The following is a 121,896-nucleotide window of genomic DNA, read 5'->3' as shown; positions in this document are numbered from 1 at the left end:
AATGCGGGTCACTACTTTGGCAGGAGAGAAGAAGAAAAAAGCAAGGTCACCTTGCAGTAGTATGAAAAAATACTTTGGGTGCCAGAAACTTTCACCTCCCATTGAAGCTATACCTAGCAAAATGAATATGAACAAAGGCAATGGGAAAGGAGAGTGCACCACTCCTTGTAGAAAAGAGTCATCAGTGAACCGTCACATTCTTATAAGGCCACTTGTGCACTAAACAAAGGACAACTAAAAAGTTATTATGTAGACATTTATTTCAGGTATGCAGTTTACACGCATATTATTGAGCAAAACTGAATTGCAAATATACAAATACCATAACAAGCATTATCCAATAACATAACTGGCACTAGTGTTATAAGCATATTAATGAACTTGGTGGGGATAAGTCATGGAAGAGGACTGCAGCCCATGGCATTTTTCTTTTTACCATACCAAACTTTGGGTAGCACCATAATGGCAATACTTACGAGGAACACAAGACAGAACATTGTTAACTGTTATTCTGATAGCCACCTTTTTTTTCAGTTTAATGAATTATGCAGCAAAAATTGTAATAGTGCAGACGCTTTTGCCAACTTCAGCTTGTGTTTAGTTGTATATCTTCCATAAGCAAAAGAAAAAAGAAAAGCCAGTCAGATTTGAAACCCATCTTTTGTACTTGTGCAAGCTCTGCACTGTGCTTTAATTCTGTGACTGAAGATGTTCATGTGTTTTGCAGACAGATGTCATGTAAAAGTTATCCACTAAGCCTGAGTGAGTCTTTGGTAGGCTAATACTTCTTTATTATTATACACATTATCTACCACAGTCATTTTATTTTCTATAAAGTTTTCCTTTATAGTCCAAGGTGGTCAAAGAGGACATTCTGGAAAACGTTACCGTAAAATCCTCAAACGACCAGGCACTTAAAACCCAGTCTATTCCAAAGGCACCAAGAATCAAAGGGGCACTGTTCTTCCACTAATGAAAGGTGACTCTATACGCTTCTCTGCAATGTTTACAAGTCAATGGATTCTTATTTTACAGTTTTTATACAGTATATGTAGCTGTATCTGTTGCCATCTGATGCATATATAATTGAATTACCTGGACTGTTGTTCTTCAAAAGGAAATGTCACCTTTGTACCACATATTAAGTTCCAATTTTCTTTATTTCAGAATTATGCAAAATGCCATAAACTTGCTCAAGGTGTACAAGTATACAAGCACTTCTGAAACAGGCTGCATCCAGCTCTGAATATGTGATTCATTCTAAATGCAAACATTTGAAATTTGTGTCCAGTTAGGAGGCAAAATGGTCAGTACAAATATTTAGTACTGACAAAGATTTATTACTGTTAAGGTCTCTGCGACCCTCTCATTTCCCCTAACTAGTGTTCACCCTAGAACGGTTTCATTAAGTTACTACTGCTGACCTAACACCCACTTATCCTAAGCCCCACATTTTGCAAGTGAACAGTATAGTACAGATTGTTCAATTTAGCATTTAACATATTATGAATGAGCCAATTGTTTATCTGACTACACAAGTATATACTTTCAAGCAAAGTTGTGGCAACAATACAAAACATGAACATATTGTCCTGTTGTAATGCACTTGTTAAAGCCTTCATATACTTCATACAGGTCTGTAACAAGATCCACATGAAGCATTCTGCCTTCCTAGACAGGCATATATAAAATGTAATTGCATCAAAACCTTGCTTCTGCTGGCCACTTGAAACTTACAGTAGTCACATGTAGTTCAACCAGCTTTCAGACATGGTTCTTTAGTGGTAAATCTATTTTTGCAGCACTTGCAGGTCTAAATTTCAGTCTGAATTGCAGTGTTTAATTCCACAGCATGCTGTGAATGGTTGTTATTTGTTTCTTTCAGTGTTTCACCAAGACCTACACCTATGTCAGTTGAAGCTCCATGATTAACACATTCTTCAGCAATATAACTCAGCTGTGGACCTTCAGCGCTTGGGGCCGGTGGAGCAAGCACAGGAATTGCACTCTGATGTGGAGAGTTTTCCAAACGGTCATTTTCTACCTCAGGGAGAACACTAACTGCAGTAAAGCGAGAATGATAATCATTGGAACCATGGCTACATGAGGTTTTCATACTTTCCATATCAGAGCAACTAAACTCAGAAAAATGACTTGAGTGGGAATCTGCTACAGATGGGATACTGTCACTTAGAGAGGGAGAGTCAAATTCACTGGAGTTTGTGCTTTGTTGCTCCAACAACTGAGCATCCATATCCTCTCTGGTCTCATTTATCTTCATGCTACTCTTTTTTCTCAGTTTACCTTTACATTTTTTTCCTGCTGTTGTTTCTTTGGACCACTTGGTGGCACTAGATTTACTTTCTGGCAAGCAGGCCGATGAACCACCAGCATTACTGCGACCTGGAGCACTGCCATCATCAACACTACTGCTTCCACTATTGTGTCTGAATTTAGCTGGCTTCGATTCAATATCAACTTGCACCTCCATACTGTTGCCTTCCCTAGAACATGAAATAAATGGTCAAAGCATCCATCTTTAAGAGACAACTTACAAAAAGTTTCATCATCAAAGCAAAACATGCCCTTGTCTCTTTTCTATGTGCATGACATGACAAGAATGTTAAATTGCAATATTCAAGGTTTTTTCTAAACGAATCGTTTTATACATTTTAAAAGGGTTTTCTAAATCAAAATTAATTAAAAGGAAACAAAATCTGGGATCCACCTATTTACTGTGCTACCATGACAGTATTCCAATCGGGAACATATAGTCACCCAAATGTTTATCATTAGCCTGGCAGCAACTAGCACTTGGATATTGTATATCAGGGGTCGGCAACTTTCAGAAGTGGTGTGCGAAGTCTTCATTTAGTCACCCTAATTTAAGGTTTCGTGTGCGGGTAATGCATTTTAATGTTTTTAGAAGGTCTCTCTCTCTAAGTCTATATTATGTAACTAAACTATTGTTGTATGTAAAGTAAACAAGGTTTTTAAAATGTTTAAGAAGCTTCATTTAAAATTAAATTAAAATGCAGATCTTATCAGTTTAGTGTGGTGGTTCTTAACCTGGGGTGCAAGCACACCATGGGGGTGCGAGATGCCCTTTCTGGGGGTGCGAGACATGCGAGATTTTTTTAGAAGGTAAATCATCGAAAACGCAAATTAAGCACAGGCACAGAAGTACAACTACTTTGTTTCATCAAACCCATTATTTATTAACATTATACATTTTTTAACGATTACTGTAATATTTTAAGTTTTCAAGTTTTTAAGCTAATTGCACTGTAATTTTTGATAAGGGCTGCAGAGCCCTGGGCCCAGGCTAGGAGCAGAGCCCTGGGCTGGCTGCCGGTACCCCAAGCTGGCAGGAGGGCTGAGCAGGGCCGGAGGCCCAGACCCCGGCTGGTAGGGAGCCAAGCGGCTGGAACCCCAGACCAGCAGCGAGGTGAGCGGGGCCAATGGCTGGGACCCCAGCTGGCAAGGGGCCGGCGGCCGGAACCCCAGACCATCAGCAGGCTGAGCGGGGCCGGTGGCCGGGACCCTGGCTGGCAGCAGCGTGCCAGTAAAAAACAGCTTGTGTGCCGCCTTTGGCACGGGTGCTGCAGGTTGCCGACTCCTGTTGTAAATTGTGGTGTGTAAGATACATATATATGCATAATCCTGAAGGTAAATCTTGTAGATGGAATCCCTTATCAAGATAAGTCATTTGGCCTAGTACCCTGGAAATATCCTTTATCAACTAGACTCATGAGTCTTCTCTGTTTTCCTCATATTGTTCTTACCTGTCTAATGGGATGTAGGAATTCAGAATGGATCCTGCCATTGCTTTGGTACTGGCATTGTCACTAACTGTTCCCAAGCTAACTGTGCCAGATTCTCCACTCAGACTGTACCGTTCTTTCTGCACATCTGCTTGAACTTCCAGCCTTGGAGAGATTTAAACAAATAAAAGAAAATGTCAAAAAAGTTACCTTCATAATATTACCATAATTGAAATACCTGGGTTAAGAGTCAGTATCTCATCTTGTAAAGTTATCCACCATGTGATATCAGGAACAGTTGACAAGTGTCTCCCCAACACTGAAAGATACCTATTTACTGAAATGGTCACTTCTCTTTTGCTCCATCAGTCACAATGCGGTCTCTTCAATTCAGGAAAATGAGACTCATCGTAAACTAAAAATGAACCGCCTACCAAAAGAAAATGTTGCAGGTCAACCAGGAAAATTGAGCATTATGAGAGACTTCCAGATTAAGGTTTCCAGATTTTGTAGACACTTCATCTAGTAACCAAGAGATGACTACCATAATTTAAAAAGTGCAAAGACCGTTTCTGCCAGCCAAAAATCTAAGTTCAGGCCATTTAATTTCCCATGTTCCTCCTGCAATAATAGAAGACATTGCTAATCAAGGAATGCAGGACAGGGAGCTGCATTCCTTATTCTGCTTTCTGTGATAGTGATGTTACGTATGAACCATCGGAGGAGAATTATAGAAACCAGACCACCCAAATTCAGGTGTGAGCAAGTATGTAAAGAAAAAAATCAGTTTAAAATACCATTGAGATTTTACCTATTGTCTAGCCATACATTCTGACAATGAACTGGAAGCATAGATTTGTTATTTTTTCTTTTTAAAAAGTACTTCTCTTCCCGGTAAAGGAGAAGACAGTTGTACAAGGCAAAGTATCTCTGCTTGAAAAGTTTTCTCTCTAGAATGTATACAGTGTCAAAACAGAGGTTTCTATCCTGTCCTTACCCATTCAACATACCCTGGATATCTGAATTGTTTAAACCAAAAAATGGTACTAAAGAAACAAGGTGAGCTCCACCCTCACTGCTAGATTTTGACACTTCTCCCAAGAGATGTTCTGCCTTCTCTGGGGTGGAGAATGGAGCATGGCCAACAAAGCAGCTACGTGCTTCAGATTACTCAGAAGTGATTCCTCGGGAGTTAATTAGTGGCATTTTGGGTCTGCAGTGAGGTCTCCAGAGTCCTTCTTGGCAAAAGAAAGGTAACTGTGATGTGAGGCCATAATGATAGGGGCATCTGGGATCTGGTATGAAGGTGAAGCAGCCAATGATTATATAATAGCATCATGTTGTTATCAGTAAAAGAAAAGTTTTTGATTTCTTATACAGACATATAGAGATTATGTGAAGATAGTGTGGGTGCTATAATATCGTTACTGCTACATATTTGGGATGATTATATTACTTATAAATGGCAAAGTCCTGACCTTACACATTTGGAGTCTGGGAATCTTTCTATTGACTTTGGTGTGCGCAAGTATGGCCCATAATGAAAAATAATTAGATTAAAATGTTAAGAATTTGTTTTACAACCTGGGTTACAAACAACTAGATTGCCGGAAGATAATACTGAATCTTGGATTGCTTCAGCATATGGAATTTATCCTCCTCTGTGAGGCAAACGTTTCACAATCCACTTGTGATTTCAGAACCCAAGAGGATAAGCTATATAACACAGCAGTACACTGTAGTTGCTATTTCCACATTCAGGCCTGTCAGAAAAATCCTCTCAGCCTCACCCTTTTATTCACACACTAAAACTAGGCTGACTTAAAACAAGGTGTTGGTGTCATTTACTCCTTACTGAAGGCCACTTCACTTTTTCTGCCTTTTTAAAAAAAAAGAGTTTTTATTCTGAAGAGTAGCTGGCATGCACATTCAGTATCTGTGTTTATTAATGGTCTGTTAAGTGATGGCTCTGATTATAGATTGTCTGCAGCATGGATATTATGCAAATCCCTCTGATTTCAGTGTGACTTTGCATACTAACATTTAACTGATTAAGTGAACAAAGTGTTAATGCAAAATATTCTTAGTATATAAAATACTGGCAAAATAAACTGCATCACAGCACTCGTTATTTATTAGTGTATAGTACCCCATGGTGTGCTCGGTACTTCACAGGAAACAGAAGCAGTCCCTGGGCCCCAGAGCACTTACAATCTACATTTTAGGTGAGACATAATGAGGTGAGGACAAATGCAACTCTGCAGTTACTCAGTTTAGGCATGTGCACATTATTCTTATTTTTAAAATTACAATTTGAAAGCTTTGAATGGATACTTAAAATACTCATCATAAAACGAGACAGATGCTGGTAAGTTTTTCATTGGGTATTTTAAATGTGGGTTAGAGTAAACAATTATAGCTAGTGGACTCACCTGTCAAGGAACAGACATATTTAGGATATTTAAAATTGTGACATCATGGATACAGGTGAATTATGGGAAAGTACAATTAACTTTACTCCATCTTATTTTAAACATGAAATGATCTGAATATCAAGAATAGTGACACCCCCCCACACACACACACTTACACTCGCCTCACATTTAAAGCTAGATACCAGAACAGCAGAAAGTGTGTGTCTTACCTGTTAAAACAGCTGACCATTGCACTTCCTGACAGACTCCCTGTTATACTAGCTCCAGCCAGTGCCATGGTGCTAGCAGTTTCACTCAGGTTGTCCCGAATGGCTCCTATTCTATCCATGTGGCTGCCACTTGCACTCAGGCTTCCAGTTAATCCTCCAACACTTCCTTCTCCTATACTAGGGTTATGACGGGTCTCTGCTACTGAAGTGGTATCTAGATAAAAATGTAACAGGCTTGAAATACAAAAGGAAATAGAAAGTTTAACTCTGTCTTAAATGTGGATAAGAAAACTGCTTCTGGAATAACACCAGAAGGAGCCAAAGAATCTAGACAATATGTGAAAACACACTCTATTCACCATGTGAAGATTACAATACGAAGTAAAACAGGCTCTCAGTTGGGACTGCCGGAGTGGCTGTGACTGAAACCATAGATTTGTTTGATAAGTTGTTGAAAGGCTTAAAAATACCTAATGCTATATAGGAATGGTAACCTGAAGCCACCTTACATGTAGGAACTCTCCAGCAGGGAGTCTTACAGTTTGATTAAAAAACAGATTTATAAAATTCAAGAAAGCAGCAGTAGAACGATATCTGACAGGATGTTTTTCCCTATTAGGCTATGTCTACACTACAGAACTTACAGCGGCATAGCTGTACCACCACAACTGTAAGGGTATCCGTGTAGCTGCTCTTTGCTGGCATAATTAAACTACCCCCAGCGAGCAGCACTAGGTCTGTTAGCAGGAGAGCCTCTCCTGCTGACAGAGCGCTGTGCACACCAGCACTTTTGTCAGCGAAACTTATGTTGGTTGGGGTGTGTTTTTTCACACCCCCTGAACAAAAGTTTTACCAATAAAAGGGGTAGTGTAGACAAAGCCTTAGAGACGAAGAGATGAAAACCAACAGCTTCATCTTATCTCGCTCCTTTCAGCCTGGGGGAGGACATACCCAGAAGTCAACACTTGATTAGAACAAGTGAGAGGAGATGTTTGCATCACTTCTTTGAATTTGCACTATGGGAACTAACTATTCGAGAAGGGACACAAGCCTTTGTTCTCTCTCATCTGGGTCTAACACTGCGTCCAGTGATTACCAAGTGCCCCAGTGATTACCAAGAAGCTCCATTCAAGTGTCCACTCACACAGATCAATGATCAGGGCCTAAGAAATTAAAATGTGCTTGTTTTGACTAAAACGCTCATTCTTAAATTGTTATTTCTGAGGGAGAGGATGGTACAAAGGGAATGGTAATGGTAATGCAATAGAATGCTTTTCACCTCTAAGTCAGCTATTTGCATTCAGCTTAGATCAAGAGTGAGAAAGCGGTTACCCTCTGATGGCTCTTTGGTGATCTTTTTCACTTAATGCACTATTGGAAGGCACTCAGGTATTACAGTGATGAGGGTTGATTAACAACCTACACAGAACAGAACATAAGACAGAAGGGTAGTGGGCTCAGTCCACATCCCAGGCACCTGTAGTTCAAAAAACATCATGGCACAAAAACAACTACCCTTATTGCTGGAGATGGGTCCTTTAACATGCAGTTTAGGCACATAGGTAAGGCAGCATGAGGCGACTTGCACTGTTGTTACCTGCACTGTAGCTCTTCTGCAAAGAAAGATCTTCAGTGTCCTAGGCTTTCAAATGTAGCAACTATTACAAAACACTAAATTTACAGGAAAAAAAAATATTGAATTCTCTTACCTACTGCTGCATTTGTTCCACCAACATTTATATCATTTTCATCATCAAATTCTATCCTGACACCCTTTCCATTGCCTGCAGACACCCCACAGCCTCCACTGCGACAGAGGGAGATTGGAACAACTCCATACACATAAGCCAACATAATAGGAACACCAATGCCTACAAAGGAAAATATAGAGCTTTTCATTCAATATCATTATTTGCTTCAGCACCTTTTATTAAACTATCCCAGGTTTTGTAACTATATTATTTAATAATGCACAGTTAAAATAAATCTACAGAAGAAGAGAAAGGAATTAAGAAAATATATGGTTTTCAAGTGAGATTTGAGAACAGATGGCAAATCACTAAGGTGGAGTGAAACATGAAAGCTGTTCCAGATAGCAAAAGAGGAGGGAACTGGAGTGGCATTGACCCATATACCCTATTATAGCCTCGACTGAAAGCATAAGGGGGACGCATTGCATGCATGTGGATCAATGGGCACTGCTATGAAAACTTTCCGATTCCAGCACATAGCGTGCATGTGCACTGCCCTTTTGGCATCATCATGCAAAGAAGGTTCTCCTACCAACAATGGGAGACAAAGAGGAGTATAGTATAGTATAGGATGAGTAGACATGTACACTATGTCCATTACCAATATATATATTACACTTATCGGATTTAATAAGCTTTGTCAAAGGGTATTAAAAACTTTTCTGACGTGAGAGAATGGAACTATTTCAAGTATCTTTAAAACCAGAAATGCCTACTACTGCCAGTGTAATTAAGGGCTTGATCCTGCTCCTACTGAAGTCAGAGAAAGCTTTGCTACTGACTTCAACGGAGGTAAGATCGGCCCTTAAGAAAGGATCATTATGGGGTTTATGTATCTCAGTTTACAAATGAAAAAAGAGAAAACTGATGAGCAAAGCCAGTGAAACGTGTAGTAAAAAGGCAGTCTGGGCTAGGCTACACTCATACAAACAGAGCATCATTTCCCACACACTGTAGGGGCTAATCATTTGGCCCAAGATCTCTAACACTATGCACTAGACTATTCTGCTGTTTTGCTGGTGGAAGCCTGTGAACGGTGCAGTAAAATGGCAGGCTGTGCCAGGCCAAACTGACCCATATGGAGCAAAGCAGCTGCAATACAGATGAGTACAGAGGCTCTTCAGTCTGCCCTAAAAGGAAGGTCAATAGGTTCCAATTACTGAAAATCCAATTCACTGGAAACTCACACTCAGGATCTCTACTGTGGAGAGCAGTGTGCCTCAAGCTACTCTCTCGAAGGCAAAGTAAACTAGGGTAAGAGTGAGGTGGTGCAGCAGGCCCAAAGAGGCAACCGAAAGTAAAAGGAGTAAGTAAAAAAAAAGTAAAAGGAGTGGGGAAAAAAAACCCTGCTGTTACCTCTGTGAAGGAGTAATGAAGAGCTGTAACCCATGAGTGAAGTCCAGGCCAATGGATGCCTAAGTAGAAGAAAGATTTTTTTTCCCTCCCAACTGCTAGCCCTGCAAACCTGTATTGGGATCTGAGACACCAAACTGGGTTCCTTTTTCCCCTATACAGCCAAAGGTACCATTGATTGTATTATTAATTATTATTAATAATAATGTTTATTACAGTAGTGCCTAAGGGCCAATCAAGACTGGGGCCCCATTATGCTAGGCACTGCACAAACACAGAGTAGACAGTCCTTGCCCTGAAGAGTTTACAACCTAAACAAATAAGACAGGCACAGGAAGGGTGGAAGGGGTAGAACACGCAAGCAGAGTGAACAATGTGATGGCAGCAAACAGCATTCCACGATATTTGTTTTGTTTGTTGGGTGGATTTACTTGGGGGGATGGGGGGAAAGAGGAAGCTAGATGGAAAGAAAAGGGAAGGGAAGTGAGATGGACAGAGTGGGGGAGAAGACAGTAAGAGGGCAGGTATGGAGTGAGGCTGGGATGAAGAGACTGTGGCAAAGGTAGGGGGAGGGTTGGAGCAGAAAGCCAATAAGCAAAAGGCAGAGGAAGTCCATACAGAACTGTAGACAGAGACAGTTCTGTCCAGAAGTCCCTGCTTTGGCTGCTTCTGCTCCTACTGGCTGGAGTTTCCGGCTGGCTCCTCTCTGCAGTTTCCCCTCCCCTCATGGAGGAATAGCTGTTGGGTGGGAGGGCAATAAGGCTGTAGCCATGCCCAGTACCCACAGAATTAGGGGCGTCTCTCCTACACAGCTCTGGTTCAGGAATATGCTGAGGGTGACACCAGCTGCAACCCTACTTTTCTTCAATGCAAACCTCAGTGAGAGAAGGAAAGAACCCAATTTGTCTCCCGAAGACCAAACTTGAGCTTGCAGTGTCAGATATTAAAGAATTATTAAAAAATTTCAAAATTCCAAATTGAGCAAATTTGCTCTGGAATCACTGGCACACACATAAGGACCCCATGGTGCCATTTTTAGAGTACCTTTTAAAAGCAGTTTTAAATTATATTTTCTTTTTAAAGAAAAAAATGTTAGATTATGAAAATCTGAAAACAAGTTCAACATGAAAATTACAAGATTAAAGAAGTTTTTTATAATTTTTCATTTAGATGCAGCCTCTCTAACGTCTTGACACTGGTCTCTGCTCCAGTGCAATTTACAGTGTAATCTGGGGCAAACCTCAACTTTTTTATCCCTCCATTTCCATATCTATAAAATGAAGCTAATACCTCCTAATTCACTGAGGGTCATTTATTAATGAGAGTCTGTACAAGTCTTCTCAAATGCTTGGTTGCAAGGTACTACTCTCATGCAGTGGTGGTATTTGCTTACCTACAGTTACTGCAGCTACAACTGGAGAAACTATTACAGACAAGGTTACACCACCTGCAATAGCCAAGTTCCGTTTGTGTTTCGAAATGTCTTTGCCTTCATATCGATTGTGGATCTTGAGGGAAGAAGAAAGAGGAGGGTTTCAGGATACATTGCACATAACATAATGTAAATAGTTTTGGCTCTGTTCTGCTATAGAGCAGTCTGTTGTGTGCTCTCAGCTAGAGACTATATACTATTAATTTAAATCCTTATATACTCCTTAAAAGTTAGCCTCTCAAAGAAGGAGATTAAATAATACATCTTTCTTAGTGATTTTACATTAATTTATACAATTTAAAAAAAGAAAGCATAAGTATTATAAGTCCCTATAATCCCCATGCGTGACATTCCACAGGGTACTATCCAGATGGATGAACAGCTGCGTCCCCTTAATTCTCCAACCTGGGGTGCCTTTTACACTACTTCGCTATGAAAGCAACCACTCATGGTCTGCCCACACACAGCTTCTAGCCTGTAAATCACTCCCAGCTATACTGTATGAGTGCTATAGCCAGCCACCAATGAATTACACTGCAGGGCAATACCAGCAAACTCCCAGTCCCACACTTTCCCCCAAAAATGTGCGTTTTGTACTGCGCAACACCCTCCTGGACAATACAAGCTCATATAAAACCCATCATTTCATTAATCGAAAATTATATGCACAAATCTTGTCATCCAAACTGAAGTTTCCCAAAGTCTTCAGTTCAAACAAACACTGGTTTAGATAAAACAATGAAAAAAATTTATTAATTGCAGGAAGATTTTAAGTGATTACAAGTAATGAGGCATAAAAGTCAGAATCTTACTTAACAAGCTAAGTGAATTCAAAGCAAAAGGTCTCTCTCACCATGTTCTAGCAGTCTTACTGGCTGAATCTTTCAGCCAGGATTCCACACCCCCTGCCCCCAATGATGCTTCCTTTGTCCTTCAAGTGTTGTTGATGCCATGAGTAGAGATGAAGGGAGAAATGATCTGGGGCTTCTGTTCCCCATTCTTTATACTTTTCTTAGAAAATCATCTCCAGCTTAGGCTCAGGAGACGGAAAGTCTGTGGGATGGAAACTTCCAGCTGTTTGGGGTTTTTTGGTTTTTTTTTGCCAAGATGTAAATTCCTTGCCACACTCTTTTTCCTGCCAAAGAATGGCTGTTTATCCAGGTGATAGTCTATTTGATTTTGTTGATACGTGGCTGAGGCATCAGTTTGCCTTTTGTTTTTGAGGAACCGGTTTGTGCTGGCTTCTCTAAACTTAGAATATGTCTGAATAACATCATACAGTAGAATCTTCTAAGTTTACATATAATGTTGCCACACATTTTACCAGGACATTAATGATCAGCAAATTATAAGTTTTCATATGATATCTCACAAGGCGTACTTTTACAAAACTATGATAAATTTTGTACAAAGGGGTGAACACACAGACGGGTCATATCTCCCCTCTTGCAATGTCATCCACATATGCTCTTGCAAAGTTCTGTAAATCATTTAACACTTCATTCACCAGACTCCGGAACATGGCCCCAGCATTAATTAAACCAAACAGTAACATTGAGAATTCAGAGTCTGTATCAGGGATGAAAGCAAATTTTTTCTGTGCATCATCATTCAAAGGGATATTCACTATGACTCATGCCAATACTGCTGTTAAGATTTCTAAATTTCACCCTATACACTTCAGGGGTGATTTGAAATCTTTGTAAAACCGATTCTTTAAATTAAGAATACATCACAGCTTGCTGAACTGGCAGTTCATTAAATACATTCAAAAATTTACCAGACAGTTATGCAACCATTGTGGGGATTTTCTTGTCCTCAGGAATCTTATGAATTTCACATAGATTTTCAAAAGTGGTTAAGTATTCCTTAGTGCAGTCTGTCTTTCTGTATGTAGGACACAGCTGGTCCCAGCCTCAAGTGATGGGAGATGTTAGTGACTCTGGGATCTTCCCATGCTTTTCTATCAGCTCCAGATTATATTTTCTCTCCTTCTCCTCAAATTCTTGTCTCAGCTCCATAGCTCGCTTAAGGGGTTCAGCTTCCTGTTCATTAAGCTCCATCGCTCTTCTACGGGTGGCTTCTTCAGCTTCCCATGCAGCAGCTGCTTCTTTCAGTCTCATCTCTGCTTTCCACATTCGGTACGGCCGTTCTCTCTTCTTCTGCTGCCTCCACTCTAGCCAGCTTCAACTTTGTAATTGTTTCACTTTTGCTCATTTTTATACTTCACCGTTTCCATTTCCCTTACCTGAAATAAGCAAACAGAAAACAACGAACTATGCCTCCTTGGACTGTTTCTAGCCACCACACATGAGACTAACTTAAAATTGCTGTACCAGTGCTTAAAATGTAAACTTCACTCAAAACAACAAGCTGTGCAGGTACCCTGCTCCTTGCTGCGCCACTCAGGCATCCCTAGGGTACAATCTGGACTGAGACAGCTGTGTCCCCTCAATTCTCCAACCTGAGGTGCCTTTTACACTGCTTTGCTGTGAGAGCAACTACTCCTGGTTTGCCCACACATAGCCACTAGCATGTAAATCACTTCCAGCTACACAGTATGAGTGCTATAACCAGCCACTCATCAATTATACTGCAGGGCAACACCAGCAAACTCTTGTCCCAGACTTCCCCCTAGAAATGTGCGTCTTCTACAGCCCAGCACCCTTCTGGACAATACAAGCTCATATAAAGTCCATCATTTCATTAATAGAAAATTATTAAGGCTGTCAAGTGATTAAAAAAATTAATTGAGATTAACCACGCTATTAAACAATAAGAGAATACCATTTATTTAAACATTTTTGGGTGTCTTCTACATTTTCAAATATATTGATTTTAATTACAACACAGAATACAAAGTGTACAGCGCTCACTTTATATTTATTTTTTATACAAATATTTGCACTGTAAAAAACAAAAGAAATAGTGTTTTTCAATTCACCTAATACAAGTACTGTCGTGCAATCTCTTTATTGCGAAAGTTGAACTTACAAATGTAAAATTATGTACAAAAATACCCTGCATTCAAAAACAAAACAATGTAAAACTTTAGCGCCTACAAGTCCACTCAGTCCTACTTCTTATTCTGCCAGTTACTCAGACAAACAAGTCTGTTTACATTTGCAGGAGATAATGTTGCCTGCTTCTTGTTTACGTCACCTGAAAGTGAGAACAGGTGTTTGCATGGCACTGTTGTAGCTGGTATTGCAAGATATTTACATGCCAGATGCGGTAAAGATTCATATGTCCCTTCATGCTTCGACCACCATTCCAGATGACGGGTTCTGCTTGATAACGATCCAAAGCAGTGAAGACCGACAGATGTTCATTTTCATCATCTGAGTCAGATGCCATAAACAGAAGACTGATTTTCTTTTTTGGTGATTCAGGTTCTGTAGTTTCTGCATCGGAGTGTTGCTCTTTTAAGACTTCTGAAAGCATGCTCCACACCTCATCCCTTTCAGATTTTGGAAGGCACTTCAGATTTTTAAACCTTGGGTCAAGTGCTGTAGCTATCTTTAGAAATATCACATTGGTACTTTCTTTGGGTTTTGTCAAATCTGCAGTGAAAGTATTCTTAAAACAAACAACATGCACTGGGTCATCATCTGAGACTGCTAAAACATTAAGTAAATGGCAGAATGAGGGTAAAACAGAACAGAAGACAATTCTCCCCTTGAGGAGTTTAGTCACAAATTTAATTAATGCATTTTTTTTCTTAAACGAGCATCATCAGCATAGAAGCATGTCCTCTGGAATGGTGGCCGAAGCATGAAGGGGCATATGAATGTTCAGCATATCCGTTATGTAAATACTTTGCAATGCCTACTACAAAAGTGCAATGCAAACATCTGTTCTCACTGTCAGGTGACACTGTAAATAAGAAGGAGGCAGGATTACCTCCTGTAAATGTAAACAAACTCTTAGTGATTGGCTGAACAAAAAGCAGGACTGAGTGTACTTGTAGAATCTAAAGTTTTACATTGCTTTGTTTTTGAGTGCAGTTATGTAACAACAACAACAAAATCTACATTTGTAAGTTGTATTTTCATGATAGAGATTGCACTATAGTATTTGTTTGAGCTGAACTGAAAAATATTTTTTATTTATCATTTTTACATGCAAATATTTGTAACAAAAATAATATAAAGTGAGTAACATACACTTTGTATTCTCTGTTGTAATTAAAATCAATATATTTGAAAAAGTAGAAAAATATCCACAAATGTTTAATAAATTTCAACTGGTATTCTATTGTTTAACAGTGCAATTAAAACTACAATTTATTTTTTTAATCGTGATTAATTTTTTGAGTTAACCATGTGAGTTAACTGCGATTAATTAAACAGTCCTCAAATTTATGCAGACAAATCTTGTTATCCCTAATGAAGTTTCCCAAACACTTCAATCCAAACACACACTAGTTTAGATAAAACAATAAAACAAATTTAACAGAATACAGAAAGGTAGATTTTATGTGATTACAACTAGTGAGGCATAAAGTCAGAATTGGTTACAATGAAATAAAAAGTAAAAACACAACTAATACCTAACTTAACAAGCTAAGTGAATTCAAAGCAAAAGGTCTCTTCTTACTACTGGAGTCTTACTGGCTGAATCTTTCAGCCAGGATCCCTCCCCAGTCCAATGATGCTTTCTTTGTCCTTCAAGTGTTGTTGATACCATGAGTAGAGATGAAAGGAGAGACAATTTGGGGCTTCTGTTCCCCATTCTTTGTACTTTTCGTAGAAAATCATCTCCAGCTGAGGTTCATGAGACAGAAAATCCATGGGATGGAAACTTCCAGCTTTCTTTCTTTGGCCAACATGTAAAATCCTTGCTTACACCCTTTTTCCTGCCAAAGAACGGCCGCTTGATCAGGGGATATTCCATTTGATTTTGTTGATACCTGGCTGGGGCATCAGTTTGCATTTGAGGAACAAGTTACCAGAAATAGGCACAAACTGGGAATATGCCTCAGTAATGTCATACAGTAGAATCTTATAACTTTACATACAATGCTGCCACACATTTTACCAGGACAGTAGTGGTCAGCAAATTATGAGTTTTCAAATGATATCTCACGAGGAATACTTTGTATAAAATTATCATAGTCCTGTAAGAGGGGTGAACAGACTGCCACACCATGTATTCTTTGCCTTTTACATATATTATTTTTGTAGCTGCAATCAACTTAAAAAAGGAGGGATAAATCACTGTTTCTTCCTTTCAATCACCTTTATTAAATATTAAGCAATGGCAAAATCTTGTTAAGTTAATAACTTATTTTTCCATATAGTTTTAATAAAGTGGGACATGAGAAGGGGTTTCAGCAGCGTAGCCTTTACCAAGGTTCAACTGAGAAGGAGGAGGGCAGGAATTGTTCCAGTGCCCTTGTCCCCACTTGAGAAGAGTTTGAAGGCAGAGGTAGTTAAGCCCTATGGGTCTTACTGCTCTCTTACCTATGTGGGGTTTGCAGGGCCAAACCCCTTATTTATGGTCTGCTCCCCTTAGGACTTCAGAAATTTGCCAGGCCAAATTGCTTGTCTGCAGCAAATCTTACATGAATTTGCAAAGTCTTGGTGACCACTGTTGCACAAAACTTGGCTAGCAAGCCCTCTCCATAGCTCTTAGGGTCAGGAATTAGACGTGGACTCAAAGGCTACGTCTACACTACAGCACCTTGGTGCAGCTGCTCCGCTGTAGCGCTTGCGGCGGAGATGCTCTAAGACGATAGGAGAGAGCTCTCCCTTTGGCTCAGTAACTCCTGCCTCCACTAGAGACAGTAGCTGTGTCAGCGGGAGAAGCTCTTTCACCGACATAGCGCTGTCCACACCAGTGCTTAGATCGGTATAACTTCCGTTGCTCAGGAGTGTGGATTAGTCACATCCCAGAGCAACGTAAGTTATTCTGAAGTAACTTACAGTGTGGACAAGGTCATAGACTAAGGTCAGAAGGGACCAGACCATCACGATCATCCAGTCTGACCTCCTGCACGTTGCAGGCCACAGAACCCACCCACCCACTCCTGTGATAGACCCATAACCTTTGGCCAAGTTACTTAAGCCCTCAAATCATGATCTGAAGACTTCAAGTTACAGAGAATCCACTATTTACATGAGTTTAAACCTGCAAGTGACCCTACCCCCTCCCAGAGTCTGCCAATCTGAGTCAGGAGAAGATTTCTTCACAATCTCAAATAGGGTGATCAGTTAGACCCTGTACATGTGGGTAAGACCCAGCAGCCAGATACCTGGGAAAGAATTCTCTGTAGTAACTCAGAGCTTTCCCCATCTAGTGTCCCATCACTGGCTGTTGGAAATATTTGCTGCTAGAAGTCACAGATCAGCTACATGCTATTGTAGGGAGTCCCATCATACCATCCCACTCAGTAAACTTATCAAGCTCATTCTTAAAGCCAGTTAGGTATTTCGCCTCCACTGCTCCCCATAGAAGGCTGTTCCAGAACTTCACTCCTCTGATAGTTAGAAACCTTCTTCTAATTTGAAGCCTAAACGTGTTGATCACCAGTTTATAGCCATTTGTTCTTGTGCCCACACTGATGCTTAACTTAAGTAACTCCTCTTCCCTCCCCGGTATTTATCCCTCTGACATATTTTTAGAGAGCAATCATATCTCCCCAAAGCCTGCTTTTGGTTAGGCTAAACAAACCAAGCTCTTGGAGTTTCTTCTCATAAGGTAGGCTTTCTATTCCTCAGATCATCCTAGCAGCCTCTCTCTGCACCTGTTCCAATTTGAATTCATCTTTCTTAAACATGGGAGAGACAGTATTCCAGATGAGGGCTCACCAGTGCCTTGTATAATGGTACTAACACTTCCCTATTGCTCTTGGAAATAAGCCGTCCCTTTTTTGATGTTACTCTTCAGGTTAGGCTGTGATGTAAAGGGACAATACTTCTCTACCTCAAAGGGCTGTTGTAAAGGTCAATTCATTTATATATGTGTGGTGCTTAGGTGATCTGGGTGTTATAAGAACAAAGAGAGAGAGGGAGAAGCTATTAGTAATTTGTATGTAAATTCAACTATCGCTATTGTTCTTCTCTTTTGCTAGGACCCAGCAAGCGTGCTAAAACATGAGGGAATAGTGTGGATTATTTTTTAAAGCAACAGTAGCAGAAAGTGAGAAAATTTACTGGAGAGAACAGACTGAAAAAGGAGGGGCCTGGCAGAGATGAATCTCCACAACTCCAGACCAGCATCAGAACGGGGGCAGAGGCAAAGGAAAGGAATGACAATTTCTTGGAGCACCAAGAGGCAGACTGGCAGATGCAAGCGTGGACTAGTCAATGGCACCACGAGTTCAAGTTGATAAAACAACATAAAATAACCTGAGGATTTAAGAAGTTCAGGATAGCGTAACTCAAGTGAAAGATCTGGCATCTTAACACTTCAAAAAACAGCATTTCAAAGGTCTTTGGATAACTTACTTTTTGACCCTGAATTACAAAACTTGGAAAAGATAGAACAAACACACAAGAATAATTTTATCTGCTATTTGTTATTTGCTTTGCACTAGTACTCCTAGTAGTAGTCCTTATTGCTGGAGGAAAGATACCAACTACTTACTGGTTAATGTGTTAATTCCTTGTCTATTCCCACATCAACAAAAAACACTGCGTTTAGCCGTGAATAGTTGCACTTGGTGATCAGTAAATGTATATACCCTAGTAACTTAATGAATTTGGAAGCCACTAAGTACAAACACAGAAATGTGTGGGCATATGCATATGTATATAGCAGGATTTTCAACTAATATGTCAATGGATTCTTTCTTGCTCGAGATCCAAAGGGAAAAGCTAAGAATTTATTTTTTTTTTACCACCTTTTCCTCTTCTATTGTCCAGATCTGAGTAGGGTTAGGGAGGTTGGAAACTCAGGACTTTTAAAAATCAGGCCACTTATTTAGGTGCCTAAGTAAGGATTTATAGGCCAAATTATAGGAATCAATTTTTAAATATTTTGGGCTTTGTGTGTGCAAACGGAAGAGCCACATTTTGAAAAACATGGCCCCTCACAAATAAAATGAGGATGCTAACCATTTTTAAAGTTATGGCTGAACCTATTTGGGAAGGAACAGTGAACAGAGCCAACTGAAAGTACACCAGTGTACATGATCAAGAGTGTTGCATTTCAAAACAGAAGCAAGGTAAGCAGCACAGTGCACTTTACCTTACGCCCCACATACACAGGGATTCCAATAATCATAGCAGGAATAGCAATGCCAGCTATTAAAGCAATTCCTACTGGAGCTCCAACAAGTGTTCCCAGTTGCCACAGTATCTTCTTCTTACGGCTCCACGGTTTCTTTCCCCAAAATGTACAACCTGATGGGCTAATAGAAATGAATTGTAAACAAACACAAACAACTGCTTAGAAATGAGCCAATGATAAGTTACTTTAAGACATGACAATATCTAATAAAATTCATGTTACACCGATGGTGACTGAGTGTTTAAAAACTATTTCTTCAGACCTTTCAGATGCTCCAATGTCCTTTGAAATGCACTATGAATCATACCACATAATGTCTTGTGCTGCTCAGTGCTAACACAAGTTATCACTTTCACATGGAAACTATAACTTCCAGTTATATCAAGTTAACGCTCGAAATAAATAATCAGCACTAGAACTGCAGTAAAAGTAGCTATTGTGAACATCTACACCATTTCATTCATTTGGTCACACTAAGTATGTGCTGCATCCACCTTTCTGAGCTTGAAACAAAGTGAGAGAACATTTGATTTTTATTTTCTGAAATAAGATGAAGTGACTATTTTAAGGACCTAAATGAAAAAAATATATTGAATTTCTCATACATAAACACTAGAGGATAATTCTCTACTCTGCTGAGACACAAGACAGCCTTTGGTTGACTGGACAACCTGGCCCTAGATATTTTAGCACAGAACATTTATTCATCCAAGCAGAACTTTAAATCAGTCTGCACTAGTATAAACACTCCAGTCACTCCTGAAATTAAACAAGAAGTCAAAACAGGGAAAAGCAAAGTAATGAAAAATCAGGAAACAGGATGTAGGTAAAATTCTGAATGTATAAAATGAGAAAATATTTGTCTCAGATAATCTATAGCTATAAAGATTTTTCCTAAACATACCTTAAATAATGCAAATCCGAGATCTCTTTCATGCATAGCCAACAGAATTCACAACCACATACAGCACAAGTCATGTGGTTGCAGCTTCCATCATTCATTTTTATTATGTAAGCAGCACAACGCGGGCATGGCTTTATATCATCAGCTGTTTAAAATGAAACATGAAGATCATACTATTTCTAAGAAAAAGTGACATTTATCTAAATGCAGACAAGAAATACTTATGAGATTTGACTGATCACAGTAGTTCTGACACAGACATATCTAAATCTTATTTATAAACATGCTTTACTAAATCCTTAATTGCAGGTGGTTTTTAAGTCATGACCCTTTCAAACTATCAATAAACTAGAACTAATCACAACAAATTAAAATATATCACATTTAGATACATCAATAGCTTCACACACACACACAGATTTTCGAAGTCAATAAAACGTAAGTTAGATATTAAACAGACAAAATAATAAACATGAATGATGACAGGCAGTCTTTGCATATAATCCTCTCCACATTTCATACTTCTGTAATCTTCACTCCTGAGTCCTAACCCTTATTTCTTCCTCACACTTAATATGCATTTCACCTTCAATATTCCATATTTTTTGTTCTCTTTTTCACTCCTCTGCTCTTAACTCCGCTCCATGGCCTCCCCTTAATGGCTCTTTCTCCCCAAACCAGATAAATTTATATTTGTTACAGAAAACAGACAAATCAGAATCTTTCTAATACTATTAACTGAGCTTAATACTGAAAATATCACTAAGGGTTTATTTCTGTCACTGACAAGTTTAAAAATGAAAGTTTCCCAAAGAGTAACCTTAATGATAGGAAAGACAAGATATGGCATACTGACAAGACTCTTTCTGTTGCAATTTCTGGACTATTTCCCAGACTGCTACTCTGATTCTGAATTACAGGACAAGCAATTCACCATAGCAACATAAATCACCCCCTCTGTAGCAACATTAGTTATGTAAAGCACGCCCCACTGATTAGCTGGTCAGAAATAACTTGGTGGTGCAGAAGAAAGGTGCAATCCAGTAGGCTTTCGATGGAGAAAATGGGGCAGTGGAAAACTCCTGCCGATTCCCTCTGCTGGAGACCATGCCTAGCATGGGAGAGTCTGCCACAAGCGTAGAGTCAGCAGAACCAGCTCCTACACCAGAGGTGGGCAACTACGGCCCGCGGGACGGACCGTCCTGTTGGCCGGGGAGACTAGCCCCTGGCCCCTTCCCTGCTGTCCCCTCTCCCCCGCAGCCTCAGCTCACTGGGCCGCCAGCGACGGTGTGGCTGGCTCCCGCTGGGCGGTACACCTGCCAGTCCTGATGCTCTGAGCAGCATGGTAAGGGGGTGGTGAGCAGGGGAGTTGGATAAGGGGCAGGGGGTCCTGGGGGGAAGTCAGGGGACAGGGAGCAGGGGGCGGTTGGATAGGCGTGGGAGTCCTGGGGGGCCTGCGAGGAGGTGGGGAGGTGGATAGGAGTCGGGGCAGTCAGGAGACAGGGAGCGTTGTATAGGGGGTGGGGTCTCGAGGGGGCAGTTGTAGGGGCGGAGGGTCCTGGGAGGGGGCAGTCAGGGGACAAGGAGCAGGGGGAGTTGAATGGGTGGGAGGTCCTGAGGGGGGCAGTCAGGGGGCAGAGGCCAGGCTGTTTGGGGATGCACAGCCTTCCCACCTTGCCCTCCACACTGTTTCGGAACCCCAATATGGCCCTCAGGCCAAAAAGTTTGCCCACCCCTGTCCTACACCATCCTCCCCACAGACCGTGATGCACAGGAAGAGGCAGTGACAAAAGTATGGTGCATGCTATCGATTCCCAACTGGCATGTAATCTCTAGGGGACCAGATGCATACTGTACAAGTTAGAGCTGCCCCTAGGCTAGGGTTAGGTCAGAGAATCAGGGAGACATAACTGGACACAGAACGCAGGAGAGAATCTTTCCCCCCCTATGTCTAATTAGTCCAGTCAGAGAGAAGAGTCGGTTGGGGAAGAGATAAACGAGCAAGAGAGTTTAATTTGACAAAGTGTGCGTCAGACAAAACAGGCAACTCTTGGCGATACCAAATCATTGCTCCACTGATTAGTCAAACCTTCCTTTTACTCAGTAACAGTCGCAATAGACTAAATTTTCACATGTCTGAGTTATTTGATTTCTGGCTGGCCAATGCAGAAGCACTTTATTGACAAGCAGAAATTCCCTTGATATATCCCTCATGTGGAGTAACAGTTTGTGCATTCTTATACGGGGTGTGGGTATTGGGTAAATCAATCATCATTTTGCTTTTTCAGGTCTATTTACACCAGTATTCTAAACCTTGTCAAAATTCCACCCACTGGGAAAAATATTGCGTTTCAGCTGTGGAAGCTGTGCAGTTGGGAGGAGAGTGGTTCCAGCCAGCCAGCAGTGTTTCAAGAATACGTGGCTGCAAGTTCACTGAAGATTACACTTCTAAACTATAAAACAACTCAAGATTTAAAAACCCTAAAAAGGCTTGTAACAATTGAAGCCATCAGCGCTACACCCTCATGATTTTACCATTACTGAAAACCAAAAGTTTCCCATATTAGAAAAAAAAAAACCACAAAACCAAAAACCCAGCACTTTTTTTTTTAAAGTTAATCTAAAGTTGTATTAATGTTTTATGGTTCTGAAACTGGTACCAAAAAAAAAGAAAGAATGAGTGTTGGAGCTAATGAAGTCACCACATATTTCTTTCTTTGGTAATACTAATCATGTAACTGTACTAGTAAGACATTCTACAGAGACACACGATCATACATACCTGCTGCTCCGGACTCCTGGCTGTAACTAATAGATGAAGAACGAATTGTTCTCAGGCGTAGACTATGGGCTCTTTCCTGGCGAGCAGCATCACAGGTCTGGTTTGGATGCCAAATCTGTTTACAGTGGTAGCAGAACTCAGTACCACAGCCTTCACGCCCACAGGTAAGTTTGGGACAGCTGGCACAGCCAAAAGCAATCACAGCATATCTTAAATGATCAAAGGGGTAGGAGAAAGATTTTTGTTAATACAAAACCAATATCTATAGACCAGCTAGTAGGGCAACAGCACAAGCAGCTTAAGCATGTACTGTTGTACTGGGGAAGAATGGGGCCCCTAGCCACGGCCACCCCACCCACCTACTCAGATCCAAAATTGTGCAGAGCAGACACCTCCAGCGGCACTAAGACAGATGCAGAGTGACTTCTCCCCCTGCCATGTAGGTTTGGGGGAAAACTGCAGGGAGGAGCTAGCCAGAAACTAAAGCTGTCAGAACGCTCCTTCCTCTATCCTTTGTATTATCTATTGACAGTCTAAGCTCTTTGGGGCAGGGACTGCATACTACTCTATTTGTACAGTGCCTATCAGAACTGGTCCCCAATCTCAGCTGGTCCCTAAGCACTAAAATAAACAAACATGATTTATAATTCAGTGATTCAGTATGGCATAGTCCCCTGCAGCAATCACTTCTTGGGGAAAAAGTAAAGTCAATACTCCAGCATGTCTGACACACTGATGCAACACCTACAAACATGAAATGATAAATTGTCTTTTTGGATATCTATTAAGTGTGTTAAGAACACAAGCTAAACGTCTAAAAACAGGTTTTCTTTTACGGGCAAATATGTGCTGGGGTTAGGAATTAGAGGACAAAGCACAGATTTTTAAAGGTATCTAGGTATTGCTGCACTCAGCATTATAACCCCTAACTGATGTAGGAGCCAAAATGGGACTTAAGACTAAGTGCCTAAACCCCCTCTGAAAATGAGACTGGCTCCTAAATCAGTCTAAATACCTTTAAAAATCCTGAGAGCATACCCAAGTGTTACAAGAGAATTTTAAAACGGCAAATCCCATGTGACCTCATTCCCACCTCTCTGTGCACACCAAATCACATATTCAGGGCCTTTTGCATCCAGGAGACATGGGATCTGGGTTTGCCTCTAAGAATTTCCATAAGTTGCAGTTACAACACGTAAAGATTAAGTTACTGGGAAACTTTACTGATTGTCCATTTGCCTATAGTTTCTTATAGAAAACAAAACATTCACATGAGTGTAATTACCAGAAATAGTTATTTGACCATTTTAAAAACTAAAGATTAGCACAGCATTTGAGTGGATTAGTCTTTTCAGCATTCATATTATACAGCATTTGTTTACAGCAAAATTACCTTCATACTACCACAAAACCAAATAAAGAACAGCCTAGAGAGGTCTAATGGAAGCACAACATGTGCTGCCACAAAGAACATCCAAGTTCAGATGTCTTGCCCAGTCCCTTACTCCTAGGTTGATGAAGATAAAGAGTATGGGAGAAACAGCACGTTCAGAAAAAGATGCACAGCAAATTGCTGTTTTGCTAATCCACTCAAAAAAGTTTATAGTGTTGTGTTTCAGGTTTCACAGAGAGTATGTTTCCTCTGATACTACTGTGTTGCAAAGGGGATCACTGTGACACAGCATGCATAAGATTAGAAGGATGGGGGAAAGGAAAGTGAAGCCCTTGGGCTCCTCAAGTGGCTCTGAGGAAGGAAAAAGAAGTATACATTAAACCGTTAAGGGGGGAAAAAATCTTCATGCTGGCATGGAAATATTAACATTCAACATTCTCAAATGTAATTAGTGATTTTGGTTCTCTCCATTTTTAAGGGCTATCCTGAGACACCTTAAAGGAGCCTGGCTTTTCAGAGGACTGGTACCAACACCAACCTCAAATTGGGAACCCATAGTCAATAGTCTACTGAAAATCTTAGTCAATGATTTTACATTTATAGAGCACTGTCAACACTTAGACACTGTGGCAATGGGCACCACAGAAAAAACAAGGAGAGACAGATGTTTAATTCAGAAATTAGTTCACATAGTACTGAAAAAGTAACATTTGAGGCTGAATATGATGGCAGGTGATTAACATTACAAAAACAACAATAGTCTAAGACAGGAGGGGTAAAATTTTTAATAGCGCTTAAGTGACTTAGGAAGCTATGTCCCATTTTCAAAAGTGCCTGAGTCACTTAGGCACCTATATGATCAATGGGCTTTTGAAAATGTTACCCAAAGTGAATAATATTGTACCTAACTGAAATTTGTGAAGTTTACAGAGAAGATGCTATGATGAGATTGCCTACAACTGCATGTGGCCACCTGCAACTGCTTGTAGCAAATATTCCCAATGACCAGAGACAGGACAGTAGATGGGGAGGGCTCCGAAGGGATGTCTACCCAGAAAAGAAAAATCATGGTTGACCTGTGCCAGCCAAATTGGAACTGCAGGGCTCTGGCTGCAGGGCTGTTTCATGGATGTGTAGAATTCTGGAGCTCTGCGACCCTCCCACCACACAGAGTCCTAGAGCTTGGACTCTACCCCGAGCCAAGAATTCTATACGGCAATGAAACGACTCTGCAGCCCGAGCCCCGTGAGCCCAAGCCGGCTGGCACACATTAACCGTGGGTTTTAATTTGCTGTGCAGACATGCTCTGAGTTACTCAGAGCATTCCTTCCCAAGTGTCTGGGTGGTGGGTCTTGCTGACATGCTCAGGGTCTAACTGACCATGGAGGAGGAACACACGTACAGTGGCCCTGAATTGTGGCACATCTCACAGCAATAACTAATTTGAGAAAAATAAACCTTCAATTTTATCTATGTACTTTGCATGTTAATACTTTTCAGTTTGTCAAAGCACAGATCTAGAAGAGAATGCCTAGTGCTGCACCATGCAACAGTTAAAGCATATGTTTGTTCATCTGGAGATTGTGTATTTCTTTAAGAATTTATTCTTGAAATTATTTTATCCAATACCAAAATAGCTGTGGAGCACCTAGCAGTCATTCCCCTTAATTTTTAATTTACAAGCATTCAATAAAGATGTTCTTACTGTACATGAAAATGGCACACAAGTATCTGTAAAGTATTTGTATATTACACAGACACACAAAACGTATGAAATGAACATTAAGGTTGCAAAGTGTACTCAAAAGTTAGGAAGTGAAAGAATTAAGATTGCCCAGAAAACCTTAATTTGACTCCTTTGTGCATAGGCAGGTATTATGATACAGTCTTTAATTACACGATCACATACTATTTTTCCACAAGACCCATCTTACTCAGTGCACAGAATGGATGGTGCTCACTTAATGAGCAGCTATTCAATATTTTGTGTTACCCTCATATTTCAGTGTGTGGACCCTGGCCTTAATTTATTGCCCACTGTTCAAACCCTGCTATGAAAGACAGAATTAATGTCCTCATGGGCTTTTCTGTGGTGCCTATTACTATAGTATGAGTGCTTCACAAACACCAATCGATTTATCTTCACAATACACAAGAGGCAAAGGGGTGATATTATCCACATGTTACGGATGGGGAATGGAGGCAAAGAGATTAAGGTCAAGACATCCACTAAATTAGGATGCCCAATTTGAGACTCCCAGGGCCTGAATTTTCAGAGTATTTAGCATTAAATAGTATTTAATTTGCTCAAAGCACAGCTCCCACTGATTTTAGCTTTAGCTTTGAGTGGCCACCACTTCTGCAAATCAGACCCTGGGGTATCAACTTGGGCACCAAAACATGAGGAACATACCATTAGTGACCACCTATAAAAAAGGATGGTTTAAGTGATTTGCCCAGCATCTCATAGAAAGTCTAGCAGTGGCAGGGATTCAGCTAAAACCCCTCACTTCATTCACTACACATCTTCCAACTTTTTCAACAAATGAGGCAGGAGTCCAACAGACAACACACTTTATTACACAACCCTGATCCATCCCCAGAGCAGGTCGATCCTGCACTGAATGCAGCACACTGAATGTGGAAAAAAAAATAGTCTTTAATTATATGATCACTTACTATCACAACCCATTAATTCTGGCATTTCCGAACTTTTGAGTGCTTTACAATGCAACCTTAATAATGTCCTTTTAACAGTTTATTGTGCAAAATTTCCCAATTTTAAAAAAAAGCAAACTGAAAAAACAAATTCCATCATCTAGCACTATACTGCCACCCACTCGAGCCATCAGCAAGACTGCCTACATCTCGGTCACTTGAGCTGAGTAACTGATAGCAAATAGGCTGCCATTCTGCAAGTGGACCAGCACTAGAGGGCAAGGGTGCACCGTTGGCTTCGCAGGTATGTGCGGACATCAGAAAAAGGCTGAAATCTCTGGTCCCATTTCAGGCTCTGAATGGGAGTGTACTCTTCTAGTGAGCAGACCTCTTCTCTGCTTCTTCCCCACAAGCTTGAACCCTTTGCCCTGCCCCAACCCTCTCTTACAGCTCCCACCCACCACGGCTCCTTATCTCAGTCCTGTTTTCCTTCTCTAGTCAATCTCAATCTCCACTCCTCCTGCTTCTCATCCCAATCCCTTTGTCCAATCAGTCCCACTCTTCCATTCTGGATTTGCTGTATAAGTCCCAGTGTCCCCCTCACGCCCAGTTTCTCCCCTTCCCTACATCCGGCCCCAGCTTCCCCCCACCCCTTCTCAAGTCTTTGTGGATCTGTCTCTCTTGTCCTCGCTCCCCTGCAATTGGCCCCCAGGCCTAGTCTCCCTTTTAGTTCCCTCATCCAATCTCGGTCTTCTGCCCACACCCTCTCCTTGGTTCACAGATTCCAAGGACAGAAGGGACCTCTCTGGATCATCTAGTCCGACCTCCTGGATAACACAGGCCATAGGACTTTCTTGATCAGTTCCTTGTCCCAATCCCCCCACTTCCTGCCTTCTTGTCCCAGTCCCTGCTCAGACAATCCCATTCTCTCCCTGCACCCCAACTCATTGTCAGAACTGCCTTCTGTTCCCTCTCACACACTCATTCCTACTATCAGTCTCCTTCTCCAGCCAGTCCCAGTCTTGCCCTTTCTCCCAGCTCTTCATCCAATCTGTGCTGCTCCCCAAGCTCCCACCCAATTTTCCTCCCTGGTTCCCCAATCCCAGTTTTCCTGATTCCCAGTCTCCTTGCCCAATCAGTTCTCCTCTCACCTGCCGGCTCACAGTCCCAGCCTCCCCACCCAGTCAGTCCCAATTTCTCTCCCTACCTCCAGCCCCAGTCTCACCAGACTCCTTTTCCAAATCTAGTCTTTACCGCTATACTGGTCCACCTTGTTTCTCCTCTGCATTTCACTGGGGCTGCTTACTCCTCCTGCTGCCTGGGGGCCACCAAAGTGGAGGAGGTCCAGCACTGAGACAACAGGAAAGTCAGGTCCAGTGCCTGGACCTTATCCCTGCCCAGAGCAGCTGGGATCAACCATTTCAAGGAAGTCTGTTGCCCTGGGCCGTAGCATGTTCAGTTGCTGTGTGGGGATGGCACAAGTGCCATCTGGTTAGCACAAGATGAGCTATGCTGGACCATGTAAGGATGCAATCTTTGGAAATTTTAGCAGTTAAACTCTAGAACGTATCTACAGAGTATGTGTAAAATGCAATTTTTAAAAGGATGACTTGGCCAAAATTTGGGAGATTTTTACTTGGATAGCAAAAGGCACATCTCTAACACAAAAGGTCACCCTGCCTCCCTTCTGTCAAATTTCAAGTTCCTGCTCCAAAGCATGGGGGATATTAAAAGATTCTGAAAGAAAAGGTCACCAGATTTTTTTCTCAGAAATGGCTGAACTGTTTTGGCTGATATTTTCTACAAATATTCTACCAGAGGCAGACACCCAGCATGGAAAGTTCTTTCCCAAATGGTGGAAGTTTGATAAAAGTTATAAGCCACTGAAAACAGGATCTTATAATGAAAATTGTCAGGCAAACCTACCAGATAGGGCTATAGCACTACCTATAAAACACACAAACTTAGGTAGGCTCAAAAGATACTGTATTCTTATTAAAAAACTATTAGAAAAACATATGAAAACATTCAGCACTACAAAAAGTGTATGTGCCAAAGTACTGTAAATTTGTCTGACTAGTTATGTTTCATCCTAATTTTGTTTATACTGATGTGTTCCTAAGAGACAGTGTGAACACCCTTAATGTTTGTGTTTTCAAATGGCACTTCTCAGTTAAAATTTATGCTTTTTTTTTTTTTTTTAATAAAACTCACTGTTGATACAAATTTAAAGTGACAGAATTAATTAGAAACTCCAAATGGAAAATACCCCGATTAAATTTGCAAACCAAGTATGTTTTTCTAAAATATACTTAAATTCCAAAATTAGGTTGTTTATTAAAAGAGAGTTTATACAGAATGTAACAAAAGTTTTTGTAACACTAAAAAATGAAAATAGTTTGTTTGGATGTACACATTCCCCTACAACCATAACACCATGGTAGTACAGGATAACAAAAATGTGAAGCTACTCTATTCTTTCTTCATACTGAGTGAAGTACAGAATATAAAGTAATAGGTATCAGATTTAACAATTTTTTGTTTTAATTTGCTAAGTTTTTATCATGCAAGCAAATTTTAAATCAATGATTGTACTTAATTGAAAAAAATAAGACACAAGCACAGAAGAAACTCCCTAACTTGCAGTAGTGACTGAGAAACTATCACAAAACTGGACAATCAAAAGGGGAAGGAATGAAGGGGACGAAACAAAAAAGCAAGATCTTTTAAAAGAAACTTGCCTACCCTAAGAATTTTTTGTAAAACTTCCAACTACTGGGAACTCTGGTATAAATAAGGCTCCTATAGCTAGATCCATTTACCACTGTGTCTATAAAACCTACTTTTCAACAGATTTAAACCAACAATGGATTATAAGAGTTGATGAAGACCTGCCTACCCTAGGATTCTGATTTTACAAACATTTATACATGTGCTTAGCTTTAAGCACATACTGACAGGTTTCAGAGCAGCAGCCGTGTTAGTCTGTATTCGCAGAAAGAAAAGGAGTACTTGTGGCACCTTAGAGACTAACCAATTTATTTGAGCATAAGCTTTCATGAGCTACAGCTCACTTCACTTATGCTCAAATAAATTGGTTAGTCTCTAAGGTGCCACAAGTACTCCTTTTCTTTTTAAGCACATAAGAATTCCTATTCAAGTCAATGGCACTACCCACACATTTAAATTTAAGCATACACATAAATATTTGCAGGATCAGGGCCTAGAATTCCTACCAGAGGAATTTTTTGGCAACATTTTATATTCACTTATGGTATGTCCTATTTTACTTATTTTGTCATATTACTATTTGTTATCCTTATCCTTCCTTGCTCCTCCCTGCACCCTTCTTCCCCTCCTGTTTATAAGCCCAGAATGTTGTGCCATTTAGACTTTAAATTATAGCTCTTTGGGTCAATGAAAATGTCTTCGCCCTGTGAGGTACCTACAGCATTTTACAAGAAGTGCTCAATAAATAAATTTTGTGAATTAGCAAATCAATCAAGGATACATCACAAAATGAGATCATCCACCCCCCTGCTCTCTATCCCCTGACCGCCTCCAGACTCCCTGCCCCTAACTGACCCCCACCGCCCGATCCACCCCACCCTCCTTCCTGACTGCCCCCCCCGGGACCCCTGCCCCATCCATCCACCCCTTCTCCCAGACCGCCCCGGGACCCCCACCCCAACTGCCCCCCACTGCCCCATCCAACCCCCCCTTTGACTGCCCCCCCGGGACCCCTGCCCCCATTCAAACCCCCTGTTCCCTGCCCTCTGACCGCCCTGACCCCTATCCACAACCCAGCCCCTGACCGCCCCCCAAAATCCCCTGCCCTCTATCCAACCCCCCCGCTCCCTGCCCCCTTAACGCAGGGTCAGGCTACGGCTCTGCAGCTGCGCTGCCCCAGGAGCTCACCGCCCCACCACCCAGAGCATTGCACTGGTGGCGCAATGAGCTGAGGCTGTGGGGGAGGGGCTGGTGGCTAGCCTCCCGGGCCAGGAGCTCAGGGGCCAGGCAGGACGGTCCCGTGGGCCGGATGTGGCCTGTGGGCCGTAGTTCGCCCACCTCTGATTCAAAGTTTAGGCAAACTTCTTCTGGTACTAAACAGGATCAAACTGGAGGGAGTGAGGGCCCGGGCTGTGGTGCGAGCTCTGGGGTGGGGCCAGAGATGAGGGGCTTAGGGTGCAGGAAGGGGCTCAGGGCTCCAGTGGTGGTGCAAACTCTGGAGTGGGGCCAGGGATGAAGGGTTTGGCTCAGGTCTGGGGCTGGGGGTGAGGGGTCCGACTGGGGATGCCAGGGATGAGGGGTTTGGGATGCGGGGGGGGGGGGGGGGCCAGGGCTGGGGCCAAGGGCTTTGGATTGCGGGAGGGGGTGTGGGTTCTGCAAGGGAGTTCCCAGCTGGAGCAGGGGGTTGGGGCACAGGAGGGGGTGAGGGATACAGGCTCTGGGTGGTGCTTATCTAAGGCGACTCCCAGAAGCGGCTGGTATATCCCTGCAACCACTAGTCACAGGGGTGTCCAGGAGGCTCCACGCACTACCCTTGCCCACAGATTCCCAGCCATTGGGAGCTGCGGAGCTGTCGCTTGGTGTGAGGACAGTGCACAGAGCCTCCCTGGCCAGCGCTGTGCCTAGTGGCCACAGGGACATCTGAGCCGCTTCAGGGAGCCGCAGAGGCAAGGAGCTTCCCTTAGCCCTGATGAACCGCTGACCAGACTTTTAAGAGCAGTGAGGGTCCCTTTTTGAGCAGGTGTTCCGGTTGAAAACTGGATGCCTGGCAACCCGAACAACAGCAGGTATATCTCACAACCAACAGCAAGTGGACTGTTGTCTGCAGGTGAAGAGAACTAGAATTAAAAAGACTTTTCAAGCAGATTTCTCAGGGTGTTTTTCTTTTATATTAGATATCAATAATGCTTTTTAGCTTATATTTAACTCAGTAAATTAATTTGCTGGAAGTACTTACCGTAACTTGTAAAAAAAAATACTGTAACCATTTGATCTCACTACCACAACAAATGAATTATCACAGTTTTACAGTCACCCTTCACCACAATATCTGAGTGTCTTACACATAGAATCAAAAGCAATAGCAATGTCCCTAGTGTACCTGATAGAGTCTCTAGCACGTCTCCCTTTCTGGGGTCAGAACTCTGGTTGGAGTAGGGTTTTTTTGGAAGGTTTTTTTGTTTGCTTGTTTTGCTTTATTTTATTTTTTTAAAGGAATTCTGCTTCCCCCCCAGCTGCTGGCACTTGAAGTGCCAGTGCTTTAAGGCACAACATTTCATCCTTCCTTTTAAATAGCCTTACACTTAGTACTTGGGGCTCCATGCATCTATCTTACCTATTTTGTCACCTGATTTGCTTTATATACCTTATTCACAAACTAGAATAATCTGTTTCCACAATTTTCTTGGTTAGAGGATAAAACATTTTGTCAACAATAATGTGGAAATGATTACAACATTAGAATTACTCTAATTTACTTGTTACAAATTCAAACAATAATGTAGAGAGATGATAGGGGAGATTTGGTGACAGTGATTTTACTAGTTAGAGAAGTTCAATATGCCCCACTGGATCAGATGGGAAAAGAAAGGATGGGGGGGTGGGGAGGGAAGCACTCTTACCCACAGTCTGGAGCTGGGCACCATCTACAATCCGGGTCTGCAACTAGCCACCGTCTAAGCATGAATTCTTCATATTTTTCCATCAAGATGTCATCATTTAATATCAAACGAATATCATGGGGATTAAATCGTTCAGAGCATTCTGGGCAGCTGATATTAACTCTGCTCTCAGAGATTTCTATCCGGAGATACTGACGTAAGCAATCCACACAAGACCTATGGTGACAAGTCATTATTTCTGGGAATCTGTCTTTAGAGTACCGCAAAAGGCACAAGGGACACTCCATGAAGTCGCCACTTGGTTTGCTGCTAGAGGTGGCTCCACTGTCTGAAGAGGTATACGTGGAGAAAATGGAGTTCTTGTCTGTACACATTTCCGAATGTATACTTTCAATACTTGCAATTCCATCCACCCCTCCATTTAAATCCCTGGATTTGCGTTTTGTGTCCTTTTTCCTCCGAAAGATAGAGGCCAATGAAATTCTTCTTTTCTTTGGTGCCTTTTTAACTGAAGGCAAACTCACCGAGGAGGCAGAAGACTGCAGGTCCCGATCAGAACCCATTTGCCGATGCAAACTCATTTCTAGAACATTCATCAGAAGTGTATTGAAGTTAACATGTAACCCTAATCATTTTTAAGGCTCAATTCAATATGAGAGGACATATGCTAAGTCATGTTGTCGGGTAATCGCTACTGGACAGACCGTCTTCATGCAGAAACTTCTTCACGCGCATTTATTTCCTGCCAACTCTTCATAGAAATTATCTGAATGGGGGGGGGAGGGGAGAGGAGCAAGGGAAGGAGGGGGGGGAAAAAGGACAGGTTAGAATCATATTCATTCAGTCCCTTTGCTAATTCTAAAAAAAAAAAAAAAAAAAAAAAAAAGAGCGTAGTACCTGAGCACCGTATTTCTCATATTATACATATTACTGCTAACTCTTCCTCCTTCTCATCAACAGCCTTACCTATCTGTTTGATTCATTAATCTGCTGCACCTTTGTCATTTACCAACGTTGTAAGTTGTCTTTTTACTACACTGTGCTGAGAATAAAACAATAGGGCAACAGCTCCTGTAGGAACTACTGTAATACAAGTAATGATAAAACAACAATGGAAAATAAAATATAAGCAGCTCTTCCAATCAGAAGTATAGGGTAATCAGTGGATTTATAGTGTTTAACCTATTAAGGCTACAATACTTTGTAGTTGGGGCGGGGGGGAGGGGAAGAGGAGGAAGAGAAGAGACACATATAGAACCACTATAGCTAAACAAAACAAAACAAAAATTTTAAAAAAACATGCTCTATATGAATATCCTTCCACTCAGGGTCTGTACTTCTAGAAACAGGGCAAGAGGGGAAAAAAAAAACATGGGATTTCCATGCTGAAATCCAGGCAGGAGGTAATAGAGATTGGAGCTGTACTTCCTTCAGGTTTCCTTCTGTGGCTGCTACTAAGCAGCTGCCAGGAGACTCAGACAATGGCAGCATGGTTCTTTTACTGGATCTTGCTTCCAGGGAAAAGGGGAACCAGCAGAATAGTAGCTGCCCCTGCAACACAGCATGGGTCTCCCTTCTTCATGGATCCATGAGACTGGGAGGGAGCATGGCCTCCAAAATCCACAACCTCCATTTTCCACTGTCTTCTAGCAAAGGAGCCAGTTACAGAAAAATGCAGTAAGGGCACCTCCATTACCCATCCTTCCCACAGGTTTTTCCATACAGGGGGCTATCTGGCTCTCAGAAAACATGAGACCTATAATACGACTTTTGATAATAAGGGGAAAATGAGAGGTGTTTCCTGGAAGATGTCAATGTCATATAATTGGATGTACTGGCTTGCTCCGGTGTACTGTGGACTACCACATTGCTGGCCTTTATATTTTGTTTCTCAGTGTTTCAAACTTTACCTCAATATGGAAAAGGAGGACTGCAACTGGTTTTCAATGTGTCATACTGAAGTTAACTGCTAGAAACAAATAGGAAGGAGGAGGAGGGATTTATAGGGTTTACATAATGTGATATATTACAAATTCTATTTTTTTATACATGTTGGTAGATGGGAGACTTAGGAATCTGTTAAGTGTCGGCATATTGAGCAGGAGACCTTGAGCCAATGGCATATAACAAAATTTGTATCCTAGATATAGGACCAGCTACTGATTGAACAGTAACTAAGTGCATGTCTAGAGACCCTTCCCACAACAGCCAAATCAGCAACACCTAGAACACAAAGTCAAGCAGGGGAGGTTTCAAAAGAAGATTGACTAGCAGTGGAAACGTCAACCCACTGATCTCTCCAAGAGGAAGATCTGATACCATGTATGTGCAACAAGAAACAGTAAATCAAGATATAAATATGGTCATATCATGGATAGGCTAGTGCACATATTTGGGGAGGTCATTCTCATCTTTGTTTAAAACCAATACAAAACAAAAACAAAGAAAATCAAAAATCCACACCCTAAAAACAACCTCTCAAACAGCTGTAAACCTGCAGCCAAGAGGATAATTAAAACACAGCCACTAACACAGCACATAGCGATTACTGTGAGGAGAATCTAATGTCTCACTTCCCACCACATTTTACACTTTTAGTATTTATAAGCATTTTCTATTTCCATTTTATTGACATTTCAATTTTGTAAGCCAATACCTGATGACTTCATCATATGACTGCTATGCTGTGAAAATACTGAAGAGTCATGAAATGACAGCTGGTTTCACTAACACCGAGAACCATGGTTAGGCGCTTTTAAGAGTATTTCTTTCAAAGTTGGTATATTTCAAGTCCTGCATTTATGGGACTGTGAAATAAAATGTTCATATTCATCATGCATAATTCATGCAAACAAATTCTGCAGTCACAATATACATAAACAATATATACTAAATGGAACAAAGTATTTAAACTACTGTATTATGCTCTGACAAACTGATTCACCAAGAACAGATTACTGAGATCTTACAGTAACTTCATCATCCCTCTGCTGCAACAGCATTAGCATTTACATGTAGGATGCAAGTATAGAAAATCTAGGAGTCATCTCCATAGCAACTTTGCTGCCAGAATGTGTAAAGGAAGGCCTACTTTTAAAAACCTGCAGCTTCATACTATTATTTGCATTCCCAGTTAACAGTCCAGTCACACTCAAACTGATGTCCTCTCTTGCAAATTCGAAAAGGCTGCAAGGCCTTGGGAATGAGGAATTTCGCAAGCAAAATCCATTCAGTGTTGTTAAAACATGTTTTTTCTCTTTTTCACTGATGGGATGTTTGGGTTGCTAGGTGCCTGGTTTTCAACCAGAAAGTCTGGTCGAAAAGGGGACCTGGCAGTGTCCGGTCAGATGTACTGACTGGACACCAAAAGGCTGGTTACCATGGGGTGGGTGGAGGCGACGGGTCATTAACCTGTGCCAGTTCCTGTTCAGGCAGGGCACCCTCCTACCTGCTGGAAGGCTCCTTGTCAGAGAGCAGCAGCTCCCATCCCAGCCCCTAGAGGAGGGGGAGAAGAGGGAGAGTGGAGATGACCCAGTGAGCGACAAGGGAGGGGAGAGAGGAGCAAGGGACAGGGGAGGGGCCTCAGGGGTCCGGTTACCAGCAATTAGAAAGGTGGTAACCCTTGGGATGCATTATGCTGTAGACTGTATCTGAAGTAAAATATTTAAAATGCTATAATAAGTAAATTAAAAACAAGCTTCTATTTCAGAGCATCATGCACAATAGTACTAAATTTATAGCTGAATTCTAAAAAAGCTATATTGTTCCTGGTTGAATGATGACTGTTCTCTTGTATCGTGCCTCACTTCACAGTGGTTAAAATTACTATTACATCTGTAATAAGTTGTTACTTCACAAACCAAATTTCTCTAATATCCTGGGAACAACACGGCTACAACACTGCATATTACATATATTGACATGTATGATTCAACTTGACTGAGGGTAAAAAAAAAAAAAAATCTGTTAGGATCCAAAATACTGTATCTCCTGAAGCAAATGAAGGTTCATTTGTCAAAGGCACTGCTGTTAAGTAATTGTGTACTAAATCCATAAACTAAATGAAAACAAAATGCTTGTAGAATTCTCCTACTTATAAAACAAGTTTACAGAGCTTCAATAACTAATATTTTTCCACTTTATAAAGGAAAATGAGACTTCGTGTCAACATGCAGTATCATTCCATTTTTATGGTACATGGAATATAATTATTGTATTATACACCAACCAATTCTTTGCTACTCATTTTTATCAAATTCTGTATGCCAAAAAATAAACTGAAAAGTAGAGTACTAATTTCAGTTCATTGAAATTAGTACTCAGAAATGGAATTCCATCTCCAGCGCCAAAAAGTCAGTGCAAAGCAATTCGATGGAATGTCTGTAAAACTGGGGATAAATTAAAAAATGATGGTATTGCTGTTAATTTGTCAAACAGTATCAAAACTGAATGACAATAGTTCTAGGTGGAGGTCTAATCCGGACTACAAACTCACAAGTCTGTAGGAAGTAATCCAACGTTAAATAATATACGTATATTTCTAAATTGGACAAATTCTAGCAGAGCCGCATGAAATAAAATATACATTGTGTTAAAATGTAACTAGAGAGCCAAATTTTAAAAGGCAGCTCTTTGACCTAAAGAGCAAAATTCTGGGGTTACTCATCTGGATTTGGCAAATCAATAAATATGAAGCCAAAACAACACCTTCAGAAAATTATTTTATTTACTTTTACAACCATTAAAGTGAGGAAATGGATTTGCTAAAATACAAGCATGCAAGGTTGTATAATGGTTCCATACCAATGATTAATGTTGCGCTGGCAGAGCTGATGCAGGACGGTGTGCAGTTGGGAACCCGGACCGGTGGATCCAGTGAATGAGGAGCCTTCTTCTCACTCTTTGAGCCTTGGAATGCACGCCTCCTCCATGGCCAGAATTCATGGACAATGCAGCCTCTTTCTTGGATCTGGAGGAACACTTACTACCATGTTTATGCACATTCTTCTGGGTTTCATGGCTAGGCCCCAGCACGGTATCCATAGCTAAGGCAAAGTTTTTGTCATGGATATTTTTAGTAAAAGTCAAGGACAAGTCACGGACAATAATGAAAAATTAACAGAAGCCCGTGACTTGTCCTTGACTTTTACTAAAAATATCCATGACAAAATGGGTAGCCTGGGCAGCTGGAGGGGGAGAGCGGGGCTGGGAGCTCCAGGGTCACCCTCCACTGGCGGCTCCAAGCTGTGGGGGTCCCCCGGCCTCCCGCTGCAGCTGGGAGCAGCAAGGGCCCCTCTTGCCGCCTGTGGCGGCTGGGAGTGGCAGGTATTTCCCCTGCTGCCCAGGGTGGCTGGGATCCCCCCCGCCACCCCTTTCTGCCAGGAGCAGTGGGGATTCCCCCCTGCCACCTGTGGTGGCCCAGAGCGGCAGCAGGGAGCTGCAGGGCTCCCCCTGCCACCCACAGTGGCTGGGAGCTGCAGGGGTATTCCGCAGCTCCCTGCCTCCACAGGTGGCATGGGACCCCACAGCTCCCAGCCAGTGCTGGCTGAGGTCTTTGGATTCCATGATTTCCATGACCTCCGTGATTAAATTGCAGCCTTATCCATAGTGCTGGTACCGACAGATCTGGACTGGGACTCTGCGATAGGAGGCTCCTGGACCGTTCAGGTCAGCGTACATGATGTACTGCTCAGGATCGGACTACGGCCCCATATGAGGTGCGTCTTAAGCCATAGGGCCTGGCCTTCCTGGGCGCAGGCAGGGAAGGAGAGGCAGATACCGCACCTGGACGTGATGTGGGCTTCCTCCAAGCAGTACAGGATTGTCGTTGAATGAAAACAAGCAAAGGAAAGAAGTGCCGACCTTGAATCCTGGTATCTTTGGTATAATCCAGTGCCCAGACACAGGTGCGGGGGTGGGGGTGAGGGGGCAGGGTTGGTGGAGAATCACCAAAGCAGTGTCCCAAAATCCTTGATCCTAGAAAAATTACTATGAGCACTAAAACTACTACTAAAATCAGTCAAATCTGAAGTATATACACAAGAATAAAAAAGCAGTTTTTTTGGAAAGTGCGTCACGAAAGATGAGAAAAAGGAAGCAGCTCTGACGCGGATCTTGGGTGGTGTGAAGGAACTGAAGACATGGTCGATCTGTTCCACCCTCTATGGTCTCGGGTGAAACCACAAGGCAATGCCAGGGCGCATGTGCAGACACTATTACTTGGAAAAGCTCTGGCTCTGGGAACCTGGCACATGCGCACATCTCTCAGTGGAATACTATAGGGACCATCTCTCAAAGAAGCAACATTTATTCTTGTTTCTGTTACAGGAACACTGTCAACGTGACATCTGGTGAAAAAAATTTTCACATACTACACTTGCTTGAATTCCCCTGCCGATTTTTATGCTTTTACAATCATACTTTCTCTCTCTCCTGTTAACGAATTTAGTTTCCCCTGTCTTCTGTGTGGGTCTTAATGATAGTGCAACTGACCAAATACTATCGAATGCACAAAACAAACAACCTGACAAAACTGAACTCTTTTTGGCTAATGTTTCCCTTATAGTAATCTTTGGTGTTGAAAGCAACAGTAATATATACCAAAAAGTGTTATCTTCAGGCACAAGTATGAAACAAATCAGTTATAGTCAAAAAACAACATTAATTTATGGTGATAAACTTGTTGGAAATAAACTCTCTGAAAAGTATAGTAACCAAGAAGAAGAATATAAGCCTCCTTCCCTTCCTTTCTCTAGAGAGGAAAGAACGCGCATTACAAGATTTTTTTGCCAATTTCAACAGATGTGCGAATCAAGAAATAGCAGCTATGGTGATTCATCAACTGCACTTTTTATAAGCAAAGTTTTTCCCATGTTCTAATAAATGTTCTCTTTCAGTTTGGTGTTCTCTTTGCATGGGATATATCAAACATTCACTCTCCAGCAAGACCAATTCCTAAGAGACTTTGCCTCGTTTTTGGAATACAGAAGTTGCCACATATTTAAAGGCAACTTACAATTATCCTATACCAGATTCAAAATCTGAAAGACAGAGTTAGCCATTCTCTCTTTTGTAGTAGATGTGGCTTTTATTATTAGTTACAAAGTTTTAAAAAGAATAGACAACACATGAGTAGCCATTACAGAAGAGAGGGTATAAAGTCTAGCTTCACTGTGATAACTTAACTAATCATGGTCAGATCCGCACAAAATAGCACAAGGCTTAGCAGAGCAAATGTGAAATACAATGAAATACAATGAAAAACAAAAAACTAAAAGCTCAGCTCGCAGTGGCAGGTCCTGTCCCATGGGGATGGGGATTTTTTCCCACTCCTGAGCATTATAGTTATTCTGATCTAATTTCCTAGTGTGGACCGGATCTAAGTTAATAACATTCCTGCTAACATTTTCCAAGTTACTGTGAGCTTTAAACACTGTTGCCAGCCCTGCAGGCAAAGGGGGGTAAGGAGAGGGAGAAAGGAAGGAAGATCACCCCAAGGCAGATATTTCACCCTCACTGCCAGAGGTGCAAGTTGATGTTGTTGCACAGATTAACTGGCCAAGAAACTCTCCTGATTTACTGGGGGGAGGAAGAGGAATCAATATTATTAGTCCAGTGAGCTCCTTAGCCAGCTCTTTTAAAACTCTTGGATGCAAGTTACCTGGACTTGCGGATTTAAAAATGTCTAACATCAGTAGCTGTTTAACATTCTCATGAGTTTCTACTGGAATGGAAAGAGTGTTATTATCGGACTACCCCTACTGGCTTTCTCCCAGATTAATGAGAAAAATGGTACGATCTATGTAAGATACAGCAAAATGGATATATTCTTCTAGCTAGAAGAATGCCTCAAAGATTATCTAAAAAAAGATTTACTTGCCAAGACTAGAGCTTAGTCCTCAGGTTTCTACTGCAACATTTGGGATCATTATGGGGGGTGGGATAGCTCAGTGGTTTGAGCATTGGCCTGCTAAACCCAGGGTTGTGAGTTCAATCCTTGAGGGGGCCATTTAGGGATCTGGGGTAAAAACTGGGGATTGCTCCTGCTCTGAGCAGGGGGTTGGACTAGATGATCTCCTGAGGTCCTTTCCAACCTTGATATTCTATGATTGATTAAATAAATGCATAAGAAACATTCCTCATAAGTTGTGATGTTTAATTTTTTTCCTCAGGGAAACAAACTATAGAGGCAGAGCAATTTTGGTTAAATATGATTAAATCTATTTAAACCGAGGAAAAGATTGAATATAATTCTTACTTTTCCTTTTTTAAAAGGACACAATATTGTTTTATTTTAATTTTTTTCTTTGTAACGGTCTCTTCAAGCAATTTACATGCTTTTCTACCCTACTCACTTTTGACCTTTTCCACTCTACATCATTTCCAGTCTTTTGAATAGAACAGAAATTAATCTAACATTTGTTTTGTTAACACTTCAACTTACCTAACAGTATGTCATGCTGAAAAGTGTGTGCATGCACCAGTACCAATGGTATCAGCAATACCCTGGGACTAGTATGTATTTTCATTGCTGATGCTGCAGCAAAGGTGAGCAAATACATGTCTATTAAACACATATTTGAGTTTAAGGTAGTTTTTGGTTTCCATTCAAATCAGTTTTTTAAAGAAGATCTAGAATTAGGTGTAACTCATCATCAGGATGCATTTTTCCATTTAATGTTCCTAAGGTTAATACAAATGTGGTAAAAATAATTATTTGACTCCCCTAGCTTGAATTTGAAAATAGAGAATTTAGATAGCAATATTGGATTTTATTGAGACTATTAAAACTCAGATTTATTAAGATTCTTTAGCGGGAAAACAGACTTGAAATTAAAACACAAATACATTTATTAATTATAGAAAAGAGATTGAAAAATGCTTTTTTTTTAAATGTAACTAGTCCATTCACCCTGCAAATACAGGAATTTTTCATGTAATATATTAGGAGCTCTGTCCACTCTTGATTTACAATGTCCCATGTGTTGAGGTCGTTACGTTTAAAATAAGACCTCATTGTTACACAAATTTGTATCTGATATTCACCCTAAATTTTCCTTTATTTAGTTTCACAGTCTTTCTCTTAGTAATCTAAAGAATTTATGGATAAACCCTAACCAACCAGTATCACCAGCAGGACATGAAATTCTTATCGTAGTATTTGGTACCATTCTAACGTCTGCATAAGAGGGACAATATTGTTTTGGTTTAATTTTTGTCTTTATTTATAGAAGTCTCTTGGTTATTTACATACACAGGCACCAAAACTTTTACAAAGAGGAGTACAGAGTTAAGCTCTTATTTGTATTTAGGCTCCTAAATAAATGACTCAGTTTTCAGAAGTGGCTCCTGTTAAAGGTACTATGTATAACATGTTAGAATACCATCAAGGAATTTAAAGTTTATTTTGTCACTGACAGTCTCCATTTCTCCTCCGAATCCTCCCATCATCTCAGTTACTATCCTTACTGTGTAGGAGGACTGGAAAAGCCTTGTAGAATCTGCCATTTTAAAAGATTAAAAACAAAAAACAAACCAAAAACAAAAAACCCCACCCAAAACCAAAAACTGAAATCTTCTGTATGGAAATAAGAATAATATAATTAAGACAGACCACTTTTAATAAGTTCATACACACTAAGCCTTTTTTTATTTTTTAACTACTAACTTATTTGAAGTTTGAAGAAAGTAATTTTCTTAGCCTTGCACACATACCTATCTATAACAGTTAAGCACCTAACTCCCACTAACCTAACCCCACCAAATATTACTAGGAGTCATGAAGAGGATTTATTGTTATGCAAAGGGTTAACTTTACTTAAACAAAAACCTCTAAGATTTGCGGCTATCTTAAAGCTTTTTAAATAGTGACCTGCTAAAATTAAACAAATATTAACCAAAACACAAAACAAAAACATACATCACAAATCAACAGAAACATAAGACCTTATAACGCTGTAATACTCTCTTGACCTGTCCATCAACATTTATCACTCATAAACTATGTTGTTCTGAATTTAAATTATAAGTTCTTTGGAGCAGGAGCCATGTTTTATATCGGTCTGTAAAGAACCTCTTAACATACAAACGTTATGTTTTCTAACCAAACTTTATTCCTTGCTTAGCTCTCTATTTTCTGTACTATGCCAAGAAAATGTATTTAGATTTAGCCTGACTGCTGTTGGATACCAAGATTTAGCTAGGGATAATTGCTGATGGACACTTTACAGATAAAGGACTTAGTCTGACTTCACATGAGGGCAGACCAGAAGTTGGGGAAGTGTCCAGTGTGGGTAAAGGCAGCTGCAATTTTCCTTCTCTTGACCCACATACACAGGCCATATACAAATCCTACCACTGTTTCTTCCATAACATTTATAAGATTCAGCCTTAGGAATGGACAGAAAAGGGTGTAACTCTTTTTCAGGCCTTCATCTCTTGTTTATTTACCGTCATCTCCTCCTCTATGAGCTTCCTAACTCCCACATTGCTCACTCCCATCCACACAAAATGTGCTGCCAAGATCACCTTCATAGCCAGTTGATAACCATACCCTGGCACTGCTCCCTTTTTCTAAGGCACCAAATTCAAGCTTCTTGCCCTTGTCTTCAAGTTTTCTACATAAATGTGCCCTTCATATATAGCCATCCTTATCACTTTGTATCACCTCCTGTCCTCCCATCACCGTCATTAACCCATTCTTCAAGACCTTTCTCAGCCATCTTTGCAACTTCTTCTATCCTACCCCCTATTCGCAGAATGCCTGCACACAGATGATCTGTGAAGGGACTATGCGCTCTCCTTTCAAATCCCCCATGAAGAGCCACGTATGACATGACGACTTAAAAAAAAATCTAGATAATTACAGATAGGCTAGAGAGACTTGCAGATTCACACATTTTACCAAAAAAGGCATGCTGTACTCCCTTTCTCTGTGAGTCTGCTTTTCTGTTGGATTCAACCAGTAAGGGCTTCAGGTCAGAGATTATATATTCTCTGGTCACAAATGTCAGATGCACCAAACTCACCTTCAATGCAGCTGAGGGAGGCAAAGGTTAGCTACATTATGCCTCTCGCAGGGTGACTGGTGCAACAAACTAATAAGGAGCTCTCCACCAAATGGGAATTGGCAAAGGGAACTACATATGAGCTCTTACACCTTCCACTTCCCCCATCCAGCTTCAACTCATTCCTTGTGACAGAGGAGCTGGCATAAAGCAAGGATCCCTCCTGTTGAAGGAATCCTCAGATGCCCCCTCAGGGTAGCTCTAAGGTCACTTTGCATCAGTCCCACTGAATAAAGTGATCTTAACAAGACCAGGGATCTGGACCACTGTTTAGAAAGTGCATGTAGCCAATTTTGAGCACTACTGTAAACAGGTAAACACCATCACATAGCAAGGTCAAAAAGTGATCAGCCAGATATCATTTAGTGTAGGCACATGGAAACCCAAACAACCCAAAATGTATAGATCTGTGCAGTACTGCACAGCTACAAATTAAGCTTTTATGCACAATTTGAATTTTTCCTCCATTAAACTCCAAAACATCACAAGCATAGACTACATAAATATATTTAATCCTTCTGTGACTATGGACAAGTGTTCTCACCTCTGGCTTCTGTGGAGGTATACTACTTATGGAGTGTCCTAACTCATTTAATTTGTTGGCTGTCTGTCTGGAAAATGCTATCAACCTAAGGGTTTAAGAGTGATAAAAGAGAACTATTCCATGAAACTGCACAACTAGAATACAAATCCAACTGTAGCAATACTTTCATTAAAATGAAACACAAACTGTTCCTTCCCCTCATTTGAAAAGGGAGCCAGCTTGCATCAAAGAATCACTCCAATGAAGAATCTCTTTCTTGTTTGACCTGCTTGTAGGCCAAGTTAGAACACCAAAGCAGGATTTATAGAAAATTCAGCATTTAAAACCCTAATTAACTCTAAGTGCAGACCACATTAGGATGATCCAAGGAATGGAAAACTTGTCTTATGAAAGGAGACTCAAGGAGCTTGGATTGTTTAGCCTAACTAAAAGAAGGTTGAGGGGAGATATGATTGCTCTCTATAAATATATCAGAGGGATAAATACCGGAGAGGGAGAGGAATTATTTAAGCTCAGTACCAATGTGGACACAAGAACAAATGGATGTAAACTGGTCATCGGGAAGCTTAGACTTGAAATTAGATGAAGGTTTCTAACCATCATAGGAGTGAAGTTTTGGAATAGCCTTCCAAGGGAAGCAGTGGGGGCAAAAGATCTATCTGGCTTTAAGATTAAACTCGATAAGTTTATGGAGGAGATGGTATGATGGGATAACATGATTTTGGTAATTAATTGATCTTTAACTATTCATGGTAAATAGGCCTAATGGCCTGTGATGGGATGTTAGATGGGGTGGGATCTGAGTTACCCAGGAAAGGATTTTCTGTAGTATCTGGCTGGTGAATCTTGGCCATATGCTCATGGTTTAGCTGATCGCCATATTTGGGGTCGGGAAGGAATTTTCCTCCAGGGCAGATTGGAACAGGCCCTGGAGGTTTTTTGCCTTCCTCTGTAGCATGGGGCCCGGGTCACTTGCTGGAGGATTCTCTGCTCCTTGAAGTCTTTAAACCATGATTTGACGACTTCAATAGCTCAGACATAGGTGAGGTTTTTCGCAGGAGTGGGTGAGTGAGATTCTGTGGCCTGCGTTGTATAGGAGGTCAGACTAGATGATGATCATAATGGTCCCTTCTGACCTTAGTATCTATGAATCTATGGTGCTAAGGAATTTAAATATAACCTGTCTTTTCTGAGAAGGTTCTTAGGGCATTAGGAAATCCTGAATATAAGGAATTAGAGTTACCTACAAAAAGGACCAAAAATTTAACTACTTCATTAATCCAGTCTTGACAAAGACCCAAATAAGCAGAACAAAATGATAGATCTGGCAGAGGTTTTCAGTCAGTATGAAGCTTATTTTTCATTTTAGTCAAATTAAAGCTGACACTCCATTCTTTTTGCTTTTTAAACTGCTTTTGAGTTAAAGATTCTGCCTCTGAACTTTGTTCATCTGCATTTTATTCTTAACAGTAAAAAAATACCATGAAGTACTATGTTTATACATAGGTTGGCTGCAATTTAGCAAATAAATCAGAGTTTAGTCCCCCACAACTTCATTCACCTAACATGGAAAACAAAAACCACCTGGGAAGCCACCTGATGTGCTGAGATACCACTGAGTCTACCTTGTTCTGCCAGCATGGGCCCCTTTAACCTGTCTTGCTGAGCCAGGCACGTAAAACCTCCTCTAACACACACACACAGGCAGGGCCGCAACCAGGCAACAGTAAGAGTTCCCAGGCAGGTCCCTTCTTCATGGAAGGGGGAGAGGAGAAATGCACTTAACTCTGATCCTTTGATATCACACAATGACTCATCTGAGTTTAATGAGCAGGATTTAACATCTTGTTAGAGACCATCATTACACAAAGCTTTTTTCCTGTTTGATGAGTTACATGTCACAGAGATTTACAACGCAAATGCTATCACTTTATAATATGAGGTTTAGTCGAGTGAGAACAATGTAGGTAGTATCCTACAAGCCTTTTACAAAACACTAAAAGCATTATCAATTTAACATATAATACTTATTTTGATAATGCTAACATAAAAGGTAAGCAAGACTGGTTTCCAGCTATGCATTTGTAAGGGTATGTCTTCACTACCAACGTGAAAGCACTGCTGCGGCAGCACTTTGACATGGCTGTGTCGTCGTGGCACCAGAGCTCTCCCAGCAGTGTAAAAAAAAAAAAAAAAAACAAAACCCCACGCCCATGACGGGACTAGCTCCCAGCACTGGTGCACTGTCTACACTTCTACTTTACAGTGCTGAAACTTGCATTGCTCAGGGGTGTGAAAAAAAGTTTCAGCGCTGTAAAGTGGCAGCGTAGACAAGGCCTAAGTCTTTGGCATGAGTGGTACCTGGTCTGCCAGCATCAGAGGGCTAGGTTTGTATAAGACGTCTCACTTTGCAAACTGTCCTGATGCAAAGTGTGTGAGGGTGGGGGTGGGGGGGACGGGACATTCATCCCAGGGTACTTAAGGAACTAGCTAAAGCACTCATCTTTGAAAGCTCCTGGAAATCAGGTGAAGTCCCAGAGGACTGTAGAAGCGCAAGCACAGTATCCATCTTTGTTCCCATTTAAAGAGAAACTGTGGAATTACAGACCAATTATCCTAAACGTATGAAGGGGCATATGAATGCTTAGCACAGGGGTTCTCAAACTGGGGGTCCGGACCCCTCAGGGAGTCATGAGGTTATTATGTGGGGGGTCGCGAGCTGTCAGCCTCCACCCAAAGCCCCGCTTTGCCTCCAGCATTTATAATGGTGTTAAATGGGGTGGGGTGGGGGTGGGGAGTAGTCGCACTCAGAGGCTTGCTATGTGAAAGGGGTCACCAGTACAATAGTTCGAGAACCACTGGTTTAGCATATCTGGCAGATAAATACCTTGCAATGCTGGCTACAAAACTGCCATGCAAACGCCTGTTCTCACTTTCAAGTCAGACTGTAAATAAGATGTGGACAACATTATCTCCCGTAAATGTCAACAAAACTTGTTTGTCTGAGCGACTGGCTGAACAAGAAGTAGGACTGAGTGGACTTGTAGGCTCTACAATTTTACATTGTTTTATTTTTGAGTGCAGTTATGTAACAAACAAAAAAAAATCTACATTTGTAAGTTGCTCTTTCATGAGAGAAATTTCACTACAGTACTTGTATGAGGTGAACTGAAAAATACTATTTCTTTTATCATTTTTGCAATGCAAATATTTGTAACCAAAAATATAAAGTGAACACTGTACATTTTGCATTCTGTGCTGTAATTTAAATCAATACATTTGAAAAGTTAGAAAAACATCCAAAATATTTAATAAATTTCAATTGGTATTTTATTAACAGCACAATTAAAACTGCAATTAATTTTTTTAATTGCAATTAATTTTTTTTTTAGTTAATCAAGAGTTAACTGTGATTAATTGACAGCCCTACAAACCAACCTGATTTTCTTTTCTCACAGGGTTATTGGCTTAGTGGAGGGGGGGAAGCAATAGCTGTGAAGTACTTTGATTATAGAAAGGCTTTTGACAGTCCCACATAACATTCTCATAAGTAAACAAGGGATATATGGTAATGAAATTACTATAAGGTAGGTGCAAAACTGCTTGAAAGACCATACTCAAAGAGTAGTTATCAATGGTTTGCTTCAAATTGGAGGGCTAATCTACCGGGGCCCCATAGATAGTTCCAATACTAGATAATATTTTCATTAATGACTTGAATAATAGGAGTGGAGAGTATGCTTGTAAAATCTGCAGATGACACCAAATTAGGAGGTAAGCACTTTGGAGGTCAGAATTAGAATTCAAAACAGGCTTGACAAATGAGAGAATTGGTCTGAAATCAACAAGATGAAATTCAATAAAGCGAAAAGTACTTCACTTAGAAAGGAAAAAATGCACAACTACAAAAGGGGAAATAACTGGCTAGGTAGTAGTACTGCTGAAAAGGATCTGGGGGTTACAGTGGATCACAAATTTAATACGAGTACATGATGTGATGCAGTTGCAAAAAAAGCTAATATTATGGGGTGTTTTAATTGGAGTGTCATATGTAAAGACATGGGAGGTAATTGTCCCACTGTGCTCGGCACTCAAAAGGCCTCAACTCGTGTACTGTATCCAATTCTGGGCGCCACACTTTAGGAAACATGCAACAGATTGGGAGTCTAGAGGAGAGCAACAACAACAACAACAAAAGGTAAAAGTTAAAACAACTGGCATGTTCAGCCTTGAAAAAAGACAACTGAGGGGAGACCTGCTAACAGTCTTCAAATACATTAAGAACTATTATAAAAAAGGACAGTGATCGGTTGTTCTTCATGAAGATGAGAAGTAGTAGCCTTAATCTGCAGCAAAGGAGATTTAGGTTAGATATTAGGAAAAACTTTGTACCTATAATAATAGTTAAGCACCAGAATAGGCCTCCAAAGGAGACTGTGGAATCCCCATCATTGGAGGTTTTTAACAACATGTTGGACAAACACCTATCAGAGATGGTGTAGGTTTACTTGATCCTGAACCTCTGTGCACTTGATGACTTCCAGGTGCCTCCCAGCCCTACATTTCTTTTATTCTGATTCTCCACCTCAGCAAACTTAGACAGCAATTTATTTCCCCACCACCACATCCTAGTATCTTTCATGACATTCAATGATAGATTAATATTAATATAATAGCTTGGTGTTTGTTTCAATGATTAGCACAGAATTAGCTCATGTTTCAAGTATTATCATGAGGCTTTAGAGTTAACAGCCCAGAGACATGAATGGAAATCATTCACACATCTCAGAGCTATTCGTTCATACTGACCACACACTGAGGAACACAATAGTGTGTCAGCTTTCACTTTGTATTTTGCACATTTTCTTTGCAACCATGAAAGCTAGATACTTTTTTGAAAAAATTGAAAGCTTGGATACTGGACCAGAACTGGACAGTAACTGCAAAAAAAAGTTGTGCAATTATTTACATAGTTACATAGTCATATTACCCAGTAGGGAGTTGTGTACTGTTCAGTGCTTGATTTGAGCCAGTGTGACCAACTAGCACTTTCTTTCCTTTTGTCATGCTCTCAGATAAGTCAGAGGCACTGCTCTCCAACATCTTCACTATGCAAGCAAGCACCAAGCCTTATATGGAGCACACCTTTATGTTGCTTCATATCTTCTATTGCCACAGAACATCAGGTTCAGCAGCCAGTAAAGAAAGCAAGGGCAAGGAGGTTTAATGATCCCACTCTTCAGCAGGCAGGGTGAGTAAGGAGAAGGGAGAAAGACAGCAAAATAAAACAATGTACTATTATCAAAAATAATTACATTTATATAGTCTATCACCCTAACGGGTAGTAAAGTGCCTCATGAAATATATATTTACAGTAATACTGCAATACAGCCACTTCTGGGGGGAAAACAGCAGCCTATACACAGCATATGGCACAATAGCAGGGAGAAAGGAAAATGTGAGGCGAGATCTACAGGACAGAAAAATGTTTAAGTATATTGAGCTCTACATAAGGTGGCCCACATTACTATAGCATTTGAGGGCCTCAATCTTTTAGTTGGTCAAGCCTGCACAGCCTTACATGCAACACAATGGCACTTCTGTAACACAATAACTTTTGAACAATACATCTGATCATTTTCAAAATTTCAGGGAATGTTCTAAGGCATTAAGAGACAGAATCCTCTTGATCTTTGGGGGAAACTGGAAAACCAAAATGGGGAGCACAGGGGACACATGGAGCCCCTGCCATCTGTTCAGAACAAATTTAACACAATCATAGCTCCAAGCATCTCTGCAGTTTTCTTTATGCCAAACGAAAGACTAATGGCACATATTATGTCTTCTAGGATACAAATGCCCACATTTATCTTCATCCTCCCATAGAGTTTAATCATGCTGACACCCTGAATGACTTATCTTCCAGATAGACAACAAATAATGGTGGATGGATGAAGGAGGAAAACAGGGCAAGCACACAGAGGCCCTGGCTTGGGGCACCCTCGTATGGAGGAGGAAGAAACAGGGCACACATAGAACCCCTAGAAGGGGGAAATTAGGAGGAGTTGCAGTGAGTCCCTGAAATAGAGGAGGATGACACTTAGGGAGCTTGTGGGTGGGAATGGAGAGATGCAAGGAGCCCCTGGTGTGTGCAATAAGCTCAGACTAAAGATGCTACAAAATGTGTAACTCCCTAATGTATTTATCCTCATAACCAGGGATCCTAGAAATCTGTTTACCATGGAATAATGCAGAATTTGCATTTTTACATAGAATCTTTAGTTTTTACATTTTGTGAAAAAATAAAAACCATGTATAGTAGAACCCCATTTATCCTAGCCTCCATTATCCGGATTATCCAAATTTTTAATCAAATTTATCTGATCTGGCCCTGGTCCCAGTTAGATCAGATAATGGGATTCTATTGTATATCAGTAAAACACTGTGTTCAACTGATATTTATGTATATTGTGGCTAGGGAAACTAAAGCTCAGTGTTTTATTTTAATCATAGAAAAATGTGGATTTTTATGGTTTATTGTCATCGAGAATTTGGGGGGTTTTAATCATGGAAACTAGGATATGGCTCATAACACCCCTTTAAGGTAGGGAAGTGTTATTACTCCCATTTTACAGATGGGGAATGGAGGCACAAAGACTAAGGGTAAGTTTCAGAAATGGCTAATAAGTGACTTACGTGTTTAAGACATCTTTGAAAATGTGACTTACAGACTTAAGAAATTTTTATCCTAAATGACTGATGCCAGGTCATATAGCAAGCCTATGCTGGAGCAAGGAACTGAACCTGAGTCTCCCAAGTACCAGGCTAGTATCCTCATCACAGGAACAGCCTTCCTTTTATATGGTCTATGTTCAAAATTGTACCAGTTTAACTAAAGATGCAGCTGTAAACCCAAGTAGTTAAACCAGTTCAAAACCCTGTATGGACACACTTAATTCAATTGCATTTGGCTAATCTCAATTTATCTTAACTCCATTCCTTATCAAGTTAACCTAAAAACAATTTAAGACATGCTGAATTAAATTTTTTAAAAAAGTGTAGATTTTGTACTAGTTTAATATATCAGCCTAACAAAACAAAATCACACCTTTATTTAAACCGGTGCAACTTTCTTTCAAGATAAACCTAAGAGAAGATGGCACAAAAGAAAAGGGCCAAACAACAGGAGGAATAGAGATTGAAAAACTAAACGAAGTCAAAAGCTAGAGAGACAGAGAGAAGTCCAGAGAAATAAAAATAATCCATCCGAGAGACGTTCTGAGTAGCAGTCCCAGATAGGAAACATTGCCTACAGCAAAGCCATTGCAAAAATGGCAAAAGTACAAAGGAGGCAGACACATCACCTAACAATGTAGAAAAACTGGAAAAAGACGTCCTGATTCACTGTGATAGCCCAGAATGCGGCATCATACACCATAAATTTCAGTGGATTCCAATACAGTAGCCTATTATGGATTGCGTGGTTTCTAATGAAACTTCTGAGATATTGTCAGTGAGCTAGGAAGTACCACGAGGATTGCCCAGATGGGAAAAACACAATATTTTTAAAAAGCAGTCAAAATTTCTGTGTTTAATACCCTTAGGAAGCTAATTAGTGGGGGCATGCTACCCAGAAATCTCAGACAACTAATTTTTTGTTTTAGCTCTGCATTGCACCTTAAAAAATGAAATGAAGTTATTAATGGGACGGAATGACTGATGCACAGGACATTTAGGGAACCATCCTTTGAACAACAGGAAGCAGGTATTTCATATTTTTAGTGGCTCAACAGTTTCTGATATTGGAAAAAAGATTTATAAACTATAACCTAGTTTTGATGCTTTCAAAAATTCTTGTTTTGTAAAGGAGACATGCATCATTTTCTTTCTAAGAGTCATTATTCCAAACTCCTTTAAAGGAAAAAAGCTACAGAACCAGTCTTTTGAGATGGCTAGCTTTAAAAACTAAAATAAAAAATTGTTATTCAAGTTAAAGAGGTGGGCAAATGGAAAAAATGTAAGTATTCTATGAAAAGTTAGCCTACTCTGTATACATTACAACTCAAAAATTTGTTATTTCAGATATATTTCCTATCACATACACAACAGTTGCCACTGACATGCATTGCCAAACTCCTTTTTCAATTCCAACATACAACCACACAATTCCGGGGGGGGGGGGGGGGGGGGGGAGGGGAAGAGGAGAGAAGAGGGGTCGGACACAAATCACACTCAAAGGCAAACTCAACTGTGACCTCAACAAGATACTTTAAATTTTGTCAGCAGACACTTTTGAAGCCTAGGATGTGCTATTACCCCCTAAGAAAATCTGAGGTTGGCATCCTTAACAATAAGTGCCATTTAAAGAGTAGAGAGTGGGGGAAAGTACAGATAAAGATGCCTGACAGCTGAAGACTGCTGCTGTGGTATAGGGAGAGCTTCTCCATGTGGCAAACCTCCAATGGTCTGACTTCTGCTGCAGAAAACTGGTATGTCGACGGGAGGCAAGGCATAAAGAGAAGACAATTAAATGAAGAGGCTAGCAAGGGGGTAGCTGAGGAGCTACGGAGACATTCAGGGCAGCAAGGAGAGGGAGGAAAGGTATACAGGGATGATGGAGCCAGGCTAGAAAGGAGTAATAGGGAGGCAGAATTCTATTCTATTCAAGTCCTTATTGCCTCTGATACAGCCTGCATCACAAACACCTTCCTGGAAAACTGCTCAAGCCTTATGGCTGGCACACCATGTTCCTCCAAGCCGCTAAGCCTGATGTAGACAGGATAAGGCAGGGAGGCAGCATTGCATTCATCTTTTCTTCAAACTTCAAATCCAAAAGAGATGAGACAAATAAAACAAGGCCATTTGAATTACACACCAGAGTCAGAGCTAACAAAGCATGGGCACAATATGGACATCGAAGACTAAAGGGTTTATAAGGGAACTCATTGATACCTTGTCAATGATGGTGGTGAAATGTTCCAGACAGGTGATCCTGGGAAAACTTCAGTGTTGTTAGTAACAAGGCCTCAGATGTTAAAGTTCAAAAAAACTCATCTTCTCACTTGCTTCTTTAAGACTTTCACAGGTCACCTCTTGTCCAACCCACATAACTGGTCATACTTTGGACCTGATCCTCACATTAAATATCAATAGTGAGGACATCACAACCCAGGCATTATCTTGAACAGACCATCACCTCATACAAGTAATAGAGCATTTATAGCTCCCAGGCATAAAGAAAGACACACAATCCTGATTCAAGCAGGAAGTGTCATGGGCCCCCATCAAATTCCAAAATATACTAAAGGATAATAGCATACTACCCACAGAATGAGTTGAAGATCTTGTGAATCATTATCTTCATATTCTAGTTTCAACCATCCCAGAGGGCCTCTTCATCTACATATACTAGATTGAGAGGGAAAGAAACTTGAGCGTGATGGTAGAAAACAAGGGCTGAAACAGGTTTAAAATGAAGATTTTTTTCAAAGCCTACACCAAGACAAGCTTCCTCAGCCTCCACAGAAGTGCCACATCTCACCTTAAGGAGCTATCCAGAGTGGTAAATCAATTCATAATCCTGATTACCACACTCCACAGCAGAACCCAGCAGTGAGAACTATCATCTTACTTTGCTGAAAAGATCAGGAGCATTTGTAAACACTTCTCAAACTGCATGGATCCATTCCCCCTATACTGGCCAATAGACTCAACACCTGCGACTCTGAAACCTTGCCTTTCCTGGTTGGTGAAAGAGTCATGAGCCACTCATGGCTGAAGTTCGCCAATGCTGCCTTTAGGGAGGGAATCTTCCCTTCCTCATTCAAAAACTTACAATAGTGACCAACACTGAAGAAAACTACCTTGGATAAATAGGAGCTAGCCAATTACTGTGCAGTATCAAACCCTCCACTTCTGAGCTATTTCATAGATAAGCTTGTAGTTAGGGTCTCTAAGTGAAGCCAATGTCCTAGAGTTGGCAGAATCTGGTTTCAAGTCAACACAGGATGAAAACAGCTTTAATGGCACGGATGGATAACTTCCTGGTATTGATGGATAGACGGCAGACATCCACCCTCACTCAACTACACCTCTCTCCAGCATTTGACACTGGCAGCCAAGAGATACTACTTTCCCCACTTGAGAGGTGGCAGAGGTCCATGGAAACAAGTTAAAATGGTTTAAGTCCTTCCTGGAGGAATGCACCCAAAGGACAAAATAAAGAGAAAATACATCTCTACCACCAGACCCCCTCACTTGTGGCATCCCCATATGGCTCAATTCTCTCTGGGCCTATTCATCACTGACATGCAGCCATTAGAAAAACTGCTAAGATGACATGGACTCAAAGTGCCAGCAATATGCAGATGAGACAGCTCTATTTGACCTTTACCACATGCCACTAAACACCAAGCTGGCCCACTGTTTGGACATGTTCAGCTTATGAATAACGAACAGGTTTTTGATACTCAATACAAGCACCAGAGATGTGATACTGGTGAGCAGAGGAAAGCTTTGAAGAGTTGGAAGCCATGGTGCAGTCTTCTTTGGTTGAAGGTATACATCAGCAATGAGTCAAATCTGTCTTTAGGTTAGGTATGCTCCTTGCTGACACTAAACTCTGACACGAAGTCTTCAAGTAATGCTTTCTATTGGACTAGGAGACTCTATCCCATCCTGGTGGGTGATGATCTGCCCTTAGTTATATGGTAAATCACATCCCAGCTGGACTATAGCAATGAAATATAGTTGGGCACAAAGCATCAGCCCTTAGGTAATTCCACCCAATTCAGAATGCAGCAGTATATCTCCTCAGCAACATGGGCTATTGAAAGTACATCAAAATTATCCTCTGCTCTCTACCCCTGGCTTCCCAAAGAACAGGGAGTCAAGTTCAAGGTCTCAGTCCCTATCTTCCAGGCTCTCAATGGCCTGCTCCAAGGATGTCTACAAGATTTTTTTAAAGCTGCAAGAGAAAGACTGTGGACAACAACTCTGCTCTTCAGGCACTACAGAACTTTCTACTGCAAAGGTAACGATAATCTACACAGGAGACAGATTTCTCAGTGGCTGGTCCCAGACTGAAGAAGAAACATCCATGGGAACCAAGAACAACGCCAAACCTCACATTCTGCTCCTAAATTCAAGACATACTTATTTAACCTTGTCTTCCGCAATATAAACACAAAACAGTATGTGCTTATTTGGTTTATTTTTTAAATTACCCAAACTTAGACTGTATACAATTTCCTTGCTGAGGAGGGGATCAGAGAAAAACTGAACCACATGTGACAGATGTTAGTAACTTTGCTTAATGCGCTACTAGATGGCACTCAAATATTACAGTGATTAGGGTTATATAAGAACCTACCTGCAACAGAATAGAATTAAACCAGGCCTATAACTCCAACACTGGCAGAAGGAAACTTTCTGCTAAAATTCAGTGGTCCATCTGCACCCAGAGGGAAAACATGGTGAACACGGTAATTAAATTTATTTTATTAATTTCAATTATTTTAAAATTAACTAATATTTCATGTGAAATTAAGTGTGTAAGATAATGACATAGAAAAGTTACAGAATTTAAAAAACAAAAGATTCTCAAAATTGTCAGTTGTAATGTGGCTTTCCTGTAATGTGGCTTGTTGAAATTCTAAGTTTTTAGAATTTGACAATAATCTGCAAAAATCAAGTTTGTTCTTATTAAAACAGTACTTTGCATAATGGTCACTGGAAATTTTATTTAGCTTTAAGTTCTAAAATTCTTTACCCAGCTCTATAAACCCGTGAATGTGAAAAAACTGTCATATGATTTATTTAAAAATATTCTAAAAATGCACCAAATTGTAATTATTCAACCAGCCACACTATAAATTTTTTTTTTGCTTCCACGTGTTCTCATTGAGTACTGTGCATGTGATACCATCAGAACTGCTTAATGTTTATATAACCTTGTCAATTACCAGTGCATTATATCATATCTAGTAGCCTATCCCAAGATGGGCTTGATCAGTGCTGCTCTGCCTCTCTATTTTCTCAAGTCTTCTCTCTGCCCTTTGTTCTACTATGCCTATGAAATGTTCATTGCTGGGTGGTGATACAGAGACAGAAAAATTCTCTTACCTCCCCTTCCCCCCGCCACCTTGTTAATTCATAATTTGCAGCTGAATTGCCTAAAATGTTTTTTACCCCAGAACTGTTCTACTGATCAAAGAGCATTCGATTGCTGCACATTACATAAAATGTCATTTACAGAATAATTCTTTCAAATTGGATCAAAATGTAACAGTAGTTTGTTACAAACATACAGACATTACAAAAGATACTTCATAGAAAGAGCAGCAATACCACTATTGCTCAGCCAGAGCAATGAAGAGATTCACCTCATGGCCATCAGGGAGCTTTGTTCCATGACTGTGACATTAAACTTAAATCCCATTTCGTGACTAAGAAAAAAGGTATAACTAGAGTATTTTAGTCAGTACAAGTGCAGTATGTGTATTAAATACAAATAACGATCTGCCAAGTTAACTCTGCCATGATAATGATCTGCCAAGTTAACTCTGATGTCACAATTCTACTACCCAATAATGAACTGTTCTATCTTGGATCCTAAAACCTTCTTTGTCTGCGAATACTAACAACTTCAGCCCAAGCTATAATGTATGCTGAGCGAAGCTTTTTAAATAACCATGGGTCAGGCGGACATTATATCCTAGTAGACAAATGAGCAGTTAAATTTAACAAACAAAAAATATCACTGTTCTACTCATAACTTAGTTTAGATTTAAATGAATACAAGCAGAATATTTTAAATCAGCCCACTTCCCCACTAAAGTTAAGAGCAGCTTCAGCTAGATTTGTGGCTATTCCTCAAGTAAATGCAGCAGAAAATAAGGCAGAGGCTAAATCAGAATTAGCCAGTGAGATTGCTCCTAAAATGTAAAAGCTTTGACTGTGTGGATACAATCCCCACATGCTCTATATATTACATCTGCCTACCACCAGCTGCACATCCACTTACCTCTGATGTCACAGTGCTGCATAACAACTAGGACAGGTGGAGGAGAAAAGGAGAAGGAACAAGGGGAAGAGAGATGAAGTGGGGGTAGGGGCTGCAGGTAAAAAGGGGGCTGCAGGTAAAAGGGAAAGCTACCTCCAAAGTCACAAATCTACCAGTATCAACCAGTCTATATATAAATGGTATTGTTGGCATGTGAGCCCTTGATGCAACCTCATTTGTTCACTCATTTCACCCCACCAATGATATCATAGCATGCAAATGATCTGAACAGGCAGAGGAAAAAACGGGGGTGGGAGGGTCTGATGCAGTGAGAGGATAGAGGAGCACCTCTTCCAACACCAGTTCCAAAACCCATTAATTTCATTGTGTAAGTAGCTACCTCAGCCTACTCTAAAAATATACAACATCAGACCCTCATTTCCCTTTCTCAGGTTTGGCTTTAACAAATAAATTAATAATATAACAAAGTTCAACTCAAGCCTTCTCTGCAGCCATGTCCACTGCGAGGGTTCCTACCTCAGGATTTCTCACCCTAGACCCTTTCTCCCAAGAAAGCAATTTCCATCCCCCTTACATATGGGGGAGGTAATGAGCCTTACTGGGTCTTTTCCCTGAAAAAACACCAGCTGCTAAATGGGTACGGTGCTGCAGAGACACACTCCCTAGGTGTTCATGCACAGGGACTATTTTATTTAATTTAAAGGCATTTTTAATGTTGGGAGCAGATACTTTCCACAATACGTTCAATTATAACACATCTCATTGTTTTGGCATATATAAGCTATTGAATGTCTCTCCAATAAATACTCTATTGCATCTCAGATTTGCACACATTTTATATGTACAGTAGATATATTCAAATACAGAAAAAAACTGCTAAAGGAATGTTAAGGTTGCACAGTGAAGCAGTGTAAACTTAGCAAATACCACAATTAAAGTTCCTTGTGAAACCTTAATGCAAGCGCACAAGGGAGCTGAATTACGATGATGTTTAATTACACGATCACAAACTATTTTTCAAAAGACCCTGGCCTCATTAAGTCCACAGGATGGAGCTCACTGAATAGGTAACTTTTTCCCTCATCATTTAGTGTGTGCTTTTATGCCTTTACCACACACCATCCAAACCCAACAGTGAAAAGAGAATTATTACTTCTCTCATGATATTTGTTTTCTATAGTATTCATCACAACAGTATCTAAGTGCTTCACAAACATTAATGAATTAATCTCCACAGTACTCCTGTAAAGGAAGTATATTATCCCCATTTTGCAGATAGGGAACAGAAGTACTGTGATCTTAAGGCCAAAATTGTTAAGCGACCACCAGTGTTGCATGCCCAACTAGAGATACCTTGAGCCTGATTTTTCAGAGTACTTAGCATTTTTATATTACCCTATAGATTCAAAGCAGCTCCCACTGACTTCAGCTGCATCTGAGAGTGCTCAGCACTTGTGCAATTAGGCCCTAGTTATCTTAAATTGGGCAGCCAATAAATGAGTAACATGCAGTCAGTGGCCACCTGGATGAAGCTTGTTTTAAGTGACTTGCCCTGCATTACATATGAACTCTATAAAGAAAGCTGGCATAGCATTTAATTCTATAGTGTGGCACCGCACTGCCATAAACACAAAACCCTCCTTTCTCATCCTATAATCCCGTCTCAATCACTACACACCCTCTCTAACTTTTACACTAAATGAGGCACAGGTCCTTCAGACAACAGCCTCATTCCCTACACAAAAAGAAAAGGAGTCCTTGTGGCACCTTAGAGACTAACCAATTTATTTGAGCATGAGCTTTAGCTCACGAAAGCTCATGCTCAAATAAATTGGTTAGTCTCTAAGGTGCCACAAGGACTCCTTTTCTTTTTGCGAATACAGACTAACACGGCTGTTACTCTGAAACCATTCCCTACACAACCATCCTGAGCACTGAATGTGGCAGGTATCCTATGGGAACAATCGTATGGGATCATCTAGTTAAAGATGTAGCATAATGCAAATGGCACAAGGAGGCCAGAACAATGGTTTCATAGACCCTTAATTGAGTGCTTGACTTTATCACCTTAACATTTGTTTAACATAGAATCATAGAATATCAGGGTTGGAAGGGACCCCTGAAGGTCATCCAGTCCAACCCCCTGCTCGAAGCAGGACCAATTCCCAGTTAAATCATCCCAGCCAGGGCTTTGTCAAGCCTGACCTTAAAAACCTCTAAGGAAAGAGATTCTACCACCTTCCTAGGTAACGCATTCCAGTGTTTCACCACCCTCTTAGTGAAAAAGTTTTTCCTAATATCCAATCTAAACCTCCCCCACTGCAACTTGAGACCATTACTCCTCGTTCTGTCATCTGCTACCATTGAGAACAGTCTAGAGCCATCCTCTTTGGAACCCCTTTCAGGTAGTTGAAAGCAGCTATCAAATCCCCCCTCCTTCTTCTCTTCTGCAGGCTAAACAATCCCAGCTCCCTCAGCCTCTCCTCATAAGTCATGTGTTCTAGACCCCTAATCATTTTTGTTGCCCTTCGCTGGACTCTCTCCAATTTATCCACATCCTTCTTGTAGTGTGGGGCCCAAAACTGGACACAGTACTCCAGATGAGGCCTCACCAATGTCGAATAGAGGGGAACGATCACGTCCCTCGATCTGCTCGCTATGCCCCTACTTATACATCCCAAAATGCCATTGGCCTTCTTGGCAACAAGGGCACACTGCTGACTCATATCCAGCTTCTCGTCCACTGTCACCCCTAGGTCCTTTTCCGCAGAACTGCTGCCTAGCCATTCGGTCCCTAGTCTGCAGCGGTGCATTGGATTCTTCCATCCTAAGTGCAGGACCCTGCACTTATCCTTATTGAACCTCATCAGATTTCTTTTGGCCCAATCCTCCAATTTGTCTAGGTCCTTCTGTATCCTATCCCTCCCCTCCAGCGTATCTACCACTCCTCCCAGTTTAGTATCATCCGCAAATTTGCTGAGAGTGCAATCCACACCATCCTCCAGATCATTTATGAAGATATTGAACAAAACCGGCCCCAGGACCGACCCTTGGGGCACTCCACTTGATACCGGCTGCCAACTAGACATGGAGCCATTGATCACTACCTGTTGAGCCCGACAATCTAGCCAGCTTTCTACCCACCTTATAGTACATGGGGGGGGGGGGAAGATTAATGTAATTTTTCAAGCTTAAACATCCCCCTGACCAAACACACATTCCATCATGTGGAACCATCCTTACTCCACATGGGTTATTAGCAGGATTGGGAACTCAAGGACTTTAACACAGACCTCTGCAATTTAACTAATGGAGTAACTGTTGGTAGTAGTAAGCCATTATCCTCTATGTGCACCAACCACTAGAAGATGATGAGACACATCTTATCATTGGGTTTCACAGCTATTTGCTAGACAGATGAATGTTGGAACTCAGGAATTCCAGGTTCTGGAGGGGGTGCGTTCTATGGATTACAGACCCTTCTGTTGTTGTCCTGTCCCCCAGCATGCCCTCTTCTGGGGCTGTCCATTGGCATGTCCCCAGTCCCCATCACCTTCTCTTCTTTATCAATCTCACAACCCTTCCATGTCCTCCCTCTGAATCAGACTACTTCCTCTTCCTCCTCAGACACCAGCAAGAGGAACAGAGAGCTTGTGAGAGTCTTCTAGTACTCAATTCTGTGCCCAGAATCACAGCAGCCCTCTGGCATGTGGAAGGAGCAACTGTAGGGAAAGATCTGCTCAGCTTCAACAGCCCTGGCAGGAGCATGCTTAAAACAGGTAGAATCTTTGGAGAATTTGGCTGCCCAACTAACAAGCCTCTGAGCAGGTGTCAAGAATGATTTTTCAAAGGTTTAATCATCTGCTAAATGTGTGGCTCTTCACAGTGATGACAAAAGGCTGCTTTCTGGCCCTAGGGCAACACCTCTGTCCAATTTCAAGTCCCTGCGCCAAAGCATGGAGGCACTAGAGCAGGGGTTCCCAAACTTGGTTTGCGGCTTGTTCAGGGTAAACCCCTGGTGGGCCTCGAGATGCTTTGCTTACCTGATCGTTCGCAGGTACGGTCACTTGCAGCTCCCATTGGCTGCAGTTTGCCGTTCCCGGCCAATGGGAGCTGCGGGAGGAGCTGCGAACAAGCCGCAAACCAAGTCTGGGAACCCCTGCACTAGAGCTTCTCAATGAAACAACTAAGTTTTTTGGTTGTTTCCCCTCTTCTCCCCCCACCAAATACTGGCAATAAAACTTTCTTTTGATATTCTCAAACAGTTGAACCATTTGTTCTAAAACATTAAAAAAAATTCAGCCTGAGGCAGACACCCACCTTGGCAAACTTCAGCCCAGTTAAAGTTTTGAGCAACTAAAAACAAGGTTTTGTAATAGGAAAAAGGTGTAGGCAACTTTATTTACAGAAGTCACTGGCAGTTCCCATCTACTTCACATATATATGTATATATATGAAATAGATGAGAACTGCCAGTGACTCCTGTAAGTAAGTAAGTAAATAAATAAATGTGGGAGGAGGGTTCTATATATATTATATATAAAAAAAACACATACACACACTCTTACGCATACTAATTTAGAACACCTAGAGGCCCCAGCCAAGATCAGGACCCACTATATTAGGCACTGTAGATACACAGATAAGACATTCCCTGCCTCAAACAGTCTAAATAGAGAAGACACTAAAAACAGGGGAAAGGAAGTATCATTCCCATTTTAGAGATGGTGACCTGAGTCAGAGACTGTGTGACTTGCCTGAAGTCACACTGGAAGTCTGTAGCAGAGTCCGATATTAAACCTAGATCTCCCAAGTCCTAGAGTCCAATATTTTAACAAGGCTATTTCTAAAAGACAAAAGCACCCTTTTAAACACATGAATTATATGTTTAGAATATGAAACTTAACCCTTTCTCTCTCTCTCTCTCACTCACTGACACACCAGTATATTTTCCTCTTAAAACCCTCCAGGATTTGTAAGTACAAAAATACCACAGGTTTCAGAGTAACAGCCGTGTTAGTCTGTATTTGCAAAAAGAAAAGGAGTACTTGTGGCACCTTAGAGACTAACCAATTTATTTGAGCATGAGCTTTCGTGAGCTACAGCTCACTTCATCGGATGCATATGAAGTGAGCTGTAGCTCACGAAAGCTCATGCTCAAATAAATTGGTTAGTCTCTAAGGTGCCACAAGTACTCCTTTTCTTTTTTTAAAAATACCACACAGTCTTCCTTTTCATAAATCACTAATCTTTTGAATGTCGCCCCTATTACTGAAGAAAGAACCCTGCTGGATTACTATCTGAGCAAGGAATTTGGGCTGCAATGATAGCTTAGATGTCCTTCTACATAAGATCTCTTTCCCCACCCTCAAAAGGGGATGCATATTTAGGAAGAAAGAAAATCTCAATATACGAAAAAAAAAATGCAATCCTTTAGGATTTGTGAAGTACCTATTATTTTTTCATTAGCCTACAGTAATTTTTATGGAACATTTTTTAGTACTTCTTGGAAGAAAAAATGAACTATCTATATGTAAGTACTTGTCACAAGAAACATTCTTTAAATGCAGCTGCACTTTCTCCACACAAATAATCAGAAATTTAAAATGGATTTGCAGCTTTATTCTGCTGTTTTCACTTTAGAGAAGTTTTTCAAGTAAAAAAAACTTCTAGGAAGACTAACAAGTCAGCTGCACTGTCACCACACCTAAATTTGAATTTCTGAAGTCTACAAACATTAACATTCTAAATAATATAATTAAATATTAAATAAAAAATTATACTTCTAACCTACCTCTACCTGATTATGTTCTGTAAATGTGATTTTCTGTTATTTCTTCCTACTCCACAATATTATGCACTAAAGGAGAAGCTGTGACATCATTAGAAGTTCCTGACACACATGCTCTTCCCCTTCCCCTCCTCCCCCACACACACCTGCTTGAAAGGAGTGGGATTTGGGTTTCTTGAAAGGAGTAATCGGTCTTCTCACCTTTTGAGAAATGTAGAGTTGTAACTGTTGTTTATTATATTGTATTCTGGCATCTTGAGCCTAAAGGCCACATTTTATAAATATTTTTTAAAATGATAAAAGTTGTGATAATTCACCTAAAGACGGGGTGGCCAAGGAGACTGGGAGTGAGAAATAAGGGGTGGGGGAAAAGGTGAGGGATCAGAGGAAGTGTGCGGTGGGGGTGACGGAGAGAAGAAGAGACCTGTTTATTTGTGAGAGAGAGAGAACTAAGACTGGGACAGGAAACCAGGGAGGGAGGAGCACAGATTGGACAAGGAGAGAAAAAAATCGGAACCCAGTGGGGACAGAGAATAGGAGGGCGGAGGAAGATTGGAGGCCAGATGGGGGAGTGAGAGAGATTGAGACGGGAACCTGGATTGGCTGGGCAAAGAGACTGTATTTGGGGGAGAGAGGGTCGGGGAGAGAGGGTGTTTTTTCCTTCATTAAAAGTCCTAAACAACTCCTTGTAAATTAATAAGTTACGAATTTGCTAGATTTAATTCAAAAACAAACATTTGAAAGATAACATATTTCTACTTTTGGCATCACATTAGCAGAAAAACAGGAAATTAATCAGCCTGCAATAATAAACCTTGAAAAGTTGAAACACACCATGAAAGTGTTCGGTCCTACCATGAAAGTGGTGGGGTGGCAGGGAGGGGTGTTTATGCTTTTATGATAGCAGCTTCTATAGCTAAACTGCCATCTCAGACAGCATACATTTTGATGGGCATCAAAATGATCTTTGGGAGTGGCCAAGAATAGTACTGGCTGATATAGTAAAATCCCTAGCTGGGAATAGCCAAAAGGTTGGAAGGACAGAAAATTGCTACTGCTAACAAATTAACATAAGAAAGCTGATGAGCCCAATACCAGACTAAACAGTAGCTTTTTCAGAGAAAAGAAAAGACAAGTTATGTCTCCTTACAGCAAGATGCTAACCGGTCCTCTTCATCTGGTCTCTGAAGTTTCAAGTTGTTCAAATGGATTTCGTTTGTTTTGTAATTGAGAATTACACACGACCTGCACGCAACTGGGCTGACTTGCAAAACAATAGCAAAGGTGAGAAAAGACTTCCATCTAAAATGTCACTACCAGGTTAAAAATCTGTAAATATTCACAGAAGCTGAAGAGATGTGTTGCTTCTCAAAGAGCAAAGTGATCTGTTTCCTATTTCTTTCCCCCACTATAAAATAAAACAAAAAACAAAAAAAGCAAATGCACCCTCTAATTTTAATGTTGCAACTTAAATTTTTACTGATAGTACATAGCTTTCACTCCTAAGAAAATTACTATGTACTGTGCAAACTTGTAAGACTGATATTTTCCCTGTTGAAATTCTGTTTAGTCTTTATCTTCTATCCACTCTGATTGGATACAAAGTATGTAGTGACCTCTATAAACTGACAAAAGCTATTAAAATTTAAAAAAGTATTATCAATGGCAACTCTGGAGCTACTGCTCAGAGGAATTATTTTTAAGACGCCATTTTAGGGCATTTAAAACTTTGAGGGGAAAAAAAATCATTAAAATGTCTTGTGTTCGTATACTGTACTATAAGAAACAAGAAGTTTGGTAAAAGCCTGTTCAGCCTTTTGAGTTATCAGGAGTGTGAAAAGGAAGACTATTTTATACTTTAAGAAGCATTAGATCTCTTTATATGCTCAGATTAATTCTAATTCCTGCATTTGAAGTTAAAGTGTGCGTATAAAAAGAGTCTGCAATGAGGAATGTGTGCTCTGAGATTTAAAAAGTCTGGTTGAGAAAGTTAAACAACCAAATATGTAACTGTATAGTTCATATTTTGTGTGCTCAAAAAGTCAAAAAAACTGATGGTTTCTGGGGGAACCATAGCTATCACTTGGCCTTCTTAGAAAATACTGTATTTGTGAATCATCCTAAATCCATGAAATATTGCATATGTACAAGAGAGTTAAATTCCAACTGTAGTGGGAATCCTATTTTAATCTGATGACTTTTGTACATGTAAAATCAACTGTAATGTCACATTAAAGTACTTGCTTTTTACTTTTGGCATAAGATTCCATTTTACATCTGCTTTTTGTCTCATTTAATGCCTACACAATACTTTGAAGATATAATACACTATACAAGTGCTAGGTATTTAACATTTAAGTTAATTCTCATGCTTGTAAGAGGTGCCGGACTGATTGAACAGGTACACCACAAGTAGTACAAATATGCTCACACTATTCTAAGCATATTTCTACCTTGAATGTATTTTAAAAGGGTTGCTTGCTTTCCAAGAGGGCATACACCCAATTAAGGCTATGCTTTGGCCTCTCCCACTAAACTCCACTCCTCCCCTCCCAGCAGAAACAAAGATTCTTTCTAGGTAGAGAGAAACAGAGGGATAGAGTTGCTCTACTACTCCCACACAACTGCTTGGATCAGCATTAGCATTCTATCAGAAATGTAGCTCTATCCTTCATCCCAACTACCAGGGTAAAAAGTAGCATGTAGAGAGAAATGAAGACATGATAAAGCACAGGTAAGCTTACAGGGATGTCTCTAGACTGCTAAAAGCGGAAAAACAACATAGCTGCTTTGTGCCTACAGGTGGCACAGGCATACAGTAGAACATTTTTAATTTGCCCTAATGAGTGGGAGCCCCATTGACAATCTCAATTTGGTGAATTAGTAAGAGAACAAACAAACATCTCTTATGATACTTGTAAAAAATCAGCCAATTAAAAACTGACAAGTAAAGGACAGATGGGGATAGTCAACTATTCTACCTATAAATTTACTTTTTTTATTCTATATATTTGTCTTCCCTGTCCTGTCCCCTTCCCTTCCCTCACCCCACCCCAGCATTCATTTTATGTTCTTTTCTTAAACTGTAGGTTCTCTGACTTCAGGCATTGTCTTTTCATACAAATCAATATACTACCTAGCACAACAGAGCCCAAGACCTGACTTGGATCCCGAATGCTACCACAATTTTTTAATAATGGTAGCTGGATGCCTGACTAATCTAATGGCTTTCTATGACGAGATAACTGGCTCTGTGGATGAGGGGAAAGCAGTCGATGTGTTATTCCTTGACTTTAGCAAAGCTTTTGACACAGTCTCCCACAGTATTCTTGCCAGCAAGTTAAAGAATTATGGGCTGGATGAATGGACTATAAGGTAGATAGAAAGCTGGCTAGATCGTCAGGCTCAACGAGTAGTGATCAATGGCTCCATGTCTAGTTGGCAGCCGGTATCAAGCGGAGTGCCCCAAGGGTTAGTCCTCGGGCCAGTTTTGTTCAATATCTTCATTAATGATCTGGAGGATGGTGTGGACTGCACCCTCAGCAAGTTTGCAGATGACACTAAACTGGGAGGCGTGGTAGATACGCTGGAGGGTAGGGATAGGATACAGAGGGACCTAGACAAATTAGAGGATTGGGCCAAAAGAAATCTGATGAGGTTCAACAAAGACAAGTGCAGAGTCCTGCACTTAGGACAGAAGAAGCCCATGCACCGCTACAAACTAGGGACCAAATGGCTTGGCAGCAGTTCTGCAGATAAAGACCAAGGGGTTACAGTGGATGAGAAGCTGGATATGAGTCAACAGTGTGCCCTTGTTGCCAAAAAGGTTAACAGCATTTTGGGCTGTATAAGTAGGGACATTACCAGCAGATTGAGGGAGATGATCATTCCCCTCTATTTGACATGGATGAGGCTGCATATGGAGTACTGTGTCCAGTTTTGGGCCCCACACTACAGGAAGGATGTGGAAAAACTGGAAAGCGTCTAGCGGAGGGCAACAAAAACGATTAGGGGACTGGAACACATGACTTATGAGGAGAGGCTGAGGGAACTGGGATTGTTTAGCCTGCAGAAGAGAAAAATGAGGGGGGATTTGATAGCTGCTTTCAACTACCTGAAAGGGGGTTCCAAAGAGGATGGATCTAGACTGTTCTCAGTGGTAGCAGATGACAGAACAAGGAATGATGGTCTCAAGTTGCAATGGGGGAGGTTTAGGTTGGATATTAGGAAAAAAAATTTCACTAGGAGGGTGGTGAAGCACTGGAATGCTTTACTTAGGGAGGTGGTGGAATCTCCTTCCTTTGAGGTTTTTAAGGTCAGGCTTGACAAAGCCCTGGCTGGGATGATTTAGATGGGGATTGGTCCTGCTTTGAGCAGGGAGTTAGATTAGATGACCCCCTGAGGTCCCTTCCAACCCTGATATTCTATGATTCTATGAACATCACTACAGAAAAACTTTAGTGAATGCCTCTTTCTTGCATGGGAACTCATCTCCAACGGCAAGTTTGGCCTTTTAAACCTCATAATGCAATAGATGGGAATAAATCCAGTGGGGCTCTTCCTGTAGTAACTCCTTCCCTAAAGGACCTAGAAGGAAAGTGTCTCAGTTTACAATCTAAGTCTTAGACACCTCGTAGCAAGATTTAAAAAAAAGTTCAGATTTACTTGTCAAAAAACCAAAATAGTTACTTTACTTTTGAAGGAAGTTCTCCTGGACGCCAGAAACCTCACTGTTTACCTGAAATCATTTATTTCCTCCTACAGTTCCAAAGAAAATAATTACACAAATACACTAGAGGAAGCACTTATATAATTCCACTTCAAAGACATTAACATTTTATTAAAAGGGACATTTTATGCTATGGAAGGGGATCTTTCAAAACACAATTAAGTTTTTTTTTAAAAGCAGTTTGCTATGGTATATGTAATTTAAATATGTATCTTACCATTTTAGTTAAACATAAAAACTACATAGCACAAGCTATGCCATTCCTACAGAACCAACAGTAGAAGCGCTACAATCAGTGTTCTTTAGCACTTTAAGCAGATCACTATATGAAGTTCTAGTTATTGTGATGGGGCAAGGCCAGATGGCTATAGGAAAGTAGTGAGAAACAGGTATGTTAGCCCCAGGCTAAAGAAATCTGTGTGACCATGGTAACCAAATGGCAGTTGCCGCAGGTTAATCAAGACACCTGGAGACAATTAAGATCCTTCCAGAAAGCAGCTAAGTTGATTGGGACACCTGAAGCCAATCAGGGGCTGGAGGAAACTAGTTAAAAACCTCCTAGTTAATCAGGTGGGTGTGAGAGGATGTGCTGCTGAAGGACTGAGGAGTACAAGTGTTATCAGACACCAGGAGGAAGGTCCTGTGGTGAGGATAAAGACGGTGTTGGGAGAAGGCCATGGGGAAGTAGCCCAGGGAGTTGTAGCGGTCATGCAGCTATTCCAGGAGGCACTCTAGACAGCTGTATTCCACAGGGCCCTGGGCTGGAACCTGGAGTAGAGGGCGGGCCTGGGTTCCCCCAACTCCTGATCAGACACAGGAGGAGTTGACCTGGTCTGTGGGATCCACCAGAGGGGAGGTCTCTGGGCTGTTCCCTGACCTACATGGTGGATCAGCAGAAACTGTGGGGGTTCTTCTTCTCTTTTTCCCCATGCTGGCCAGTGATGAGGTTATCTGAGTGAATGGCAGATTTGAGCCATGAAAGTGGCTAAACTGAGGGCTGCTGTGAATCACAGCAGGACCCACCAAGGTAGAGGAGGAACTTTGTCACATTATACAAAGTTCCTAATATCACTGCAATTAACATAATCAGTCAAATGTGCCAACCAGAACACAGGAGTGCTTTACAGTTACTAACCCACAACCATGAACTGAGTGCAAAGGAACGCGTGTTAGCCTGGATATATTTATATCTTATAAATAGGTAATACCTTAAAGTTAAATCGCTTAAATTTATTATTTGAACCATAATAGCAACTAGAAGCCCTGTTGTGCTAGATGAAGAACCTGGGTTACCCAATGAAATGAACAGGCAGCAGATTTAAAACAGAAGAAAGTACCTCTTCACACAATGCACTGTCAACCTGTGAAATTTGTTGCCAAGGGATGTTGGGAAGGCCAAAAGTATAACTGGGTTCAAAAGAGAATTAGATAAATCCAGGAGAGATAAGTCCATCAATGATTATTAGCCAAGACTATCAGGGACACAACCCCATGCTTTGGGTGTCCCTAAACCTCTGGCTGCCAGAAGCTAGGATTGGAAGACAGTGGATGGATCACTTGATAATTGACCTGTTCGTTCACTCCCTCTGAAGCATCTGGCACCAGCCACTGCCAGAAGACAGAATACTGGCCTAGATGGACCATTGGTCTGACCCAGTGTAGCCATTTTTGTGATGTATAAACACCCTAGACACAACTACACTTTGGGGCTTAGGCTATGTTTATGTTTTAACGTTCATAATAGCATATTTGCAAATAAAAATAGAACACTTAAAATATTAGGAATTTTTACAATTAGGTGGTCTACAGAAAACTACTATTAGTACTGATACCTTTCTATTTGCATTTGTTTGTTATTCAGTGCCTTACTAAAAAATAAGGTAACAGAAAAGCCTGCTGGGATTAGATGAAAATAGATGATGGAGGGAAAGAAAAAATAAGTACTGCAGAACCCCATTTATCTAAAATAACTGGGATTGGGGTCAAACAGGATATTCAAAACTTTGGATAATCCCCATAGGAAAGTGCAAGGCTGCAGCACCATCTCGTGGCCACACGAGAGGTCACCCGCTTCTGGACCTGTGCGCTGGCTGTTTGGTTAATATGGAGAGCTGGATAATTGAAGGTGGATAAACGCGGTTCAAATGTATTTAAAGATAAAGTACTACCTTTCAAAAATATGGGGAGTGGAGGAGAGGAAAGGGTGTTTGTCAAGCATTTTTTCTTGATTTCTAAAACTATTTTTAATAGATTATTCTCTGTCCTGCTCTGTTTCAATTTATTGTGCTATGTCTGCAGTTAGCCTGTCCATTCTAAGATTTCATAAAGTCTTTGGTAAGTTTCACTTTGCAGTTCATGGCTCACATAAAAGAGTAAGCTTCTGAGCTCACAAGATGGCATGCTTCACTCTATCCTTTTACGATGTACCATCCAGGGCTGCAGTGTGAAAACAGCACACTACTTTGTACATTTAATTGGCTGCAATGTGCAACACATGGAGTGAAGCAGCACTTAAGAAGCTGGCTGACTCCAAAAGGCAACAGCAGGATTGCAGGAAGGGTGGATGTAGTATACTGTAGTTAAGCAGCAGCTCCCTCTAAGGCTGAGGGGAGGCTAAGCAAATAATTATATGCTAAGATGGAAGAAAAAAAAAACCACCTTACACTGTTCAAGCTGGAAGCCAGTGTAACAAGCAGTCAAATGTGTTATGACTCACCCAACTTCTACATTTTATCAACAGTATTTCTTATTTCTATGCTGGTCTAGAAGTGCAGCCTATTAAGATTGTCTGACACCTCCCATTGTAAGACTCCACTTTAAACTACTTAACTTCACCAAACTTAAACCATTTGGGCATCTGCCTCAGGCAATTTTTTTTTTTTTAAATTGCCACTAAGGTCAGCCATTCCCAAGAACAAGGCTAGGGGGAAAGATACATTTTGCCTACGTTAAAAAATGTTTGCAAACTTTTCTTTGAAGGGCTCTAGTATCCCCACACTCTGGAGCAGGGACTTGAAATTAGGATGTGCCTTTGGCCAGCCCTGTGAAAATCCAATCAAATTTGGTCATGTTATAAGCATCGGTGGGGAGGGGGGTCACAATTCACAAATGCTTAGCAGAGACTTAAGAGTTTAAACAACTAAAATCTCCAAAGATTTTATCAGCACTGAGCATGCTCCAGCCCCGGGATAAGCAGAACTTTCCCTGAAATTGCTTTGGGTCCATGTGGGGGCTGGTCTTGGCCCAGGAAGCGAAAGCAGAGAGATTCTCTCCTGTGCTCTCAGTAACCACCCTACCGGGCCCAAGAAGCATGAAGCTTCCTGCCTCAAATGCAGAGGGGACACAAGATGGATCTGCAGGGCCTGGGGGAGTACATTGGGACAAGGAGCTTAGTGTAAGGGCAGACGAGGACAGGAAAGCGGGAGGAGGGGGACAACTGGGACTGGAAATTCAAGTGGAAGGGGGGGAAGGCTGAGATCAGATGAGGAACAGAGAATGAGAGACTGGGAACAAGTTGGGTGGGGAGGCTGAGGTGAAGGGGAGACAAATCTTACAAGGACTCAAGGGGAGGGGAATTTTCTAGGCACACAGACTGGGACAAAGAGCTGAGGTGGGGGGGAGGGAAAACAGACTGTAAGAGGACTCTGGGGAGAGACAGACTGGGAACCAATGAGACTGGGGAACATGGGCAGGGCAAAACTGTGGGCCAGTGGGCAAGGAGAGAAGTAGATTAGACAAGGAACAGGGCTGGTGGAAATGGGACTACTGGGGAAGGAGATTGGGACTGGGAGCCTGGATAGGGAAAAAAAGGAAAGTGGGCCTGGAATGAAAAACCTGTGGAGCAAAACTGGACTGAGGAAGAAAACGGAACAGGGATGATGTGCCATGGATTTGAGAGTCCTGCCTCTTTGACAGGGAACTGGTCAGAATAGATCAGGCTTGGGAAGGGGGGAAAAAAAATCAGGTCACACATGGTCACTAATTGTGTGTTCCTCATTTTTTAGGTGCCCAACTTGATATTGTGGGGTTGATTTGCAGAAATGCTGAGCACTCACAGCTGAAGCTGACATCAGTGGGAGCTGTGCCTGAATATGAAGGGCTATATAATTAAGTACTCCGAGAGGGGGGGGGGGGGGAAATAAAATCGGGTCCTGTCAATTATTGGATACTTTTTACTTTTATCTCTGTCCTCAATTCCTCATCTGTAAAGTGAGATTAACACTCCACCAAAGAAGTTTTAAGAAGATAAATTAACGTTTGTAAAGCACTATAGCGATGAGAGCCACAGAAAGACAGAGGAAATTAAAAATTCTGTGTAGAGCAGTGTTTGAACAGTATGCAGTGAGTAAGGCATGGAACCACACATTGAACAAGAAGAAAACAAAATATTGAGTAGCTGCTCATTAAGTGTGCACTAAATGATTCAAGGGACCTGGGGGGGGAACAAACACACACTAAGACTGGATACATACCGGTGAATGAATTAAGGATGCACAACCTTCCTTAATTCTAGCATTTATCTTTTGACTCCTTCAATTTACAACCTTAACAACATCCTTTCAAATACAGTTTGTGTATAATTTTATATTTAATCTCATTTTATTTATGTGTAACCATGCAGTAGATGATGTTCAAAAAAAGTCTGCCATATACCTGCACTGACAGATAATTTCCCCAGAAACTATATCCACTCATCTAGATATTTCCAATGTGCTCATCATCATGGTATTTGGGTAACACCACAACTAGATAAAGCCAACCATTGGCCTGAAAGAGCCCTTGTCCTAACAAATACTGCAAGAGTGCATTCTCACATTGCAGTGCATTTCAAACAGCTAAGCCATAGTTCAACTGAAAAGAGTCTTTTTTAGAGAGAACAAAATAGTCATACACCAAAGAAAAACAAAGTTCATATATTTTACAGAAATTAAAGTTCTTGCAAAATACATATTAAAGTATGGCTTTAGACAAAAAATGGTTACCTACTTTAATGTAACTCTTGTTATCTGAGATGTGCTGCACGTGTCCAATCCACTGCAGGCATACGTGTGCACCTCATGCACAGTTGTCAAGAGAATTTTTTCCCTCAACAGTACAAATGAGGGTGGTTGAGTGCCCTCCACCGATGTGCACCACTGCATGCCAGTATAAGAGGGAAGTGTCGCCCCTGATCCTCCTCAGTTCCTTCTTACCAGATAGACTCCAACAGAGTGGGGAAGGATGGCAGGTTTGTGGAACGGACATGCGTGTCATCTCGAAGACCAACAGTACGGAAAGGCAGGTAACCCTTTTAATTTGAGTGATTGCACATCCATTCCACTGTAGGTGACTCACAAGCAGATTAATGTGAGTCTCAGACTCTACCTGCACAGCAACTGTAGATCAACTTGTCTAAAACTAGCATTATTCTGGACTGACAGAAAACGGTATAATGAGTAGCAAGAGTGTACTGATTACCAGGTTGCTGCTCTGCAAATGACTTAAACAGGTATTTGCACTCGGAACACTGCTGAAACTGCTCGCACTCTAGTCGAATGAGCTAATGCTCTAAGGGGTGGTATGTCATTACCTAATTGGTAGCACCAACAAGAGGAAATCCAAGAGGAAATCCCAACTTGAAACCAGTTTGCCTTTCATCCTGTCTGCAACTGCAGCAAATAACTGCACTGAACACCTAAAGAGTCTAGTGTGGCCCAAGTAGAAAATAACTGCTCTCCTCGCATCCAATGAATGAAGCTTCTGTTAATCAGGAAAGACATTGGTAAATACATTGCCTGATTAATGTGGAAACTGGAAGCCACCTTTGTCAAGAATTCTGGGTAAGGGCAAATGTAAATTTTAGCCTTATGGAAAATTGTATAAGGAGGGTCTGGAAACCAAGGCTCCCAGTTCCCCCACTCTCCTTGCTGAGGTTATCGCTACCAAAAACGCCACTTTCTTAGAGGGGCGGAATAGGGAGCAAGCCACAAGAGGTTCAAAGAGAGGCCCCGTTATTTTGTTAGCGCAAGGTTGAGATCCCATGGGGAAAACAGGTTTCAGAGGGCCTAGAGCCCATGGAAGCTTATGCCCCAATAAATGTTAGTCTCTAAGGTGCCACAAGGATTCCATGGAGAAACAGTTTCTTGTATTGGAGGGTATAGTCTGTACAACCCTTTTAGAAATCTAATAGTTATTGGGTTGGGGGGAAAAAAGTTATTTACTACCTACCCACTGGAGGGTGGAATACCAAAATCACTCCAATATACTTTAATGAAACTGATAGGCCTTGCTGATTTTAGGTGCAATAGATAATCGAAAATGTGGTTAATGAAAGCATGTACTGGAGACACACATTTCTCCGCTGAAAACAGCTAAAAAATGTTTCCATTTGGCCAGACAAGTATGCCTAATGGAAGGCTGTCTGCTATAAAGCAGCACCTTCTGAAATGTTCTTCAAACCAGCCATTCCCAATGGTGCTTGCCAGGAACCAGTCATACTGTCAAGTGGAGGGCCTGTAGACTGGGATGGAACAGACAGCCATGGTCCTGAGAAATCTCATCTGAATCTAATGGGAGGGGTAGAGGAAGCTTCACTAATAATGCTAACAGAGTTGAGAACCAGTGTTGAGGTCATGCTGCTGCTATATGCCTGCAGCAAGCATGATCCTGCTTGCCCTTGAACAGGACTCCGGATAGTAATGGTATCAGAGGAAAGGCCACATACAACAGGGAATTCATCCATGATAGCGGGAAAGCATCCATCAAAGCCCTAGTGCTGTGACCCCTTGTGACCCCCCCCTTGGGAGCAGAACTAATGACATTTTTCCGTCGACCCTTGTTGAAAACAGGTCCACGTGGGGAACTCCCCACAACTGGAAGATGGGCCTGGCCAAAGCCAGATGAAATGACCACTGAAGACCTTCTTAAGCGATCCGCCAACTACTCCCAAGGCAGAATTGCCTTCTGGCACAGTTGGGAAGAATGCGGCCCCTCCCTGTTTGTTTACATAAACATAGTTTCTATATTCTCTGTTAACACTATCAGATTTCCCGCCGAGAACACGGGGACAGAAGGCTGAGCAGGCTAGATGGGTAGCACATACGGTAGAACCTCAAAGTTACAAACTGACTGGCCAACCACAGACCTCATTTGGAACTGGAAATGCACAATCAGGCAGCAGCAGAGACAAAAAAGAGCAAATACAGTACAGCACTGTGTTAAATGGCAAAAAAAGGGAAAATTTAAAAAAATATTTGACATGGTAAGGAAATGGTTTGTGCTTGTTTTACTTTAAAAAAGATAGTTTAAAGCAGCATTTTTCTTCTGCATAGTGAAGTTTCAAATCTGTATTAAGTCAATATTCAATTGTAAATTTTTGAAAGAACCATAACGTTTTTGTTCAGAGTTACCAACAACCTCCATTTCTGAAGTGTCTGTAACTCTAAGACTTAACAGATTTATGTGGGCATAAGCTTTTGTGGGTAAAAAACAAAAAGCTTATGCCCAAACAAATGTTAGACTTTAAGGTGCCACCAGACTCCTCGTTGTTTTTGTGGATATAGACTAACATGGCTACCCCTCTGATACTTTTAACTCTGAGGTTCTACTGTAGTTTCTAGATGTTTGTACGAGCCCTCAGATCCTGTGAGGGCCACATCCCTTGCGCCTGTAGGATTCTGATGCGCGTTCCCCCCAATCCAGAGACAAGACATCTGTGAGCGATGGCTGCACAGAAATGAAAAGGACTCCTGTAGAAATGTTCTGAGGACCTGTCCACCAGTCCAGAGAGGACAAAATTAGTTCTAGAACAAGAAATAATCTGTCTCGACAATGACAATGGGGAACACAGACTGAAGGCAGCCAACCCTGAAGCTCCTGAGGCGCAGTCTGGTGTGTTGTGCCAGAGAGGTACATGCTACCATCTGCCCCAGAAGTCTGAAGCAAATGTGTGCTGTAGTAATGGGATATGCTTTTATATTCAATAAAAGGGTTTGGCGCACTTGGAATCTTGAATGGGGCAGAAACACTCTGGTTTGTATAGCACCTGGGAGTGTTCCAATAAACTCTATTCTTTGCACAGGTTTTAGAATTGATATGTCTTAACCGAGTAAGACCAATGCATTGAAGGTGGCCAGAATGATTGCCATGCTGGACAGCACTTGGAAGTGAGACTGGCCCCTCGCCAACCAGTCTCCCAAGTAAGGGAATACACAGTTTCCCAGTCTTCTCAGATATTCAGCTACTGACTCCACACACTTTGTGAAAACAAGAGGGGTTGTTGATAGCTAATGGAACACATTACCAATTCACAGTGCTTCCATTTGGCCTACAAACTTGAGGAACTTGGAGCAGTCTGGACAAATCACTGTATGGAAGTAAGTGCCCTTTAAGTCAAGGGCAGCATACCAGTTGCTCTGTTCCACGGAAGGAATGAGGGGAGCTAGGTGTAACGATGCAAAACTTTACTTTCTTAGACCTAAAATAGGTCAGACTGCCTTTTGCTTTAGGAATAAGGAAGTAGAGGAATAAAAACCCTTCCCCCTGAGGAATAGAGGAACTTCCTCTATTACTCCTGCTAGAAGGAGAGATTGGACCCTCTGTTGAAGAACAGTCTCATGAGACTGATCCCTGAAGAGAGACTGGGCACAAAAACAAATTCAAGGGATTACCCCAGATCCACTATGCTTAGCTTGCACGATCCAATATGACATGAGTCCAAGTATGGAGGAAGTGGGATAAATAACCGGCAGGAACAGATCGGTCTGCAAGTATTGGTATGCTGCCCTTGACAGGCCTGTCAAAATGCATGTTTAGACTGTGCTGTTGGTCAAGAGGAACCTGCTGTTACACGATGGGGGGTGGTGATCACCTCCAGTAATTCCTGCACCTTTTTCTCAGCAGGTCTTGGGGCCAAGGTATAAAGCTCTTATATCTATGAGCCTACTAAGACTGGAATCCTCTCCTCTTCGTTGCTCATGTGTAAATTCCACGGGATTTCAGTGCTACCCTTGAATCTTTTAGGCTACGCAGCTTATAGTCTGTCTTTTCCAAAAAGTGGGATGGACCCTCAAATGGCAAATCCTGGATGGCCTACTGTACTACAAGAGGGAGACCAGAGAATTACAGACATGAACACCACCTCATAAAAATAACAGATGCCATGGAACAAGCTGCTGAGTCTGCTGCATCCAAACTGTTTTGATGAGCTGTCCTTTACACCAGCTTACTCTTCTCTACCATAAGAGTGAACTCTCACCTGGAGTTCTCTTGTAGCTTAACTTCATTATGTGTTCCCATAGGGCGAAGTTGTTACAACTTAGGAGAGCTTGCTGATTAGCAATTCTTTGCTGCAGCCCTTCTGTCAAAATTTATGACCAAACAGGTCCAGCCTCTGATTCTTTACTCTTTGGAGTCAATGCAGGGAGACCCTGCCTCTCCCGCTACTCAGCTGCTGCCACCACCCAAGAGACAAGGGGCAGGTGAGAGAAGAGGTCTTTGAAGGCCTTAGAAGCACATAGTATCTCCTCTCTGTCTATTTCAATGAAGGCAGTAGAAGGGGTCTGCCAAAGCATTTAAACTGGTTCCAGAATTGCTTAATCAGAAGCACCACTTGGGAGGGTCCTGCAGAAGCTAAAATGTCTACTGGCTTGGGGGATTTCTGGTGAACCTCTTCTGCTTGAACATCTGAGTCCTTTTTTAAGCAGTTCTTTGTGAGCCCTGTAATCCTCTGGCGCTGGGGGGAAAAAAATTGCTCACCGTTTCTACAAACTCATCTGGAGATGAGGAAGGACACACACCAGGACACTGAGGCAATGATTGATCTGCCTCTTTCAGTGGAGAAGCCATCTAAGCAACTGCCAGTTGCATGGTACTGGTTATCTAAGAACCCGGTCTGTGGTACTGATGAACCTGGTGCACCCTTGAGGAAGTCAAATCAGACAGGTGAGGAGAGGTTCTAGCAAGGGGAGGGACACCCCATAGTGTCCAGAACGGCCACAGACCTGGTGGTGGGCCCCATTTCTGAATCTGACAAAGATGACTGAGTCCTGCAATCACGGTGGAGCAGAACCAGTGTGGACCGGAGACAAGTAAGCCAAACCCAGAGGTGGCATTACCGGGCATATTAACTGCGGCTTGCCCTTGGAATATACTGGCCTCCTAGGTACCAGAAGTAGCATTGATATTGAATGTTCTTGTGGGGCTAGAGTAAGGATTACAGTCACAGATACCATCTGAAACCCCTCCTGCATAGATGGAGACACTGGTATGGAAAGGTTAAGTAATTCTTTTGTAGAAGCATATTAAGTAATTCTTGTGCTGGCATCAATACCAGGACTGGGTCTTGGGTCTAACAAATAGAAACTTCAGGGGTTGGCCTCGATGGACCTGGCACAGGTTCTGGAGTTGACTATCTTGTCTTTGCAGCAGAGGAACACTCCAGGGAAAGCTTCCCCTCAGAGTCCCTCCCAGAGATCTTGCTTTTAGCTGGATGAGATACCGGGTCCTTCTCAGATCTGAGTCTCTTCTTCGGTACTGGAGACATAGAACTTAGTGCTGAAGACATCTTGGGAGGCACACTCTGCTCCAATATCGCCATGCTCTGAACCGGACAGCTTCTATGGAGGGCAAAGTGCCACCTCCATAAGGAGACACTTAAGTTTTGCTGCTCTGTCTTTGAGCGAGCCTTAAACCCTCTGCAAATGTGATACTTGTCACTGATGTGGGACACCCCCAGACAGAAAATTCAGGCAACTGGGGTGCAGGTCACTGACTGGCATCGGTCTGGCATACAACCAGCAGGACTTGGTCCCCAGAGAGTGAGGCATAGCTCTAATATCAAAAATAAAATTGGGTAAAACCTCTAACTACTAAGTGAGAAACATACCACAGACAAAGAGTGAAGGAAATAAACTTGCAAGAGCAAGTCTGGAAGCACTTCAACAACCATCATTGGCAGTCAGTAGGAACCGAGTGGACTCAGGGGCAGCTCTGCCCTCTTATACCAGCAGGCAGTGGTGCACAGTGATGGAGGGCACTCGAGCTGCCCTGACCAGTACTGCTGACGGGAAAAGGTCCTCTGACAATTGTGCCAAAGGCGCGCGCACACACCTACTATGGCATAGACATGTAAAATTACTCTAAGAAGAATTATTGTTCAAAGCCATACTCTGATTAGTTAGTTTGGCCTTTCTGGTGATTTGAGATTAATGTACCAACTACTAATGAATGCAACACTGGTACTGCTCATCACTGACAAATGAATTAAATGCACATAACTGGAAGTCACTCAAACATGGTTTATCTTCCAGTCATTCATCTCTGAGCTTCCTTGTTTAAGACCATTTTGATAAAGAAAAGTGTACACTTAGGAACAAGTTTAACTTCACATATCTGAGTCATCCCACTGACCTGAAACAGACTATTCGCATGAGTGAAGTTCAGCATGTGCCTCAATCTTTTCAGGATTGAGTATCTCTAACAATCTACTTAAGCTTCCTTTAACTTCCACTGCCATATGGTCTACTGTATTGAAAACTGGAGGCTCCCAGCCCTGCTCCCTTTAGAGTTCTAACTTTTTCTCTGAAATTTTTTTAAGCATAGTGAAATTATTTTCCTTTCAATCCCCAAACACACTACCATTAAATGATCAAAACTGTCCGCTATATTTTTGATGTACTTCAGTAGCACTAAAACATGTCAAAGATATGCATTTCTTTACTATCGATGCACTGCTCTGGTGGTTGGCAGCACAAACCAAAGGCATGAATCAACAGCCAAATAGAGCTAAATAAAGCATAACTGCAATGAAGTCAAAGAAGCTTTGCCAAAAAAAAAAAAAAAATATATATGGCCTATAGAATATACCTTGCTGCAGTTTACTGCTTAGTTATCCATACATCTTCTCTATCATAATGGCACTACTTTCAGGCCTAGTAAGCCCCCGGCAATGTTAATCACCTAACTAAAAAAACCTAATCAGGTCTGCAGTATTATTGCATGACCTTCCTTGCAAGTCTTTTGAAAACAAAAGATCTAGCTTTAAAAGTACACTAGTTATACTGCAGGTAGTGAAAACAAAAAACAAGCATTGTGGAAACCATGATTTGAACATTTTTTTTAATCAAATAACGTCTAATACCTTGAATCGGCAATACAGGAGAAATTTATCTGTGTAGCTGTTTTTCTATGATCTGGCTAAACAAGTGCTGAAAACAAGAGTTTTTGTTCTTCCTTCCTTAGTCAGGCAAGGTGCAGATTGTCCCAGTGAAGATATTTTGCATTCTTGCAAGGAAGGGTGCATCCTTCTCTTTATTCCTGTTGAGTTTTCCACAGCTGAAAACAAATTAGTTAATCCATGATCTACTTTATCCTGGAATTGTCACTTAATTGTTAATAGTGAAAACTCTGTATTCCTCCATTGAGACTTAGAGGCTTTCTTGTACTCTTACTCTGGTTGGGTGTCTGCAATGGTGTCAGATCACAGAAGAGGTAGAAAGGTTCATTTTTCTGAGACTCGCTGCCACTAATGCAGATAAGAGTTGTGACTAGAAGTCCACCACACAAGAAAATGTAAACCTGGGCAACAAAAAGGGGAACAAGCAAAGGCGGCAAGAAGAAGGAGGAGGAGTCAGGTAGGAACTCTGAGAAATATTCTTGGCATCCAGTGACCAAATGCAGTATCAGTTCAGGTACAGACATTTAAGTCCACAGAGTTTTGGAAAATGGGGAAGAATCACCAGGAGGTAGCTTTGCACTGTTCCTCTCTCTATTCTCCTAGCCTAGGATGCTTGAATGGGGAATCTTACACATTCCCAGGCACACCAGCACTTTGGCTTTGTAGGCTCTGGATACCATTCAGGGTCCATTTGGTTAGACATAATCTGAAAACGTGGCAGCTCCATTTATGACCTTCAAACTGAATGAACAGGGCTTCTGACTTCCTCTGGAGACATGATTTAGGCTCTCCTAATATTAAAACAAAATACAAGTATCTTGCTATTTAATTTATAAAGGCAACAAAAGTAAATAGCTATACCCTTATGTGGAAGCAGGGGAAAAAGATCACTTTTGGTAGGAAGCTGAGACAAGTGCAAAGTACCCCCTGGAGAAAAGTAATAAATAAGCAGCGTATTCCTAGGTTGAACAACAAAAGAATAAAGAATGGAGTACTGATTTAGATCTCCTAGGGTGAGGTATTTGATGCAGGACATTGATTCCTTTGTGGAAAAGAAATCTTCCTTGAAGATACATTATTAATTGGTCAAGATAAAGAATTTAGCTTCCAGACTCAGATCTCACAGCTGAACTTGTTTGCAAATCAGCAAGTCTATTGTAAAACTGTTGGCTCTGGAAACATGAAGAGCAGATGGGGGGGAAGCGAGGATACTTCTGCACAACTGACCAAAAGAACCAGTTTCCTGTTGGGCTTTACTCTTCAATCCCCTTGCCAATTGGGCTAGGCCACTACAGACATACCATCCGTTCAAAGTCAGATGTCCCTGTGGTGCTACATGTTTGGAAGACAGGACAACCAGCATTAGTATGCTTACCTAGATGATGATGACGATGAAGCGAAGGTCATCCTGGCGCCTAAGTGGATTTCCAAACAGCCTGCTGGTTTCTGTTATAACATGCGGTCAGCCCAATTATAACCGAAAAGACACTTCTACCATGTCTGGCTGTTCAGTGATTAAAGTATCACGGAATGAGAGGGACTAAGAAGAGATCATACTGACAGGAAGAGTTGCAGCATTTGAAGTCTGGACAGTGTACAGCACCAAATCCTCAAGCCTGAAAAGGTGACTTGAAGCTCTGGGGGACTGGTGTAGTTGAAGACTGAAACTATCTGGTTTGAATGGATCAGTTTATTCCACCCTCTTCATCAAGGGAAAAACATTTTTCTACTTTGATGTCTTATCGGAGTCTCCAGAAAAAGATTTACTGCAGAAGTATCAGTCAACATTCTCCCTCATGCCCATTCCTGTTTACCACTAAGCTAGTTAACTAGAATATACTGAAAGTTCTGTTCCTTCACAGAAAGGGAACTGGATGAGTAAAGTGTCTAGGTAGGGCCCCATCAACATCTCCCCTTTTTGAAGGGCTACAACTATCGTCATCATCATGATTGTGGTTCAGGTTCTGCAGACAGTGTTTAAAGGGGAGGGAGGGAATAAAAAAAAATATACTCCTGGTATACCATACTTTAGGAACACTGGTGCTGTAATGATAGAAACTTGACAGTAAGCTTCCCTTAAGTTGATAGGCACTGTAAAATCCCCATGTTCAGTAACCCATGTTCACATGGCACAGTTTCCAGCCCAAACCTCCAGTCTTTAATAAAATGATCTCTTTGAGGTTCACAACCATTATAATTCACCTTGAAAGCTGTTTCTCCAAAAATTAAATAGGATAAAGCTGGCTCCCAGGAACTACTCATATGGAAACAGGAACATGGCTGTGCTGATGTCTTGGAGCTTTGGCAGAAAAGGAAGTTTTTCCTGTTTTGGAAAAAAAGTGTCATTCTGTAAAGTACCTTTTCTTCAAAACTAGAAGGCATCACTGACTTGAAATAATTTTTGCCCAGATTCCATCAAAACAGCCAATCTATTCTCAATGAAATCTGATTAAAGTAGTCAACTGCTAAAATTGATACTCATTTAAAAAAAAATTCCCAAAAGTTGGGGTGACACGGATAATTTGTGAAAAGGATAAAATGAGAGAATTCCATAGAAACAGCCCTGAGGGCATAGTCTAGTTCCTCCACAAAATATGTGGGACTATTGAAGGGAAGGGCAATGAGCTTTAGTTTAAAAGAAAAGCTCCATCCCCCACGTGCCAGAAAATCCAGTGGACTACAAATGAGATAGCCATAACATTGTTTGGCAGCTTTAGAAAATCCAGAGCTATGTCAATTACCACATTAAAAGCCAGTAGGTGTTTTATAGAGTATTTTCTAGATTATTTGGATAAAATGAAGTGTATGTCAGGAAGAACTACTTAGAAAATATAAAGGAACAGTTAAGCTATGATAAGCACAGCTGCAGCAAACTCATAATTCCTGATGGGCACCTTTCAATTGTCTTTCTGAAGACATGTTTTGTGAGGTCTGAAGCCTTTTTCTGCATCCGCATTAGGACAGCAGCAGCCATGAGCCAAGGAGCAGAACGTCTCATCCTCACACTCCATCTAAATTACATCAAAACAATGAAATATTGGGCTGTTAAGAAGGTGCTCCTGTCCCAATAGTACCCACCATCACCAGATAAAGAAACAAATCTTAAGATGTTTAAAGAAAACTTTGTTTGATAGCATTCTGTCTGGCAAGGAACCACTTCTCAAAAGTTGTGAATGTGTAATCTATAGTTCTTTATTGTTTTGTTTTTATGGTCCCTATTTCTCTATTGTTTAACTGCATGGTTTGTCTGTTGCATGACTAATTTTGCAAGATTTAAATCAACTAAGGTGGTGGGGTATGATTGGATAAAATATTGTTTCGTAAGGGGCTAGAATTGGTTAAAAATACTGTTTTGTAGTACTTTAGTTTAAAATGATTGGTTAAGGTTTAGCTAGGCAGGACTCAAGTTTAACAACGTAAACTGGGGTCCAAAAGGAAGTTCTTTGGAACCAAATCCAGGACACAACCCAAGATCAGAGCTGCCAGTCCTCAATACCCTGCCAACTATATCATGCAGACGCTGGAGTCTCCAGATGACCTGATCCTGACTGGCCACTAGGAAAAGTTCATCTGCCTTATTGGGAGTGGTGATCATTATATATGCTTAGCATGTGCATTCTGTTTTGGTAACTGTTAATAAATAGAGGCTAAGGATATTGCTGTGTAAGGCTCTTTCATTGGCAAAAGGCCCCGCAAGCCCACAGAATATTATGCCCTGAGCTCTAGAAACTGGGTAAGGATGGCCCTGTCTGCTCAAAAAAATGTTCAGAAGTTAACTGTTTTCACTGAAAACTTTTATAGAACACCAGAATGTAGTTACATTTTAATAATGTTGCCAATCCTTCCCTTCTGATAAGGAAAGTACTGAGGGTAGTGGCTATATAGGATCATAACTGTATTCTTTTTAGCAATGGTCCTTAGTTTGGAAGATCCTAGCTTGGGTCATTTATCTGTATTTGATAAGTGATTAGTACTTTTATGGCTATTGATTTTTTTTCCATTTTTCTAGTTTTAGTTTATTGTATAACAGACTAATAGAAATCTACAAATGAAACGATAGCCATATCTTGTGTTTTTCTTGAAAATGTCCTCACTCAAGATTAAAACAAAAAAAAAAACACACACACACAAAACGTGGAAGACTGAGTATCAAGAAGGCAAATTGCATATAAGTCTGAGTCAAAGGAAAAAAAAAAAGAGTCACCTTCTGCCACTAATCAAATGTACTAAAAAATTTGTATTCTACTAGGTATTTATGTAGCTTTTTATTACAGAAAATAAAAATATCACAAGTCACTGAAAAACAAAGCTTAAAGCATCTTGTTACCTTCTTGGTGGAAGTTTATCTCCCTGTGCAAGTGAGTTGTACTTAGCAATTCAACATACACCACCATTTTTATCTTGAAGTTGTGCATGTGCATTGGTTCATCCATAGTTACACATCTTCCATCAGCTAATGCAGAAGTGACACTGGAAACTTACAGCTGGAATAAATACAGAGGGAAAGGAAAACAGAAATTAGTTCCCTTATGAGTAAACAACCATAGAACATTAGAACTGGTCCTATGAAGAACTTTTATTAACCGTAAGCAAGAATCAGTTTGAGTCTTGGCTCCTGTTACAGATTAGGAGTCAGACCAAACACTTTGGAATTTAAGTGCTTGTGTGTCTATGCTCCTGTTTTAATTATTAAAAATTCTTCTCCAAAATCTGGTGACTTATCAACAGCAGACTGCATTATAATTCAGGGTGCATGTTAGAGAATGATTTCTCCAAGGCCAAGGGCCAGAATAAAGTAACAACATACCAGAAACAATGCACTTGGGCATAAAAGGACATGGGTGCAAAAAAAATAGCTGCTGCACTTGAAAGCTCACAGCCCCTTTGTCACTGGCCTCAATGCAGGATTTTTAGTACTAAGGAAGGATTCAGATGTCCTGCCCGCAAGAGCATTGTGGTGGGTACCACAACAGGGTAAAGGGGGCAGGGGGGAAAGGAAGTTAATAAGATGTATGGAAGAGCAACCTACTTACTGGACAAATAAGGGAAATAGTCATAACATTTTGTTAACTCAGGGGACAAGACAGACATACTTTATAAAGGTACACATTTACATCTGTCAAATATCTTCCCTCTTCCTGATCCACTGCTGTCATAACTAAACAGAAATTTAAGAATTCTGATGACTCTTGCATACAAGTCCTGCCATTTTGCATATATAAGACACAGTTATTTTTCAGTTCCCAATTTTAGAATTAATGATCAAACCTATCCTCATTTCTGCAAAGCTAAGAATGGCTGGAAATGCAGAGAGCCTGAGCAAGGCCCTAGACTTCAGATCATTTAAAAGCGACGACTACTTTTTACCTTAATATTTATATTTTGTTCAAAAAAAAAAAGGGGGGGGGGGTGGAGGGGAGTGTTGATAAAACAGAAATGTTTGCCAGATTTTTCTAATTTCAAGACTAATGTATTTTTTTTTTAAAAACATAAGCCTTTTTCTGTAGAACTGTAGTCCCAAAAGGCAGCAGCATTACTGCTTGTGCAAGAGAAAGTGAAACTGACTGGTTTATTTTCATTTTCCAATCTGAATAAAATGCAAAACAGAGCACTAATTTTCTGGGAATACAGAAAACAAAATGCCTACACGTTTTCCTGATTTTTAACTACACTTACATGTGCACTGGGCTACATAAACTGCTTCAAACACAGTTTCACAGTTCAACATGAGTAAAATTTAGCAAAACAGTGCAGTCACATAAGGCCATCACCATTTTTGTAGTTGCAAATGAATTTTGCCACTTTTGTGCAATTTCCATTTTATATTTTACTCCCATTTGGATCCCTCAGATTTGATCCACAAGTCAGTTGACAGATCTCTTGAAAAAACTGAATTAGAACATTTCATTCTCAATCATAATACTAAACTGAAAACCTTCCTTTGCAGTGGACACAGTGAAAAGTAGCTCACCATATGCTGAAATCCAGCCTTTCCACTGGCAATAATGTTTTAGAAGTTTTATTTGGAGGTGAGTGGGACAGAAGAAAAATATCCAGGGAAATAAAGGGAGAAAATCTAAGGTTCTGATTAGACCTATCTGCAACCTTCAGCCCTGCAATTCCCCACTCCTCAAATACACTTTGCCCTTTTCACAATTTTGACCTTGGTGATGATTAGCATCACATTTTGAGGAATAGCTGATATAAAACACTAATCAAAACCAATGCCCGCTAAAACATTAACAGAAATGAAAGCTGTTGTGCCCACCATGTGGAAACAGTCATATTGTATTAAGAATCCTCAAGAATACCAATGCCAATCTCCTCCCCTGCTTGTTTGCTCCATGCAGATATTAGCGTTCTACATCTTGCTTCTTAAAACATAACCAAAAGACATAGGAGACTCCCTCAAGCAGAGCTGCCCCTTATGTCCTTATTTATGGGTAGAGCCCCAGGGGATGCCACCTGCAGACCTGCACCAGTTCAGGTCCCTCAGTCATTTGTTTGGTGGGGTGGGGGTCCTCCCTGGATATTTCATTTTAAGGTTGTGTTTCCAGCTCTATTTTCCTACCCCAACCACACCCTCACCCACTAATTTTAAGGCTCTATGGCTGTGTCCACACCAGACTTTCTGGGGGAAAATCTCCCGCTCCTACATTACCACCAGTGCAAACCCACTGGTAAAAATGCTAGTGTAGACAAGGCACCAAGGGGCATTAACCACTTAACTACCCTCCAATCAGGTCCACATATTAAACATGCCAGCAGCAGCCCCTGGAGGCTTGTCTACACTAGCACTGGCCCATTACATAGATGATGGGTCTTAAGTAGATGTAATCCAGTCTCTTGTGGTGGGGGCATTAGTCTCTCTCCCGCTCTCCACCCAGGGTTACTTTTAAGGTTCAATTCAAGAGGCGTGTGTTAGTCGCTGCGCCAGACCCATTTCCAGGTGTGGGTGCTACAGGCGCCCCACAATGATTTTTGGGGAAGGGGGGGGCTTCCTCACAGTCTCTCCCCGCCTGGGGATTAATGGCAAAGCTGGACAAGGGGCTAGTAACGTCTCCCCACCCGGTAGCCATTCCCAGGCCCCCTCGCCCTAGGGGGAGCCTCGGCCCCCGCTAGCAGAGCCTGACCCACCCCGTGCGGGGCCACAGCGCGGCGGCGCCCCCCAGCTCGGCCCCAGCAGAGCTCCCGGCTGTGTGCGGCGAGGGAGGGGGACGCGCCCCCCTCGGCGCCGCAGCCCGGGCTCCCCCCGCTGGCGGCCCGGCCGGGAGCTGACGGGAGACAATGGACACGATGACTTCACCCGCCAGTAATGTGAGGAGCCGCCGCCGCCGCCGCCTCCGGCTGCCAGGACGCTGCTCCGCTGCCAGCGCCCGGGGCAGCGGGGATCCCGCCCGGGGCCTGGGGACGCGCTACCTGCCCAGCCTCTCACTTACCGACCCCGGCCCGAGGGGCCCTGTCCAGAGGCGGTTCCGCCCGCGCCTCCCCGGCGCTTCGGGCGGCTCCCTGCCGGGCACGCCGCGGAGACCGCGTCCGGGCCGCTCCCCGGGCAGCAGGGGCCCCTGCAGCCGCGCCAGGCCGGCCCCCGGACCTTTAACTCGGCAGCCGCCGCCGCGACCCCGCTGCGCCCGGCCCCGCGCAGGAAGCGTCTGTGTGTGAGGCGGGAGGGGCAGGAGGCGGCGCTGCCGGGACCGGGGCGGGCCGAGCTGGGCTGCGCCGGGCCGGGCCGCTTGGTTTCCGAGCCCCCACCCCCGCGCGGGGCTCACCTCACACGCGGCGGGGCCCTTTGCCCCGAGGCCCTCGTCCTGCCGCCTGGCTGCGGGCGGGGTAACGAGCTGCTGGGACGGGCTGTTTTCATGCCGAGCCAGCCCCCTACCGCCGCCACACACACACTGAACAGCTCCCCTGACTTCCCATCGGGGTGACTTGTTGCCTGCCACCCCTCACAGCGGAGGCCTCTTGCCAACCCCAGGCATTCAAAAGCCAGGAGCCCCCCTTCCCCCGAGCACACTTACCGTTGGGCTCAAATCAGGAGCTGCTAGAAAATAAGCAGTTTGGGATTCCTTGTATTTGCCTGCTGCGTCTTGGGACCCTACTTTATCTTCTTAAGTCTCTCCCCCACCCCCCATTATGAAGAGGGCTAAAACCACCCTGATTTGTTTAAAAACAAACGCTCACGACTCCAAGAGCTGGGGCTTTAAAGGAAAACACCAAATATCCTGAGATCCATGATAAAAATCACAAGAGTTGGCGGCGCTCCCCGTCTTAAAGAAGGAAAAGGCTGTGCATGCATCCATCCAACATCACTCCCAGGCCACCCCCACTTAGCACTCCACCCAGCTTTTGGAACCAGAAGACTGTCTTGTCATGACTTGTCACCAAGTAATAGCTTGTTGCTGTTTTAAGGCAGCCTGGGTGACACAGCATTATGTCGCAATACCATACCACATTAGTTGGTCCCACTAGACAAACTCCAAACAAGAAAGTGCTAACCCATTTAGGAGATTACCGCTCCCAGCATGTGATGCTCCATCTCCAGCCAAGCAGCCTGGAGCTGCTTTGTAGAACTCCATAGGCTGCATTTTGGCCACCCCTGCTGTAACTGAAAACAAAGGAGGAAAGGGAGCAGTTTAATTTATTTGCAAGAGGATTTAGGGCAATATTAATGTTAATTTATCCAAGCATGAAACTGATTTACTGAACTAGTGTGCAGGGACTTCACAGTTTTGCCGGCAGCAGCACCACCAACACAAAGTAATTATTTACTATTCTGTGGACTTCATACCCATTAAAACGTAAAAGTGCAGTGAGAAGAATGAACTATTGGAGCGTTTCTGTAGGGCAACATTGTTGAGTGCTGATTAGCACAAACTACATGTAGCAAAATACAGACTTTTCCTTCATTTCTGTCCTTCATATTGTTGCTTCAAAATAAACTTTCAAAATAATTCTAAAAAAGTCTTGTTTCTTCTTACATAATTCCACAATCAGTGGAACTTTCTGTCAGCACTTGTTTCATGTTCCTATCAATCCTTGCAGAATTTAAAATCTGTCACTTCTCTGTATTCCTTGCCAAAACCCTGATTCAAACCACTGTTCTCTCTTGTTTGATTTACCGTAATCTCCTCTGGCCTCTCAGATTCCAACATCTGGTAACACAAGTAATCATCTGCCTCTTCTACCACATCACACCACTCAAGTTCCTTAACCAATACCCAGACTTTTTTCAGACAAAGTTCAAACACTTCTACCTCACTTTCAAGGCCCTGGTTAGCACTTCAGCTGCCTACATCTCATCTCCTGCCCACCCATTACATTCTGCATGTTGCCCCTTCCCCTTGTCTTATTGCTCCATTTATCTCTTCTTCTCATACTGACCTTCATGCAGTGGTGAGCTGGAGCCAGTTCCCACCAGTTGTTAAATTTAGAAGCCCTTTTAGAACCTGTTGTTCCACAAGGGACAACCGGTTCTAAAAGGGCTTCTAAATTTAACCGGCCAAAAGTGGCGCCTTAGGTGCCAACTCCATGGGTGCTCCAGGGCTGGAGCATCCAAGGGGAAAATTTGGTGGGTGCAGAGCACCCACCAGCAGCTCCCCGCCCCACCCCAGCCCCAGCTCACCTCACCTCTGTCTCCGCCTCCTCCCCTGAACACGCCGCCCCGCCCGGCTTCTCCGCCCCCCACAGGCTTCCCACGAATCAGCTGTTCGCGCAGGAAGCCGGGACGGGCTGAGAAGCCGGCAGCGGCTTCGCACTCAGGCCCAGGGAGGCGGAGATGAGCTGAGGCGGGGGGTGCGAGGCGGGCTGCCTGCGCCGCAGCAGGTAACCCGGGGGGGGGGCACGCAGGGGAACCGCTCCCCGCCCCAGCTCGCCTCCGCCACCCTCGGCCTGAGTGTGAAGCTGCCACTGCCTGCTTCTCAGCCCTCCCAGGCTTCCCGACGAACAGCTAATTCACGGGAAGCCTGGGGAGGGGGCGAGGAAGCAGAGCGGGGCGATACATTTAGGGGAGGAGCGGAGGTGATCTAGGGCCGGGCGCGGGGTGGGGAGCTGCCGGTGGGTGCTCTGCACCCACCAAATTTTCCCCGTGGGTGCTCTAGCCCCGGAGCACCCAGGGAGTCCACGCCTAAGGCGCCACTTTTGATGTGATCAGTGAGGGGAGCGGCCACTCCCCCTACTCCCCCCCAGCTATGCTCCGCCGCCCCTAGGAGCCAGAGGGACCTGCTGGATGCTTCCTGGGAGCTGCCCCAGGTAAGCACCACCGGGACTCCCCACCTCACCCCCCAGCAGGTCCCTCTGGCTCTTAGGGGTGGGGTGACACCCACTACGGTGGCCCATGAGACCCTCCTGCCCAGTTCTGGGGGCAGTCAGGGGACAGGGGAGGGGGGGATGGATGGGGCAGGGGTCCTGGGGGGGGCGCATCAAGGAACGTGGGGGATTGGATGTGGCAGGAGTCCCAGGGAGCAGGGGTGGGCAACGACCCCCTCATGGAGTGAGGAGGGAACCAGTTGTTAAGATTTTGGCAGCTCATCACTGCCTTCTTGTCTTCTTTCATGCTACTCCCTACGTCTGGAATTATAACCTCCATCAAATGTGCTCACTTTCCTGCAGACCTGGCCTCAAAACCCACTTATTTTGCTTTGTTTGCTACCACTGATCTCCACTCCTATACTATCATATCCCTCTACTCTTCTCTTACCTTATTCAGAGATGTAAGAATCACTTTCAATACAATTCACATTATTTTTGCTTTAACCCTCATCCTGCCTTTCTCTAGCCCTTCTATATTCTGTATATTCATCCTTTCCAGAATTGTTCTTTAATTGGACCTTTCCTCCATGACTGTCCTTAAATATTGCAATTAGAAATATTCTGTTCTGCATAGGTTTTTATACCGTACTCATCCCTGTAGTATATGAGTACCTTCCAGTAGTTCATTAAGCAATATGACTACACATCTGTCACATGTTGTTTGTTCTCTCATCTTCTCCCCAGGGAGAGAAGCATGTGCAGTGGACTGTCTTGCTTTTGTAGGGTATTGGGTTTAGTGTTTGTTTGTTTTGGGTTGGGGGAATGGGATAGTTTTGGGGTTTGGTTTGTTTGTTTGTTTTAAAAATACATGTTGCTATGTGTTTATGTTAGAGAAGGCAAGGTCAAAGAAATGCACCTTGCACTTGGAACAGAAAGTGGTGAGGTTTATAATGGCCCTTAGTTCCTGGGGGAGTTCTTTAGTTTTGGACTGGCCCCTGAGAAAACTCTGTCTCCTGCACAAATGAGCTTTACACTTATTGTTGAGAGTTCCATTGTATCCGAGGAGTTTAGCTGTAAACCAAAGTCTTCATTGCTGAGCTTTTGGATGTCTTTTAGATATATTGGCCCAGGTCATTGAGGGCCTTGAAGATAAGGACCAAGACCTTGAACTTGATTCAAAATTATCTGGGAAGTCAGTGTAGACTCTACTGTAGAGAATGGCGGAGTGCAGCCAGCTGTTCACCCATGAGCTGATCTCATCCAGTCACTGGGCCATCTCAGTAGTAATGGTAAGGTCAAATGTGGTGAATATAAATTGTGTACATATAAATGGTTCTGCATGTTTTGTTTGTTAGTGGTGTTTTGGATTTGGGTTTTTTGCTGTTGTTGTTGTTGATTCTGTTTGTGGTTTTTTTGCTATGGGGACAAGACCACTCCTAATCATGACTATGTAAATGGTTTGGAGGGTCCTCCTTCCTCCAAGCTCTCTGTGTGAGTGTTAGGGAGACCAGCTTGAGAAGGAGGTTATGATGGTCAAGACAAGAGATGATGAACTTTTTGACAAGAGTTTTGGCTGTCTTAGCAGCAAGGACAAATCTTAGAAATGTTATGGTGGAAGGAAGGGAAAGGTTTGGAAACAGCCTGGGTATGTTTGCCAAGAGAGAATAGATTGAGGATGACTCCGTTATGGGCTGAGTAACAAAGATGATGGTGGCAAAAAAGTTTTAAAACAAAACCAACTTTTGGCTTGGACAACTATACTTGACATTTCCACTTTTATATAATGAAATCATATCTATCCCACTTACCATTCCAATAGTAACTCAGGAGGATGTTAAACAGAAGCTACTAAAGTTAGACATCTTTAAATCAACAGATCTTGATCATTTGCATCCAAGAGTTTTAAAAGAGCTTGCTAAAGAGTTTGCTGGATCGTTAATGTTGATTTTTTAATAACTCTTCGAACACTGGGGAAGTTCTAAAAGACTGGAAGAAAGCTACTGTTGAGCCAGTATTTTAAAAGAGTAAACTAGGGTAATTATAGGCCTGACAGCGATTATAGGCAAAATAACTGAATGATTCAATTAGAATTAAAGGAGGATAGTATAACTAATGCCTGTTGTAGTAGAGAGAGCGAGCCTGAAGCATAGGCCTGGTGCAAGGCCTGAGGCCTGAACCAAAGGTAGCAAAAGTTATGCTCTGAGCAACAAGTCACAACCTGTCAAAATCAGATGCTTGCCTGCAAGTCAGTGTCTGGTACACGAACTCAGCACCAGTATTTCTAGCATTGCTAAAACACACTGAATATGTAAACACATTCCAGCAGGACAGCACAAGAACACCCCAACCGAGCACATGATAAAATGATTTGAGAAAAGTGATGAATAGAGGTATTTTGTCTGAAATATCAGGAGTAAAAGTACAAAGCCAGGTGGTAAACAGGGATATTTTGTCTGAAACATCATGAGAAAAGTACAAGGGGAGGTAACAAACATGTCATGAAAAACGTAAGGTGACACGTAAGTTGTTTATCCCAGATTGTTTATCTCAGTCTATAAATGTTGGGCTACCTCACCTTAACCCTTCATCCAGCCTAGGGAGCAATGGCAAGTCCCGCCACTGACTGAGCTGTGTCATTGTCACAGGCATACATGTGCTAGTGTAACTGTAGACATTGAGCCGGGGAGCTAGGACCATGCATCACTGGCAATAAACCTGACCAAGTTTCTTCGCTACTAAAACAGGTCTTGTGGTCTTATTGGGCAGTTCGATCGAGGTGTGCTGTACAGGCTATCTAACCAGAGCCAGTGCCGCACACAGAAAAAAAAACACATGCAGACGAACATCGGATGACACCAATCAACATGGGTTTATGGAAAATAGATTCTGTCAAACTAACATGATATCTTTTTTTATGAGACTACAAGCATGGCTGATAAAGGTGTTGATGTAATATACTCACACTTCTATAAGACATTTGACTTGGTACCACAAAACATTTTGATTGAAAAGCTATAACAATACAAAATCCACATAGAACACATTAAATAGATTTAAAAATGGCTAACTGATAGGTCTCAAAATGTCATTGTAAACAGGGAATCATCATTAAGTGAATGTGTTTTTAATGGGATTCCGTAGGGACTAGTTCTTGGCCCTTTGCTATTTAATGTTGTTGTTTTTTAAATGACCTGGAAGAAAACATAAAATCATCACTGACAAAGTTTGCAGATGACACAAAAATTGGTGGGGGGTTGGGAGGCTGGTAAACAATGAAGAGAACAGGTCATTGATACAGAGTATTCTGGATCACCTGGTAAAATGGACAGAAGCAGATAATATGCATTTTAATATAGCCAAGTGTAAAGATATACATCTAGGAACAAAGAATGCAGGCTATACTTGCAGGATGAGCTACGCTATCCTGGGAAGCACTAACTCTGGAAAAGACTAGGAAGTCATATCGAATAGGAGTAGTGTTGTTATATTACCTCTGGATTTGGGACTGGTGCAATCACTACTGGAATATTGTGTCCACTTCTGGTGTCCACAATTATAGATTCATAGATATTTAGGTCAGAAGGGACCATTATGATCATCTAGTCTGACCTCCTGCACAACGCAGGCCACAGAATTTCACCTACCACTCCTGTGAAAAACCTCACCTACGTCTGAGCTATTGAAGTCCTCAAATCATGGTTTAAAGACTTGAAGGAGCAGAGAATCCTCCAGCAAGTGACCTGTGCCCCATGCTACAAAGGAAGGCAAAAAACCTCCAGCGCCTGTTCCAATCTGCCCTGGAGGAAAATTCCTTCCCGACCCCAAATATGGCGATCAACTAAACCCTGAGCATATGGGCAAGATTCACCAGCCAGATACTACAGAAAATTCTTTCCTAGGTAACTCAGATCCCACCCCATCTAATATCCCATCACAGGCCATTGGGCCTATTTACCATGAATATTTAATTACCAAAATCATGTTATCCCATCATACCATTTCCTCCATAAACTTACCGAGTTTAATCTTAAAGCCAGATAGATCTTTTGCCCCCACTGCTTCCCTTGGAAGGCTATTCCAAAACTTCACTCCTCTGATGGTTAGAAACCTTCGTCTAATGTCAAGTCTAAACTTCCCAATGACCAATTTATATCCATTTGTTCTTGTGTCCACATTGGTACGGAGCTTAAATAAGGTATTTATCCCTCTGATATATTTATAGAGAGCAATCATATCTCCCCTCAACCTTCTTTTAGTTAGGCTAAACAAGCCAAGCTCCTTGAGTCTCCTTTCATAAGTCAAGTTTTCCATTCCTCGGATCATCCTAGTAGTCCTTCTCTGTACCTGTTCCAGTTTAGATTCATCCTTAAACATGGGAGACCAGAACTGCACACAGTATTCCAGGTGAGGTCTCACCAGTGCCTTGTATAACGGTACTAAAACCTCCTTATCCCTACTGGAAATACCTCTCTGATGCATCCCAAGACTGCATTAGCTTTTTTCACGGCCACATCACATTGGCGGCTCATAGTCATCCTATGATCAACCAATATTCCAAGGTCCTTCTCCTCCTCCATTACTTGTAATTGATGCGTCCCTAGCTTATAACTAAAATTCTTGTTATTAATCCCTAAATGCATGACCTTACACTTCTCACTATTAAATTTAATCCTATTACAATTACTCCAGTTTACAAGGTCATCCAGATCCTCCTGTAGGATATCCCTGTCCTTCTCTAAATTGGCAATACCTCCCAGCTTTGTATCATCCGCAGTCTTTATTAGCACACTCCCACTTTTTGTGCCGAGGTCAGTAATAAAAAGATTAAATAAGATTTGTCCCAAAACCAATCCTTGAGGAATTCCACTGTTAACCTTCCTCCAGCCTGACAGTTCACCTTTCAGTAGGACCCGTTGTAGTCTCCCCTTTAACCAATTCCTTATCCACCTTTCAATTTTCATATTGATCCCCATCTTATCCAATTTAACTAATAATTCCCCATGTGGCAGGGTATCAAACGCCTTACTGAAATCTAGGTAAATTAGATTGACTGCATTTCCTTTGTCTAAAAAATCTGTTACTTTCTCAAAGAAGGAGATCAGGTTGGCTTGGCATGATCTACCTTTTGTAAAACCACGTTGTATTTTGTCCCATTTACCATTGACTTCAATGACCTTAACTACCTTCTCCTTCAAAATTTTTTCCAAGACCTTGCATACTACAGATGTCAAACTAACAGGCCTATAGTTACCTGGATCACCTTTTTTCCCTTTCTTAAAAATAGGAACTATGTTAGCAATTCTCCAATCATATGAAACAACTCCTGAGTTTACAGATTCATTAAAAATTCTTGCTAATGGGCTTGCAATTTCATGTGCCAATTCCTTTAATATTCTTGAATGAAGATTATCTGGGCCCCCTGATTTAGTCCCATTAAGCTTTTTGAGTTTCGCTTCTACCTCAGATATGGTAATATCTACCTCCATATCCCATTTGTCATGCTACCATTATCCCTAAGATCCTCTTTAGTCTTGTTAAAGACTGAGGCAAAGTATTTGTTTAGATATTGGGCCATGCCTAGATTATCCTTGACCTCCACTCCATCCTCAGTGTTTAGCGGTCCCATTTCTTCTTTCTTTGTTTTCTTCTTATTTATATGGCTATAGAAGCTTTTACTATTGGTTTTAATTCCCTTTGCAAGGTCCAACTCTACTTGACTTTTAGCCTGTCTTACTTTATCGCTACATGTTCTGACCTCAATAAGGTAGCTTTCCTTGCTGATCCCTCCCTTCTTCCACTCCCTATATGCTTTCTGCTTTTTCTTAATCACCTCTCTGAGATGCTTGCTCATCCAGCTTAGTCTACAACTTCTGCCTATGAATTTTTTCCCCTTTCTTGGGATGCAGGCTTCCGATAGCTTCTGCAGCTTTGATTTAAAATAATCCCAGGCCTCCTCTACTTTTAGATCCATGAATTCTTCAGTCCAATCCACTTCCCTAACTAATTTCCTTAATTTTTGAAGGTCAGCCCTTTTGAAATTAAAAACCCTAGTTGCAGATTTATTTTTGTTAATCCTTCCATTCAGTTTGAATTGAATCAGCTCATGATCACTTGAGCCAAGATTATCCCCTATAACCATTTCTTGTATGAGGTCTTCACTACCCACCAAAACCAAATCTAAAATGGCATCCCCTCTAGTCGGTTCAGCAACTACTTGATGAAGGAATCCATCAGCTATCGCATCTAGGAAAATCTGAGCCCTATTATTATTACTAGCATTTGTCCTCCAGTCTATATCTGGGAAGCTAAAGTCTCCCATGATCACACAGTTTCCATTAGTATTTACTTTATTAAAAACATTAAAAAAGACTCTATCCATATCCAAATTAGATCCTGGCGGTCTATAGCACACCCCAAGCACTATCCCAGGGGAGGCTCTAATAGTTTTCTTCCCCAATGTAATTTTTGCCCAGACGGACTCTGTCTTATCCATTCCATCGCTTCTTATTTCTTTACATTCTACCTCATCATTGATATACAATGCTACTCCACCACCTTTACCTTTATTTCCGTCTTTCCTAAACAGCACATACCCTTCAATACCTGTAGTCCAGTCATGACTACTATTCCACCATGTTTCTGTTATCCCTATAATAACTGATTTCACTTCCTGCACCAGTAACTCTAGTTCCTCCATTTTGTTACCTAGGCTCCTCGCATTAGTGTACAAACATCTTAATTTTTGCTATTTGGCCTCACTCACATTCTGTATCCTATTAGGCACGGTCATTCTACAGCCAATATAACCTATTAGACTGGTATCTACACTGCCCTTCCTCCTTATATACATTCTCCTACCTACGGCTGTATCCTCTCTTACTTCGTTTTCTTCCCTCTCAATGCTAAAATCCGGCGTGGAGATTACCTGGACATCTCCCAACCATCTCCTCCAAATTCCTAGTTTAAAGCTCTCTTAACCAGTTATGCCAACCTCCATCCTAGAAGTCTATTTCCTTCCCTACTCAGATGAAGTCCATCCCAAGAGAACTGTCCTCTGTCCATGAATGCCTCCCGGTGGCCATACATCCCAAAGCCTTCCTTATAGCACCACTGCCTAAGCCATCTGTTGATAGTCATAATCTTGTCACACTTTTGTTGCCCTTCTCTAGGAACAGGCAGAATCCCACTAAAGATCACCTGAGCCTCGATTTCCTTAAGCGTCTTCCCTTAAAGAAGGGTGTTAAAAAACTGCAGAGGGTTCAGAAAAAAGCTGCAAGAATGATTCAAAGATTGCAAAATATGCCTCATAGTGAGACTCAAGGACATGGGCAGTGGGTATTGCAGGCCAGGGGCGGCTAAGCCTCCCCAAACATCCAGACATGGCCCTGCTCATCCTCCGCCCTGAGGTCCCCTCCTGCTTCCGGCTCTTCCCTTATGGCCCCAGTCCAGGCTGCTCCTCTTCCCTGAAGCGAGCTGGGGCGGGGGCCTCGGGGCAACTTGGGCTGGTGCCCGGGCTGCCTGGGGAAGGGGCCGCCCAGTGCTCTGGGACTGGGGGCGCTGGGGCCAATCGCCCAGTGCTCTATGACTGGGGTTGCTGGGGCTGCCAGCCTGGTGCTCTGAGCTGGGGGCACTGGCGCTGGAGGTGGGGCTGTGCTGCCCAGGGTTGGGGGTGCTGGAGCTCTGCCACCTGGCACTCCAGGGCTGGGGGAGCTGGGGCTGCCTGCCTGGTACTCCAGGCTAGGGGTGCTGGGTCCCCACCACCTGGTACTCCAGGGCTGAGGGCACTGGGGCCACCCACCCAACGCTCTGGGACATGGGGGGCTGGGGCTGTGCTGATCGGTGCTCCAGGACTGGGGGTGCTGGGGCTGCCTGCCCAGCACTCCAGGGCTGGGGGCACTCCGGTGGGCTGGCCGGGGGGCCCAGGGTGGGGGGGCTCGGGGCTCTGGCGGGGGAGGAGGGAGGAAGGGGTGGGGAAAGACCGGGGCCTCAGGCAGCAGGGTTGGGGCTGGGGTTCATGCTCCACTCATGCTGAAGGAGCTCAATCGGGTTAGTTAATTGAATGAAGGTTAAGGGACGACTTGATCACAATTTATAAGTACTCACATGGGGAACAAAAAATTGATAATAAGCTCTTACATCTAGCCGTCAAGGGAATAACACAATCCAATGGCTGGAAGTTGAAGCTAGACAAATTCAGACTGGAAATAATGGGTACATTTTTAACAATGAGGGTAATTAATTATTGGAACAATTTACGAATGGTTGTGGTGGATTCTCCATCACTGACAATTTTTCAGTCAAGATTAGATGTTTGCTCTAGTTCAAACAGGAGTTAATTCAGGGAAATCTTATGGCCAGTGTTATACAGGAAGCCAGACTAGATGATCACAATGGTCCCTTCTGGCTTTATACTGTAATCTGTGAATTTTATTGTACTGTTTCATAAGTAGAATGTTAATGCTACACTAAGTCAGCACCCTATGCAAATATAGATTATTTGAAAGATATTCTAAATTAAGAGCAGAAGGTTATGAATGTCATCTCCCTCCTCTTTTCTCTCCAGCTTGGATAAGAAGCATTTTTCCTTCCCAGGCTCTCTTCTTCTCTCCTTTTCTCATGTTTCTATTATGTTTTCCTTTCTGCTCTATGACAGTGGTGCTGCATGTTAATGACTTTTTGGACTACACCAAGTGTTCCATTCTGAGGCTAATATTTTTGGATTCTGAACAATCACTCTGTATTTTCTGCTAGCAGCTGAATTCAACTATCCAGTTATGCAGGCTGAGTATTTCAGTCCTAGATGCTGTCTAGAAAATGTTGTGAAAACAGATGCTAATCTGTGTTTAGAAATCATGTCTTGTCATTGAATATTACAGGTGTGAGGTATTTCCTTTCCACGTCATTAAGGGGTTTTGAAAGCTGACACTTTATTTTAATACTTCTCTTCCGTCTCGTTCTGTAAGAAACATAAAAACAATAATTAATAAAATAAATCCTATGTATAAATCTAAACAAATGTTACTAGCTTGTGTGTATACTTTGTGCAAAAATAACACCCCTTCTGCATTAAGATAATTTATCATTTGAGTATTTTTCTTAAAGTGCACTGGCTTCACTGGGATCCCACTAGCCTCACAGCAGCGGCACCCCAGGGCTCCAAAGTGGTTGCTGAGCCTTCCAACTTTTTATTATTTCTCCGAGTTCCTGATATCATCCATCCTTGCTACCTAGACATGATATGGATTTTTTTTAGTCAATACATTAATGCTTGGGTTTTGGTTTTGGTTTCTTTTTTGTTCCTGTCGCCAGTAATTGCCAGTTCTGATATTTGAGTTTCTTAAACAATTTGCTACTGGCGATCCAATCAAATTGTGTTGCCCTGTTTTACATTGCAACCTACATTCTCATAATCCCTGCTCACTTCTCTTTTCCACCCATTTCCACCTTTTCCCTTCAAGACATACCTCTCCCCTTGCCTAGTTTTGGATCCTCTACTTCCCTTACTCTGTTTTCCTCTTTACCAAACTCCATAGGTAAAAAAAAAAAAAAAGTGTAAGCATCCATCCTGCAAAGACTTATGCTCATGATTTCTTTTCTGCATGCATTATACAATAGAACTCAATGGGACTAGTCGTGTGCATAAAATTACTTAGGTGCATAAGCATTTGCAGCATTAGGGCCTAAATAACGCACTTAGCATCTAGAAAGAAACAAGGAACTGCTACGATTTGTACACAACATACGAGTACACAAACATAATCTTAGTACTGTTACTCCTATTTTGCATCTCCCCTTCCTCTCATTCTTTGTTCTAATAATTTGTTCTGTAATTTCTAACAAGTCTCTGATCTTTCAAAGACTTACATGATACAAACCCTGTAACAACTGTAATGGGACTATGCACATGCATAAAGTTAAGCATGTGTGTCTTTTCAGGACCCAGACCCTTTGGTTGTAAACTCTCTAGGACAGGGACTATTCATGTTACTTGTCTATAAAACATCCTGCACATTTTAAATGCACTATACATCATACCATTAATAATCATAGCAGATTTTTTGGGATTCCACAGCAGCTAAGTGGAAGGATCCTTGTGCTCTACAAAAAAAGGGTGATATAGAGAAGATCAAACACAACAAATTCCTCAAAGTCTATGCCGAGGCTATATTACAGGCCAAGAGAACCTTCCTATCAACCTCTTTTGAAGCTGCCAAATCTGCCCCAAGGAGCTATCCAGTGCAATGAAACTAATTCATCAATCCTGAGCACCTACAGTTTGCACTACCTACAGTTTGCACTACCTTTGAACATAATGGACTCAAAATATACATATAGTACAGGAAAAAATCTAGATGGGTTTTCTCAAAAGACATCATCAGCTTGAAGCTAAAATCAAAGCATGTCTGAATGTTCAGATATCACAGTGGTGAGCACACCACAAATACCTAGAGAGAGAGATTAGGGAAAAACAGAAGTAGATTAGCTAGACAGAGCACCTCCTTATCAATCATCAAGGATAAAAGGATACTAAACCATCATCGAAATAACAGCTGAAGGAGAAAAACTTTCAGGATTCTCAGTGTACCAGAAAACACTAAGGATGAATATTTGCATCACATTTTCAAAAAATATTTTTAAAATCTTTGATATCTTAGCGCTAGACAGTATACCTGATCTACTCAATGTACAAAAGTTGCACCAGGTTCCTCTAGTAGTCAGATAAGGAAAAAGCAAGAAATCGCAATTTAAGGGTTCTGGAACTGCATACTTCAGAATATCCCTGTCCCTGAAGAGGAAAAGTCACTTGAAAATAATCAAATATTTATTTCCAGATATGAGTTTTCTTACTGAAGTTAAAAGGAAGGAAACTTTGTCTAAAGACCTCATCCCACATTGTTTACTATGGCAAAATTTCCATTGACTTCAATGGGAGTTTTGTCTGAGTAATGAGTTTATGTTTGGGCCTGCTGAATTGAGAATTAAATTCCAGGGGCAAACCTAAATTTTTAGGGCTTACCTTCAGCAAATGTATTTATTGGCAAAGCTGTTTGACTACTGGTGTGTATCTGACTCCCAACGAGAGTGATGACTCTTTTTATGAACATTTTTCAAGACACAATATATCCCTCTTAACTGACCTAAATTGCTGAGCTAAATGTTTTCATTGTAGTATTATGCCAGGCTATGTGGCTTTTGAATTTAGGTTGAAAGTTGTGTTTTGTGCCAATTCTTTCCTACAGTTAATCATAAAGTAAGAGATGGAAAAGACTATAGTAAATCATCCAGTAAATTTCCCTGCAAATGCCTATGTAAGCATGGTCTGAATGAGCTCTCCTCTGATATCTAGTGATGCACTGGGGAAAAAAACTTCAGGAGCAGACTGTGTTTGCATAGACACAACTACTCAGCAGAGGTGCACAGCATGATGGAGCTGATTTGCCAAAATGATCAATTTTTGGCTGGTTTTGGTTACAAATCACTCTAGTACTTGAATGCAGGGGTAATGAATTGTTGTTATCCTTATTGTATGAGTAAAAGGCAGCAGAACTGAGATCCTGTGTGAAAGACAGCCCAGAGAGTGTGTTGGCTGACAGTGATTTCAGCAGGTAGTGGGGAACCGAAGAGCTGGGTTAAGTGGCGGAACCTCAGAACATGACATTGCAGGAGCAGCAAGCAGTGGTGGCAGAGAAGCAATGGCAAAAGAGAAGCAGTCGCGTTGCTTGACTGTCCCTCCCACCCCCCGGGGTAGGAGGGGAATGCACCTCTGAACCCTGTATCTCCACTAACCAAGGACAGCTAACAGTGAGTGGGGTGCAGCAGAGGGCCAGGGGAGTGATGTGGTAAAGGGATGTTCATTTGTCCAACTTGCCCACTGCAAGGTGGGAAACTGAGGCAAGGGACACTCTACAACAACGTGCTGTGGGGTTGGGTTTGCATATGATCACATGCTTTTGAATGTAGTTGCAGTGTTTTCCCAAATTAATGCTTGATTTCCTTTCCCTTTTAATAAAAGTTCTCTTTTGTTATACGCAGAGTCAGTACTTGTGAGTGGGGAAGTATTGCCTCTTAGAGGCACGCCGGGATAGTGTTAAGTTTAGCTGATTATGGGGTGGGAGCTCCAGCCAGTTCTATTTTCTGTTTTTGAGATAAACCTCTAGACACTGAACCTAGCCCTTCTTGCTGCCGATTTCACCTGGCAGAAGAGTTACACCTACAGTACATTTTCTAGTGATTTGTTCAGAAATATTACATTTGCTGTGTTCACGGCTTCTAACATTGAAATCCTATTTTGTTTTGAAAATTATGAACACTCCGTGTTTGCTTGAAATGAAATATTTGAAATGAACCAAAAAAAGCTATGGCAGATCGTAAGAGTACAGCATTTTCCAGCCACATTCTTATGGACAAAGCAGCACAACTATATATATATATATATATATGCCTGCCAGTGTTAATATGATGGTTTTATTTCCTACTCTTCCTCTATTGAAGTCAGTGGAGCTATGACATTTACAGCTGCTGAGGATCTTCTCCCAAGTATCTACAAGCTTTATATGAGAGTCCATCCTTCATTTGCCTTTCCAGCACAGGAATGAAGAGAACAGTCCCTATTACCTGTGTTCAGACATTTATATTTACTTGGACCAGTAAGAGGTGCCTTTTCAGATCCTCAGCCTAATTAATTATTTGCACTTTTGGTTCTTTGTAGGAAGAAAATGACTCTTCTTGTAGCCCTGCTGGAGGAGGGGTTAAAAAAAATCACTATTCCTACCGAGTTCCTTTGCAGTTTATTAGTATCTTTTTTGCTAAAGTGAGTTTCCTGCAGAAGAGCTATTCCACCATTAACCTTTTTAATGTAGTTAAAAGTTTTTTCCAGTTGAAAGGGGACCGATTTCTTTCACTTTTAATTATGCCATTTTAAATCAGATCAGGTGTCCTAGTATTTTAGTGTAAAGGCCACTTGCTACTACTCCCTGCTCTCATATAGAGCCAGATACTCACATTATACTGAACTGTGGGTGCTTTCTGAGGTAGGAAGACTGTTCTAGAAGAAGAAAAGAGAACCAAGTAGGAGTTATAGCAAGAGTAGCAGTAAATCTTGTTGTTCATGTTGCAAAATACTCTTTCCATTCTAGCCCCCAATTTGTTTTTCTCCACATGCTCACAGCTTTCTGAAATTTCCATTTTTTTGGGTTGAAGGAGTCTATGCTTAGTCTCTATCCAAAGGTGAAAATGTTTTTGGAAAGCTTGAGCAAAAAGTGGTTCAAGTATGAGGAGAATGAGACAGAAAAAAGTTGCATTAAAAAATGTTTTAAAAAACAGCTTGTCCATCAGAATAGCTAGTGGAAAGTTGAAAATTGTGAGGGAAATAGCCCTGGCTAAGGAAAGCACCTTGGGTTGTTCACAAGAAAACTGCTTTTAACCAAGTTATTAGCCCTTGAAAAATCATATCTTATGCAGGCTTAGGCAGAATCAGAGTTGCCCTCCTCAGGGGATGAATTTCTGCTCAGGCACAGCTGCCTCCAAAGTCACAGAGTGGTGTACATTAGACAACCATGTTTCACTGGGATGAATTAACCCCCAATACTATGTGATTTATGTGATAAATCATTTAGAGTCAGGTCATGCCCTTTCATGCAGAACCTACAAGAAGGAAAAGGATAAGTAAATGCCACACAATATCATATCGGGGGGGGGGGTAAGGTTTGTTGATCTACATTGGCCTTTTAACCATCCAGTTGACACAAAAGTCATGGTAAAATCCCTGGAGATTCGCCATAGGACCATTGGTTTTCAAACTGTAGAGTGTGCCCTCTAAGGGGGAGTACAATGAGGTTATCAGGGGCACGAGGATACGATTCCATTGAGGCTTCTGCTGCTGCTACCAGGCTGGAAGAGCAAGGAGGAGGGAGGGACCAGGAGCAAAGGGGCCAGGCCTCTCCCTGCACAGGAGAGGAATCCAGCTCCCTCACATATCCAGGAGCTGATGTGGTGTGCCTCCTTAGGAGATAGTTCCTCTCTGCCCACACAGTCTATTGCACATGCATGCTGGGGATTGCACCAGGGCCCAAGTAGCCTGTGGCCTATGAGTTATTCTGTGGGGTGCTGGGGCAGGGGCACAAGGGAGGGGTGCTACCCAGCTGTCTGTGTCCTACTGAGACCACCTGCCCAGTACGTGTCCTGGGCAGAGGATGCTGGCAGGCTGGGGAGTAGAGAGGGTGCCCTGGCTGGGATGGGCTCCTGGACTTAAAGCATCTGTGGAGAAAGAGGGGGCTGTACATGGGACACGAATCTTTGAAGGGGGAGAGCAGCATAAAAAAAAAAACGCCTGGGACCCTTTGCCATAGACCATGGCAACTGTGTAGAGGCTCAGCCATCCAATGTTGATACCCAGAGGGGAGGCTAAGGCCATGGAGTGGGACTTTGTTTCAACTTCTGTGAGAATGTCATTTTGACTTTGCATTGGAATCATACGGCATAAAGCCGCTGTCCTCAGGTACATCCTCCCACTATCTGGCCACTCCCTAAACCTGCAGAACCCCTGTTTTGTTCTATGCTACTCTATTCTACATAGGTTTTTCTACCATGCTCACCACCATAGTATCTGAGCACCTATCATAGTATGTGTGTGGAGAGGTTTTTGTGGATTCAGACAGATGGCGGGGGAGAAAAATGCTGCTAAGTTGGGGGGTGAGGTTCTTCGTTTTCCCCCTACTCCTCTATTCAACAGTTTCAGGGTCACAGGAGTGACACTTCCACGCTTGTCTTCTACATGCAGTAGAAAGGCTGATGATGTGGCCCTTTAGTTTTCAACACTGAGCCACACTTTGCCTGTCACTATAAAAAAAAATCAAAGCAATTTTTTTAATATATATTGGGCATTTTCTCTAAGCCACAGTTGTTAAATTCTAGAACTGGCACACGATCTTTGGGGGTTAGCCTCTTATTTTCTTTCAGATTGGAATTTGCATTCTATCCCAAAATAATCAGCATAGGAGCCAGTGGATTTGGCATCATTAAAAATTGTTTACGCCTCTCTTTGAACAGTTCTGAAGGAGGTGCTGTATGCCAGAGGTTCTTCCTTTTCTTGGGGGTGGTGGGGTGTGTGTGTGTGTAGTGTTTTTTTTTCCTCATTACTTTCTATTTTTGCACTGCATCAGCCCCATGCTGTATACAAAGAAAATTCATGTCTCTTTCCTCAATCCTGGCTAAGACACATGGACAGAAAATTCCTTCCCCTGTAAGACAATGACTCACCAAATCTGGAATGACATGAGGAAGGCAGTCAGGTTTCAGTTATCTCTTAGGCTATCACGTTCTTCCTCAATTCCCCTTCGTACTGCTTTTACTCATCACTTGTTTGTAGGGTTGCCAACTTTCTAATTGCACAAAACCGAACACCCTTGCTCCACCCTGTGTCCCGCCCCTTCCCTTCCCTTCCCCTCCCCAAGGCCTTGCCCCCTACTCATCTATCCCCGTTCCATTGCTCGCTCTCCCCCATCCTCACTCACTTTCACTGGGCTAGGATAAGGGGTTGGGGTATGGGAGGGGGTGAGGGATCCAGCTAGGGGTGTGGACTCTGGGGTGGGGCCAGGCATGAGGGGTTTGGGGTGCAGGAGGGGGCATCTCTAGACATTTTGGTGCCCTACTCAGCCCCCCCGTGGGGGGGGCATCCCCAGGCCTCCATGGGGGGAGGGGCACAGAGCAGGCTTGGGGGCAGGGGGGAGCCGCCCCCCCCCCCAGCATGAGCTGGCAGAGTGGAGTGTGCTAGGGCCAGGTTGCTCTATTTCCTGCCGCCCGGTGATTGCAGGGTGGGCCCGACCCTGCACTCATGGGGCGGCAGGAAGTGGAGTGACTTGACCCCAGCCCTCTCTGCTCTGCTCCCCTCCTCTGGCTCCCAGCCTTGGGACTTGGGGGGCAGAAAGGAACTGCCCCCCATCACTCACCAGCAGCGTGACTGGGAGCCGGCAGAGCGAAGCAGGCTGGGGCTAGGTCACCCCACTTCCTGCCGCCCCATGAGTGCAGGGTGCGGCCGACAATTGCTGAAGTCCCCTGGGATGTAGCTCAGGGGAAGGGGTGGAGTGGGGGCAGGGGCAGCTTTCCTGGCCAGCTCGGCCGGCTGGGGGATCGGGCTGGCCACTGGAGCAGCATGTAGCTGCGTAGGGCACTAAAAAATTTGGGGCAATTTGGTGCCCCAAATTTCCTGGTGCCCTACGCAGCTGTGTACTTTACATATGTGTAAGGATGGCCCTGGGTGAGGTAGTGGGTGCAGGCTCTGGGAGGGAGTTAGGGTGTGGGAAGGGGTTCTGACCTGAGGCAGAGGGTTCGAGGGTGCGGGTGACACTTACCTCAGGTGGCTCCTGGTCAGCACCACAGCGGGTCTAAGGCAGGCCCGCTGCCTGCCCTGGCTCTGTGCTGCTCCCGGAAGTGGCTGCCATGTTTGGTCCCCCAGCCAGAGGCACAACCAGGTGGCTCTGTGCAGCCTGCACCCCTGCAGCTCCCATTGGCCATGGTTCCCAGCCAATGGGAGCTGCAGAGGCAGCGCTCGGGGCAGGGGCAGCGCGTGGAGCTTCCGTGATCACCCCTGCCCCTAGGGGCTGGACATGTTGGTCACTTCTGGGAACTGCATGGAGCTAGGGCAGGCAGGGAGCCTGCCTTAGCCCTGCTGCGCTGCCGCCCAGACTTTAAGTGGCCTGGTCACTGCTCAGAGCTGCCAGGGTCCCTTTTCGACCAGGTGTTCCAGTCGAAAACCAGATGCCTGGCAACCCTACTTGCTTGTCTTCACTACAGGGATAAGTCAACCTAAGTTACACTACTCCAGCTGTGTGAATAACATAGCTGGAGTCGACGTAGCTTAGGTCAACTTACCCCGGTGTCTTCACTGCGCTGCGTTGATGGGAGATGCTCTGCGGTCAACTTCCCTTACTCTTCTCGGAGAGCTGGAGTACCAGGGTCGACCAGAGAGCACTCTGCTGGCAATTTAGCGGGTCTTCACTAGACTCGTTAAATCAATCCCTGCTGCACCAATTGCAGCAGCATCGATCTCCCAGGTAGCGAAGACCAGTCCACACCTTCTCTGTAACAGACATTTTGCCTAAGCGTCTGAATTTCGACTTAAAGCTGGATCTTGTACAGCACTTTTTTTGTTTGGTTGAATAAAAGTTTAACCATGGGGCAGCCCTAGTTTATGTTTTAATAAACACAAGGGATAGTACCCTGTTCAATAGGCAAACTCCCACTGATGTCACTGTGAGTAAGCATGAGTAAGGACGCTGTAAAAATGGAGGGGCAAATTCTGCCCTGCTTTACTCTCTTTGCCATAGCTTTAGCTTCACTGGATTCCAGGGATGTAAATCAGGGCAGAATCTGGGCCTGAGTAAGGACCTCAGGGTTTGATCATATTTAATTTTCAGACTAATGGTAAAATACAGATTGAAAACTCTCAAAAACTGAGAGTTTTCAATTAACTCAGTGCTAATTCTCATAAAATAGTACAGCTAGAATCATGTCATAACTGTTTCACCTTACTTGTTATGTCTAGATTTTTCTCTCCTACAGTTAGGACCAAGTTCTGAGATCCTTGCTCAATTTTGACTTACTCAACACGCCTATTAAAGGGAAGGAATAAGTAAAAACTAAGCAAGAAACTCAGAATTTGGCGCAGAATTATTAGTTGCTATAATAACTAGTAACACATGCCAATGTGTTCCTTTCTGAATGTGCGGAAGAAGTTTTTCTTGTAAGGGTGTACTGCCAAAACCTTGGGTCTTGAGCTCCACTTTGTCCTAATTGTACATATATATTGCTCCATCAAAGCTGTGCGTGTTGACAGGGGAACCACAAGCGTATATTTTAAAGGTTATTTTATGAACTAGTATAATCATCTGCAGGAATTCACTGCCATGGGACATACAGTCAAATACTTTGCTGGAATTTACAAAAGCCTGGATGAGTTAAAAAGTTGTATAACTACACGTTAAGATAAGGATAATCAAATTGCATGCTTCACAGCATAAGCTGGTCACCATGGTTCAAAGAGGACTTTTCCCCTCCCACATGCAGCATTACATAATTGGCTCCATTTGTTCTTATTTGGATGGGGAGTGGGGAGGGTTGTCTGCCAGGGACAGGGCTCAATGGACTGTGACCTGACTCACAATGGCGAAAACATTGATGCCATTGATTTCAAACCTTTTTGTATTGTGAATTACTTCTTAAAGACAGAGTTCCTGTCACAGACCACTTACTCCCCAGTTCTGATTTCACACTTTCCCTGTGACAACTATATTCCTTGGATATATGAAAAAGTAATATTAAGACATAATAAGGAGACAAGATGAAAATAAAGTTACTTTGATGCCATGGGCACTGGCTATGACCTCCCCTTCAGTCTTTGTGCTATTTGTCTTCTCCTGGTCTATAGGGTTTTACATTTATTAGGACTGAATCCCCTGAGTACCCGCAGCCTCCACTGCTCTAATTTCATCAGGTCATTTTGCAGTTTGTTACCATTCTCCTCTGCGTTGACTGTTATGTCTCCAAATTTGATGTCACCTGTAGTTTGTCAAGTTTGAGCTTACACCAAAGAAATACGCAGCACAGAAAGATATAAGGCACCTGTGCAAGGTACTGAGAGATGCTGGTTTACTTTTTGTTTAGTTGGGGGAGGGGGGAAGGAAGTCTCTAGGAGCCCTGTGGGGCCTGGACTCAGCTACTATATCGGGTAATATCAGTGCATGAAGACTAAGATTTTTCATCACCGTGACTGAAGCAGCTCTGTGGACTACCTGGATGTGGCACATGGAACACGATTTGAGAATTATTCTTCTGAAGAATGGGCATATTGTGTATGACTTAAATTGTGATACTGAAGTCCTGGATTTAATCAAATACTTTATTGCAAATCCAGGGATGACTGACATAGCATAATCTTTTGTCAACACCTAGTAATGTAAAAAGAGGTTGCATTAAACCTTTCATAAATACATTCACAATATTCAGATTTTGTATTAGTTTTCAAATGCTAGCTTCCTTCCTTCCTTCCTCAAGAATGTAGCTAAAAAAAAAAAATCAAGATGATTCTGATAGATTTGGTATTATAAAAACTCATACTTCAAGACAAATTGCAGTAATTAATTACTTATAATAGCATATATAGTTTCATATACTAACAAACTCTCCTTCTGCTTCCCGGTTCCAGGTAGGGTGACTAGACAGAAACTGTGAAAAATCGGGACAGGGTGTGGGGGGTAGTAGGAGCCTATACAAGAAAAAGACCCAAAAATCGGGACTGTCCCTATAAAGTCGGGACATCTGGTCACCCTAGTTCCAGGGCTGAGTTACCCTTACAAGTCCAGACCCAGGCTCACATCACATGAACCAAAACAAAATCATTCTAAACATGATTCTAAAACCAGAATATACTAACACCTGTTAGTCTGCTTTCTTTCTGACAGCTGTTAAGCAAAGTATAGGAAGCATAAATAGAAGAACTGAATATAGATTGTGGAAGATTATTTTAGCACTGTATAAAGGAACTAATACCTGTAGCCCTGTAATTGAAATACAAATTGTTGTTGTACGGTCGAGTGTTTAAAAACACCCAAAGTTTTCAATTCTAGTCATAAAAATATAACTGCTGGAAGAAGCAGAGAGAACACTGCAAAAGATGACTGAAATATTGCATTCATTTGAGAAACTGAGCTTTTCCAAAAGCTTAGAAGAAACAGATCTTTATCTATGGAAAAGGAGAAATGAAAGGGAAGTGGAACTTCCCGTATACTGACTTCTAAAGAGAATAGAGAAGTAACCTGCCAGAAGTCTATTTGAGCTACAAGAGAAAGGGTTCACAAACATGAAAAGTAATTCAAATGAGCTAAATATTATTATTCTATAAATAGGGATGGGCACTAAAAGAATATGGGAAACACTTAGTGCTTGTCCACCTGGTGCTGGTGCGTTAGTACATGCTAGAACTTACACCCTCCAGTACAGACTAACATGTTAGCATTAACTGGCCCCTCTAGGGCCTTTGGTACACATGAAAAGTTCCATAGGGCACATTAACATAGTACTGTTTGAAACAGGACTACATTAATGCCACTAGGGAACATTTAGTGCGCACCAGCAGGGTCCCCAGGGGCCAGTTCATGCAAAACACAATAATATACACTAGAATGTACACCTTTCTAGTGTGAACTAATGTCATATAGCTAAGTCCTTCAATACTAAATTTCTAGGTTAATAGAGTAATTAATATATGGAAAGAAGTAGCAAGGGCAACAAGTAGTATACTAGTATACAATGTTTTGAATAGGAGCTAGTCAAATATTTAGACATACACAAGTGTTTGGTTATTCCTGCTGCTACTCCAAGAAGAGGACCGAGATGGACAACTTGGACATTTTCCATTCTAAAATTTCCTTCAGTGCCTGAGGAGCTCATCATATTAGGTTGAATCAGTGGCCTATTTCTGTGTCACAGTACTGATGGCCAATCTGTAGACCCATAGGGTAAACTGAAATTAATTCCCTGTAAGAAAGACTTTTCTCCTCCTCTGTTTCCTACAACACACACAACATGGACTTTGAGCAGAGGGCTGAAGGAACGAAATCCACCCTCCACCTTTGGGGAAGGTGTAAGGTTACGCCAAACTCCCTCTGTGATAAATGAAGCCCCTGTTTATGAACACCCAGCCAGCCATTTAACTGTAAAATCCCTCTTGGTGTCTGTTCTCAGCTTGCTTTACCTGTAAAGGATTAACAAGCCCAAAGGTAAAAGAAAAGGAGTGGGCACCTGACCAAAAGAGCCAATGGGAAGGCTAGAACTTTTAAATTTGGGAAAGAAACTTTCCCTTTGGCTGTTGTTCTCTGGGCTTCAGGGACACAGAACAGCAATGCTTTAAGCAGAAATGCTGTGTAAGGCTTTAAGCCAGATATGATCATAAATCATCAGATCACACCTAGAACTACTTATCTGAAACTTCAAATGTGTAAGTAGATCAGAATGTTTACCTGAGATGTGATCAGGTCTATTTTTTAAGGCTTGTGGATCTCCTCTGTGCTAAGCCCAGATGCCTTTGTTTGCTTGTAACTTTAAGCTGAACCCCCAAGAAAGCTATTTTGGGTGCTTGATTTTTGGAATTGCTCTTTTAAAATCTAGCAAAAGCCTAAGTTCCAAATGTATTTCCTTCCTTTTTGTTTTTAATAAAATTTATCTTTAAGAACAGGATTGGATTTTTGGTGTCCTAAGAAGTTTGTGCATATGCTGTTTGATTAGCTGGTGGTAACAGCTAATTTCCTTTGTTTTCTTTCTCAGCTCTTCCCCGGACGGGACTGTGGGGGTTGGTGAAAGGGCTTGAGGGTACCCCACAGGGAGAAATTCCCAAGTGCTGCTTCCTGGGTCCAAGGGGTCTTTTTTTGCATTTGGGAAGTGGCAGCGTTTACCAAGCCAAGGTCAGAGAAAAGTTGTAACCTTGGGAGTTTAATACATGCCTGGAGTGGCAAGTATTAATTTTTAGAATCCTTGCGTGCCCCCACCTTCTGCACTCAGAGTGACAGAGTGGGGATTCAGCTTGGACATCCTCCATGGAGCTAGCACAGACCCCGGTATTGCCATGCACCACAGTTCCATTCTAGCAGGTGCCTTCCATGTCTCTTATGTCCCTAGCTGGACTTTTACTGTGTGAACAAGGTAGCACACAAGTGTAATGAGTGAATCTGCCTGTGTCCTTTGCAGTTTTTCATGTCCTCGTTAGTTTTTCAGATGAATCTCCACATGCACCATAATCTCACCTAAAATGCCAAGACCTGTGTATGTATTTGGAAATAATTGCGTGCTGTGCATGTTCACTCGTGTCCTGTTTGCTCCCTCTTCTAGCTAATTAATAAAGATGTTAAGACCCGACTTAACACTGATCCCTGTGATAGCTGACTAAGCACTTTCTTTGCCACAACTAAATGCAGTTTGTTTATCACTGCCCATTTTTAGAGTGAAAGTGCACATACAGTGAGTCCCAGTTCTTAAAATCAGTGGTGCCCACTGTGCACTGACACTATTCAGCTACATGAGAAATTGTCAATCTGTAGTCTGTGGAGCACTTGCTGGTGGTCCACAGAGGGCCAGCTGATCATTGGATCCTGGCTTCTCCTCATTTCCAGTTGCTAAACTGTAATAAATTCAGGGGGAAAATACTTTTCCATATAAACAATTATTTGCTTGGGAAGGGCGTTATTATGTGAATAGGAGAGGAGATGGTATGCACAATCCTGAAAAGGTAGGGAGTGCATTGGTGAGTCAATCCATTAAAATGTGCTCCTCCATATTAAAAAGTTGGACAACTGAACTAGGCCTGTAATGGCTTGCCAATTCACCATCGCCACGCCTCCTGCTGGTTGCTCTGGGAATTAGCTCAGTCCTGCTCCAGAGCGCCCTCTGTTGGTGGTGTATTGCCCATTGTCTGCTCTACTCCGCTGTTTCGGATCCGTGTTGCTCCCCCACTCAGTGCTGTCCTCTTCAGAACACTGCCCTCCAGCTACTTCTTTCTCACCTCCCTTCGGGGGGTCCCAGCAGTTCTTTGGCTTGTACCCACCGCAGGGGCCAACCACAATCCAAAGTCTAGCCCCTCACTTCAGGGTCAAGTTGCAGTCTGTATTGGGCATGTGCCTCCGGGGCCAGGTGCAGCGAAAAGGGGGTGGGACCCAGGCCCGTCCGCTACTCTGGGTCCCAACCCAGGAACCCTCTAGTGCATAGGTGGGAAAACTATGGCCCACAGGCCACACCCGGCCCGCGGGACCATCTTGCCCGGTCCCTGAGCTCCTGGCCTGGGAGGCTAGCCCCCAGCCCCTTCCCTGCTGTTCCCCCTCCCCAGCAGCCTCAGCTCAGTGCTCCGCCAATGCTCTGGGTGGCAGAGCAGCAAGCTCCTGGGGCAGCGCAGCTGCAGAGGCCGGCCTGACCCAGTGCTCTGTGCTGCGCAGCATGGCTGCCTGTCCTGGTGCAGCCATGCCGCCAACCACCGGTGCTCCAGGCAGCGTGGTGAGGGGGCAGGGGGGTTGGATGGTGGTGAGCAGGGGTGTGGATAGGGGTTGGGGTGGTCAGAGGGCAGGGAACAGGGGGGTTGAATGGGAGCAGGGGTCCCGGGGTGGGGAGCAGGCAGGAAGGAGAGGAGAGGTTGGATGGGGCAGCGGGGGGGAAGTTGGGGGGGGTCCAGGGGTGGTCAGGGGACAAAGAGCAGGGGGTGGATGGGACAGGGGCCCCCGGGGTGTCAGATAGGGGGTGTGGGCCAGGCCATGCCTGGCTGTTTGGGGAGGCACAGCCTTCCCTAACCGGCCCTCCATACAATTTCAGAAACCTGATGCAGCCCTCAGGCCAAAAAGTTTGCCCGCCCCTGCTCTAGCAGTAGCCTTTCTACCCTCCTTCTCTCCCCTTGTCTGCCTATCATCCTTGGGCCACTTCCCCTTTGCTCTTGCATATTCCTGGCCCTTTCTGGCAGGGGCCTGCAGCCTAGCAAGTAACAGGCCAGAGCTCACCCTCCACTCCCCTGAGTCTGCCCAGCACTGCTCTGTCTCAGGTGCTTTCCCTGGAAGCCAGTCCTCCTCCCTTGCTTGTCAGGGAGAGACTCCCCTCTGCTCTGCTGGGCAGCCCCTTATATCTGAGCTGCTACAGGAGCTGCCTCCTGTCTGGCTCCTAACAAACCTCGTCCTAATTAGCTGCAGGTTTCCTCAGCCTCCCTGGCTGGTTCTGCCCCACCCCCTGCTGGAGTGGGCCACCTGCACCACTACAAGGCCCTTTCATTCCATGCTAGATTAGCAGCCTGGGGACACTTCCTCCTTTTCTTCCCTATGGGAGTTATAATATACTGCCAAACACAATACTGCATACCATACGAACACTACTTTTACTCTAATTGTAAAATAGAAGTTAGAGATGGAAAAGATCTATTCGATTCTCTTGTCCATTTGCCTGCCAGTGCAGAACTGTTCCATGTATTCTAACTTATAGTTTTTGCTCAGTGTAGCATTAAATTTCCCAATGTGTGGAAGAAGCTATAGAAAACCAAAAGATTCAAACAGACCTCTAAACTATCTAAATAATCTAGGCCAAATGGGAGTTTTCCCTAAGAGTTCCAGGATTTAGCCCCTAACAAACATTCAGTATTGATGTCTGGCCCATCTGAATTTGCAGTTTTATTTAAATGACTGAAGAAATATATAATTTTTTGCCTTGAGTGCTTAAAAATCCCCTCACTGTGGTATTTCAGAATGCAACGGTTCCAGATGACCTTAATGTATCCTCTTTAAAGAACTTCTTTAGTTAAAGGAAGCATGGCAAATAAAAAAATCTTCAGCTAAAAGAAAAATTAGTTCTAACTGTATGTAGTACCAGGAACTCTAATTTTTAATACAGCACTTGGGCCAAATTCTGATCTCGCATTCATGAACCCGCCCTCAAGTCAAAAGTGTTGCATGGGTGTGAGAGCACAATTTGAGTGCAAGGCGATTAATGCCAGTTTCCACAGACATGCTGTCCAGCTTTTTAGTGGAAAGTATGGTCAGGTCTTTTGTTCAGTCTTGTGCCAGTTTTATAGCTCATCTTAGTGCTGAAGCCAGTTAGAGTGTTAATTCACACTGTTTGCAGCTACAGCCATTTGAGAGACTAGTCAGCACTGTAAATACTCAAGGCCCCAGTATTCTGCCAAAATTTTCCACAGAACTTACTGTATCGCTGACACTGAATTAGGGCCCTGTCACCAAATTTGCTGTTACATCCAATGACATTGTTTCACTCTCTTCTTTTGTGCAATTCTCCCTAGAGTTGATCCCCTTTTTTTCCCACTTGGCTTTGCGGTGGCATTTCTTCAAGACTACAAAGGATTTGTTATAAATTAATGTAACTGGTGAACTAGACAAGGTAGATAATGCAGTACCTGCTGTTGGACCAGAAAATAGCTTTTTAATACAAAAGCAAATCTAACTGTGAAAAGTATAATTCAAACAGATGACATATTGTAAATATCTATGTGTGTTTGCACTCAACAGTGCACTTAATACTGTCATTTAATCAACTAACACCTGTTGTAGCCCAGCACTTCTATGCTGATTCATTACTATCCAGCTTTCAAGCAGGATAGATGATTGTTTCAAGGTTGGGGGTGGTTTTAAGGTTAAACAGGCAGCTACTTACAGCACTATATTTCTAAAGGAGCACTTGAGTAATATTGTGGTCATTGTGGTCATCCACAGGCCAATCCCAAGCTGTTCCCACCAGCTGTGGTGTTTCTGCTCACGTTCCTCATTTACAAAAAAGGTGCCCCTATTTCTCTTTAATCATGGGAAACAGAAATGTTTGGATCTTAGATGCAATGCAACCCAGAATACTTTGTATCCATTGTTCTGGGAATCTCTTAGCAGCATCACAGCTAATGAAAAGAGTTCAGAGATATGTTCCCATTGCAAATGCCTGAGCAGATATAGGGGCACCCTTCTGGAAGGAGAAATGAAGCCAACAAAGCAGACTGATAGACACAGACTCTTAGATATCATAGTGATAGTTGTGATAACAACTATGCCGAACACAATCAAAAACTGTGGGTTGGAGGCGGCAGCACAAGGAATAACATTTTGGGAGCAGTGGTTTTTTTTCCCAACTATACATACAAAATTGTAACAGTAGCCACTGAAGTCAATGGATATCACCCTTTTTAACATGATCATTCATATCTCTCAGAGCAATTGTTTCAGGCTCTCTGCAGGCACAGGGAGACCTCATTGTATCAGGTTACTTCAGTTCAAATTTACATTTTTTCACAACCATAAGGGCTCGAGATTCAATTGTGTTAAAAATGAAAGAGAATTATGCAGCAATTTAAGGGTCCACATAATAGCATTATACAGGAGACCCTGAGCGTAAGCAGTTTTTAACTAGAACTGGACCTTAATTATTACTAAAGTACCAAAAAAAAAAAAAAGGAAGACAAAAAAACCCCCCTCATTTACTGTTAATGACTGCTGCCCAATAATATAAGCCCAAAAATTAGTTTTAAAAAGAGTACGTTTTACAAGGCAAAAGCAAGCATGGCTGACTTGTAAACAACTTAGCACAATAACATTGATTGCAAGAGCAATTTGGATAATTACATATGGAAATGACCACGATTCACCAGAAGTGTGCAAGAACCTTGCAAATGTTCACATACGCAAGCTTTCCAACATCGTACTATGATATGTATGCTTAGTACAAACTCCTCACTATATGTCAGTAAAAACATGGGGTTATATTAAATAAAGAGAGTCTGTAAAAAGTGTATAAAGAATTTGCAGTGTAACTATCAAAATTAAGAAACCTCCCTTTTGAGAAGATTCTGGGTTATTAAACTTGACAGTCAGGATCTTCTTATGGAGTCTCTTTGTCAACATTAGTAATAGAGGGTCCAGAGGACAAACAAAACTAAATTTCAATATGTAAGGGTGGGAGGGAAAAGGAATCTGTACATTTTATATTACAGTTCTTCTCTTTGGTATCATGTCACAAAGTTCATTTCAGTGTGAGAAGAACAAAGAGAGAAGACCACCACAGATTTTAGATAGGGTTTTAAATTTTATTCATATTGAGATTAGGTTCCAGAGAAATGGAGAAAATGTTAATTGATATGTACAAGGAGACAAACATTCTCACCAATAAAAAAAGCATTACCTCAAGAAGTTGGGTGTTCTTTTTAAAACTCTGTAATGCAAGGCCATAGAGAAACTGAACCAAGCAGTCCAAAGACACAAAAGCAAATGCTGATACACTGAATAGACAAACTCCACTGATCACAGATATGATTATGGCAGATGTTCACTGAACACAGTTTTCAGAGCAGACAGAAACATCGGAGAGAACAAAAACTTCTTTTAAACAAATGCTCATAATGATTTTTATTTTGGTGGTTGTTTTTAGTGCTCTACAGAGGGAGAAAAAAAGATGACAGGGGGACTCTTGGCAAATGTTGAGTTGAGATAGTGGCACTACTAAGATTCAACCCTCCCCATAAAATAATGTGTTCATGAGCTGTATACATATTCGTTGTTTAAACAAATGCTCCTTGTGATAGGTTCCCAGTGGAATGCTCAGAATAACAGCTGCATGTGATCTCACTACTCTTATAAGCCTCAAACAAACATACAGGAGAGTTACGGTTTTGGAAAAATCCACCCCCTGTTAATTGCCACAGTGAACTTCCTCTATAAAAATCTCCCATGTTCCAGCTGTTCTTAAAATAAATACAATGGCCCACATAAACATTAATGTGCTAAATGAAAAGAAGAAAACCCAGAAAAAGTCTGCTTTAAACAGTGCTCTTCAGCCCTCAGAGGGAGGGCACTCATTAATTAAAATCACTTTTCAGTGTTGTTTCAGTTGGACACAATATTCTTCACTTTCTGCCCTGTTTCAGTCTTTGTTATACTTTATTTTTTAATCTCTCCATTATTTTTTCCATTGAACTTTATTGCTCCATTGTAGCAGCTCTTAAAAGTGGAAACAGGGTCCAGTCCTGCAAGGTCTTAAGTGCTCTCATCTACCACTGAGTTCAATAGGAGTTGAAGGCACTATTCTATTCTATTCTATTCTATTCTATTCTATACAGGCTCTTATACCATGCTCATCAATGTAGTAGCTGAGTGCCTACCAGTAGTGCATTAAACAATATGACTAATATCTGTTACCTGTTGTTTATTCTCTCGTCCTCTCACTGGAGGGAGGTGTGTGTGCAGTGGAGTGCTTTGCTCTAGATTTTTTAAAATATATATTCACATGTTGCTATATGTTTATGTCAGAGAAGGCAGGTCAAAGAAATGCATCTTGCACTTGGAGCAGAAAGTGGTGAGGTTTCTGAGGGTCCTTAGTTCCTGGGGGAGTTTATTCTGCAGTCTCGGGCCAGTCCCCAAGAAAGTTCTATCTCCTGCTCAAATGAGCTTTACCCTTATTATGGAGTATTCCATTGTGCCAGAGGAGCAAAGTTCCCAAGTTCCCCAGAGACATTTCCCTGCAGCATCCAATCCCTCAGAAATGAAGTTCGCTTTCTCCAAAGAGACAATGTGCACACACACTGCCCTGTTAGTCCATCTGAGGACACACTCTTTACCTTAATACACAGCACTGAGATGGTTTATAGTAAAACTAAGCATACATTTTAAAATAAAGAACAGAGATTTAAGTAAAAAAGAAAAGGAGTACTTGTGGCACCTTAGAAACTAACAAATTTATTTGAGCATAAGCTTTCGTGAGCTACAGCTCACTTCATCGGATGCATTCAGTGGAAAATACAGTGAGGTGATTTATGTACACAGAGAACATGAAACAATGGGTGTTACCATACACACTGTAACAAGAGAGTGATCACTTAAGGTGAGCTATTAACAGCAGGAGAGCAGGCGGGGGGGGGGGGCGAGGGGAGCCTTTTGTAGTGATAATCAAGGTGGGCCATTTCCACCAGTTGACAAGAACGTCTGAGGAACAGTGGAGGATGGGGGGGAATAAACATGGGGAAATAGTTTTACTTTGTGTAATGACCCATCCACTCCCAGTCTCTATTCAAGCCTAAGTTAATTGTATCCAGTTTGCAAATTAATTCTAATTCAGCAGTCTCTCGTTGGAGTATGTTTTTGAAGTTTTTTTGTTGAAGAATTGCAACTTTTAAGTCTGTAATCGGGTGACCAAAGAGATTGAAGTGTTCTCCAACTGGTTTTTGAATGTTATAATTCATGACGTCTGATTTGTGTCCATTTATTCTTTTACGTAGAGATTGTCCAGTTTGATCAACGTACATGGCAGAGGGGCATTGCTGGCACATGATGGCATATATCACATTGGTAGATGTGCAGGTGAACGAGCCTCTGATAGTGTGGCTGATGTGATTAGGCCCTATGATGGTGTCCCCTGAATAGATATGTGGGCACAGTTGGCAACGGGCTTTGTTGCAAGGATAGGTTCCTGGGTTAGTGGTTCTATTGTGTGGTGTGTGGTTGCTGGTGAATATTTGCTTCAGGTTGGGGGCTATCTGTAAGCACGGACTGGCCTGTCTCCCAAGATCTGTGAGAGTGATGGGTCATCCTTCAGGATAGGTTGTAGATTCTTGATGATGCGTTGGAGAGGTTTTAGTTGGGAGAAAAGGAGACAGGTATAGTTACAAACAAAACAAAACAAAAACACACTTTAGCCGGTTACATCTATGCCTAAGTAGCTTTCTCACATCAAACTATCACCATCTCCAGTCCCTGAGGCAAAAGGCTCCACCATTCACCAAATCAGAGGGTGCTGTTCCCTTTGTCCCTTCTCTCCCCTTCTTTTTTTATAGTCCGGGAAACCTTTAAGCCTATTCCTTTAAAATGTGTATCCCCAACGGGGTAGTTCTCCCCTGCTGGTGTGCAGATGCCATGCTATCTGCCTCATTCACTGATCAATTTGCTTTTTTGATTGGGTTAATCACTTTATCTTAAATATAATTGTACTTTCATTGTCCTTGCTTGTAATCAAGCCATGCAGACAGATAAATCCGTATTCCTACTCTAGGGCAGACTAGTTTATCATTTGCCTCCAAAACATATTTTAAGACCATAGTTCAACCATAGGCATAAAGGAGGTCTTAAACTCTCAGAGCCGAGGCTGTGGTCACAGTAGCCTGTGTTGCAGAGGAGATGCACTGCAGGATTCTATATCAATTGGACTTTCCCAAGGCCTAAAGGCTTCACGCCCAGGTATATCACGCTGCTGTAGTTCTGCCGAGAGGTGACAAAGTCATGAATAGCCAAAGCCAAGTCATTGTGTACCAGGATGGGACTGAGTCTGCTAGACAACAGGAGATGGTAGAAAATATTACTCACAGATGCTGCTATGTGAGAGGTTAGCATCCCTGAGACATCCAGGAGTATCCTTAAATTACAGGTTGAATTGACCAACTGTGCATATGTACTTTCAATCAAAGGAGACTGCACCATGGCTGCAAGCATTTCAAAATGCTTTCCTCTGCCCAGCAGCATTACTTCTGTCTTGCTTAGGTTCAGCTTCAACCAGCTGCTCCTAGTCCATGAGCAGAGCTTGTCTAAGCAGTGGGCCATCTTGACGACAGTCTATAATTAGCTATGTGGGAATCAAATATTTAATAATGGGCTCGTCAGTCTAGCAGAGAAAGGTATAACATGAGCCAATGGTTGGAAGTTGAAGTTAGACAAATTAGTAGTAGTGGTGTGGGTGTTTGTGATGAAGGATAGGTAGAGCTGTGTGTCATCTGCATATTGCTGGCACTTGACTCCATGTCATCTGACCAGTTCATCTAGTGGTTGCATGTAGACATTGGAAAGGGCTAGAGAAATATTTGATCCTTGTGGGACAGCATAAGCGGAGTTTTAGAGTTGGAGGTGAGTTTCCCATCACTACTCATTGGATCATTCCCTACTGGCAGGGCTCAAACCATTTTGCCACATTTCCAAGGACTCTTGATACTTCTCTGGGGCTAGACAGCATCATCTTATGGTCAACAGTGTTAAATGCTGCAGAGAGATCCAGGAGGATGCGAATGGATGTCTGCCCTCTGCCATCAGTACCACCGAGGTGGTTTTAGCTCCGTGTCCTGGCCTGAATCCAGATTGTGGTGGGTCTAGTATGTTAGCTTCAGTTAGATGAGCTTGGAGTTGGCCTTTGGCTAATTGCTCTATGGACTTGTTCAGGAATGGGAGTTTTGACACTGGATGGCAGTTAACTAGAACTGGGGAAAAATTTTCAGATGAATACTTTATTAGCCAAAAAAATCAGTTTTGGGTCGACTAAAGCTATTTGGAAATTTAGGGTAAGAACATAAGAGTGGCCATACTGGGTTAGACCAATGGTCCATCTAGCCCAGTATTCGGACTTCTGGCAGTGGCCAATGCCAGAGGCTTCATTCAGAGGGAATGAACAGAACAGGGCAATTCTGAGTGATCCATGTCTTGTCATAAAGTCCCAGTTTCTGGCAGACAGAGGCTTAAGAACACCCACAGCATGAGGTTGCCTACCTGACCTTCTTGGCTAACAGCCATGAATTTATCTTATTCTTTTTTATACTTATACTTTTGGCATTCACAATAGCTACTAGCAATGAGTTCCACAACTACTACTTTATGTTTGTTTTAAACTTGGTGTCTATTAATTTCATTTGGTGAGCCCTAGTTCTTGTGCTATGTGAAGGGGTAAATAACACTTCCCTATTCACTTTCAATTTGCCTGATTCTGAAGTTAGGCTTACTGGCCTGTAATTGCCAGGATCAGCTCTGGAGCCTTTTTGAAAAATCAGCTTATTCTCCAGTCATCTGGAAAAGCAGCTGATTTAAGCAATAGTTCACAGATCACACTTAGTAGCTCTGCAAATTCATATTTGAGTTCCTTCAGAACTTTTGGTCAAATACCATCTGGTCCTAGTAACTTATTACTGATTAATTTATCAATCTTTTCCAACACCTCTTCTATTGACACCTCAGTCTGGGACAGCTCCTCAGAACGGTCACCTAAAAAGAATGGGTCAGATGTGAGGATCTCCTCCACATCCTCTGCACTGAAGACTAGTGTTGAATTAGGTGAATAAAATGATTTTTTAATATACAGTCAAAACATGTTGTTTTGACAATTTCAAAACAAAATATTTTGTCTTTTTGCTTAGAAACAATGTTCGATTTTAAAAATTAGCTAGATTTATTTTAAATAAAGGGTAGAAAACACCCAATTTCTAAACAAACATAAAAACTGGGGGGGAGATTATTTCAGGTTGAACAAAATATTTTGTTA

General features: G+C 42.1%; 1 protein-coding gene across 9 annotated transcripts; it reads right to left on the bottom strand.

The window, feature by feature from the left end:
• Positions 1 to 1,141: 1,141 nt before the first annotated feature.
• On the bottom strand, positions 1,142 to 88,153 carry RNF19A (ring finger protein 19A, RBR E3 ubiquitin protein ligase). Of its 9 annotated transcripts, XM_077809930.1 has the most exons (14): positions 87,294 to 87,509; positions 84,182 to 84,338; positions 82,749 to 82,865; positions 82,057 to 82,177; positions 32,547 to 33,312; positions 22,866 to 23,074; positions 20,084 to 20,228; positions 19,138 to 19,300; positions 10,906 to 11,020; positions 8,118 to 8,279; positions 6,409 to 6,622; positions 3,786 to 3,929; positions 2,305 to 2,504; positions 1,142 to 2,061 (listed from the first exon to the last, which is right to left on the bottom strand). In XM_077809930.1, the coding sequence occupies exons 5-14, from the start codon at positions 33,140 to 33,142 to the stop codon at positions 1,814 to 1,816; spliced, it is 2,196 nt and encodes a 731-aa protein (XP_077666056.1). In that variant the 5' UTR covers positions 33,143 to 33,312; positions 82,057 to 82,177; positions 82,749 to 82,865; positions 84,182 to 84,338; positions 87,294 to 87,509; the 3' UTR covers positions 1,142 to 1,813. The 9 variants fall into 9 exon arrangements, with proteins under 9 accessions (XP_077666056.1, XP_077666048.1, XP_077666049.1 ...); XM_077809922.1 differs by lacking the exon at positions 87,294 to 87,509 and adding an exon at positions 87,873 to 88,153 and having other exon boundaries at positions 1,142 to 2,504; XM_077809923.1 differs by lacking the exon at positions 87,294 to 87,509 and adding an exon at positions 87,624 to 87,642 and having other exon boundaries at positions 1,142 to 2,504.
• Between the last annotated feature and the right edge of the window lie 33,743 nt (positions 88,154 to 121,896).

Source organism: Eretmochelys imbricata, chromosome 2, assembly GCF_965152235.1.
Source record: "Eretmochelys imbricata isolate rEreImb1 chromosome 2, rEreImb1.hap1, whole genome shotgun sequence".
In the NCBI taxonomy this organism is placed as follows: Eukaryota; Metazoa; Chordata; order Testudines; family Cheloniidae; genus Eretmochelys; species Eretmochelys imbricata.
This window is presented reverse-complemented; position numbering and strand designations above follow the sequence as displayed.

Coding starts and splice junctions, on each gene's coding strand:
- RNF19A (XM_077809922.1), bottom strand. CDS start 33,142: ATGAATGTTCTAGAAATGAGTTTGCATCGGCAAATGGGTTCTGATCGG. Junction 6,623..8,117: donor TGGAACAAATGCAGCAGTAG/GTAAGAGAATTC, acceptor ATTTTTATCTAG/ATACCACTTCAGTAGCAGAG. Junction 2,505..3,785: donor TCCTACATCCCATTAGACAG/GTAAGAACAATA, acceptor TTCATGTTCTAG/GGAAGGCAACAGTATGGAGG.